General features: G+C 53.2%; 1 protein-coding gene across 1 annotated transcript; it reads left to right on the forward strand.

The window, feature by feature from the left end:
* Window positions 1-22,917: 22,917 nt before the first annotated feature.
* LOC140392898 (synaptobrevin-like) lies at window positions 22,918-112,854 on the forward strand. The gene is made up of 5 exons (XM_072478667.1): window positions 22,918-23,093; window positions 36,333-36,480; window positions 71,796-71,954; window positions 107,421-107,472; window positions 108,125-112,854. Coding segments are annotated over exons 1-5 (378 nt in total). The 5' UTR covers window positions 22,918-23,091; the 3' UTR covers window positions 108,142-112,854.
* Window positions 112,855-144,179: the final 31,325 nt, after the last annotated feature.

The following is a 144,179-nucleotide window of genomic DNA, read 5'->3' on the forward strand; positions in this document are numbered from 1 at the left end:
AGGTCCACACGGGAGCTCCCGGACAAGGCCACACGGGAGTTCCTTGACAGGGCCACACGGGAGTTCCTGGACAGGGCCACACGGGAGTTCCTGGACAGGGCCACACGGGAGTACCTGGATAGGGCCACACGGGAGTTCCTGGACAGGGCCACACGAGTTCCTGGACAGGGCCACAGGGGAATTCCAGGACAGGGCCACAGGGGAATTCCAGGTCAGGGCCACAAGGGTGTTCCCGGACAGGGCCACACGGGTGTTCCCGGACTGGGCCACACGGGTGTTCCCGGACTGGGCCACACGGGTGTTCCCGGACTGGGCCACACGGGTGTTCCCGGACAGGGCCACACGGGTGTTCCTGGACAGGGCCACACGGGTGTTCCTGTGCAGGGCCACGCGGGAGTTCCTGGACAGGGCCACACGGGAGTTCCTGGACAGGGCCACACGGGAGTTCCTGGACAGGGCCACACGGGAGCTCCTGGACAGGGCCACAGGGGAATTCCAGGACAGGGCCACACGGGTGTTCCCGGACATGGCCACACGGGTGTTCCCGGACAGGGCCACACGGGTGTTCCCGGACAGGGCCACTCGGGTGTTCCTGGACAGGGCCACATGGGGGTTCCTGGACAGGGCCACACGGGTGTTTCTGGACAGGGCCACACGGGAGTTACTGGACAGGGCCACACGGGAGTTCGTGGACAGGGCCACACGGGAGTTCGTGGACAGGGCCTCACGGGAGTTACTGGACAGGGCCACACGGGAGTTCGTGGACAGGGCCACACGGGAGTTACTGGACAGGGCCACACGGGAGTTACTGGACAGGGCCACACGGGAGTTCGTGGACAGGGCCACACGGGAGTTCGTGGACAGGGCCACACGGGGGTTCCTGGACAGGGCCACAGCGGAGTTCCTGGACAGGGCCACACGGGGGTTCCTGGACACGGCCACACGGGAATTCCTGGACAGGGCCACACGGGAATTCCTGGACAGGGCCACACGGGCTTCCTGGACAGGGCCACACGAGTTCCTGGACAGGGCCACAGGGGAATTCCGGGATAGGGCCACACTGGTGTTCCTGGACAGGGCCACACGGGAGTTCCTGGACAGGGCCACACGGGAGTTCCTGGACAGGGCCACACAGGAGTTCCTCGACAGGGCCACAGGGGAGCTCCTGGACAGGGCCACACGGGAGTTCCTGGACAGGGCCACACGGGAGTTCCCGGACTGGGCCACATGGGAGTTCCTGGACAGGGCCACACGGGAGTTCCTGGATAGTGCCACACGGGAGTTGCTGGACAGGGCCACACGGGAGCTCCTGGACGGGGCCACACGGGAGTTCCTGGACGGGGCCACACGGGAGTTACTGGGCAGATCCACACTGGAGTTCCTGCACAGGGCCACACGGGAGTTCCTGGACAGGGCCACACGGGGGTTCCTGGACAGTGCCACACGGGAATTCCTGGACAGGGCCACATTGGAGTTCCTGGACAGGTCAACACGGGAGTTCGTGGACAGGGCCACACGGGAGTTCCTGGACAGAGCCACACGGGAGTTCCTGGACAGGGCCACACGGGAGTTCCTGGACAGGGCCACACGGGTGTTCCTGGACAGGGCCACAGGGGAGCTCCTGGACAGGGCCACACGGGAGTTCCTCGACAGGGCCACACGGGTGTTCCTGGACAGGGCCTTACGGGAGTTCCTGGACAGGGCCACACGGGAGTTCCTGGACAGGGCCACACGGGAGTTCCTGGACAGGGCCACACGGGAGTTCCTGGACAGGGCCACACGGGAGTTCCTGGACAGGGCCACACGGGTGTTCCTGGACAGGGCCACAGGGGAGCTCCTGGACAGGGCCACACGGGAGTTCCTCGACAGGGCCACACGGGTGTTCCTGGACAGGGCCTTACGGGAGTTCCTGGACAGGGCCACACGGGAGTTCCTGGACAGGGCCACACGGGAGTTCCTGGACAGGGCCACACGGGAGTTCCTGGACAGGGCCACAGGGGAGCTCCTGGACAGGGCCACACGGGAGTTCCTGGACAGGGCCACATGGGAGTTCCTGGACAGGGCCACACGGGAGTTCCTGGACAGGGCCACATGGGAGTTCCTGGACAGGGCCACATGGGAGTTCCTGGACAGGGCCACATGGGGGTTCCTGGACGGGGCCACACGGGAGTTACTGGGCAGATCCACACTGGAGTTCCTGGACAGGGCCACATGGGGGTTCCTGGACAGGGCTACACGGGAGTTCCTGGACAGGGCCACACGGGGGTTCCTGGGCAGATCCACATGGGAGCTCCTGGACAGGGCCACAGGGGTGTTCCTGGACAGGGCCACAGGGGTGTTCCTGGACAGGGCCACACGGGGGTTCCTGGACAGGGCCACACGAGTTCCTGGATAGGGCCACAGGGGAATTCCGGGACAGGGCCACACGGGTGTTCCCGGACAGGGCCACACGGGTGTTCCCGGACAGGGCCACTCGGGTGTTCCTGGACAGGGCCACATGGGGGTTCCTGGACAGGGCCACACGGGTGTTTCTGGACAGGGCCACACGGGAGTTACTGGACAGGGCCACACGGGAGTTCGTGGACAGGGCCACACGGGAGTTCGTGGACAGGGCCTCACGGGAGTTACTGGACAGGGCCACACGGGAGTTCGTGGACAGGGCCACACGGGAGTTACTGGACAGGGCCACACGGGAGTTACTGGACAGGGCCACACGGGAGTTCGTGGACAGGGCCACACGGGAGTTCGTGGACAGGGCCACACGGGGGTTCCTGGACAGGGCCACAGCGGAGTTCCTGGACAGGGCCACACGGGGGTTCCTGGACACGGCCACACGGGAATTCCTGGACAGGGCCACACGGGAATTCCTGGACAGGGCCACACGGGCTTCCTGGACAGGGCCACACGAGTTCCTGGACAGGGCCACAGGGGAATTCCGGGATAGGGCCACACGGGTGTTCCTGGACAGGGCCACACGGGAGTTCCTGGACAGGGCCACACAGGAGTTCCTCGACAGGGCCACAGGGGAGCTCCTGGACAGGGCCACACGGGAGTTCCTGGACAGGGCCACACGGGAGTTCCCGGACTGGGCCACATGGGAGTTCCTGGACAGGGCCACACGGGAGTTCCTGGATAGTGCCACACGGGAGTTGCTGGACAGGGCCACACGGGAGCTCCTGGACGGGGCCACACGGGAGTTCCTGGACGGGGCCACACGGGAGTTACTGGGCAGATCCACACTGGAGTTCCTGCACAGGGCCACACGGGAGTTCCTGGACTGGGTCACAGGGGAGTTCCTGGACAGGGCCACACGGGAGTTCCTGGACAGGGCCACACGGGGGTTCCTGGACAGTGCCACACGGGAATTCCTGGACAGGGCCACATTGGAGTTCCTGGACAGGTCAACACGGGAGTTCGTGGACAGGGCCACACGGGAGTTCCTGGACAGAGCCACACGGGAGTTCCTGGACAGGGCCACACGGGAGTTCCTGGACAGGGCCACACGGGAGTTCCTGGACAGGGCCACAGGGGAGCTCCTGGACAGGGCCACACGGGAGTTCCTCGACAGGGCCACACGGGTGTTCCTGGACAGGGCCTTACGGGAGTTCCTGGACAGGGCCACACGGGAGTTCCTGGACAGGGCCACACGGGAGTTCCTGGACAGGGCCACACGGGAGTTCCTGGACAGGGCCACACGGGAGTTCCTGGACAGGGCCACACGGGTGTTCCTGGACAGGGCCACAGGGGAGCTCCTGGACAGGGCCACACGGGAGTTCCTCGACAGGGCCACACGGGTGTTCCTGGACAGGGCCTTACGGGAGTTCCTGGACAGGGCCACACGGGAGTTCCTGGACAGGGCCACACGGGAGTTCCTGGACAGGGCCACACGGGAGTTCCTGGACAGGGCCACAGGGGAGCTCGTGGACAGGGCCACACGGGAGTTCCTGGACAGGGCCACATGGGAGTTCCTGGACAGGGCCACACGGGAGTTCCTGGACAGGGCCACATGGGAGTTCCTGGACAGGGCCACATGGGGGTTCCTGGACGGGGCCACACGGGAGTTACTGGGCAGATCCACACTGGAGTTCCTGGACAGGGCCACATGGGAGTTCCTGGACAGGGCCACATGGGGGTTCCTGGACAGGGCTACACGGGAGTTCCTGGACAGGGCCACACGGGGGTTCCTGGGCAGATCCACATGGGAGCTCCTGGACAGGGCCACAGGGGTGTTCCTGGACAGGGCCACAGGGGTGTTCCTGGACAGGGCCACACGGGGGTTCCTGGACAGGGCCACACGAGTTCCTGGATAGGGCCACAGGGGAATTCCGGGACAGGGCCACACGGGTGTTCCTGGACAGGGCCACACGGGTGTTCCTGGACAGGGCCACACGGGTGTTCCCGCACAGGGCCACACGGGAGTTACTGGACAGGGCCACACGGGAGTTACTGGACAGGGCCACACGGGAGTTCCTGGACAGGGCCACACGGGAGTTCCTGAACATGGCCACACTGGAGTTCCTGGAGAGGGCCACACGGGAGTTCCTGGACAGAGCCACACGGGAATTCCTGGACAGGGCCACACGGGAGTTCCTGGACAGAGCCACACGGGAATTCCTGGACAGGGCCACACGGGAGTTCCTGGACAGGGCCACACGGGAGTTCCTTGACAGGGCCACACGGGAGTTCCTTGACAGGGCCACACGGGGGTTCCTGGACAGGGCCACACGAGTTCCTGGACAGGGCCACGGGGGTTCCTGGATGGGGCCACACGGGAGTTCCTGGACAGGGCCTCACGGGAGTTCCTGGACAGGGCCTCACGGGAGTTCCTGGACAGGGCCACACGGGGGTTCTTGGACAGGGCCACACGGGAGTTTCTGGACAGGGCCACACGGGAGTTCCTGGACAGGGCCACATGGGAGCTCCTGGACAGGGCCACACGGGAGATCCTGGACAGGGCCACATGGGAGTTCGTGGACAGGGCCACACGCGGGTTCCTGGAGGGGGCCACATGGGAGTTCCTGGACAGATCCACATGTGAGTTCCTGGACAGGGCCACACGGGAGTTCCTGGACAGGGCCACACGGGAGTTCCTGGACGGGGCCACACGAGTTCCTGGACAGGGCCACACGTGGGTTCCTGGACAGGGCCACATGGGAGTTACTGGACAGGGCCACACGGGAGTTCCTGGACAGGGCTACACGGGAGTTCCTGGACAGGGCCACACTGGAGTTCCTGACAGGGACACACGGGAGTTTCTGGGCAGATCCACACGGGAGCTCCTGGACAGGGCCACACGTGGGTTCCTGGACAGGGCCACACGGGAGTTCCTGGACAGAGCCACACGCAAATTCCTGGACAGGTCCACACGGGAGTTCCTGGAGAGGGCCACACGGGAGTTCCTTGACAGGGCCACACGGGAGTTCCTTGACAGGGCCACACGGGGGTTCCTGGACAGTGCCACACGAGTTCCTTGACAGGGCCACACGGGGGTTCCTGGACAGGGCCACACGAGTTCCTGGACAGGGCTACACGGGAGTTCCTGGACAGGGCCACACGGGAATTCCTGGACAGGGCCACAATGGAATTCCTGGACAGGGCCACAGGGGAGTTACTGGACAGGGCCACACGAGTTCCTGGACAGGGCCACAGGAATTCCTGGACAGGGCCAGAGGGGAGTTGCTGGACAGGGCCACAGGGGAGTTCCTGGACAGGGCCACACGGGAGTTCCTGGACAGGGGCACACGAGTTCCTGGACAGGACCACACGGGAGCTCCTGGAGTGGGCCACACGGGTGTTCCTGGACAGGTCCACACGGGAGTTCCTGGACAGCGCCGCACGGGAGTTCCTGGACAGGGCCACACGGGAGTTCCTGGACAGGGCCACACGGGAGTTCCTGGACAGGGCCACACGGGAGTTCCTGGACAGGGCCACACGGGAGTTCCTGGACAGGGCCACACGGGTGTTTCTGGACAGGGCCACACGGGAGTTACTGGACAGGGCCACACGGGAGTTCCTGGACAGGGCCACACGGGGGTTCCTGGGTAGATCCACACGGGAGCTCCTGGACAGGGCCACACGGGAGTTCCTGGACAGGGCCACACGGGAGCTCCTGGACAGGTCCACACGGGAGCTCCTGGACAGTTCCACACGGGAATTGCTGGACAGGGCCACACGGGAGCTCCTGGACAGGGCCACACGGGGGTTCCTGGGTAGATCCACACGGGAGCTCCTGGACAGGGCCACACGGGAATTGCTGGACAGGGCCACACGGGATTTCCTGGACAGGGCCACACAGGAGTTCCTGGACAGGGCCACACGGGAGTTACTGGACAGGGCCACACGGGAGTTCGTGGACAGGGCCACACGGGAGTTCGTGGACAGGGCCTCACGGGAGTTACTGGACAGGGCCACACGGGAGTTCGTGGACAGGGCCACACGGGAGTTACTGGACAGGGCCACACGGGAGTTACTGGACAGGGCCACACGGGAGTTCGTGGACAGGGCCACACGGGTGTTCCCAGACTGGGCCACACGGGTGTTCCCGGACTGGGCCACACGGGTGTTCCCGGACTGGGCCACACGGGAGTTCCTGGACAGGGCCACACGGGGGTTCCTGGACAGTGCCACACGGGAATTCCTGGACAGGGCCACATTGGAGTTCCTGGACAGGTCAACACGGGAGTTCGTGGACAGGGCCACACGGGAGTTCCTGGACAGAGCCACACGGGAGTTCCTGGACAGGGCCACACGGGAGTTCCTGGACAGGGCCACACGGGAGTTCCTGGACAGGGCCACACGGGTGTTCCTGGACAGGGCCACAGGGGAGCTCCTGGACAGGGCCACACGGGAGTTCCTCGACAGGGCCACACGGGTGTTCCTGGACAGGGCCTTACGGGAGTTCCTGGACAGGGCCACACGGGAGTTCCTGGACAGGGCCACACGGGAGTTCCTGGACAGGGCCACACGGGAGCTCCTGGACAGGGCCACACGGGAGTTCCTCGACAGGGCCACACGGGTGTTCCTGGACAGGGCCTTACGGGAGTTCCTGGACAGGGCCACACGGGAGTTCCTGGACAGGGCCACACGGGAGTTCCTGGACAGGGCCACACGGGAGTTCCTGGACAGGGCCACAGGGGAGCTCCTGGACAGGGCCACACGGGAGTTCCTGGACAGGGCCACATGGGAGTTCCTGGACAGGGCCACACGGGAGTTCCTGGACAGGGCCACATGGGAGTTCCTGGACAGGGCCACATGGGGGTTCCTGGACGGGGCCACACGGGAGTTCCTGGACAGGGCCACATGGGGGTTCCTGGACAGGGCTACACGGGAGTTCCTGGACAGGGCCACACGGGGGTTCCTGGGCAGATCCACATGGGAGCTCCTGGACAGGGCCACAGGGGTGTTCCTGGACAGGGCCACAGGGATGTTCCTGGACAGGGCCACACGGGGGTTCCTGGACAGGGCCACACGAGTTCCTGGATAGGGCCACAGGGGAATTCCGGGACAGGGCCACACGGGTGTTCCTGGACAGGGCCACACGGGTGTTCCTGGACAGGGCCACACGGGTGTTCCCGCACAGGGCCACACGGGAGTTACTGGACAGGGCCACACGGGAGTTACTGGACAGGGCCACACGGGAGTTCCTGGACAGGGCCACACGGGAGTTCCTGAACATGGCCACACTGGAGTTCCTGGAGAGGGCCACACGGGAGTTCCTGGACAGAGCCACACGGGAATTCCTGGACAGGGCCACACGGGAGTTCCTGGACAGAGCCACACGGGAATTCCTGGACAGGGCCACACGGGAGTTCCTGGACAGGGCCACACGGGAGTTCCTTGACAGGGCCACACGGGAGTTCCTTGACAGGGCCACACGGGGGTTCCTGGACAGGGCCACACGAGTTCCTGGACAGGGCCACGGGGGTTCCTGGATGGGGCCACACGGGAGTTCCTGGACAGGGCCTCACGGGAGTTCCTGGACAGGGCCTCACGGGAGTTCCTGGACAGGGCCACACGGGGGTTCTTGGACAGGGCCACACGGGAGTTTCTGGACAGGGCCACACGGGAGTTCCTGGACAGGGCCACATGGGAGCTCCTGGACAGGGCCACACGGGAGATCCTGGACAGGGCCACATGGGAGTTCGTGGACAGGGCCACACGCGAGTTCCTGGAGGGGGCCACATGGGAGTTCCTGGACAGATCCACATGTGAGTTCCTGGACAGGGCCACACGGGAGTTCCTGGACAGGGCCACACGGGAGTTCCTGGACGGGGCCACACGAGTTCCTGGACAGGGCCACACGTGGGTTCCTGGACAGGGCCACATGGGAGTTACTGGACAGGGCCACACGGGAGTTCCTGGACAGGGCTACACGGGAGTTCCTGGACAGGGCCACACTGAAGTTCCTGACAGGGACACACGGGAGTTTCTGGGCAGATCCACACGGGAGCTCCTGGACAGGGCCACACGTGGGTTCCTGGACAGGGCCACACGGGAGTTCCTGGACAGAGCCACACGCAAATTCCTGGACAGGTCCACACGGGAGTTCCTGGAGAGGGCCACACGGGAGTTCCTTGACAGGGCCACACGGGAGTTCCTTGACAGGGCCACACGGGGGTTCCTGGACAGTGCCACACGAGTTCCTTGACAGGGCCACACGGGGGTTCCTGGACAGGGCCACACGAGTTCCTGGACAGGGCTACACGGGAGTTCCTGGACAGGGCCACACGGGAATTCCTGGACAGGGCCACAATGGAATTCCTGGACAGGGCCACAGGGGAGTTACTGGACAGGGCCACACGAGTTCCTGGACAGGGCCACAGGAATTCCTGGACAGGGCCAGAGGGGAGTTCCTGGACAGGGCCACAGGGGAGTTCCTGGACAGGGCCACACGGGAGTTCCTGGACAGGGGCACACGAGTTCCTGGACAGGACCACACGGGAGCTCCTGGAGTGGGCCACACGGGTGTTCCTGGACAGGTCCACACGGGAGTTCCTGGACAGCGCCGCACGGGAGTTCCTGGACAGGGCCACACGGGAGTTCCTGGACAGGGCCACACGGGAGTTCCTGGACAGGGCCACACGGGAGTTCCTGGACAGGGCCACACGGGAGTTCCTGGACAGGGCCACACGGGTGTTTCTGGACAGGGCCACACGGGAGTTACTGGACAGGGCCACACGGGAGTTCCTGGACAGGGCCACACGGGGGTTCCTGGGTAGATCCACACGGGAGCTCCTGGACAGGGCCACACGGGAGTTCCTGGACAGGGCCACACGGGAGCTCCTGGACAGGTCCACACGGGAGCTCCTGGACAGTTCCACACGGGAATTGCTGGACAGGGCCACACGGGAGCTCCTGGACAGGGCCACACGGGGGTTCCTGGGTAGATCCACACGGGAGCTCCTGGACAGGGCCACACGGGAATTGCTGGACAGGGCCACACGGGATTTCCTGGACAGGGCCACACAGGAGTTCCTGGACAGGGCCACACGGGAGCTCCTGGACAGGTCCACACGGGAGCTCCCGGACAAGGCCACACGGGAGTTCCTTGACAGGGCCACACGGGAGTTCCTGGACAGGGCCACACGGGAGTTCCTGGACAGGGCCACACGGGAGTTCCTGGACAGGGCCACACGGGAGTACCTGGATAGGGCCACACGGGAGTTCCTGGACAGGGCCACACGAGTTCCTGGACAGGGCCACAGGGGAATTCCAGGACAGGGCCACAGGGGAATTCCAGGTCAGGGCCACAAGGGTGTTCCCGGACAGGGCCACACGGGTGTTCCCAGACTGGGCCACACGGGTGTTCCCGGACTGGGCCACACGGGTGTTCCCGGACTGGGCCACACGGGTGTTCCCGGACAGGGCCACACGGGTGTTCCTGGACAGGGCCACACGGGTGTTCCTGTGCAGGGCCACGCGGGAGTTCCTGGACAGGGCCACACGGGAGTTCCTGGACAGGGCCACACGGGAGTTCCTGGACAGGGCCACACGGGAGCTCCTGGACAGGGCCACAGGGGAATTCCAGGACAGGGCCACACGGGTGTTCCCGGACATGGCCACACGGGTGTTCCCGGACAGGGCCACACGGGTGTTCCCGGACAGGGCCACTCGGGTGTTCCTGGACAGGGCCACACGGGGGTTCCTGGACAGGGCCACACGGGTGTTTCTGGACAGGGCCACACGGGAGTTACTGGACAGGGCCACACGGGAGTTCGTGGACAGGGCCACACGGGAGTTCGTGGACAGGGCCTCACGGGAGTTACTGGACAGGGCCACACGGGAGTTCGTGGACAGGGCCACACGGGAGTTACTGGACAGGGCCACACGGGAGTTACTGGACAGGGCCACACGGGAGTTCGTGGACAGGGCCACACGGGAGTTCGTGGACAGGGCCACACGGGGGTTCCTGGACAGGGCCACAGCGGAGTTCCTGGACAGGGCCACACGGGGGTTCCTGGACACGGCCACACGGGAATTCCTGGACAGGGCCACACGGGAATTCCTGGACAGGGCCACACGGGCTTCCTGGACAGGGCCACACGAGTTCCTGGACAGGGCCACAGGGGAATTCCGGGATAGGGCCACACGGGTGTTCCTGGACAGGGCCACACGGGAGTTCCTGGACAGGGCCACACGGGAGTTCCTGGACAGGGCCACACAGGAGTTCCTCGACAGGGCCACAGGGGAGCTCCTGGACAGGGCCACACGGGAGTTCCTGGACAGGGCCACACGGGAGTTCCCGGACTGGGCCACATGGGAGTTCCTGGACAGGGCCACACGGGAGTTCCTGGATAGTGCCACACGGGAGTTGCTGGACAGGGCCACACGGGAGCTCCTGGACAGGGCCACACGGCAGTTCCTGGACAGGACCACATGGGGGTTCCTGGACGGGGCCACACGGGAGTTCCTGGACGGGGCTACACGGGAGTTACTGGGCAGATCCACACTGGAGTTCCTGGACAGGGCCACACGGGAGTTCCTGGACAGGGCCACACGGGGGTTCCTGGACAGTGCCACACGGGAATTCCTGGACAGGGCCACATTGGAGTTCCTGGACAGGTCAACACGGGAGTTCGTCGACAGGGCCACACGGGAGTTCCTGGACAGAGCCACACGGGAGTTCCTGGACAGGGCCTTACGGGAGTTCCTGGACAGGGCCACATGGGAGTTCCTGGACAGGGCCACACGGGAGTTCCTGGACAGGGCCACACGGGTGTTCCTGGACAGGGCCACAGGGGAGCTCCTGGACAGGGCCACACGGGAGTTCCTCGACAGGGCCACACGGGTGTTCCTGGACAGGGCCTTACGGGAGTTCCTGGACAGGGCCACACGGGAGTTCCTGGACAGGGCCACACGGGAGTTCCTGGACAGGGCCACAGGGGAGCTCCTGGACAGGGCCACACGGGAGTTCCTGGACAGGGCCACACGGGAGTTCCTGGACAGGGCCACACGGGAGTTCCTGGACAGGGCCACACGGGAGTTCCTGGACAGGGCCACACGGGAGTACCTGGATAGGGCCACACGGGAGTTCCTGGACAGGGCCACACGAGTTCCTGGACAGGGCCACAGGGGAATTCCAGGACAGGGCCACAGGGGAATTCCAGGTCAGGGCCACAAGGGTGTTCCCGGACAGGGCCACACGGGTGTTCCCAGACTGGGCCACACGGGTGTTCCCGGACTGGGCCACACGGGTGTTCCCGGACTGGGCCACACGGGTGTTCCCGGACAGGGCCACACGGGTGTTCCTGGACAGGGCCACATGGGAGTTCCTGGACAGGGCCACACGGGAGTTCCTGGATAGGGCCACACGGGAGTTACTGGACAGGGCCACACGGGAGCTCCTGGACAGGGCCACAGGGGAGTTCCTGGACAGGGCCACACGGGAGTTACTGGACAGGGCCACACGGGAGCTCCTGGACAGGGCCACACGGGGGTTCCTGGACAGGGCCACACGAGTTCCTGGATAGGGCCACAGGGGAATTCCGGGACAGGGCCACACGGGTGTTCCTGGACAGGGCCACACGGGTGTTCCTGGACAGGGCCACACGGGTGTTCCCGCACAGGGCCACACGGGATCTCCTGGACAGGGCCACACGGGTGTTCCCGTACAGGGCCACACGGGATCTCCTGGACAGGGCCACACGGGGGTTCCTGGACAGGGCCACACGGGAGTTCCTGGACAGGGCCACACGGGAGTTCCTGGATAGGGCCACACGGGAGCTTCTGGACAGGGCCACACGGGAGTTCCTGGACGGGGCCACACGGGGGTTTCTGGGCAGATCCACACGGGAGCTCCTGGACAGGGCCACACGGGAGTTCCTGGACAGGGCCACAGGGGGGTTCCTGGACAGTGCCACATGGGAGTTTCAGAGCAGATCCACACGGGAGCCCCTGGACAGGGCCACACAGGTGCTCCAGGACAGGGCCACAGGGGAGTTCCTGGACAGGGCCACACGGGAGCTCCTGGACAGGGCCACACGTGGGTTCCTGGACAGGGCCACATGGGAGTTACTGGACAGGGCCACACGGGAGTTCCTGGACAGGGCTACACGGGAGTTCCTGGACAGGGCCACACTGGAGTTCCTGACAGGGACACACGGGAGTTTCTGGGCAGATCCACACGGGAGCTCCTGGACAGGGCCACACGTGGGTTCCTGGACAGGGCCACACGGGAGTTCCTGGACAGAGCCACACGCAAATTCCTGGACAGGTCCACACGGGAGTTCCTGGAGAGGGCCACACGGGAGTTCCTTGACAGGGCCACACGGGAGTTCCTTGACAGGGCCACACGTGGGTTCCTGGACAGTGCCACACGAGTTCCTTGACAGGGCCACACGGGGGTTCCTGGACAGGGCCACACGAGTTCCTGGACAGGGCTACACGGGAGTTCCTGGACAGGGCCACACGGGAATTCCTGGACAGGGCCACAATGGAATTCCTGGACAGGGCCACAGGGGAGTTACTGGACAGGGCCACACGAGTTCCTGGACAGGGCCACAGGAATTCCTGGACAGGGCCAGAGGGGAGTTCCTGGACAGGGCCACAGGGGAGTTCCTGGACAGGGCCACACGGGAGTTCCTGGACAGGGGCACACGAGTTCCTGGACAGGGCCACACGGGAGTTCCTGGACAGGGCCACACGGGAGTTCCTGGACAGGGCCACACGGGAGTTCCTGGACAGGGCCACACGGGTGTTTCTGGACAGGGCCACACGGGAGTTACTGGACAGGGCCACACGGGAGTTCCTGGACAGGGCCACACGGGAGTTCCTGGACAGGGCCACACGGGAGTTCCTGGACAGGGCCACACGGGAGTTCCTGGACAGGGCCACACGGGTGTTTCTGGACAGGGCCACACGGGAGTTACTGGACAGGGCCACACGGGAGTTCCTGGACAGGGCCACACGGGGGTTCCTGGGTAGATCCACACGGGAGCTCCTGGACAGGGCCACACGGGAGTTCCTGGACAGGGCCACACGGGAGCTCCTGGACAGGTCCACACGGGAGCTCCTGGACAGTTCCACACGGGAATTGCTGGACAGGGCCACACGGGAGCTCCTGGACAGGGCCACACGGGGGTTCCTGGGTAGATCCACACGGGAGCTCCTGGACAGGGCCACACGGGAATTGCTGGACAGGGCCACACGGGATTTCCTGGACAGGGCCACACAGGAGTTCCTGGACAGGGCCACACGGGAGCTCCTGGACAGGTCCACACGGGAGCTCCCGGACAAGGCCACACGGGAGTTCCTTGACAGGGCCACACGGGAGTTCCTGGACAGGGCCACACGGGAGTTCCTGGACAGGGCCACACGGGAGTTCCTGGACAGGGCCACACGGGAGTACCTGGATAGGGCCACACGGGAGTTCCTGGACAGGGCCACACGAGTTCCTGGACAGGGCCACAGGGGAATTCCAGGACAGGGCCACAGGGGAATTCCAGGTCAGGGCCACAAGGGTGTTCCCGGACAGGGCCACACGGGTGTTCCCAGACTGGGCCACACGGGTGTTCCCGGACTGGGCCACACGGGTGTTCCCGGACTGGGCCACACGGGTGTTCCCGGACAGGGCCACACGGGTGTTCCTGGACAGGGCCACACGGGTGTTCCTGTGCAGGGCCACGCGGGAGTTCCTGGACAGGGCCACACGGGAGTTCCTGGACAGGGCCACACGGGAGTTCCTGGACAGGGCCACACGGGAGCTCCTGGACAGGGCCACAGGGGAATTCCAGGACAGGGCCACACGGGTGTTCCCGGACATGGCCACACGGGTGTTCCCGGACAGGGCCACACGGGTGTTCCCGGACAGGGCCACTCGGGTGTTCCTGGACAGGGCCACACGGGGGTTCCTGGACAGGGCCACACGGGTGTTTCTGGACAGGGCCACACGGGAGTTACTGGACAGGGCCACACGGGAGTTCGTGGACAGGGCCACACGGGAGTTCGTGGACAGGGCCTCACGGGAGTTACTGGACAGGGCCACACGGGAGTTCGTGGACAGGGCCACACGGGAGTTACTGGACAGGGCCACACGGGAGTTACTGGACAGGGCCACACGGGAGTTCGTGGACAGGGCCACACGGGAGTTCGTGGACAGGGCCACACGGGGGTTCCTGGACAGGGCCACAGCGGAGTTCCTGGACAGGGCCACACGGGGGTTCCTGGACACGGCCACACGGGAATTCCTGGACAGGGCCACACGGGAATTCCTGGACAGGGCCACACGGGCTTCCTGGACAGGGCCACACGAGTTCCTGGACAGGGCCACAGGGGAATTCCGGGATAGGGCCACACGGGTGTTCCTGGACAGGGCCACACGGGAGTTCCTGGACAGGGCCACACGGGAGTTCCTGGACAGGGCCACACAGGAGTTCCTCGACAGGGCCACAGGGGAGCTCCTGGACAGGGCCACACGGGAGTTCCTGGACAGGGCCACACGGGAGTTCCCGGACTGGGCCACATGGGAGTTCCTGGACAGGGCCACACGGGAGTTCCTGGATAGTGCCACACGGGAGTTGCTGGACAGGGCCACACGGGAGCTCCTGGACAGGGCCACACGGCAGTTCCTGGACAGGACCACATGGGGGTTCCTGGACGGGGCCACACGGGAGTTCCTGGACAGGGCTACACGGGAGTTACTGGGCAGATCCACACGGGAGCTCCTGGACAGGGCCACACGGGAGTTCCTGGACAGGGCCACACGGGGGTTCCTGGACAGTGCCACACGGGAATTCCTGGACAGGGCCACATTGGAGTTCCTGGACAGGTCAACACGGGAGTTCGTGGACAGGGCCACACGGGAGTTCCTGGACAGAGCCACACGGGAGTTCCTGGACAGGGCCTTACGGGAGTTCCTGGACAGGGCCACACGGGAGTTCCTGGACAGGGCCACACGGGAGTTCCTGGACAGGGCCACACGGGAGTTCCTGGACAGGGCCACAGGGGGGTTCCTGGACAGTGCCACATGGGAGTTTCAGAGCAGATCCACACGGGAGCCCCTGGACAGGGCCACACAGGAGCTCCAGGACAGGGCCACAGGGGAGTTCCTGGACAGGGCCACACGGGAGCTCCTGGACAGGGCCACACTGGAGTTCCTGGACAGCGCCACACGGGAGCTCCTGGACAGGGCCACATGGGAGCTCCTGGACCGGGCCACACGGGAGTTCCTGGACAGTTCCACAGGGGAGAGATGGGTGGTAGAATAACAGGTAAAGGAGACAATTAGGAAGATGCAATCGGGGAAGGTAGAAGGGCCAGGTGGGTTCCCAGCACCACCCGGAGCCCCTCGATTAGATTCCAGTCTGTAACTCACTCCCGGGTATCTGCTATTCTATATATAAACCACCCTGAACCCCTCGATTAGATTCCAGTCTGTAATTCACTCCCAGGTATCTGTTATTCTATATATAAACCACCCGGAGCCCCTCGATTAGATTCCAGTCTGTAACTCACTCCCGAGTATCTGTGATTCTATATATAAACCACCCGGAGCCCCTCGATTAGATTCCAGTCTGTAACTCACTCCTGGGTATCTGCTATTCTATATATAAACCACCCTGAACCCCTCGATTAGATTCCAGTCTGTAACTCACTCCCAGGTATCTGTTATTCTATATATAAACCACCCGGAGCCCCTCGATTAGATTCCAGTCTGAAACTCACTCCCGAGTATCTGTGATTCTATATATAAACCACCCTGAACCCCTCGATTAGATTCCAGTCTGTAACTCACTCCCGAGTATCTGTTATTCTATATATAAACCACCCGGAGCCCCTCGATTAGATTCCAGTCTGTAACTCACTCCCGAGTATCTGTGATTCTATATATAAACCACCCTGAACCCCTCGATTAGATTCCAGTCTGTAACTCACTCCCGGGTGTCCGTTATTCTATATATAAACCACCCTGAACCCATTCGATTAGATTCCAGTCTGTAACTCACTCCCGGGTGTCCGTTATTCTATATATAAACCACCCTGAACCCATTCGATTAGATTCCAGTCTGTAACTCACTCCCGGGTATCTGTCATTCTATATATAAACCACCCTGAACCCCTCGATTAGATTCCAGTCTGTAACTCACTCCCGGGTATCTGTTATTCTATATATAAACCACCCGGAACACCTTGATTAGATTCCAGTCTGTAACTCACTCCCGAGTATCTGTGATTCTATATATAAACCACCCTGAACCCCTCGATTAGATTCCAGTATGTAACTCACTCCCGAGTATCTGTTATTCTATATATTAACCACCCTGAACCCCTCGATTAGATTCCAGTCTGTAACTCACTCCCGAGTATCTGTGATTCTATATATAAACCACCCTGAACCCCTCGATTAGATTCCAGTCTGTAACTCACTCCCGGGTATCTGTTATTCTATATATAAACCACCCTGAACCCCTCGATTAGATTCCAGTCTGTAACTCACTCACGAGTATCTGTTATTCTATATATAAACCACCCTGAACCCCTCGATTAGATTCCAGTCTGTAACTCACTCCCGAGTATCTGTTATTCTATATATAAACCACCCTGAACCCCTCGATAGATTCCAGTCTGTAACTCACTCCCGAGTATCTTTTATTCTATATATAAACCACACCAAACCCCTCGATTAGATTCCAGTCTGTAACTCACTCCTGGGTATCTGTTATTCTATATATAAACCACCCTGAACACCTCGATTAGATTCCAATCTGTAACTCACTCCCGGGTATCTGTTATTCTGTATATAAACCTCCCCGAACCCCTCGATTAGATTCCAGTCTGTAACTCACTCCCGGGTATCTGTTATTCTATATATAAACCTCCCCGAACCCCTCGATTAGACTCCAGTCTGTAACTAACTCCCGGGTATCTGTTATTCTATATATAAACCACCCTGAAACCCTCGATTAGATTCCAGTCTGTAACTCATTCCCGAGTATCTGTTATTCTATATATAAACCACCCTGAACCCCTCGATAGATTCCAGTCTGTAACTCACTCCCGAGTATCTGTTATTCTATATATAAACCACACCAAACCCCTCGATTAGATTCCAGTCTGTAACTCACTCCTGGGTATCTGTTATTCTATATATAAACCACCCTGAACACCTCGATGAGATTCCAGTCTGTAACTCACTCCCGGGTATCTGTTATTCTATATATAAACCTCCCCGAACCCCTCGATTAGACTCCAGTCTGTAACTCACTCCCGGGTATCTGTTATTCTATATATAAACCACCCCGAAACCCTCGATTAGATTCCAGTCTGTAACTCACTCCCGGGTATCTGTTATTCTGTATATACACCTCCCCGAACCCCTCGATTAGATTCCAGTCTGTAGCTCACACCTGGGTATCTGTTATTCTGTATATAAACCACCCTGAACATCTCGATTAGATTCCAATCTGTAACTCACTCCCGGGTATCTGTTATTCTGTATATAAACCGCCTCGATTAGATTCCAGTCTGTAACTCACTCCCGGGTATGTATTATTCTATATATAAACCACACCAAACCCCTCAATTAGACTCCAGTCTGTAACTCACTCCCGGGTATCTGCTATTCCATATATAAACCACCCTGAATCCCTCGATTAGATTCCAGTCTGTAACTCACTTCAGGGTATCTGTTATTCTATATATAAACCACCCCGAACCCCTCGATTAGATTCCAGTGTGTAACTCACTCCCGGGTATCTGTTATTCTATATATAAAACACCCCGAACCCCTCGATTAGATTCCAGTCTGTAACTCACTCCTTGGTATCTGTTATTCTGTATATAAACCACCCCGAACCCCTCGATTAGATTCCAGTCTGTAACTCACTCCCGGGTATCTGTTATTCTGTATATAAACCACCCTGAACACCTCGATTAGATTCCAATCTGTAACTCACTCCCGGGTATCTGTTATTCTATATATAAACCACCCTGAACCCCTCGATTAGATTCCAGTCTGTACCTCACTCCCGGGTATCTGTTATTCTGTATATAAACCTCCCCGAACCCCTCGATTAGATTCCAGTCTGTAACTCACTCCCGGGTATGTATTATTCTATATATAAATCACCCCGAACCCCTCGATTAGATTCCAGTCTGTAACTCACTCCCGGGTATCCGTTATTCTATATATAAACCATGCCGAACCCCTTGATTAGATTCCAGTCTGTAACTCACTCCCGAGTATCTGTTATTCTATATATAAACCACACCAAACCCCTCGATTAGACTCCAGTCTGTAACTCACTCCCTGGTATCTGCTATTCCATATATAAACCACCCTGAATCCCTCGATTAGATTCCAGTCTGTAACTCACTTCAGGGTATCTGTTATTCTATATATAAACCACGCCGAACCCCTCGATTAGATTCCAGTGTGTAACTCACTCCCGGCTATCTGTTATTCTATATATAAACCACCCCGAACCCCTCGATTAGATTCCAGTCTGTAACTCACTCCTTGGTATCTGTTATTCTGTATATAAACCACCCCGAACCCCTCGATTAGATTCCAGTCTGTAACTCACTCCCGGGTATCTGTTATTCTGTATATAAACCACCCTGAACACCTCGATTAGATTCCAATCTGTAACTCACTCCCGGGTATCTGTTATTCTGTATATAAACCTCCCCGAACCCCTCGATTAGATTCCAGTCTGTAACTCACTCCCGGGTACCTGTTTTTCTATCTATAAACCCCTCTGAACACCTCGATTAGATTCCAGTCTGTAACTCACTCCCGAGTATCTGTTATTCTATATATAAACCACACCAAACCCCTCGATTAGACTCCAATCTGTAACTCACACCCGGGTATCTGCTATTCCATATATAAACCACCCTTAATCCCTCGATTAGATTCCTGTCTGTAACTCACTCCCGGGTATCTATTATTCTATATATAAACCATCCCGAACCCCTTGATTAGATTCCAGTCTGTAACTCACTCCCAAGTATCTGTTATTCTATATATAAACCACACCAAACTCCTCGATTAGATTCCAGTCTGTAACTCACTCCCGGGTATCTGCTATTCCATATATAAACCACCCTGAATCCCTCGATTAGATTCCAGTCTGTAACTCACTTCAGGGTATCTGTTATTCTATATATAAACCACGCCGAACCCCTCGATTAGATTCCAGTGTGTAACTCACTCCCGGCTATCTGTTATTCTATATATAAACCACCCCGAACCCCTCGATTAGATTCCAGTCTGTAACTCACTCCTTGGTATCTGTTATTCTGTATATAAACCACCCCGAACCCCTCGATTAGATTCCAGTCTGTAACACACTCCCGGGTATCTGTTATTCTGTATATAAACCACCCTGAACACCTCGATTAGATTCCAATCTGTAACTCACTCCCGGGTATCTGTTATTCTGTATATAAACCACCCCGAACCCCTCGATTAGATTCCAGTCTGTAACTCACTCCCGGGTATCTGTTATTCTGTATATAAACCACCCTGAACCCCTCGTTTAGATTCCAGTCTGTAACTCACTCCCGGGTATGTATTATTCTATATATAAACCACCCCGAACCCCTCGATTAGATTCCAGTCTGTAACTCACTCCCGAGTATCTGTTATTCTATGTATAAACCACACCAAACCCCTCGATTAGACTCCAATCTGTAACTCACACCCGGGTATCTGCTATTCCATATATAAACCACCCTTAATCCCTCGATTAGATTCCTGTCTGTAACTCACTCCCGGGTATCTATTATTCTATATATAAACCATCCCGAACCCCTTGATTAGATTCCAGTCTGTAACTCACTTCAGGGTATCTGTTATTCTATATATAAACCACGCCGAACCCCTCGATTAGATTCCAGTGTGTAACTCACTCCCGGCTATCTGTTATTCTATATATAAACCACCCCGAACCCCTCGATTAGATTCCAGTCTGTAACTCACTGCTTGGTATCTGTTATTCTGTATATAAACCACCCCGAACCCCTCGATTAGATTCCAGTCTGTAACTCACTCCCAAGTATCTGTTATTCTATATATAAACCACACCAAACTCCTCGATTCGATTCCAGTCTGTAACTGATATAAACCACCCTGAATCCCTCGATTAGATTCCAGTCTGTAACTCACTCCCGGGTATGTATTATTCTATATATAAACCACCCCGAACCCCTCGATTAGATTCCAGTCTGTAACTCACTCCCGAGTATCTGTTATTCTATGTATAAACCACACCAAACCCCTCGATTAGACTCCAATCTGTAACTCACACCCGGGTATCTGCTATTCCATATATAAACCACCCTTAATCCCTCGATTAGATTCCTGTCTGTAACTCACTCCCGGGTATCTATTATTCTATATATAAACCATCCCGAACCCCTTGATTAGATTCCAGTCTGTAACTCACTTCAGGGTATCTGTTATTCTATATATAAACCACGCCGAACCCCTCGATTAGATTCCAGTGTGTAACTCACTCCCGGCTATCTGTTATTCTATATATAAACCACCCCGAACCCCTCGATTAGATTCCAGTCTGTAACTCACTGCTTGGTATCTGTTATTCTGTATATAAACCACCCCGAACCCCTCGATTAGATTCCAGTCTGTAACTCACTCCCAAGTATCTGTTATTCTATATATAAACCACACCAAACTCCTCGATTCGATTCCAGTCTGTAACTGATATAAACCACCCTGAATCCCTCGATTAGATTCCAGTCTGTAACTCACTCCCGGGTATCTGTTATTCTAGATATAAACCACCCTGAACCCCTCGATTAGATTCCAGTCTGTAACTCACTCCTGGGTATCTGTTATTCTGTATATAAACCACCCCGAACCCCTCGATTAGATTCCAGTCTGTAACTCACTCCCAAGTATCTGTTATTCTATATATAAACCACACCAAACTCCTCGATTCGATTCCTGTCTGTAACTCACTCCCGGGTATCTGTTATTCTGTATATAAACCACCCCAAACCCCTTGATTAGATTCCAGTCTGTAACTCACTCCCGGGTATCTGTTATTCTATATATAAACCACCCCGAACTCCTCGATTAGATCCCAGTCTGTAACACACTCCCGGGTATCTGTTATTCTATATATAAACCACCCCGAACTCCTCGATTAGATCCCAGTCTGTAACTCTCTCCCGGGTTTCTCTCTCTCTTCATCCCTCTCTTTCTCTCTAGCTCCCTATATTTTTCCCTGTCTCTCCCACTTTCTTTCTGACTCTCTCTCGCACTCTCTCCCCCTCTCTCGCTTTCTCCCGGTCTCTCTGTATCTTTCCCTTCATCGCTCCCTTTCTCTCTCTCCCTTTTTCTTTCACTCTTTCTCCCTATCTTTTCCTCCCTCTCTCACAGTATCTCTCTCCCATATCTTTTCCCCTCTCTCTGTCCACCTTGCCCTCCCTCGCTCACTGTCGCGCCTCCATCCATCTATCCCTCTCTTCCTCTTTCACTACCTTACCCTCCCTTTCCCTGTCTGCCTCTCGCTGTCTCTCTCTTATCTCACAATCCCTCTCTCCCTCTCTTTTCCCCTTTCTCACCTCCTCTCTCCATCCATGTCACATTCTTTCTCTCACCCTGGCTCTGTCGGACTCTCCCACCCTCTTCTCTGTCGCTCTTCTCCCAATCTTTCCCTCTTTCTGTCCGTCTCTCTCCTTCCCTCTCTTTCTGTCACTCTGTCTTGTTCCCTCACTTCCCCTATCTTTCTCTCCCTCCCTCACTTTCTTTGCATGTCCTTCTGTCCCTCACTGCCTCCTCCTCTCACTCTCCCTGCCTTCTCCTCACTCTCTCTCTTTGACTTCTCTCCCTCCATTTCTCTCATTCTCTCTCCCTATTTTTCCCCCTCTCTCCGTCCGTATTTCCCTCTGTCTCTCCCTATCTTTTCCTCTCTCTTTCTTCTCTCTCTCTCTGTCGGTGCCTCCCTCACTCTCACTGTCACCTCCTCCCTCACTCTCACTGTCACTCCCTCCCTATTCTTCTATCTATCTCTCCCTCCCTCTCTCACTGTCTCACCCTATCTTTCCCCTCTCTGTCTTCTCTATCTCCATCTCTCACATTCTTGCTCTCACTCTCCTTCCCTGTCTATCTGCCCCATCTCTCACATTCTCTCTCTTCCTACCTTTCCCACCGTCTTTCTATGTCTCTCCCTCCCTCTCGCTGTCTCTCCCCTTATCCTTCCCTCTGTTTCTTTCTCCCTCCCTCTCTTCTCCCTATCTCTCCTTCCCTCCGTCGTTCTCTCTCTCCCTCCCCCCCAATTCTTCTCTCACTCTCTCATGCGACCTAATTCTCCGTGACAGCTGGCATTACGTCCGTACTGTGGTGTTTTTGGGAAACGCACTGTCCCGTCCCACAACCCCTCCCTCTCTTTTTCTCTCTCTCGCGCACGAGCGAGTGAGCCATCGGGTAGCTCTGTACACAGGAGCCTCTCTCTCCCTCACAGAGCAGCCTGAGCAGACTCTCTTCCTCCACAGCCCCCCACCCCCCTGCCCATCCCCTCCTCCTGCCACCTCTCTCTATCTTCCTCTCTCTCTCTCTCTCGTTCCTCCCACCAGCCACTGCACAGTAGCTGTTCGATTGAAGATTCTCAGAACCAGGGGAAAATGTGAGTACGGGATGTGTCGGCAGGATGCAGGGTGATGTTAATGCGTCGTCGAGGGGGATGGAGAGCGGGAGAGGGAGGGAGAGGGACAGCGTGAACGAGAAAGATTGAAATATTGAGGCAATGGCTGAATCATCCCCAATTTAATCACATCCCCCATTCCATTCATTCATTCAGCTTCTCTCTCTCTCTCCCCTCTCCAAATAGACATCTTGCTGACTGCAAAACTGGGATTTATTGTCAAATTGCCAATGTCCCCCTCTCTGTCTGTGTGTGTGTGTGTCTCTCTCTCTGTCCGTGTGTGTGTCTCTCTCTCTGTCTGTGTGTGTGTGTCTCTCTCTCTGTCCGTGTGTGTGTCTCTCTGTCTGTGTGTGTGTCTCTGTCTCTGTGTGTCTCTCTCTCTGTCTGTGTGTGTGTGTCTCTCTCTGTCCGTGTGTGTGTCTCTCTCTCTGTCTGTGTGTGTGTGTGTCTCTCTCTCTGTCTGTGTGTGTGTCTCTCTCTCTGTCCGTGTGTGTGTCTCTCTCTCTGTCTGTGTGTGTGTGTCTCTCTCTCTGTCCGTGTGTGTGTCTCTCTCTCTGTCCGTGTGTGTCTCTCTCTCTGCCTGTGTGTGTGTCTCTCTCTCTGTCTGTGTGCGTGTGTGTCTCTGTCTCTGTGTGTCTCTCTCTCTGTCTGTGTGTGTGTGTCTCTCTCTCTCTCTGTCCGTGTGTGTCTCTCTCTGTCTCTGTGTGTATGCGTCTCTCTCTGTGTCCGTGTGTGTGTCTCTCTCTCTCTGTCCGTGTGTGTCTCTCTCTGTCTCTGTGTCTGTGTGTATGTGTCTCTCTCTGTGTCCGTGTGTGTGTCTCTCTCTCTATGTCTCTTTCTGTGACTGTCTCCATCTTGGTCAGCCACCCCTCCCCCCTGCAGTTTAACACTGCTCAGTTGCGAGGCAGATGAATGTCAATGCTTCAACTCAAGGTTGCAGATGGAGACTGAAATGGAGGAGCAGTCAGCAACGCAGATCTCTCTCTCTCTCTCTCATTCTCTCTCTGCTTCTCACTGTCTCTCTCCGTACCTCAGTGCCTCTCTTGTCTCTCTCCCTCTATCTGTCTCTCCATGCTCCTCTCCCCCACTCTCTCTCGTATTCTCTCTATCGCGCTCTCCATCGCTATATCGAACTGTCTCTATCAACCATTGCGCTTTCTCTCTGCCTGTCACACTGTCTCTATCTCTCTCCCTTTCCATTTCCCCCTTTCCACTTCCCCCTCTCCCCCATTCCACCTCTCTCCCTCTCCATTTCTCTCCTTCTCCATTTCCCTCTCTCACTTCCTCTCCATTTCTCCCTCTCGCTCACCATTTCCCACTCTCTCTCTCTCTTGCCCTCCATCTCCCACTCTCTCTCTCTCTCCTCTTTCTCTTGCCCGCCATCTCCCTCTCTTCCTCACTCCCTCTCCATTTCAATTTCCTCTCTCTCTCTCCCTTGCATTTCCTTGCCTTACCCTCACCCTCTCCATTTCACCTTTTCTCTCCCTTCCCCCTCACCCTCTCCATCTCCCCCTGCCCCTCCTCTCTCTCCTCTCTCCCCATCTGCCTCTTTTCCTCCCTCTCTCCATCTGCATTCCGTTTGCTTTCTTTCTCTCTTCCCTCGCTCATCCCTTCCCCCCCCCTCTCTCTGTCTCTTTCCCTCTCTGTGTCTCCCCCTCTGTATCTTTCTCACCCCTTCCTCCCTCTCTTTCGATCTATCTATCTATCTATGTGTGTGTGTGTCTCTCTCTCTCTGAATATCTCGCTCCTTCCCTCCCTCCCTCTCTCTCTCTCTCTCTGTCTCACAGCTGCAGCAATGCAGTCGGACTCCAGTAAATACACAGCATCATTGGCAGGAGCCAGAGAGAGAGGAGGGAGGGAGGGAGGGTGTAAGGAGAGAGAGAGGGGATGTAACGTGGAATGGAGGGAATGTTTAGACCGAGGGAAATGTTAAAGAAACTCAACATTCTGCCCTGATGATCCTGCTGCAGTTTTATCCAGATTCACAGCAGCAGCGCTCATGTCATCATTGGCTTATATCTCTGTCTCACTCCCCTCTCTGTCAGGCTCTCTCTCCATCCTTATCTTTCTCTCTGTCGGTCTGTCCTTCTCCCTATCCGTCCCTCTCTATCCCTCTCTGTCTCTCTCCCTCTCTATCGCCTCTAACTCTGACTCTCTCTCTCTCTCTCAGTATCTCTCTCTGTCTCGGTGTGTCTCTCTGTCTCCCTCTCTCTGTGTCTCCCTCTCTCTGTGTCTCCCTTTCTCTGTGCCTCCCTCTCTCTGTGTCTCCCTCTCTGTGTGTCTCCCTTTGTCTGTGCCTCCCTCTCTCTGTGTCTCCCTCTCTCTGTGTCTCCCTCTCTGTGTGTCTCCCTCTCTCTGTCTCCCTCTGTCTGTCTCCCTCTCTCTGTGTCTCCCTCTCTGTGGGTCTCCCTCTCTGTGTGTCTCCCTCTCTGTGTCTCCCTCTCTCTGTGTCTCCCTCTCTGTGTCTCCCGCTCTCTGTGTCTCCCTCTCTGTGTCTCCCTCTCTGTGTCTCCCTCTCTGTGTGTCTCCCTCTCTGTGTGTCTCCCTCTCTGTGTGTCTCCCTCTCTCTGTGTCTCCCTCTCGCTCTGTCTCCCTCTCTCTCTCTGTGCCTCCCTCTCTCTGTGTCTCCCTCTCTGTGTGTCTCCCTTTCTCTGTGCCTCCCTCTCTGTGTGTCTCCCTCTCTGTGTGTCTCCCTCTCTGTGTGTCTCCCTCTCTCTGTGTCTCCCTCTCTCTGTCTCCCTCTGTCTGTCTCCCTCTCTCTGTGTCTCCCTCTCTGTGGGTTTCCCTCTCTGTGGGTCTCCCTCTCTGTGGGTCTCCCTCTCTGTGTGCCTCCCTCTCTCTGTGTCTCCCTCTCTCTGTGTCTCCCTCTCTCTGTGTCTCCCTCTCTCTGTGTCTCCCTTTCTGTGTCTCCCTCTCTGTGTGTCTCCCTCTCTGTGTGTCTCCCTCTCTGTGTGTCTCCCTCTCTCTGTGTCTCCCTCTCTCTGTGTCTCCCTCTCGCTCTGTCTCCCTCTCTCTCTGTCTTCCTCTCTCTCTGTGTCTCCCTCTCTCTCTGTGTCTCCCTCTCGCTCTCTGTCTCCCTCTCCCTCTCTGTGTCTCCCTCTCTGTGTCTCTCCCTCTCTGTGTCTCCCTCTCTGTGTCTCCCTCTCTCTGTGTCTCCCTCTCTCTGTGACTCCCTCTCTCTGTGTCTCCCTCTCTCTGTGTCACCCTCTCTCTATGTCTCCCTCTCTGTGTCTCCCTCTCTGTGTCTCCCTCTCTAATTCTGTCTCAGTCTCCCTCTCTCTCTGTCTCCCTATCTCTCTCTGTCTCCCTCTCTCTCTCTCTCGCTCTGTGTCTCCCTCTCCCTCTCTGTGTCGCCCTCTCTGTGTCGCCCTCTCTGTGTCGCCCTCTCTGTGTCGCCCGCTCTGTGTCTCCCGCTCTGTGTCTCCCGCTCTGTGTCTCCCGCTCTCTGTGTCTCCCGCTCTCTGTGTCTCCCGCTCTCTGTGTCTCACTCTCTGTGTCTCCCTCTCTCTCTGTCTCCCTCGCTCTCTGACTCCCTCTCTCTGTCTCCCTCCTGCTCTCTGTCTCCCGCTCTCTGTGCTGTCTGTCTCCCGCTCTCTGTCTCCCGCTCTCTGTCTCCCGCTCTCTGTGTCTCCCGCTCTCTGTGTCTCCCGCTCTCTGTGTCTCCCGCTCTCTGTGTCTCCCGCTCTCTGTGTCTCCCGCTCTCTGTGTCTCCCGCTCTCTGTGTCTCCCGCTCTCTGTGTCTCCCGCTCTCTGTGTCTCCCGCTCTCTGTGTCTCCCTCTCTCTGTGTCTCCCTCTCTCTGTGTCTCCCTCTCTCTGTGTCTCCCTCTCTCTGTGTCTCCCTCTCTCTCTGACTCCCTCTCTCTCTGACTCCCTCTCTCTCTGACTCCCTCTCTCTGTCTCCCTCCCGCTCTCTGTCTCCCGCTCTCTGTCTCCCGCTCTCTGTCTCCCGCTCTCTGTCTCCCGCTCTCTGTCTCCCGCTCTCTGTCACCCGCTGTCTCCCGCTCTCTGTCTCCCGCTCTCTGTCTCCCGCTCTCTGTCTCCCGCTCTCTGTGTCTCCCGCTCTCTGTGTCTCCCGCTCTCTGTCTCCCGCTCTCTGTCTCCCGCTCTCTGTCTCCCGCTCTCTGTGTCTCCCGCTCTCTGTGTCTCCCGCTCTCTGTCTCCCGCTCTCTGTCTCCCGCTCTCTGTCTCCCGCTCTCTGTCTCCCGCTCTCTGTCTCCCTCTCTCTGACTCCCTCTCTCTGACTCCCTCTCTCTGTCTCCCTCCCGCTCTCTTTCTCCCGCTCTCTTTCCCCCGCTCTCTGTCACCCGCTGTCTCCCGCTCTCTGTCTCCCGCTCTCTGTCTCCCGCTCTCTGTCTCCCGCTCTCTGTCTCCCGCTCTCTGTCTCCCGCTCTCTGTCTCCCGCTCTCTGTCTCCCGCTCTCTGTCTCCCGCTCTCTGTCTCCCGCTCTCTGTCACCCGCTGTCTCCCGCTCTCTGTCTCCCGCTCTCTGTCTCCCGCTCTCTGTGTCTCCCGCTCTCTGTGTCTCCCGCTCTCTGTCTCCCGCTCTCTGTCTCCCGCTCTCTGTCTCCCGCTCTCTGTGTCTCCCGCTCTCTGTGTCTCCCGCTCTCTGTCTCCCGCTCTCTGTCTCCCGCTCTCTGTCTCCCGCTCTCTGTCTCCCGCTCTCTGTCACCCGCTGTCTCCCGCTCTCTGTCTCCCGCTCTCTGTCTCCCGCTCTCTGTCTCCCGCTCTCTGTCTCCCGCTCTCTGTCTCCCTCTCTCTGACTCCCTCTCTCTGACTCCCTCTCTCTGTCTCCCTACCGCTCTCTTTCTCCCGCTCTCTTTCCCCCGCTCTCTGTCCGCCGCTCTCTGTCTGCCGCTCTCTGTCTGCCGCTCTCTGTCTGCCGCTCTCTGTCTGCCGCTCTCTGTCTGCCGCTCTCTGTCTGCCGCTCTCTGTCTCCCTCTCTCTGTCTCCCTCTCTCTGTCTCCCTCTCTCTGTCTCCCTCTCTCTGACTCCCTCTCTCTGACTCCCTCTCTCTGACTCCCTCTCTCTGTCTCCCTCTCTCTGTCGCCCCCTCTCTGTCGCCCCCTCTCTGTCTCCCCCTCTCTGTCTCCCCCTCTCTGTCTCCCCCTCTCTGTCTCCCCCTCTCTGTCTCCCCCTCTCTGTCTCCCCCTCTCTGACTCCCCCTCTCTGACTCCCTCTCTCTGTCTGTCTCCCGCTCTCTGTCTCCCGCTCTCTGTCTCCCGCTCTCTGTCTCCCGCTCTCTGTCTCCCGCTCTCTGTCTCCCGCTCTCTGTCTCCCGCTCTCTGTCTCCCGCTCTCTGTCTCCCGCTCTCTGTCTCCCGCTCTCTGTCTCCCGCCCTCTGTCTCCCGCTCTCTGTCTCCCGCTCTCTGTCTCCCGCTCTCTGTGCTCTCTGTCTCCCGCTCTCTGTCTCCCTCTCTCTGTCTCCCTCTCTCTGTCTCCCTCTCTCTGTCTCCCTCTCTCTGTCTCCCTCTCTCTGTCTCCCTCTCTCCGTCTCCCTCTCTCTGTCTCCCTCTCTCTGTCTCCCGCCCTCTGTCTCCCGCTCTCTGTCTCCCGCTCTCTGTGCTCTCTGTCTCCCGCTCTCTGTCTCCCGCTCTCTGTCTCCCGCTCTCTGTCTCCCGCTCTCTGTCTCCCGCTCTCTGTCTCCCTCTCTCTGTCTCCCTCTCTCTGTCTCCCTCTCTCTGTCTCCCTCTCTCTGTCTCCCGCTCTCTGTCTCCCGCTCTCTGTCTCCCTCTCTCTCTGTATTGCTCTCTGACTGCTTCTCTGTCTCTATCTCTCTATCTTTCACCCTGTTTCCCTCTCTTTTTGCCTCTCCATTTCTCTGTATCTATCTCTCTGTCTCTATTGACCTCTCTCTCTCTATTAACCTCTCTCTCTGTTTCATTCTCTTCCGTATCTGTCTCTCTTAGTTTCTTCCTCTCTGTCTTTGTCTGTGTGAGTGTGCTTTACTCTCTGTCTCTCTCAGTCTTTCTCTGCTTCTCTCTCTCGTTATGTCTCTCTCTCACTCTCTCACTGTCTCTCCCACTCTGTCTCTTACAGTCTCTCCCTGTCTGTCTATCTGTGTCCCTCATTCTGTCCCTGTCTCTCTCGCTCTCTCTCTTCGGCCTCTCTCTCTGGCTCTCACAATCTCTCCGGCCTATCTGTCTATCTTTCTGTTCCTCACTATGTCTCTCTCTATCACTCTGTCTTTCTCTCTCTGTGACAAGTCTCTCCCTCTATCATTTTCTCTCTGTCTCACTCTCAGTCTCTGTCTCTGACTCTCTCTCCCTCTGACTCTCTCTCTCCCTCTGACTCTCTCTCCCCCTCTGACTCTCTCTCCCCCTCTAACTCTCTCTCCCCCTCTGACTCTCTCTCCCCCTTTGACTCTCTCCCTCCCTCTGACTCTCTCTCCCTCTGACTCTCTCTCTCCTTCTGACTCTCCCCCTCTGACTCTCTCTCCCCCTCTGACTCTCTCTCCCCCTCTGACTCTCTCTCTCTGTCCCTCTGACTCTCTCTCTCTCCCTCTGCCTCTCTCTCTCCCTCTGCCTCTCTCTCTGTCCCTGACTCTCTCTCTCCCTCTGACTCTCTCAATCCTTCTGACTCTCTCCCTGTGACTCTCTCTTTCCCTGTCTCCCTCTTCCTCTCTCTCCCTGTCCCTGTTTCTCACTGCTTTTGGCTGTCTCTCTCTGTGTCTCTCTCTCTGTCTATGTCTTTCTGTCTCTGTCCACCTCTCTCTTTCTCACTCCATCTCTCTTTTCCTCTCCCTCTCTACCTGTCTCTCTCTCTCTCTCTTTCTGTCTCACTCTGTCTAACCTTTTGTGATTCATACTCTAGGACACCCAGGTCCCTCTGCACTTCAGAGCTCTGAAGTCTCTCGCTTCTTTTTTATTCTTCCTGCCAAAATGAACAATTTCACATTTTCATAGATATCATAGAATTTACAGTGCAGAAGGAGGCCATTCGGCCCATCGAGTCTGCACCGGCTCTTGGAAAGAGCACCCTACCCAAGGTCAACACCTCCACCCTATCCCCACAACCCAGTAACCCCACCCAACACTAAGGGCAATTTTGGACACTAAGGGCAATTTATCATGGCCAATCCACCTAACCTGCACATCTTTGGACTGTGGGAGGAAACCGGAGCACCCGGAGGAAACCCACGCAGACACGGGGAGGATGTGCAGACTCCGCACAGACAGTGACCCAAGCCGGAATCGAACCTGGGACCCTGGAGCTGTGAAGCAATTGTGCTATCCACAATGCTACAGTGCTGTCCCACATTATATTCCATTTTCCAGATCTATGTTCACTCACTAGATACAGGAGCACAATTAGGCCATTCGGCCCATCCAGACTGCTCCACTATTTGATCGTGACGGACATGTTCCTCATCCCCATTCTTCTGTTATCTCCCCATAACCCCTGATCCCCTTATTCATCAAGAACACCAGATTTGTGCTTGAGGTGCTGTTACCTACAGGGCTACAGAGCAAGAGCTGGAAGGTGCAATTCGACAGAATAGTTCTTTCTTAGAACAAAAGAACTCGGAGCAGGAGTGGGCATTTAGCCTCTGGAGCCTGCTCCACCATTCAATACGCTCATGGCTAATCTCATCATGGCTTCATCTCCACCATCCTGCCCATTCTCCACAATCCTTCAACCCATTCCTAATCAAAAATCTGTCTAACCCCTCCTTAAATGTACTCACTGTCCCAGCATGCACCTCACTCTGGGGCAGCGAACTCCACAGATACACAGCCCTTTGGGAGAAGTAGTTCCTCCTCAAATCTGTTTTAAATTTGCTACCTCTTATCCTGAGACTATGACCTCGCGTTCTAGATTGTTCCACAAGAGGAATCGTCTGCCCCAACCGTCACCACCCTCTGGGTGAAAATGTTTTTCCTCACATCTCCCCCCCCCACTCAAACCTCCTGCCCCTCCCTCACCTTGAACTTGTGTCCCCCTGGTGACTGACCTACTACATGGGAACAGGAGTGGGCCATCCAGCCGCTTGATCCTGCCTTGCCATTCAAGGAGGTCATGGCTGATTTGTGGCCTAACTCCATCTACCTGCCTTTGGCCCGTGTCCCTTAATATCTTTGCTTAACAAAAATCTGTCTATCTTAGATTTAAAATTAACAACTATTCCAGCTTCTACTGCTGTTTGTGGGAGAGAGTTCCAAACCTCTACCACCCTTTGGGTGAAGAAGTTCTTCCCAACATCTCTCCTGAATGGTCTGGATGTAATTTCTAGGCTCTACATCCGAGTTTTAAAGTCTTCAACCAGTCGAAATAGTTTATCTTTTTCTTTGTTAATATTGTGAATATTTTGATCAGATCACCCCTTAACCTTCTAAATTCCAGCAGAAACAGGCCCATTTTGAGTAATCTCTCCTCGTAACTCAACTGTAATCCAGGTATCAATTTAGTAAACCTACGTTTGCTCTCCCTCCAAGGCCACAATATCCTTCCGAAGGTGTGGTGTCCAGGACTGCTCACAGTGACTCCAAGTAGGGTCCAACCCAGGGTCAACTAAGGGGAACAGTTGCTCCTTATCCACCCTATCAATGCCCCTCATAACCGTGTACACTTCGATCGGGTCACCCCTCCATCTTCACTGCACCAACGAAAACAGCCCAAGCCCATCCAACCTCCCTTCATAACTTAAATGCTCCATCCCAGACAACATCCTGATGAATCGTCTCTGCACCCCTTCCAGTGCAATCACATCCTTCCTACAATGTGGCGACCAGAACTGCACACAGTACTCCAGCTGTGGCCTCACCAAAGTTCTATACAACTCCAACATGACCTCCCTGCTTTTGTAATCTATGCCCCGATTGGTAAAGGCAAGTGTCCCGTGTGCCTTTTTCGCCACCCTATTAACCTGCCCTCCCGCCTTCAGCGATATTTTATTTTCAGTTATAATCATTGATGAGGCATTTTATCGAATGCCTTCTGGAAATCTGAAGTTTTAAAAAAATCATTTACAAGATGTGAGTGTCACTGGCTGGCTCAGCATTTATTGCCCATCCCTAGTTGCCCTTCAGAAGGTGGCGGTGAGCTGCCATCTTGAACTGCTGCACTCCTTGAGGTGTAGGTACACCCACTGTGCTGTTAGGGAGGGAGTTCCAGGATGTCGCCCCAGCGACGGTGAAGGAGCGGCGATATATTTCCAAGGCAGGGTGCTGAGTGACTTGGAGGGGAACCTCCAGGTGGTGGGGTTCCCAGGTATCTGCTGCTCTTGTCCTTCTAGATGGCAGTGGTCGTGGGTTTGGGAGGTGTTGTCTAAGAAACCTTGGTGAGTTACAGCTGTGCATCTTGTATATGGTGCACACAGTTGCCACTGATCGTCGGTGGTGGAGGGTTTGAATGTTTGTGGAAGGGGGAGAAATCAAGCGGGCTGCTTTGTCCTGGATGGTGTGGAGCTTTTTGAATGTTGTTGGGGCTGCACTCATCCAGGCAACTGGAGACTATTCCATTGCACTCCTGACTTGTGCCTTGTAAATGGTGAACAGGCTTTGGTGATCAGGGGGTGAGTTACTTGCCGTAGGATTCCTAGCCTTTGACCTGCCCTGGTAGCCACAGTATTAATGTGGCTAGTGCAGTTCAGTTTCTGATCAATGGTCACCCCCAGGAAGTTGATTGTGGGGGATTCTGCGATGTATTGAATGTCATGGGGCGGTGGTTAGACCTCTCTTATAGGAGATGGGCATTGCCTGGCACTTGTGTGGCACGAATATAACTTGCCACTTGTCAGCCCAAGTCTGGATATTGTCCAGGTCTTGCTGCATTTGGACATGGACTGCTTCTGTATCTGAGGAGTCACGAATGGTGCTGAACATTGTGCAGTCATCCGCAAACATCTCCATTTTTGACTTTATGATGGAAGGAAAGTAATTGATGAAGCAGCTGAAGATGGCTGGGTCTAGGACACTACCTGAGGAACTCTTGGTGTTGCCCTGGAGTTGAGATGATTGACATCCAACCACCACAACCATTTTCCTTTGTGCCAGGTTTGACTCCACCAGTTTTCCCCCTGATTCCCATTGACTCCAGTTTAGTTAGGGCTCCTTATGCCACACTCGGTCAAATGCTGCCTTGATGTCAAGGACAGTCACTCTCACCTCACCTCTGGCATTCAGAGCTTTTGTCCATTTTGAACCAAAGCTCTCATGAGGTCAGGAGCTGAGTGACCCTGGCGGAACCCAAACTGAGCGTCCGTGAGCAGGTTATTGCTGAGTAAGTGCCGCATGATAGCACTGTTGATGACTCCTTCCGTCACTTTGCTGATGATGGAGAGTAGGCTGATAGGGAGGTAATTGGCTGGGTAGGATTCGTCCTGTTTTTTGTGTACAGGAGACACCTGGGCAATTTTCCACATGGCCGGGTAGGTGCCAGTGTTGTAGCTGTACTGGAACAGCTTGGCTAGGGGTGCGGCAAGTTCTGGAGCACAAGTCTTCAGTACTATTGCCAGGATATTATCAGGACCCATAGCCTTTGAAGTATCCAGTGCCTTCAGCCGTTTCTTGATATCGCGTGGAGTGAATTGTGTTGGCTGAATACTGACGTCTGTGATGCCGGGGACCTCCGGAGGAGACCGAGACGGATCATCCACTCTGCACTTCTGGCTGAGGATTGTAACGAATACCTCAGCCTTGTCTTTTGCACATATGTGATGGACTTCTCCATCATTGAGGATGGGGATGTTTGTGGAGCCTCCTCCTCCAGTGAGTTGGTCCACCGCCATTCATGGCTGGACGTGGCAGGACTGCAGAGCTTAGATCTGATGCGTTGGTTGTGGAATTGCTTCGCTCTGTCTATTACTTTCTGTTTGGCACACAAGTAGTTCTGTGTTGTAGCTTGGCCAGGTCGACACCTCATTTTTCGGCATGCCTGATGTTGCTCCTGGCATGCTGTCCTGCACTCTTCATTGAACCAGGGTTGATTCCCTGGCTTGGTGGTAATGGGAGAGTGGGGGATATGCCGGATCATGAGGTTGCAGATTGTGGTAGCACACAATTCTGCTGCTGATGACCCACAGCGCTTCATGGATGCCCGTTCTTGAGTTGCTCGATCTGTTCGAAGCCCATTTCATTTAGCACGGTGGTAGTGCCACACAACACGATGGAGGGTATCCTCAATGTGAAGATGGGACTTTCTTTCCACAAGGACTGTGCGGTGGTCACTTTTACCGATACTGTTATGGACAGATGCATCTGCAGCCGGCAAATTGGCGAGGATGAGGTCAAGTGTGCTTTTCCTTTTTGTTGGTTCACTCACCGCCTGCTGTCCAGTCTAGCAGCTAGGTGGTACTACCGAGCAACTCTTGGTGATAAGACAGTACATCCACCAGTTCCTTTTATCCACAACACATATGACTCCTTCAAAGGACTCCAGTAATTTGGTTAAACATGATTTTGCCTTTCACAAAACCATGGTGACTCTGCCTGATTACCCTGAAGTTTTCGATGCCCTTTAATAACGGCTCCTAACATTTTCCCAATGACAGATGTTAAGCTGTACTTTCCCGCTTTCCGTCTCCCTCCCTTTTCTTTTTTTCTTAAGGTATTTGAAAGTTTTTATAATAATAACAATGACATAAACATGGTATAATAAACATTTCCACCCCCATCCCAATCTTCACACACCCCAACCATACAACAACAATCCTGCCCCCACCCCCCCCGGAATACTGCATCTGCTGACATTTTAATTTTCCCCGAGAAAGTCGAGGAACGGCTGCCACCTCCGGGTGAAACCGACCATTGACCCTCTTAAGGCGAACTTTATTTTCTCGAGACTGAGAAACCCAGCCATGCCACTAACCCCGGTCTCTACACTCTGGGGCTTCGAGTCCCTCCACACTAATAAGATCTGTCTGCAGGCTACCAGGGAGGCAAAGGCCAAGACATCGGCCTCTTTCGCCCCCCTGGACTCTTGGCTCTTCCGACACTCCAAAGATCGCTACCTCTGGACTCGGCACCTCCCGTGTTTTGAGTACCATGGACATTGCCTGAGCAAAACCCTGCCAAAACCCTCCAAACTTCGGGTATGCCCAAAACATGTGGACATGATTTGCTGGGCTTCCCACGCACCTCGCACACCTGTCCTCTGTCCCTCCCTTTTCGAATAACGGAATAACATTTGCTACCTTCCAATCCTAAAGGGACCTTCCCAGAATCTATGGAATTTTGGGAAAATGACTATCTCCACTAGCCACTTCTCTGAAGACACCAGGGTGAAATGCATCGGGACCCGAGCACTTGTCGAATCGCAGCTCTCAACAATTCCCTCAGCGCCACTTCCCTGGTGATTGTAATATTTCTGAGTTCCTACCTCCCGCCTATTTCCTAGTTTGTCGCTTGTATCGTCTCGTGTCTCAAGGCTGACGCAAGATACCTGTTCAATTCACCTGCCAGCTCCTTATTTTCCATTCCCCAGACACCCACACTATAGGATCATTACTGACTTTGTAAACTGGTTCCTTCTTCAAATATCTGTAGAAACTTTGTCTGCTTTTATATCGCTCGCTAGCTTTCTCTCATACTCTAAATTTTCCTTTCTTATCAATTTTCATGTCATTCTTTGTTGTTCCTTATGTTCTGTCCAATCTTCAACCCGATCTACCTGTCCTTGTATGTTTTGAGAATATCTTTTAAGTTATTTAGTTAACCACAGATGCTTAGACATCCCCTTCAAGATTATGTTTCTCATTCCAATGCTTGGGGGTGGTTACCGGTATCTAATCCGCCATGCTGTACCTGCCCTGGGAGTATAGAGGAAGCTGTTTCTCTCTCTGTCTCTATCTCTCTGTTTGTCTGACTCTCCCTCTGTCCTTCCCTGTCTGTCTCTCCCTCTTGCCCCCTCTCCCTCTCTCTCTCCCCCCTCTCTTGCCCCACTGTCTTTCTCTATCATTCCTTACGATTCTCTCTCTCTTTCTCTCCCACCTTCTGTGTGTGTCTCTCTCTCTTTTTGTTTGTCTCTCTCTCTGTCCTTCTTTGTCTATCTCTCTCTGCCTCTGTTTGTCTGCTCATTCTTACCCCCCTCTCTCTCTATCTCGCTCTCTCCCTCTGTGTGTCTCTTCTCCCCCTCTTGCTCTCTGTTGTTCTCTCCCTCTGCTTCTCTCTTTCTCTCACCCTCTGTCTTGCTCTCTTTCTCTGTCTTTGTTTGTCCCCCCTCTCTTTGTCTTTTTCTCTCTGTCTCACCTTCTCTCTCTCTCTCATGTCTCCCTCTCCCATTCAGGTCTGCGCCAGCATCAGGTGCCCCAGCTCCAGGAGCCCCCGATGGCCAAGGAGGTGCCCCTGGAGGACAGCCTGGGGGCCCCCCTCCGCCCCCACCTAACACAACCAGCAACCGGAGACTGCAGCAAACACAAGCACAGGTGGAAGAGGTGAGCCTCAGCTCCAAAACCTGACAGAGAGACATAGTCGCAGGTTACAGAGATAGGGAGGGATGGAGGGGCTGGAGGAGGTTCAGAGATAGGGAGGGATGGAGGGGCTGGAGGAAGTTACAGAGGGAGGGAGGGATGGAGGGGCTGGAGGAGGTTACAGAGATAGGGAGGGATGGAGGGGCTGGAGGAGGTTCAGAGATAGGGAGGGATGGAGGGGCTGGAGGAGGTTACAGAGATAGGGAGGGATGGAGGGGCTGGAGGAGGTTACAGAGATAGGGAGGGATGGAGGGGCTGGAGGAGGTTCAGAGATAGGGAGGGATGGAGGGGTTGGAGGAGGTTACATAGATAGGGAGGGATGGAGGGGCTGGAGGAGGTTACAGAGATAGGGAGGGATGGAGGGGCTGGAGGACGTTACAGAGATAGGGAGGGATGGAGGGGCTGGAGGAAGTTACAGAGGGAGGGAGGGATGGAGGGGCTGGAGGAGGTTACAGAGATAGGGAGGGATGGAGGGGCTGGAGGAGGTTACAGAGATAGGGAGGGGTGTAGGGGCTGGATTAGGTTACAGAGATAGGGAGGATTGTATGGGGTCTCGAGGAGGTTACAGAGAGAGGGATGGAGGGGCTGGAGGAGGTTACAGAGATAGGGGAGGATGGAGGGGCTGGGGGAGGTTACAGAGATAGGGAGGGGTGTATGTAGGGTGTGGGGGAGGTTACAGAGAGAGGGAGGGGTGTAGGGTGTGGGGGAGGTTACAAAGATAGGGACGGGTGTAGGGTGTGGGGGAGGTTACAGAGATAGGGAGGGGTGTAGGGTGTGCGGGAGGTTACAGAGAGAGGGAGGGGTGTAGGGTGTGGGGGAGGTTACAGAGATAGGGAGGGGTGTAGGGTGTGTGGGAGGTTACAGAGATAGGGATGGTTGTAGGGTGTGTGGGAGGTTACAGAGATAGGGAGGGGTGTAGGGTGTGGGGGACGTTACAGAGATAGGGAGGGGTGTAGCGTGTGGGGGAGGTTACAGAGATAGGGAGGGGTGTAGGGTGTGGGGGAGGTTACAGAGTTAGGGAGGGGTGCAGGGTGTGGGGGAGGTTACAGAGAGAGGGAGGGGTGTAGTGTGTGGGGGAGGTTACAGAGAGAGGGAGGGGCGTAGGGGCTGGAAATGGTTTCAGAAACAGGGAGGGGTGATGGGGCTGTTAGAGGTTACAGAGGTAGGCAGTGTTGTAGAGACTGGAGGAGGTTACAGAGGTAGGCAGTGTTGTAGAGACTGGAGGAGGTTACAGAGGTAGGCAGTGTTGTAGAGACTGGAGGAGGTTTCAGAGGTAGGCAGTGTTGTAGAGACTGGAGGAGATTACAGACATGGGGAGGGTTGTAGAGACTGGAGGAGGTTATAGAGATGGGGAGGGGTGTAGGGGCTGGAGGAGATTACAGAGATAGGGGCGATTGTAGGAGCTGGAGGAGGTTCTAGAGATACGGAGGGGTGTAGGGTGTGGGGGAGGTTACAGAGATAGGGAGGGGTGTAGGGTGTGGGGGAACTTACAGAGATAGGGAGGGGTGTAGGGTGTGGGGGAGGTTACAGAGATAGGGAGTGGTGTAGGGTGTGGGGAGGTTACAGAGATAGGGAGGGATGTAGGGGCTGGGGGAGGTTACAGAGATAGGGAGGGGTGTAGGGGCTGGGGGAGGTTACAGAGATAGGGAGGGGTGTAGGGTGTGGGGGAGGTTACAGAGGTAGGGAGGTGTGTAGGGTGTGGGGGAGGTTACAGAGATAGGGAGGGGTGTAGGGGGCTGGATTAGGTTACAGAGATAGGGAGGGGTGTAGGGGGCTGGATTAGGTTACAGAGATAGGGAGGGGTGTAGGGGGCTGGAGGAAGTTACAGAGATAGGGAGGGGTGTAGGGGGATGGAGGAGGTTACAGAGATAGGGAGGGCTGTTGGGGCTGGAGGAGGTTACAGAGATAGGGAGGGGTGTAGGGGCTGGAGGAGGTTACAGAGATAGGGAGGGGTGCAGGGTGTGGGGGAGGTTACAGTGATAGGGAGGGGTGTAGTGGGCTGGGTTAGGTTACAGAGAGAGGCGGGGTGTAGTCTGGGGACGGTTACAGAGATGGGGAGTGGTGTAGTGTGTGGGGGAGGTTACAGAGGTAGGGAGGAGTGTAGGGTGTGTAGCAGGTTACAGAGAGAGGGAGGGGTGTAGGTTGTGGGGGAGTTTACAGAGATAGGGAGGGGTGTAGGGGCTGGAGGAGGTTACGGAGATAGGGAGAGGTGTAGTGTGTGGGGGAGGTTACAGAGTGAGAGAGGGGTCTGGGAGAGGTTACAGAGATAGGGAGGGGTTTAGGGTGTGGGGGAGGTTACAGAGATAGGGAGGGGTGTAGGGCTGGATTAGGTTACAGAGATAGGGAGGGGTGGAGGGTGTGGGGGAGGTTACAGAGATAGGGAGGGGTGGAGGGGGTTCGATTAGGTCTCAGAAATAGGGAGGGGTGTAAGGGGCTAGATTAGGTCTCAGAGATAGGGAGGGGAATAGGGGCTGGGGGAGGTTACAGAGATAGGGAGGGGTCTAGGGGCTGGGGGAGGTTACAGAGATGGGGAGGGGTGGAGGGGCTGGAAGGGGTTACAGAGATAGGGATGGGTGTAGGGGCTGGAGGAAGTTACAGAGATAGGGAGGGGTGTAGGGGGCTAGATTAGGTTACAGAGATGGAGGGGTGTAGGGGACTAGATTAGGTTACGGATATAGGGAGCGGTGTAGGGGGGTGGATTAAGTTACAGAGATATGGAGGGGTGTAGGGGGCTGGATTAGGATACAGAGATGAGGAGGGGTGTAGGGGCTGGAGGAGGTTACAGAGATAGGGAGGGGTGCAGGGTGTGCGTGAGGTTACAGAGATAGGGAGGGGTGTAGCGGGCTGGGTTAGGTTACAGAGAGAGGAGGGGTGTAGTCTGGGGACGGTTACAGAGATGGGGAGTGGTGTAGTGAGTGGGGGAGGTTACAGAGATAGGGAGTGGTGTAGGGTGTGGGGGAGTTTACAGAGATAGGGAGGGGTGTAGGGTGTGGGGGAGGTTACAGAGATAGGGAGGGGTGTAGTGTGTGGGGGAGGTTACAGAGATAGGGAGTGGTGTAGGGTGTGGGGAGGTTACAGAGATAGGGAGGGGTGTAGGGGCTGGGGGAGGTTACAGAGATAGGGAGGGGTGTAGGGGCTGGGGGAGGTTACAGAGATAGGGAGGGGTGTAGGGTGTGGGGGAGGTTACAGAGATAGGGAGGTGTGTAGGGTGTGGGGGAGGTTACAGAGACAGGGAGGGGTGTAGGGTGTGGGGAGGTTACAGAGAGAGGGAGGGGTGTAGGGGCTGGGGGAGGTTACAGAGATAGGGAGGGGGTAGGGTGTGGGGGAGGTTACAGAGATAGGGAGGGGTGTGGGGTGTGGGGGAGGTTACAGAGATAGGGACGGGTGTAGGGGCTGGAGGAGGTTACAGAAATAGGGAGCGGTGTAGGGGCTGGAGGAGGTTACAGAGATAGGGAGGGGTGTAGGGGGATGGAGGAGGTTACAGAGATAGGGAGGGCTGTAAGGGCTGGAGGAGGTTACAGAGGTAGGGAGGGCTGTAGGGGGATGGAGGAGGTTACAGAGATAGGGAGGGCTGTAAGGGCTGGAGGAGGTTACAGAGATAGGGAGGGGTGTAGGGGGCGGAGGAGGTTACGGAGATAGGGAGAGGTGTAGTGTGTGGGGGAGGTTACAGAGAGAGGGAGTGGTCTGGGAGAGGCTATAGAGATAGGGAGGGGTTTAGGGTGTGGGGGAGGTTACAGAGATAGGGAGGGGTGTAGGGGCTGGATTAGGTTACAGAGATAGGGAGGGGTGAGGGGGAGGTTACAGAGATAGGGAGGGGTGTAGGGGGCTGGATTAGGACTCAGAGATAGGGAGGGGTGGAGGGGGTTCGATTAGGTCTCAGAAATAGGGAGGGGTGTAAGGGGCTAGATTAGGTCTCAGAGATAGGGAGGGGTATAGGGGCTGGGGGAGGTTACAGAGATAGGGAGGGGTGGAGGGGCTAGATTAGGTCTCAGAGATAGGGAGGGGTATAGGGGCTGGGGGAGGTTACAGAGATAGGGACGGGTGTAGGTGGCTCGATTAGGTTACAGAGATAGGGACGGGTGTCGGGCTGGAAGAGGTTACAGAGATAGGGAGGGATGTAAGGGCTGGATTAGTTTACAGAGATTGGGAGGGGTGTAGGGGGCTGGATTAGGTTACAGAGATGGGGAGGGGTGTAGGGGACTAGATTAGGTTACAGAGATAAGGAGGACTGTAGGGGCTGGAGGAGGTTACAGAGATAGGGAGAGGTGTAGGGGCTGGAGGAGGTTACAGAGATAGGGAGGGGTGCAGGGTGTGGGGGAGGTTACAGAGATAGGGAGGGGTCTAGGGGCTGGGGGAGGTTACAGAGATAGGGAGGGGTCTAGGGGCTGGGGGAGGTTACAGAGATAGGGAGCAGTGGAGGGGCTGTATTAGGTCTCAGAGATAGGGAGGGGTGTAGGTGGCTGGATTAGGTTACAGAGATAGGGACGGGTGTAGGGGCTGGAAGAGGTTACAGAGATAGGGAAGGGTGTAGGGGGCTGGAGGCGGTTACAGAGATAGGGAGGGATGTAAGGGCTGGATTAGGTTACAGAGATAGGGAGGGGTGTAGAGGACTAGATTAGGTTACGGATATAGGGAGCGGTGTAGGGGGGTGGATTAAGTTACAGAGATAGGGAGGGGTGCAGGTTGTGGGGGAGGTTACAGAGATAGGGAGGGGTGTAGGGTGTGGGGGAGGTTACAGAGAGAGGAGGGGTATCGGGTGTGGGGTGTAGTCTGGGGGCGGTTACAGAGATAGGGAGTGGTGTAGTGTGGGGGATGTTGCAGAGATAGGGAGGGGTATAGGGTGTGGGGGTGGTTCCAGAGATAGGGAGGGGTATCGGGTGTGGGGTGTAGACTGGGGGCGGTTACAGAGATAGGGAGTGGTGTAGTGTGGGGGAGGTTACAGAGATCGGGAGGGGTGTAGGGTGTGGCGGAGATTATAGAGATAGGGAGAGGTGTAGGGTGTGGGGGAGGTTACAGAGAGAGGGAGGGGTGTAGGGTGAGGGGGAGGTTACAGAGATAGTGAGGGGTGTAGGGTGTGGGGGAGGTTACAGAGAGAGGGAGGGTTGTAGGTTGTGGGGGAGGTTACAGAGAGAGGGGTGTAGGGTGAGGGGGAGGTTACAGAGATAGGGAGTGGTATAGTGTGTGGGGGAGGCTACAGAGATAGGGAGGGGTGTAGGGGCTGGGGGAGGTTACAGAGATAGTGAGGGGTGTAGGGTGTGGGGGAGGTTACAGAGATAGGGAGGGGTGTAGTGTGTGGGGGAGGTTACAGAGATAGGGTGGGGTGTGGGTGAGGTTACAGAGATCGGGAAAGGTGTAGGGTGTGGGGGAGGTTACAGAGTGAGCAGGGGTGTAATCTGGGGGCGGTTACAGAGATAGGGAGGGGTGGAGGGTGTGGGGGAGGTTACAGAGATAGGGAGGGGTGGAGGGGGTTCGATTAGGTCTCAGAAATAGGGAGGGGTGTAAGGGGCTAGATTAGGTCTCAGAGATAGGGAGGGGTCTAGGGGCTGGGGGAGGTTACAGAGATAGGGAGGGGTGTAGGTGGCTGGATTAGGTTACAGAGATAGGGACGGGTGGAGGGGCTGGAAGGGGTTACAGAGATAGGGATGGGTGTAGGGGGCTGGAGGAGGTTACAGAGATAGGGAGGGATGTAAGGGCTGGATTAGGTTACAGAGATAGGGAGGGGTGTAGGGGGCTAGATTAGGTTACAGAGATGGAGGGGTGTAGGGGACTAGATTAAGTGACGGATATAGGGAGCGGTGTAGGGGGTGGATTAAGTTACAGAGATATGGAGGGGTGTAGGGGGCTGGATTAGGTTACAGAGATGAGGAGGGGTGTAGGGGCTGGATTAGGTTACAGAGATGAGGAGGGGTGTAGGGGCTGGATTAGGTTACAGAGATAAGGAGGACTGTAGGGGCTGGAGGAGGTTACAGAGATAGGGAGGGGTGCAGGGTGTGGGGGAGGTTACAGAGATAGGGAGGGGTGTAGGGGCTGGAGGAGGTTACAGAGATAGGGAGTGGTGTAGCGGGCTGGGTTAGGTTACAGAGAGAGGAGGGGTGTAGTCTGGGGACGGTTACAGAGATGGGGAGTGGTGTAGTGAGTGGGGGAGGTTACAGAGATAGGGAGTGGTGTAGGGTGTGGAGGAGTTTACAGAGATAGGGAGGGGTGTAGGGTGTGGGGGAGGTTACAGAGATAGGGAGGGGTGTAGGGTGTGGGGGAGGTTACAGAGATAGGGAGTGGTGTAGGGTGTGGGGAGGTTACAGAGATAGGGAGGGGTGTAGGGGCTGGGGGAGGTTACAGAGATAGGGAGGGGTGTAGGGGCTGGGGGAGGTTACAGAGATAGGTGTGGTGTTGGGTGTTCTAACACACAGAAGAGCCAACACAGTTGCATATGGTACAACACTTGTTTATTTAAACTTGCTATTTACAACTTGGTCTTTGCACTCTGCACGTGGGGGGCTCCCTGCTTGTGGTGTTTCAACAGCTCTTTCATGATTCCTTCTCCCCAGACCTACTGACCTCCAGGTGTCGTGCTCGTGCTTTTTATGTGGTTGGTGTTCTTGTCTGTGATTGGTTGTGGTGTTGTGTACTCTGATTTGCCTGTTAGTGTGTCCATCATGATGTGTGTGTTTGAATATCATGACATCCCCCCTTTTTACAAAGATATGTGCCTACGTGGTAATAAATATGATCGTGACGTGAGTGCATCTAAGAGTGTGTGTGTGTCGTGTGCAGCATGTGTCTATGACGGAACTATGTACATGGGGCGATGTCGAGTGCGTCACATGAATCCAGTTGTACCATAACATAACAGAAATGCGAACGAGAGAAGAAGAAAAAAAATTTTGAACAGTTGTCCAGTCAGACGACATCTGGAACGATAAACAACAACAGGTTATCATGTAAAATCGTCCAACTTATTAAACATATGAACTGTATTATAAGTCCATTCTAATGGGTTTGCGACGAATTCGGGTTGACCGCCTTAAGGGTGGATCAAGAACCACCGGCTGCTGTGCAGGCATGGCCATGGGTGGCGATGGAAAGGGCGTGATGTGCGGCAGCTCCACAAAGTCATCCTCGGAAGCCTGTTGAGGATCTGGCGTGTTGTGTGGCTGTGAACGTGGAAGTCGGCGAAGGGCGCGCCGATTGCGGCGACGCACGGAACCATCCGGCATGCGAACCAGGAACGAGCGGGGAGCCACTTGTCGGAGGACTTCGGCCGGTGCTGACCAGCCACCATACGGTTGATGGACGCGTACTTTGTCTCCGGAGGACAGGGGGGGCAGGTCCGTCGCTCGTGTGTCGTACCGACCTTTCTGGCGATCACGCTGCAGTTGCATGTCCCGAAGAACCGCCTCATGGTCTGTTGTCGGTGCCAGGACGGAAGGTACCGTCGTCCTGAGGGAGCGACCCATTAGTAGCTGCGCTGGCGAGAGGCCCGTGGATAACGGGGCCGATCGATAGGCCAGCAAGGCAAGGTTAAAGTCCGATCCGGCATCAGCCGCCTTGCACAGGAGCCGCTTTGCGATGTGGACACCCTTTTCAGCCTTCCCGTTCGATTGTGGATGCAGAGGGCTGGATGTCACATGAGTGAAACCATATGCTGCGGCAAAGGACGACCATTCACGGCTGGCAAAACAAGGTCCATTGTCTGACATGACAGTCCTTGGAATGCCATGGCGAGCAAACGTTTCCTTGCAGGCCCCAATGACTGCGGACGACGTCAGATCATGGAGAGGCATGACTTCCGGGTAGTTTGAGAAGTAGTCTATAATAACAATGTAATCTCTGCCGAGCGCGTGAAATAGGTCAACACCCACCTTCGCCCAGGGGGACGTCACCATCTCGTGTGGTAGAAGTGTTTCCGGAGGTTGCGCCGGCTGAAACCTCTGACAGGTTGTGCAGTTGAGCACCATGTTGGCTATGTCTTCATTAATACCCGGCCAATATACCGCCGCCCGGGCCCTTCGTCTGCATTTTTCGACACCCAAGTGGCCTTCGTGTAGTTGACGAAGAATCATCTGGCGCACACTGTGTGGAATGACGATCCTATGCGATTTCATAAGGACCCCGTCTATATTGGTGAGATCATCTCGCACATTGTAAAACTGGGGGCACTGCCCTTTTAGCCACCCTTCCGTCATGTGGCGCATCACTCGCTGCAGCAGAGGGTCAGTCGCCGTCTCTGCGCGTATGTGGGCCAGACAAGGATCATCAGCTGGCATATTTGCTGCTGTCAGAGTCACGTGTGCCTCAATTTGACGCACGAACCCCTCCGCATCTGGTGGTGTGCTCACTGCTCGGGAAAGAGTGTCCGCCACTATGAGTTCCTTCCCCGGAGTGTAGATCAGTTCAAAATCGTACCTCCTGAGTTTGAGTAAGATGCGCTGGAGGCGAGGAGTCATGTCGTTCAGGTCTTTGTTAATGATGTTGACCAGGGGGCGGTGGTCAGTTTCGACCGTGAATCGTGGCAGGCCATACACATAGTCGTGGAACTTGTCCAGTCCAGTTAACAAGCCCAGGCATTCTTTTTCGATTTGCGCGTAGCGCTGTTCGGTAGGGGTCATGGCTCGTGAGGCATACGCAACCGGGGCCCATGATGACGTGCTGTCTTTTTGCAGGAGTACCGCTCCAATACCAGATTGGCTGGCGTCTGTTGAGATCTTTGTAGGGCGAGTCGCGTCAAAGAAGGCCAGCACTGGTGCCGTGACCAGTTTGTGCTTGAGCTCCTCCCATTCCTGCTGATGCGACTGGTGCCAGTTGAATTCCGTCGATTTTTTTACGAGATGGCGCATGTTTGTTGTATGAGAAGCCAGGTTGGGAATGAACTTCCCAAGGAAGTTGACCATGCCCAGGAATCTTAAGACAGCCTTCTTGTCAGCCGGTCGTGGCATGGCTGTGATGGCGCTAACCTTGTCTGCATCGGGACGGACCCCGGACCTTGAGATGTGGTCCCCGAGGAATTTCAGCTCCGTCTGGCCGAAAGCACACTTCGCACGGTTGAGACGCAGGCCATTTTGCCGTATGCGGGTGAAGACACGTCGAAGACGATGCATGTGTTCCTGCGGAGTGGTGGACCAAATGATGATATCGTCCACATATACACGTACCCCTTCGATGCCTTCCATCATCTGCTCCATAATGCGGTGGAATACTTCAGATGCCGAAATGATGCCGAATGGCATCCGGTTGTAGCAGAATCTGCCAAAAGGGGTGTTGAATGTGCATAGTCTTCGGCTGGCCGGGTCCAGTTGGATCTGCCAGAATCCTTTGGACGCATCCAATTTAGTGAATATGTTGGCTCGCGCCATCTCGCTGGTGAGGTCTTCTCGTTTTGGGATGGGATAGTGTTCCCGCATGATGTTGTTGTTCAGATCTTTTGGATCTATACATATACGGAGCTCGCCAGAGGGCTTCTTTACACAGACCATGGAGCTGACCCATGGCGTGGGCTCCGTGACCTTGGATAGGACCCCTTGGTCCTGAAGAATCTGCAGTTGTGCCTTGAGGCGGTCTTTGAGAGGCGCAGGAACCCTGCGAGGTGCGTGAACGACAGGGATGGCGTCCGGTCTGAGTCGAATCTTGTACGTGTGTGGCAATGTCCCCATGCCTTCAAAAACCTCCTGGTTGTGAGCGAGGAGGGAATGGAGATTCGCGTGGAACTCAGCATCCGGGAAGTCGGATATCTCATCTGGAGAGAGAGACATGATGCGCTGTACCAGGTGAAGGACCTTACACGCTTGTGCGCCCAGTAACGAGTCCTTTGATGAGCCCACAACTTCGAAGGGGAGTGTGGCCGTGTACCTCTTGTGAGTCACCTGTAGCTGGCAAGATCCTACGGACGGGATAACGTTCCCGTTATAGTCAACCATCTTAAGCCGGGATGGTGTGATGAGTGGTTTGACCTTCATGGCCTGGACTGCAGAGTAAGCAATCAGGTTGGCGGATGCGCCGGTGTCCAGACGGAAGGCGACGCGCGATCGGTTGACCGTCAGGGTGGCACACCACTCATCGTCTGGATTGATGGCATTGACCTTGTTGACATCAATGACGGCAACTCTGAAGTCATCCTGGTCATCTGCATCACTTAACTGGAAGTCTTGATGCGTGGGCTGGACGGTCCTGACTCGTGTGCGAGGTTGTCGAGGATGCGCCGGATCCATGGGTTGAGCCGCACGACAGCGGGCTGCGTAGTGGCCTATCATGGCACATCTGTTGCACTGTTGGTATTTTGCAGGACATTGCCCTTTTAAGTGTAGACCTCCACACTTGCTGCACGTCATGACGTCACGGCGTTCGTTGCGCCACTGCGCATGCGCAGTGCGATCTTGCGGTGGGCGCGCCTGCGCAGTGCGTCCCTCGTTGTGGCCGTTATTCTTGGCGCGCACCTGCGCGGGAGACCGCGAAAAGCGCGGGAAGCGGCCGCTGTCGTCCGGGCCGTGGGGCGGGAAGAAATCGACGGCCTGGATGCGTTCAACGTCGTGGGCGGCCTGGCTTGCCGATTCGACGGCTGGGGACCCCCTCCGTGCCAACTCGGACGCCTGAAATCGGGCAAAACGGCAGGTCGCATTTTCATGGAGGACACAGGCTTCCACAGCAGACGCTAAGGTGAGGCTCTTTATTTTAAGAAGCTGCTGGCGTAGGCCACTGGAGGCAACGCCAAAAACAATCTGGTCCCTGATCATGGACTCTGTGGTGGTGCCGTAACCGCAGGACTGCGCTAGAATCCGGAGGTGCGTCAAAAAGGGTTGAAAAAGCTCCTCCTTACCTTGCAGGCGTTGCTGAAAGATGTATCTTTCGAAAGTTTCGTTTACTTCAGTTTGAAAGTGCTGGTCCATTTTGAGGATGACCGTGTCATATTTGGCCTGGTTTTCGCCTTCCTCGAACACCAGTGAATTAAAGACATCATTTGGGTGGGGGCCTGCGTAGAAGAGGAGCATTGCAATCTTCGAATCATCCGAGACATTCTGTTTTTCGGTGGCACGGATGTACAGGTCAAATCGCTGCCTGTAGAGCTTCCAGTTGGTGCCTAGGTTCCCCGTGACTTGCATCGGCTGCGGTTTGCCGGTGTGGTCCATGTCCAGAATGGCAGGTTGGTAGGCAGGTATCGATCCACTCCTGTACCATGTGGTGTTGGGTGTTCTAACACACAGAAGAGCCAACACAGTTGCATATGGTACAACACTTGTTTATTTAAACTTGCTATTTACAACTTGGTCTTTGCACTCTGCACGTGGGGGGCTCCCTGCTTGTGGTGTTTCAACAGCTCTTTCATGATTCCTTCTCCCCAGACCTACTGACCTCCAGGTGTCGTGCTCGTGCTTTTTATGTGGTTGGTGTTCTTGTCTGTGATTGGTTGTGGTGTTGTGTACTCTGATTTGCCTGTTAGTGTGTCCATCATGATGTGTGTGTTTGAATATCATGACAATAGGGAGGGGTGTAGGGTGTGGGGGAGGTTACAGAGATAGGGAGGTGTGTAGGGTGTGGGGGAGGTTACAGAGACAGGGAGGGGTATAGGGTGTGGGGGAGGTTACAGAGATAGGGAGGGGTGTAGGGTGTGGGGAGGTTACAGAGAGAGGGAGGGGTGTAGGGGCTGGGGGAGGTTACAGAGATAGGGAGGGGGTAGGGTGTGGGGGAGGTTACAGAGATAGGGAGGTGTGTAGGGTGTGGGGGAGGTTACAGAGATAGGGAGGGGTGTAGGCGGCTGGATTAGGTTACAGAGATAGGGAGGTGTGTAGGGGGCTGGATTAGGTTATAGAGATAGGGCGGGGTGTAGGGGGCTGGATTAGGTTACAGAGATAGGGAGGTGTGTAGGGGGCTGGATTAGGTTACAGAGATAGGGAGGTGTGTAGGGGGCTGGATTAGGTTATAGAGATAGGGACGGGTGTAGGGGGATGGAGGAGGTTACAGAGATAGGGTGGGGTTTAGGGTGTGGGGGAGGTTACAGAGATAGGGAGGGGTGTAGGGGCTGGATTAGGTTACAGAGATAGGGAGGGGTGAGGGGGAGGTTACAGACATAGGGAGGGGTGTAGGGGGCTGGATTAGGACTCAGAGATAGGGAGGGGTGTAGGGGCTGGGGGACCTTACAGAGATAGGGACGGGTGTCGGGCTGGAAGAGGTTACAGAGATAGGGAGAGGTGTAGTGTGTGGGGGAGGTTACAGAGAGAGGGAGGGGTCTGGGAGAGGCTACAGAGATAGGGTGGGGTTTAGGGTGTGGGGGAGGTTACAGATAGGGAGGGGTGTAGGGGCTGGATTAGGTTACAGAGATAGGGAGGGGTGAGGGGGAGGTTACAGACATAGGGAGGGGTGTAGGGGGCTGGATTAGGACTCAGAGATAGGGAGGGATGTAAGGGCTGGATTAGGTTACAGAGATAGGCAGGGGTGTAGGGGGCTGGATTAGGTTACAGAGATGGGGAGGGGTGTAGGGGACTAGATTAGGTTACAGAGATAAGGAGGACTGTAGGGGCTGGAGGAGGTTACAGAGATAGGGAGGGGTGTAGGGGCTGGAGGAGGTTACAGAGATAGGGAGGGGTGCAGGGTGTGGGGGAGGTTACAGAGATAGGGAGGGATCTAGGGGCTGGGGGAGGTTACAGAGATCGGGAGCGGTGTAGGGGCTGGAGGAGGTTACAGAGGTAGGGAGGGGTGTAGGGGCTGGAGGAGGTTACAGAGATAGGGAGGGGTGTAGGTGGCTGGATTAGGTTACAGAGATAGGGACGGGTGTAGGGGCTGGAAGAGGTTACAGAGATAGGGAAGGGTGTAGGGGGCTGGAGGCGGTTACAGAGATAGGGAGGGATGTAAGGGCTGGATTAGGTTACAGAGATAGGGAGGGGTGTAGAGGACTAGATTAGGTTACGGATATAGGGAGCGGTGTAGGGGGGTGGATTAAGTTACAGAGATAGGGAGGGGTGCAGGTTGTGGGGGAGGTTACAGAGATAGGGAGGGGTGTAGGGTGTGGGGGAGGTTACAGAGAGAGGAGGGGTATCGGGTGTGGGGTGTAGTCTGGGGGCGGTTACAGAGATAGGGAGTGGTGTAGTGTGGGGGAGGTTACAGAGATAGGGAGTGGTGTAGTGTGGGGGAGGTTACAGAGATCGGGAGGGGTGTAGGGTGTGGCGGAGATTATAGAGATAGGGAGAGGTGTAGGGTGTGGGGGAGGTAACAGAGAGAGGGAGGGGTGTAGGGTGAGGGGGAGGTTACAGAGATAGTGAGGGGTGTAGGGTGTGGGGGAGGTTACAGAGAGAGGGAGGGTTGTAGGTTGTGGGGGAGGTTACAGAGAGAGGGGTGTAGGGTGAGGGGGAGGTTACAGAGATAGGGAGTGGTATAGTGTGTGGGGGAGGTTTCAGAGATAGGGAGGGGTGTAGTGTGTGGGGGAGGTTACAGAGATAGGGTGGGGTGTGGGTGAGGTTACAGAGATCGGGAAAGGTGTAGGGTGTGGGGGAGGTTACAGAGTGAGCAGGGGTGTAATCTGGGGGCGGTTACAGAGATAGGGAGTGGTGTAGTGTGGGGGAGGTTGCAGAGATAGGGAGGGGTCGAGGGGCTGGGGGAGGTTACAGAGATAGGGAGGGGTGCAGGGTGTGGGGGAGGTTACAGAGATAGGGAGCGGTGTAGGGGGGTGGATTAGGTCTCAGAGATAGGGAGGGGTGTAGGGGGATGGATTAGGTTACAGAGATAAGGAGGGCTGTAGGGGCTGGAGGAGGTTACAGAGATAGGGAGGGGTGTAGGGGGATGGATTAGGTTACAGAGATAGGGAGGGCTGTAGGGGCTGGAGGAGGTTACAGAGATAGGGAGGGGTGCAGGTTGTGGGGGAGGTTGCAGAGATAGGGAGGGGTGCAGGTTGTGGGGGAGTTTACAGACATAGGGAGGGGTGTAGGGGCTGGAGGAGGTTCCAGAGAGAGGGAGGGGTGTGGGGTGTGGGGGAGGTTACAGAGATAGGGAGGGGTGTAGGGGCTGGGGGAGGTTACAGTGAGGGAGGGGTGTAGGGTGTGGGGGAGGTTACAGAGAGAGGGAGTGGTGTAGGGGCTGGAGGAGGTTCGAGAGGGAGGGAGGGGTGTAGGGTGTGGGGGAGGTTCCAGAGATAGGGAGGGGTGTAGGGTGTGGGGGAGGTTACAGAGATAGGGAGAGGTGTAGGGTGTGGGGTGTAGTCTGGGGGCGGTTACAGAGATAGGAAGTGGTGTAGTGTGTGGGGGAGGTTACAGAGATAGGGAGGGGTGTAGGGGCTGGAGGAGGTTACAGAGATAGGGAGGGGTGTAGGGTGTGCGTTCGGTTACAGAGAGAGGAGGGGTGTAGTGTGGAGGAGGTTACAGAGATAGGGAGGGGTGTGGGGTGTGGGGGAGGTTACAGAGATAGGGAGAGGTGTCGGGTGTGGGGGAGGCTACAGAGATAGGGAGAGGTGTAGGGTGTGGGGGAGGTTACAGAGAGAGGAGGGGTGTAGTGTGGGGGAGGTTACAGAGATAGGGAGTGGTATAGGGTGTGGGGGAGGTTACAGAGATAGGGAGGGGTGTCGGGTGTGGGGTGTCGTCTGGGGGCGGTTACAGAGATAGGGAGTGGTGTAGTGTGGGGGAGGTTGCAGAGATAGGGAGTGGTGTCGGGTGTGGGGAGGTGACAGAGAGAGGGAGAGGTAGAGTGTGGGGGAGGTTCCAGAGAGAGGGAGGGGTGTAGGATGTGGGGGAGGTTACAGAGATCGGGAGGGGTGTAGGGTGTGGGGGAGGTTATAGAGATAGGGAGAGGTGTAGGGTGTGGGGGAGGTTACAGAGAGAGGGAGGGTTGTAGGGTGTGGGGGAGGTTACAGAGAGGGAGGAGTGTAGTGTGCGGGGGAGGTTACAGAGAGAGGGAGAGGTAGAGTGTGGGGGAGGTTCCAGAGAGAGGGAGGGGTGTAGGGTGTGGGGCAGGTTATAGAGATCGGGAGGTGTGTAGGGTGTGGGGGAGGTTATAGAGATAGGGAGAGGTGTAGGGTGTGGGGGAGGTTGCAGAGAGAGGGAGGGTTGTAGGGTGTGGGGGAGGTTACAGAGAGAGGGAGAGGTATAGTATGGGGGAGGTTACAGAGAGGGAGGGGTGTAGGGTGTGGGGGAGTTTACAGAGATAGGTAGGGGTGTAGGGTGTGGGGGAGGTTACAGAGATCGGGAGTGGTATAGTGTGTGAGGGAGGTTACAGAGATAGGGAGGGGTGTAGGGTGTGGGGGAGGTTACAGAGAGAGGAGAGGAGGGGTGTAGTCTGGGGGCGGTTACAGAGATCGGGAGAGGTGTAGGGTGTGGGGGAGGTTACAGAGTGAACAGGGGTGTAGTCTGGGGGCGGTTACAGAGATAGGGAGAGGTGTAGTGTGGGGGAAGTTGCAGAGATAGGGAGGGGTGTAGGGTGTGGGGGAGGTTACAGAGATCGGGAGGGTTGTAGGGTGTGGGGGAGGTTACAGAGAGAGGGAGAGGTGTGTGTGGGGGAGGTTACAGAGATAGGGAGGGGTGTAGGGGCTGGGGGAGGTTACAGAGATAGGGAGGGGTGTAGGAGCTGGGGGAGGTTACAGAGAGAGGGAGCGGTGTAGGGGCTGGGGGAGGTTACAGTGAGATGGAGGGGTGTAGGGTGTGGGGGAGGTTACAGAGAGAGGGAGGGGTGTAGTGTGTGGGGGAGGTTACAGAGAGGGAGAGGTGTAGGGTGTGGGGGAGGTTACAGAGATAGGGAGTGATGTAGGGTGTGGGGGACGTTACAGAGATAGGGAGGGGTGTAGGGTGTGGGGGAGGCTACAGAGTGAGGGAGGGGTGTAGGGTGTGGGGGAGGTTACAGAGAGAGGAGAGAGGGAGGGGTGTAGTGTGTGGGGGAGGTTACAGGGATAGGGAGCGGTGTAGGGGCTGGGGGAGGTTACAGTGAGGGAGGGGTGTAGGGTGTGGGGGAGGTTACAGAGAGAGGGAGTGGTGTAGGGGCTGGAGGAGGTTCCAGAGAGAGGGACGGGTGTAGGGTGTGGGGGAGGTTACAGAGATAGGGAGGGGTGTATGGTGTGGGGGAGGTTACAGAGATAGGGAGGGGTGTAGGGTGTGGGGGAGGTTACAGAGATAGGGAGGGGTGTAGGGTGTGGGGGAGGTTACAGAGATAGGGAGGGGTGTAGGGTGTGGGGAGGTTACAGAGAGAGGGAGGGGTGTAGGGTGTGGGGGAGGTTACAGAGATAGGGAGTGGTGTGGGGGAGGTTACAGAGGGAGGGAGGGGTGTAGGGTGTGGGGGAGGCTACAGAGAGGGAGAGGTGTAGGGTGTGGGGGAGGTTACAGAGATAGGGAGTGGTGTAGGGTGTGGGGGAGGTTACAGAGAGAGGGAGGGGTGTAGTGTGTGGGGTAGGTTACAGAGATAGGGAGGGTTGTAGGTTGTGGGGGAGGTTACAGAGAGAGGAGGGGTGTAGGGGCTGTTAGAGGTTACAGAGGTAGGCAGTGTTGTAGAGACTGGAGGAGGTTCCAGACATGGGTAGGGTTGTTGAGACTGGAGGAGGTTACAGAGATGGGGAGGGGTGTAGGGGCTGGAGGAGATTACAGAGATAGGGGTGATTGAAGGAGCTGGAGGAGGTTCTAGAGATAGGGAGGGGTGTAGGTTGTGGGGGAGGTTACAGAGATGGGGAGTTGTGTGGCGTGGGGGGAGGTTACAGAGTTAGGGAGGGGTGTAGGGTGTGGGGGAGGTTACAGAGCTAGGGAGGGGTGTAGGGTGTGGGGGAGGTTACAGAGATCAGGAGGGGTGTAGAGTGTGGGGGAGGTTACAGAGATAGGGAGAGGTGTAGGGTGTGGGGGAGGTTACAGAGATAGGAAGGGATATAGGGTGTGGGGGAGGTTACAGAGATAGGGAGTGGTATAGTGTGTGGGGGAGGTTACAGAGATAGGGAGTGGTATAGTGTGTGGGGGAGGTTACAGAGAGAGGGAGGGTTGTAGGGTGTGGGGGAGGTTACAGAGAGAGGGAGGGGTGTAGGGTGTGGGGGAGGTTACAGAGATAGGGAGGGGTGTAGGGTGTGGGGGAGGTTACAGAGATAGGGAGGGGTGTAGGGTGTGGGGGAGGTTACAGAGATAGGGAGGGGTGTAGGGTGTGGGGGAGGTTACAGAGATAGGGTGGGGCGTAGGGGCTGGAGGAGGTTATAGAGATAGGAAGGGGTGTAGGGGCTGGGGGAGTTTACAGAGATAGGGAGGGGTGTAGGGTGTGGGGGAGGTTACAGGGATAGGGAGAGGTGTGTGTGGGGGAGGTTACAGAGATAGGGAGGGGTGTGGGGGAGCGTACAGAGATGGGGAGGGGTGTAGGGGCTGGAGGAGGTTCCAGAGAGAGGGAGGGGTGTGGGGTGTGGGGGAGGTTACAGAGATAGGGAGGGGTGTAGGGGCTGGGGGAGGTTACAGAGATAGGGAGGGGTGTAGGGGCTGGGGGAGGTTACAGAGAGAGGGAGGGGTGTAGGGCGTGGGGGAGGTTACAGAGATAGGGAGGGGTGTAGGGGCTGGGGGAGGTTACAGAGAGAGGGAGGGGTGTAGGGTGTGCGGGAGGTTACAGAGATAGGGAGGGGTGTAGAGGACTAGATTAGGTTACGGATATAGGGAGCGGTGTAGGGGGGTGGATTAAGTTACAGAGATAGGGGGGGTGTAGGGGCTGGAGGAGGTTACAGAGATAGGGAGGGGTGCAGGTTGTGGGGGATGTTACAGAGATAGGGAGGGGTGTAGGGTGTGAGGGAGGTTACAGAGAGAGGAGGGGTATCGGGTGTGGGGTGTAGTCTGGGGGCGGTTACAGAGATAGGGAGTGGTGTAGTGTGGGGGATGTTGCAGAGATCGGGAGGGGTGTAGGGTGTGGCGGAGATTATAGAGATAGGGAGAGGTGTAGGGTGTGGGGGAGGTTACAGAGAGAGGGAGGGGTGTAGGGTGAGGGGGAGGTTACAGAGATAGGGAGGGGTGTAGGGTGTGGGGGAGGTTACAGAGAGAGGGAGGGTTGTAGGTTGTGGGGTAGGTTACAGAGAGAGGAGGGGTGTAGGGTGAGGGGGAGGTTACAGAGATAGGGAGGGGTGTAGGGTGAGGGGGAGGTTACAGAGATAGGGAGTGGTATAGTGTGTGGGGGAGGTTACAGAGATAGGGAGGGGTGTAGTGTGTGGGGGAGGTTACAGAGATAGGGTGGGGTGTGGGTGAGGTTACAGAGATCGGGAAAGGTGTAGGGTGTGGGGGAGGTTACAGAGTGAGCAGGGGTGTAGTCTGGGGGCGGTTACAGAGATAGGGAGGGGTCTAGGGGCTGGGGGAGGTTACAGAGATAGGGAGGGGTGTAGGGGCTGGATTAGGTCTCAGAGATAGGGAGGAGTGTAGGTGGCTGGGTTAGGTTACAGAGATAGGGACGGGTGTAGGGGCTGGAAGAGGTTACAGAGATAGGGAAGGGTGTAGGGGGCTGGAGGAGGTTACAGAGATAGGGAGGGATGTAAGGGCTGGATTAGGTTACAGAGATAGGGAGGGGTGTAGGGGACTAGATTAGGTTACGGATATAGGGAGCGGTGTAGGGGGGTGGATTAAGTTACAGAGATAGGGAGGGGTGTAGGGGCTGGAGGAGGTTACAGAGATAGGGAGGGGTGCAGGTTGTGGGGGAGGTTACAGAGATAGTGAGGGGTGTAGGGGCTGGAGGAGGTTCCAGAGAGAGGGAGGGGTGTGGGGTGTGGGGGAGGTTACAGAGATAGGGAGGGGTGTAGGGGCTGGGGGAGGTTACAGGGATAGGGAGCGGTGTAGGGGCTGGGGGAGGTTACAGTGAGGGAGGGGTGTAGGGTGCGGGGGAGGTTACAGAGAGAGGGAGTGGTGTAGGGGCTGGAGGAGGTTCGAGAGAGAGGGAGGGGTGTAGGGTGTGGGGGAGGTTACAGAGATAGGGAGAGGTGTAGGGTGTGGGGTGTAGTCTGGGGGCGGTTACAGAGATAGGAAGTGGTGTAGTGTGTGGGGGAGGTTACAGAGATAGGGAGGGGTGTAGGGGCTGGAGGAGGTTACAGAGATAGGGAGGGGTGTAGGGTGTGGGTTAGGTTACAGAGAGAGGAGGGGTGTAGTGTGGGGGAGGTTACAGAGATAGGGAGAGGTGTAGGGTGTGGGGGAGGCTACAGAGATAGGGAGAGGTGTATGGTGTGGGGGAGGTTACAGAGAGAGGAGGGGTGTAGTGTGGGGGAGGTTACAGAGATAGGGAGTGGTATAGGGTGTGGGGGAGGTTACAGAGAGAGGGAGGGTTGTAGCGTGCGGGGGAGGTTACAGAGAGAGGGAGTGGTGTAGGGGCTGGAGGAGGTTCGAGAGAGAGGGAGGGGTGTAGGGTGTGGGGGAGGTTACAGAGATAGGGAGGGGTGTCGGGTGTGAGGTGTAGTCTGGGGGCGGTTACAGAGATAGGGAGTGGTGTAGTGTGGGGGAGGTTGCAGAGATAGGGAGTGGTGTAGGGTGTGGGGGAGGTTACAGAGAGAGGGAGAGGTAGAGTGTGGGGGAGGTTCCAGAGAGAGGGAGGGGTGTAGGGTGTGGGGGAGGTTACAGAGATCGGGAGGGGTGTAGGGTGTGGGGGAGGTTATAGAGATAGGGAGAGGTGTAGGGTGTGGGGGAGGTTACAGAGAGAGGGAGGGTTGTAGCGCGTGGGGGAGGTTACAGAGAGGGAGGAGTGTAGTGTGCGGGGGAGGTTACAGAGAGAGGGAGAGGTAGAGTGTGGGGGATGTTCCAGAGAGAGGGAGGGGTGTAGGGTGTGGGGGAGGTTACAGAGATCGGGAGGGGTGTAGGGTGTGGGGGAGGTTATAGAGATAGGGAGAGGTGTAGGGTGTGGGGAGGTTGCAGAGGGAGGGAGGGTTGTAGGGTGTGGGGGAGGTTACAGAGAGAGGGAGGGGTTTAGGGTGAGGGGGAGGTTACAGAGATAGGGAGGGGTGTAGGGTGTGGGGGAGGTTACAGAGAGAGGAGAGGAAGGGTGTAGTCTGGGGGCGGTTACAGAGATCGGGAGAGGTGTAGGGTGTGGGGGAGGTTACAGAGTGAACAGGGGTGTAGTCTGGGGGTGGTTACAGAGATAGGGAGTGGTGTTGTGTGGGGGAGGTTGCAGAGATCGGGAGGGTTGTAGGGTGTGGGGGAGGTTACAGAGAGAGGGAGAGGTGTGTGTGGGGGAGGTTACAGAGATAGGGAGGGGTGTAGGGGCTGGGGGAGGTTACAGAGATAGGGAGGTGTGTAGGAGCTGGGGGAGGTTACAGAGATCGGGAGCGGTGTAGGGGCTGGGGGAGGTTACAGTGAGATGGAGGGGTGTAGGGTTTGGGGGAGGTTTCAGAGAGAGGGAGGGGTGTAGTGTGTGGGGGAGGTTACAGAGAGGGAGAGGTGTAAGGTGTGGGGGAGGTTACAGAGATAGGGAGTGATGTAGGGTGTGGGGAACGTTACAGAGATAGGGAGGGGTTTAGGGTGTGGGGGAGGCTACAGAGTGAGGGAGGGGTGTAGGGTGTGGGGGAGGTTACAGAGAGAGGGAGGGGTGTAGTGTGTGGGGGAGGTTACAGGGATAGGGAGCGGTGTAGGGGCTGGGGGAGGTTACAGTGAGGGAGGGGTGTAGGGTGTGGGGGAGGTTCCAGAGAGAGGGACAGGTGTAGGGTGTGGGGGAGGTTACAGAGATAGGGAGGGGTGTATGTTGTGGGGGAGGTTACAGAGATAGGGAGGGGTGTAGGGTGTGGGGGAGGTTACAGAGATAGGGAGGGGTATAGGGTGTGGGGGAGGTTACAGAGAGAGGAGGGGTGTAGGGGCTGTTAGAGGTTACAGAGGTAGGCAGTGTTGTAGAGACTGGAGGAGGTTACAGACATGGGGAGGGTTGTTGAGACTGGAGGAGGTTACAGAGATGGGGAGGGGTGTCGGGGCTGGAGGAGATTACAGAGATAGGGGTGATTGAAGGAGCTGGAGGAGGTTCTAGAGTTAGGGAGGGGTGTAGGTTGTGGGGGAGGTTACAGAGATGGGGAGTTGTGTGGCGTGGGGGGAGGTTACAGAGTTAGGGAGGGGTGTAGGGTGTGGGGGAGGTTACAGAGCTAGGGAGGGGTGTAGGGTGTGGGGGAGGTTACAGAGATCAGGAGGGGTGTAGAGTGTGGGGGAGGTTACAGAGAGGGAGAGGTGTAGGGTGTGGGGGAGGTTACAGAGATAGGAAGGGGTATAGGGTGTGGGGGAGGTTACAGAGATAGGGAGTGGTATAGTGTGTGGGGGAGGTTACAGAGATAGGGAGTGGTATAGTGTGTGGGGGAGGTTACAGAGAGAGGGAGGGTTGTAGGGTGTGGGGGAGGTTACAGAGAGAGGGAGGGTTGCAGCGTGTGGGGGAGGTTACAGAGAGAGGGAGGGGTGTAGGGTGTGGGGGAGGTTACAGAGATAGGGAGGGGCGTAGGGGCTGGAGGAGGTTATAGAGATAGGAAGGGGTGTAGGGGCTGGGGGAGGTTACAGAGATAGGGAGGGGTGTAGGGTGTGGGGGAGGTTACAGGGATAGGGAGAGGTGTGTGTGGGGGAGGTTACAGAGATAGGGAGGGGTGTGGGGGATGGTACAGAGATGGGGAGGGGTGTAGGGGCTGGAGGAGGTTCCAGAGAGAGGGAGGGGTGTGGGGTGTGGGGGAGGTTACAGAGATAGGGAGGGGTGTCGGGGCTGGGGGAGGTTACAGAGATAGGGAGGGGTGTCGGGGCTGGGGGAGGTTACAGAGATAGGGAGGGGTGTAGGTGCTGGGGGAGGTTACAGATAGAGGGAGGGGTGTAGTGTGTGGGGGAGGTTACAGAGATAGGGAGGGGTGTATTGTGTGGGGGAGGTTACAGAGATTGGGACGGGTGTAGGGTGAGGGGGAGGTTACAGAGATAGGGAGAGGTGTAGACTGTGGGGGACGTTACAGAGAGGGAGGGGTGTAGGGTGTGGGGGGGCGGGGGGGGGGGTTACAGAGAGAGGGAGTGGTATAGTGTGGGGGAGGTTACAGAGATGGAGGGAAGTAGTGTGTGGGGGAGGTTACAGAGAGGGAGGGGTGTAGTGTGCGGGGAGATTACAGAGAGAGGGAGAGGTAGTGTGTGGGGGAGGTTACAGAGAGGGAGGGGTGTAGGGTGTGTGGGAGGTTACAGAGATAGGGAGGGGTGTAGGGTGTGGGGGAGGTTACAGAGAGGGAGGGAAGTAGTGGGTGGGCGAGGTTACAGAGAGGGAGGGGTGTAGAGTGTGGGGGAGGTTACAGAGATAGGGAGGGGTGTAGGGTGAGGGGGAGGTTACAGAGATAGGGAGAGGTGTCGTGTGTGGGGGAGGTTACAGAGAGGGAGGGGTGTAGGGTGTGGGGGAGGTTACAGAGAGAGTGAGAGGTATAGTGTGGGGGAGGTTACAGAGAGGGAGGAAAGTAGTGTGTGGGCGAGGTTACAGAGAGGGAGGGGTGTAGTGTGCGGGGGAGGTTACAGAGAGCGGGAGAGGTATAGTGTGGGGTGGTTACAGAGGGGGAGGTGTGTAGGGTGTGGGGGAGGTTACAGAGATAGTGAGGGGTGTGGGGGAGGTTACAGAGATAGGGAGGGGTGTAGTTTGTGGGGGAGGTTACAGAGATAGGGAGGGGTGTAGGGTGAGGGGGAGGTTACAGAGATAGGAAGAGGTGTAGTGTGTGGGGGAGGTTACGGAGAGGGAGGTGTGTATGGTGAGGGGGAGGTTACAGAGATAGGAAGAGGTGTAGTGTGTGGGGGAGGTTACGGAGAGGGAGGTGTGTAGGGTGTGGGGGAGGTTACAGAGAGAGGGAGAGGTATAGTGTGGGGGAGGTTACAGAGAGGGAGGGAAGTAGTGTGCGGGGGATGTTACAGAGAGAGGGAGAGGTATAGTGTGGGGGAGGTTACAGAGAGGGAGGGGTGTAGGGTTTGGGGGAGGTTACAGAGATAGGGAGGGGTGTAGGGTGTGGGGGAGGTTACAGAGATAGGGAGGGGTGTAGTGTGGGCGAGGTTTCCAGAGATAGGGACCGGTGTAGTGTGTGGGGGAGGTTACAGGGATAGGGAGGGGTGTAGGGGCGGGAGGAGGTTACAGAGATAGGGAGGGGTGTAGTGTGTGGGGGAGGTTACAGAGATAGGGAGGGGTGTAGGGTGTGGGGGAGGTTACAGAGAGAGGGAGAGGTATAGTGTGGGGGAGGTTACAGAGAGGGAGGGAAGTAGTATGTGGGGGAGGTTACAGAGAGGGAGGGGTGAAGTGTGCGGGGGAGGTTACAGAGTGAGGGAGAGGTATAGTGTGGGGGAGGTTACAGAGAGGGAGGGAAGTAGTGTGTGGGGGAGGTTACAGAGAGAGGGAGGGGTGTAGGGGCTGGAGGAGATGACAGAGATATGTAAGGTTGTGGGGGATGGAGCAAGTTACAGAGATAGGGAGGATTGTAAGGGCTGGACAAGGTTATCGAGATAGGGAGGGGTGTTGTGGCTGGAGAAGATTATAGAGATGGGGAGGGATTAGAGGATGGAGGGCGTTACAGGGACAGCGAGTGGTGTAGAACGCTGGAGGAGGTTACAGATGTAGGGAGCTGTGTAAGGGTAGAATGTGATTAATAAGATTGGGAGGGTTGTAGTGGGCTGGAGAGGGTTGTAGGGGGCTGGAGGGTGTTCCAGGGATAGGGAGTGTGTAGGGAGAGGAGTTTTCAGAGTTAGGGAGGGCGGTGTGTGCATGAAGAGGTAACAGAGGTAGGGAAGGGTTGAATTACAGGGTTAGGGAGTGGTTTGGAGCTGGGGGGATTTATAAGGATGGGGAGGGGTGTGCGGCCTGGAGGAGGTTAGAGATACACAGAGATCGGGAGGGGTATAGGGGCTGGGTGAGGTAACAGGGATAGGGAGAGTCTCAGAGGCTGAGGAGGTTACAGAGATGGGGAGGGTTGTCGGGGCTTGAGGAGGTTAAAGAGATAGGGAACATTGAACAATCTCGCCAACATTGAGGGCATTTAAAAGTTTATTGGATAAACATATGGATGATAATGGCATAGTGTAGGTTGGATGGCTTTTGTTTCGGTGCAACATCGTGGGCCGAAGGGCCTGTACTGCGCTGTATTGTTCTATGTTCTATGTTCTATGTTCTATGAAGGGTGTAGAGGATGGGGAGGTTACAGGGATAGGGAGTGATGTACGAGCTGGAGGAGATTACAGTGATTGGGAGGTTTATAGAGTGCAGGAGGAGATTAGAGAGGGTTATCAGGATCTGGAGGAGATTACAGAGATGGGGAAAGGTGTAGGTGCTGGGGAGGTTACCAGGATAGGGAGGGTTGTAGAGGGCTGAAGGAGGTTACAAAGATAGGGAGGTTTGTATGGGCTGGAGGGGATGTCGGAGTTAAAGGTGTAGGTGCTGGAGGAGGTTACAGAGATATGGAGGGTGTTTGGGGCTGGAGGAGGTTAGAGAGAAAGGGAGGGTTGAAGATGCTGGAGGAGGTTACAGGGATAGGGAGGGGTATAGGTGTGGAGAAGATTACAGATAGGGAGGGCAAAAGGGCTGGGCAGGTTATAGACATGGGACTGTTGTCGGGGCTGGAGGTGGTTACAGAGATAGGGAGGGGTGTAGAGGGCTGGAGGAGGTGACAGAGATAGGGAGGGTTGTAGGGGCTGAACAAGATTATAGAGATAGAGAGGGGTGTAGGGGCTGGAGGGGGTGACGGGTATAGTGAGAGTTGTAGGGCAATGGAGGAGGTCACAGAGATGGAGAGTGGTGGAGGAGATCACAAAAAGAGTTTGGGGATGAAGGAAGTTACAGAGCTAACGAGTGTTGTAGGGAGGTCACAGTTATAGGGAGTTAGGATTTTAAGGTTGGAGGTTACAGATATGGGGAAGGCTGTAGGGACAGGAGGAGGTTCCAAAGATAGGGAGTGTTGGAGGAAGTTATTTTTAAAAAAGGAAGGGGGTGTAAGGAGCTGGAGGAGGTGACAGAGATAGGGAGAGTTGTAGCGGATGGTGGTGATTACAGAGATGTGGAGTGTTCTGGGGGCTGGAGGAGGTTAGAAAGATAAGGGTGTAGGGGTAGGAGGAGATTAATGAGATAAGGATGTTTTGTGATGGAGGAGGTTTCAGAGTTAGGGAGTGGTGTGGGGGGTTGGAGGAGGTTAAAGAGATAGGGAGCGGTGTCGGGGCTGGAGGACATTTAGAGTTGGGGAGGGGTGTAGGAGCTGTAGGTGGTTTCAGAGATGGTGAGGGTGTTTGGTGCTGGTAGGAGGTTACAGAGTAGGGAGGGTTGCTGTGGCTGAAGGAGGTTCCAGAGGTATTGAGTGTGTAGGAGCTGGAGAAGATTTCAGAGTTACGGAGGGTGGTGTGTGCATGAGAAGGTTACAGAGATAAGGAAGGGTAGAGGGATGGGGGATGTTACTGAGGGAGGGAGGGTTGTAGGGGGTTGAAGTTGGTTACAGAGTTTTGGAGGGGCGTAGGGGCTGGAAATGGTTTCAGAAACAGGGAGAGGTGTAGGGGCTGTTAGAGGTTACAGAGGGAGGCAGTGTTGTAGAGACTGGAGAAGGTTACAGACATGGGGAGGGTTGTAGAGACTGGAGGAGGTTACAGAGATGGGGAGGGGTGTAGGAGCTGGAGGAGGTTACAGAGATGGAACGGGGTGTAAAGACTGGAGATGGTTACAGAGATGGAGTGGGTGTAAAGGCTGGTGGTTACAGAGATAGCGAGGGCTGCAGGGGCTGGGGGAGGTTACAGAGATAGGGAGGGGTGTAGGGGCTGGAGGAGGTTACAGAGAGAGTGAGGGGTGTAGGGGCTGGGGGAGGTTACAGAGATAGGGAGGGGTGTAGGGGCTGGGAGAGGTTACAGAGATAGGGAGGGATGCAGGGGTTGGGGGGAGGTTACAGATATAGCGAGGGATGCAGCGGCTGGAGGAGGTTACAGTGATAGGGAGGGGTGTAGGGACTGGAGGAGGTTACAGAGATAGGGAGGGGTATAGGGGCTGGTGTCGGTTACAGAGATAGGGAGGGGTGTAGGGACTGGAGGAGGTTACAGAGATAGGGAGGGGTATAGGGGCTGGTGGAGGTTACAGAGGTAGGGAGGGGTATAGGGGCTGGTGGAGGTTACAGAGATAGGGAGGGGTGTAGGGGCTTGAGGAGGTTACAGAGATAAGGAAGGTTATAGGGGCTGGAGGAAGTTACAGAGATAGGGAGGGTGTAGGGGCTGGAGGAGGTTACAGATAGGGAGGGGTGTAGGGACTGGAGGAGGTTACAGAGATAGGGAGGGGTATAGGGGCTGGAGGAGGTTACAGAGATAGGGAGGGGTGTAGGGGCTTAAGGAGGTTACAGAGATAAGGAGGGTTATAGGGGCTGGGGGAGGTTTCCGAGATAGGGAGGGTTGGGGGAGGTTACAGAGCTAGAGAGGGTTGGAGGAGGTTACAGAGATAGGGAGGGTTGGAGGAGGTTACAGAGATAGGGAGGGTTGGAGGAGGTTACAGAGATAGGGAGGGTTAAAGGGGGTTACAGGTATAGGGAGGATTAGAGGAGGTTATAGAGATAGGTAGGGTTGGAGGAGGTGACAGAGATAGGGAGGGTTGGAGGAGGTTACAGAGTTAGGGAGGGTTGGAGGAGGTAACAGAGATAGGGAGGGTTAAAGGGGGTTACAGGTATAGGGAGGATTAGAGGAGGTTATAGACATAGAGAGGGTTGGAGGAGGTTTCAGAGATAGGGAGGGTTGGAGGAGGTTACAGAGGTAGGGAGGGTTGGAGGAGGTTACAGAGATAGGGAGGGTTGGAGGAGGTTACAGAGATAGGGAGGGTTAAAGGGGGTTACAGGTATAGGGAGGATTAGAGGAGGTTATAGACATAGAGAGGGTTGGAGGAGGTTTCAGAGATAGGGAGGGTTGGAGGAGATTACAGAGGTAGGGAGGGTTGGAGGAGTGAGGCACTCTCAATAATGACGCTTAGAGATTAAACTGAAAAGAAGGCTTTATTAGACTAATAACTATACTACAGCTAGAGACGAGAGCTGACTGTTACACAGACCATGAGGCAGACCTTTATGTATGGCTCCCAGATGGGCGGAGCCAGAGGCGGAGTCCCCAGTGTTCCAAGCCTGGTCTTAAAGGGGACATCACCTTACATGATGATAAGGCAGTAACCGCTCATCACATTCACCCCCTGTTTAAAAAGGAGTCCGGCGGGGGTGAAGTGCCATCATAGGTCCATCCGTCTCGGCGGCCGGATTGTCCTCCTCGATCTCCTCAGTTCGGGTGGTGGTGCGGCGGGCACGGACGTCCCGGTTGTGGGCACGGACGTCCCGGTTGAGGGCACATCCGGGAGCACAGCGGTCGGAGCTTCGGTCCAGGTCGGGGCAGAGGAACTAGGCAGGGCCGGGGGTAGCGGAGCCGGCGGGGTGTGTAAAGGGGGGGCGCACGGTAGGAGCTCACCAACGGGTGGTAGGGCCGGAAGGGGGTGTGTTGTAGGGGGCGACGGGTCCTGCAGGGAGCGGCGCGGGAAGGGGCGTCTGTGGTGGAGGATCCAGCGGGTGCCAGATCCCGGAGGGAAACCGTATCTTGCCTGCCGTCGGAGTACTCCACGTAGGCGTAACTGGGGTTGGCGTGGAGCAGTCGGACCTTTTCAACTAGGGGGTCCGTTTTATGGCTCCTCGCGTGCCTCCGGAGAAGAACAGGTACCGGAGCCATCAGCCAAGGTGGAAGCGAGACCCCGGAGGTAGACTTCCTGGGGAAGAAAAACAATCGGTCGTGAGGGGTCTCATTCGTGGCCGTGCAGAGGAGTGACCTAATGGAGTGTAGGGCATCGGGTAGGACCTCCTGCCAGCGGGTGGTTGGGAGATTTCTCGACCGCAGGGCCAGAAGGACAGCCTTCCACACGGTCGCGTTCTCCCTCTCCACCTGCCCGTTTCCCCGTGGGTTATAGCTGGTCGTTCTGCTCGAGGCGATGCCTTTGCTGAGCAGATACTGACGCAGTTCATCGCTCATGAACGATGTACCCCAGTCGCTGTGGATATAAGCAAGGAAACCGAACAGGGTGAAGATGCTGTGCAGTGCCTTAATCACCGTGGCTGAGGTCATGTCGGGGCAGGGAATGGCGAATGGGAAACGGGAGAACTCATCGATCACGGTGAGGAAATAGGCATAACGGTTGGTGGATGGGAGGGGCCCCTTGAAGTCCATGCTCAGTCGCTCAAAGGGGCCCGAGGCCTTCACGAGCCGAACCTTGTCTGGCCGATAGAAGTGCGGTTAGCACACCGCATAGACTTGGCAGGCCCTGACCATGGCCTTGACCTCCTTGGTTGAGTAAGGTAGGTTGCGGGACTTGATGAAATGGACGAGCTGGGTAACCCCCGGGTGGCAGAGGTCATTGTGGATGGCTTGCAGGTGGTTCTCCTGCGCGTTGGCGCATGTGCCGAGGGACAGGGCATCTGGGGGATCGTTGAGCTCCCCTGGACGATACTTGATATCGTACGAGTAGGTGGAGAGTTCGATCCTCCACCTCAAGATTTTATCGTTTTTTATTTTGCACCTTTGCGTGTTATCGAACATATAGGCGACCGACCGTTGGTCGGTGACGAGGGTAAACCTCCTACCGGCGAGGTAGTGTCTCCAGCACCGCACAGCCTCCACAATGGCTTGTGTCTCCTTTTCGACTGCAGAGTGTCGAACCTCGGAGGCGGAGAGGGTTCGGGAGAAGAACGCTACTGGTCTGCCTCCTTGATTGAGGGTAGCAGCCAGGGCGATGTCTGATGCATCGCTCTCTACCTGGAAAGGGATGGTTTCGTCCACCGCGTGCATGGCGGCCTTGATGATGTCAGCCTTGATGCGGTTGAAGGCCAATTGAGCCTCAGCCGAGAGGGGAAAAGTGGTGGTCTTTAGGAGTGAGCGGGCTTTGTCCGCATACTTGGGGACCCACTGGGCGTAATAGGAGAAAAGCCCCAAGCACCGTTTGAGGGCCTTGAGGCTGCGGGGGAGAGGGAGTTCCTTAAGGGGGCGCATGCGGTCGGGGTCGGGACCTAGGACCCCATCTTCCACGACATAGCCGAGGATGGCCAGCCGGGTGGTGTGGAAAACGCATTTGCTCTCGTTATAGGTCAGGTTAAGGGCTCGGGCGGTCTGGAGGAACTTTTTGAGGTTAGCGTCATGGTCCTGCTGATCATGGCCGCAGATGGTGACATTGTCCAAGTACGGGTATGTAGTCCGCAAACCGTACTGGTCCACCATTTGGTCCATCGCCCTTTGAAAGACGGAGACCCCATTTGTGATGCCGAAGGGGACCCTGAGGAAGTGGAAGAGCCGGCCGGTTGCTTCGAAGGCAGTATAGGGGCGGTCTTTTGGTCGGATGGGGAGCTGGTGGTAGGCAGATTTGAGGTCGACCGTGGAAAAGACTCGGTATTGGGCGATCCGATTTACCATTTCCGCGATGCGAGGAAGGGGGTACGCATCAAGCTGCGTGAATCGGTTTATGGTCTGGCTATAATCCATGACCATCCGTTTCTTCTCCCCGGACCGGACTACCACCACTTGCGCTCTCCAAGGGCTGTTGCTAGCCTCGATGACCCCCTCTCCCAGTAAACGCTTGACCTCTGACTTGATACAAGCCATATCTTGGGCACTGTAGCGCCGGCTCCTGGTGGCGACGGGCTTACAGTCGGGAGTGAGGTTAGCGAATAGCGAGGGGGGTGCGACTTTCAGTGTCGCAAGGCAGGACACCGTGAGGGGGGGCAAGGGTCCGCCGAACTTCAGTGTCAGGCTTCGGTGGCTGCACTGGAAATCCAGTCCGAGCAGCAGGGGGGCACAGAGGTGAGGGAGGATATAAAATTTGAAACGGGTGTATTTGGCACCCTGGATCGAGAGATCCGCCATACAGTACCCCGTGATTTGTACCGAGTGGGACCCAGATGCGAGGGCTATGGTTTGGGATGCGGGATGGGTGCGTAGGGGGCAGCGTCTTACCGTTTCAGGGTGGATAAAGCTCTCCGTGCTCCCGGAGTCGAAGAGGCATGCAGTGTCGTGCCCGTTGACCTGGACCTGCATCATGGAGTTCTGCAGGTGTTTTGGCCGAGTTTGATCGAGGGTGATCGCACCCAGTCGCGGGTAGTCGGAGTCGTCAGCCGAGTCGGACTCGTAAAATGGCCGCTGCCGTCGGTCGCACGTGTCGGGTCGAGAAGATGGCCGTCGACCAGATGGCCGCTCCCATGATTCGCACGAGGCTGATGACGCGTCAGAATAGGGCGCGTCGGGTCGGTGCGGAGCAGCATTGCGAGGCCTGCGGGCCTGAGAGCCTGATTTTCGGGCCGGCTGTTCTTTGTTTTTCTGGCCCCTGGGTCTGGCCAGGCAGACCCTCGCAAAGTGCCCTTTCTTCCCGCAGTCGCTGCAGATCGCGGAGCGGGTTGGGCAGCGTGGGCGTGGGTGCTGGCCCTGCCCGCAGAAGTAGCATGGTGTGCCCCCAGGGTGAGCGGGTCGCCGCGTGGCGCAGGCCTGTAATACGGGTGAGTCTGAGGAAGTCCGGGGGGGCTGGCAGAGTCCGCGGGGTACGTACCCAAGTTATGTCGGGCCACCTCCAGCGAGGAGGCGAGCGTTAGCGTCTCCTGGAGGTCTTTTGCCCCGTTTTCGAGCAGCCGCTGCCGGATGTAGGTCGAGCAGATTCTGGACACGAAAGCGTCTCTGATGTGCAGGTTCATATGGACTTCCCCTGTCACATCCTGGTGGTCACAGTCCCTGGCCAGCGCGGTGAGTTTCTCAACAAACTCGTCGAGCGATTCCCCCGAGCGCTGCCGGCAGGTAGAGAGCAGATGCCGGGCGTGCACCTCATTGACGGGTTTGACGAACCGCTTGCGGAGCAACTCAATCGCTTCCTCATAAGTCGTCGCCTTTTCGAGCGTGGCGGAGATTCTGTGACTCACCCGGGCGTGGAGTAGACGCAGCTTGCGTGGCCCCAGGATGGGAGTCTCTGCGGAGTCCAGGTAGGCCTCGAAGCACCGCAGCCAGTATTTTAAAATTTCCTTTGCCTCCGGCGTTCGTGCTTCCAGATTGAGCTTCTCTGGTTTTAGGCCTGCGTCCATCCTGAATCTAGTTTAGTCTAATAAATTGAGGTACCCTCAATAATGACGCTTAGAGATTAAACTGTAAAGAAGGCTTTATTAGACTAATAACTATGCTACAGCTATGGACGAGAGCTGACTGCTACACAGACCATGAGGCAGGCCTTTATGTATGGCTCCCAGATGGGCGGAGCCAGAGGCGGAGTCCCCAGGGTTCCAAGCCCAGTGTTAAAGGGGACATCACCTTACATGATGATAAGGCAGTAACCGTTCATCACAAGGAGGTTACAGAGATAGGGTTGGAGGAGGTTACAGAGATAGGGAGTGTTGGAGGAGGTTACAGAGATAGGGAGAAGCTGGAGTGGGGGGGAGCGTTGGGGGGAGGGTAGATTTGAACACAATGTTGCATTTAACATGGAGCTATTGTGGGTCAGTGAGCTCGGAGTGGGTTTGGTGTAAGCGGATGTGTGGCGAGCTAGTACACGGGGGAGACAACCTTTTTAGATGAATTGAAGTTTACAGAGTGGGATATATGGGAACCAGTCAGGAGAGCATTGGTATATTCAAGTCTGGAGTTAAGCATATGGCAACACATTGGAAAATAGTTAGATGGACCTCAAAAGACCACACTCGGAGCATCGTGCACAGTTCCAATGTCCATGTCCCTCCGTTAGACCACACTCGGAGAACCACACAACGTTCTGGTGTCCATGTCCTTTGGTCAGACCAAAGTCAGAACACCGCGCACAGTTCTGGTCTCTGTATCCCTCGGTTAGACCACACTTGGAGCACTGTGCAGAGTTCTGGTCTCTGTATCCCTCGGTTAGACCACACTGGGAGCACCGTGCACAGTTCCGGTATCTGTATCCCTCGGTTAGACCACACTGGGAGCACCGTGCACAGTTCCGGTATCTGTATCCCTCAGTTAGACCACAGTCGGAGCACCGTGCACAGTTCCGGTATCTGTATCCCTCAGTTAGACCACAGTCGGAGCACCGTGCACAGTTCTGGTCTCTGTATCCCTCGGTTAGACCACACTCGGAGCACCGTGCACAGTTCCGGTATCTGTATCCCCCGATTAGACCACACTCCGAGCACCGTGCACAGTTCCGGTCTCCGTATCCCTCGGTTAGACCACACTCGGAGCACCGTGCACAGTTCTGGTCTCTGTATCCCCCGATTAGACCACACTCCGAGCACCGTGCACAGTTCCGGTCTCCGTATCCCTCGGTTAGACCACACTCGGAGCACCGTGCACAGTTCTGGTCTCTGTATCCCCCGATTAGACCACACTCCGAGCACCGTGCACAGTTCCGGTCTCCGTATCCCTCGGTTAGACCACACTGGGAGCACCGTGCACAGTTCTGGTCGCCGTATCCCTCGGTTAGACCATACTGGGAGCACTGTGCACAGTTCTGGTCTCTGTATCCCCCGATTAGACCACACTCGGAGCACCGTGCACAGTTCCGGTATCTGTATCTCTCGGTTAGACCACACTCGGAGCACCGCGCAAAGTTCCGGTATCTGTATCCCTCGGTTAGACCACACTCGGAGCACCACGCACAGTTTCGGTATCTGTATCCCTCGGTTAGACCATACTCGGAGCACCGCGCAAAGTTCCGGTATCTGTATCCCTCGGTTAGACCACACTGGGAGCACCGCGCACAGTTCCGGTATCTGTATCCCTCGGTTAGACCATACTCTGAGCACCACGCACAGTTCCGGTATCCGTATCCCTCGGTTAGACCACACTCGGAGCACCGTGCACAGTTCTGGTCGCCGTATCCCTCGGTTAGGCCACACTGGGAGCACTGTGCACAGTTCTGGTCTCCGTATCCCTCGGTTAGGCCACACTGGGAGCACCGTGCACAGTTCTGCTCTCCGTATCCCCCGATTAGACCACACTGGGAGCACTGTGCACAGTTCTGGTCGCCGTATCCCTCGGTTAGGCCACACTGGGAGCACTGTGCACAGTTCTGGTCTCCGTATCCCTCGGTTAGGCCACACTGGGAGCACCGTGCACAGTTCTGCTCTCCGTATCCCCCGATTAGACCACACTCGGAGCACCGTGCACAGTTCCGGTATCTGTATCCCCCGATTAGACCACACTCGGAGCACCGTGCACAGTTCTGGTCTCTGTATCCCCCGATTAGACCACACTCGGAGCACCGTGCACAGTTCTGGTCCCTGTATCCCCCGATTAGACCACACTCCGAGCACCGTGCACAGTTCCGGTCTCCGTATCCCTCGGTTAGACCACACTGGGAGCACTGTGCACAGTTCTGGTCTCTGTATCCCTCGGTTAGACCACACTCGGAGCACCGTGCACAGTTCCGGTCTCCGTATCCCCCGATTAGACCACACTCCGAGCACCGTGCACAGTTCCGGTATCTGTATCCCTCGGTTAGACCACACTCGGAGCACCACGCACAGTTCCGGTATCTGTATCCCTCGGTTAGACCACACTGGGAGCACCGTGCACAGTTCCGGTATCTGTATACCTCGGTTAGACCACACTGGGAGCACCGTGCACAGTTCCGGTATCTGTATCCCTCGGTTAGACCACACTCGGAGCACCGTGCACAGCTCTGGTCGCCGTATCCCTCGGTTAGGCCACACTGGGAGCACCGTGCACAGTTCTGGTCTCCGTATCCCCCGATTAGACCAAACTCGGAGCACCGTGCACAGTTCTGGTCTCTGTATCCCCCGGTTAGACCACACTCGGAGCACCGTGCACAGTTCTGGTCTCTGTATCCCCCGGTTAGACCACACTCGGAGCACCGTGCACAGTTCTGGTCTCCGTATCCCTCGGTTAGACCATACTCGGAGCACCGTGCACAGTTCTTGTCTCCATATCCCTCGGTTAGACCACACTCGGAGCACCGTGCACAGTTCTGGTCTCCGTATCCCTCGGTTAGACCACACTCGGAGCACTGTGCACAGTTCTGGTCTCTGTAACCCTCGGTTAGACCACACTTGGAGCACTGTGCACAGTTCTGGTCTCCGTATCCCTCAGTTAGACCACACTTGGAGCACTGTGCACAGTTCTGGTCTCCGTATCCCTCAGTTAGACCACACTTGGAGCACCGTGCACAGTTTTGGTCTCCGTATCCCTCGGTTAGACCACACTTGGAGCACTGTGCACAGTTCTGGTCTCCGTATCCCTCAGTTAGACCACACTTGGAGCACCGTGCACAGTTCTGGTCTCTGTAACCCTCGGTTAGACCACACTTGGAGCACTGTGCACAGTTCTGGTCTCCGTATCCCTCAGTTAGACCAAACTCAGAGCACCGTGCACCGTTCTGGTCTCCGTATCCCTCGGTTAGACCACACTTGGAGCACCGTGCACAGTTCTGGTCTCTGTATCCCCCGATTAGACCACACTTGGAGCACCGTGCACAGTTCCGGTCTCCGTATCCCCCGATTAGACCACACTCGGAGCACCGTGCACAGTTCTGGTCTCTGTATCCCCCGATTAGACCACACTCGGAGCACCGTGCACAGTTCCGGTCTCCGTACCCCTCGGTTAAACCACACTCGGAGCACCGTGCACAGTTCTGGTCTCCGTATCCCTCGGTTAGACCACACTCGGAGCACCGTGCACAGTTCCGGTCTCCGTATCCCTCGGTTAAACCACACTCGGAGCACCGTGCACAGTTCTGGCCTCTGTATCCCTCGGTTAAACCACACTCGGAGCACCGTGCACAGTTCCGGTCTCCGTATCCCTCGGTTAAACCACACTCGGAGCACCGTGCACAGTTCTGGCCTCTGTATCCCTCGGTTAAACCACACTCGGAGCACCGTGCACAGTTCCGGTCTCTGTATCCCTCGGTTAAACCACACTCGGAGCACCGTGCACAGTTCTGGCCTCTGTATCCCTCGGTTAAACCACACTCGGAGCACTGTGCACAGTTCCGGTCTCCGTATCCCTCGGTTAAACCACACTCGGAGCACCGTGCACGGTTCTGGTCCCCATATCCCTCGGTTAGCCCACACTCTTGAGCACTGCGCACAGTTCTGGTCTCCGTATCCCTCGGTTAGACCACACTCGGAGCACCGTGCACAGGTCTGGTCTCCGTATCCCTCGGTTAGCCCACACTCTTGAGCACTGCGCACAGTTGTGGGGCTGCATACTCCGCCGTCGGGATTCTCCGTTTTGCCAGGTTTCCCGATGGCGTGGGGCTGCCCTGCAATGGGAAATCCCATTGACCAGCCGATGAAACAGAGAATCCCGACTGCATGCGGCGGGACAGATAAATCTACCCAAGGTCTCCGTATGCCTCGGTTAGACCACAGTCAGAGCACTATCGGAGCACTGTTTCTCTTCTCACCTGTTCCTCGTTCTCCCTCTCTCTTCCAGGTTGTTGATATTATGCGGGTAAATGTGGACAAGGTGTTGGAACGAGATCAGAAACTCTCTGAGTTAGATGATCGTGCTGATGCTTTGCAGGCTGGAGCATCACAATTCGAAAGCAGTGCGGCCAAGCTGAAACGGAAATACTGGTGGAAAAACTGTAAGGTCCGTGTTCCTCCCTCCGTCTCGCACCCTCTTGCTCCCTTCCACTATCCCGCAATCACATCTCCCGACTTCCTTTCTTTTCTCACTCACTCTCTCCCTCCATCTGTCTCACACTCACTCCTTCCCTCTCTCTGTCTCACTCATTCCCTTCCTCTCTCTCTCCATCCCACCTTCTGTCTCACACTCACTCCCTCCCTCTCTGTCTCACACCCCCTCCCTCTGTCTCACATTCACTCATGCCCTTCTGTCTCACTCACTCCATTTCTCCCTCTGTCTCACACTCCTTCTGTCCATCTCATTTTCTCCCTTCCTCTATCTCACACACCCTTCCTCTGTCTTACACTCACTCCCACCCTATCTCTGCCTCACACTCACTCCTTCCCTCTCTCTGCCTCACACTCACTCCCACCCTCTCTGTCTCACACTCACTCATGCTCTCTATCTCATACTCACTCCCTTCCTCTGTCTCAAACTCCCTCCCTCTATCTCAAACTCACTCCCTTCCTCTCTGTCTCACACGCCCTCCCTCTCTTCCTGTCTCACACTCCCTCCCTCCCTCTCTCTATCTCACACTCCCTTCCTCTGTCTCACACTCCCTCCCTCTCTATCTCACACTCCCTTCCTCTGTCTCACACTCCCTCCCTCCCTCTATCTCATACTCCCTTCCTCTGTCTCACTCCCTCCCTTCCTCCCTCGATCTCATACTCACTCCCTTCCTCTCTATCTCACTCCCTCCCTCTCTCTATCTCATACTCACTCCCTTCCTCTGTCTCACACGCCCTCCCTCCCTTTCTCTAAGTCTCACACTCCCTCCCTCTCTCTATCTCATACTCCCTTCCTCTCCGTCTCACACTCCCTCTCTCCATCTCTCTATCTCATACTCACTTCCTTCCTCTCTGTCTCACACTCCCTCCCTCCCTCTCTCTATCTCATACTCCCGTCCTCTCCATCTCTCACTCCCTCTCTCCATCTCTCTCTCATACTCATTTCCTTCCTCTCTGACTCGCACTCCCTCCCTCCCTCTCTCTATCTCATACTCCCTTCCTCTCTGTCTCACATTGCCCCCTGTTATGTGTGAGGCTTTTTCAGAACCCCAAAATGTATCATGGAGTTCAACCAACCTCTCCCTTTAATGGATTTGTTGCTTTTCCTAGCACACGGCTTGTTCCCTAGGGGTGGGATTACAATTATGGACACGTGGGTTTTTAAACACAAAACACTGTTTATTCCATGAACTCAACTTAACATCTTAAATAAACATTGGATCTCTTAACTCCCCTTACTTCAAAGATAACTCAGAAAATATTGCAACAGTAAATAATTCCTCAAAATGTTCCTTCAAACGTCCAAGAGACTTAACACCTTTAAACAAAATCACATCAGGTTAAAGGCTTCACTATTATGAGTTTAAATCACCCAAATGATCCAGAGATAGTCTTTCATGGCAGAGATCCAGCTCACTGCATTCTTCTCAAACTACATCATTCCTCATCTCTTACCATTAAAGATTGACTAGCTCCTGTATCTCTTACAATTGTGACCTCTTTACCTGCTCCTCCTGATACACGAGTAAACTTTACCCACACAAGTAAATTCTTTAAATACATCTGGCACCTTCTTAACAGTTACTTCTTGAACAGGCTGTACAATCGTTTGCACCTCCTTCGCTTCCCTTGGGCTTTCCTTTACCACTCTAACAAACCCCACTGTCTTATCCTGTTTTACCACATCAGCCTTCCCATTTTTCTTCAACCACCAACACTGTGACTTTACATGGCCTAGTTTATTACAGTGAAAACATCTGAAGCTTTTCATCTCTTTTCCACCCTCCTGGATTTCTTTTTTAATCTGAGGTACACTCTCCTTATTATCTCCCATCAGATCACCTTTACCTTTCCCACTTGAGTATTTCTCATGTCCCCAGTTTCTATCCCTCACCGGCTGAAACTGATGTCGGAAACCAAGCTTTGATTTATGAACTAATTCATAATCATCTGCCATTTCCGCTGCTAATCTCGCAGTTTTAACCCTCTGCTCTTCCACATGAGTTCTCACTACATCAGGAATTGAATTTTTAAACTCCTCCAAAAGTATAATTTCTCTGAGAGCTTCATACGTTTGGTCTATTTTCAAAGCCCTTATCCACCTATCAAAATTACTCTGTTTGAGCCTTTCAAACTCCATGTATGTTTGACCAAATTCTTTCCTTAAATTTCTAAATCTTTGTCTGTTAGCTTCAGGCACTAGCTCATATGCACTTAAGATGGATTTCTTCACCTCCTCATACGTTCCAGACACCTCCTCCGGTACTGATACAAACACTTCACTAGCTCTACCTACCAGCTTTGTTTGAATCAATAATACCCACATGTCCTGTGGCCATTGCATTTGTTTAGCTACCTTCTCTAATGAAATGAAAAAGGCTTCCACTTCCTTATCGTCAAACCTTGGCAATGCTTGGACATATTTAAATAGATTCCCACCAAGCCTTAGACTATGACGCTCTTGCTCACTATCCTCATCACTATCATCCAACTGTACATTTCCCTTTACGTCTGCCAATTTTAGCTGATTGTCATGTTCCATGGCCATTTTCTGAAGTTCAAACTCCCTCTCTTTATCTTTTTCCCTGATCTGTATCTCCCTTTCTTTTTCTTTTTGTTCTGCTAGGGCTATTCTTTCTTTTCTCCTTTCTTCTCTCTCCTTTTATTTTTCCTCTCTCTCTCTTTCGTATGCCAGCCGCTTTAATTCTTTCTCATGTTCCATTTGTTTAATTTGCAACTGAATTTTTGCCATTTCCAATGAGTCAAACTCTATCTCAGGCAACTTTAAATGCTTAACCACCGCCATAATTACCTCATCTTTTCACATTTTGTCAGGTAATGTTAACTATGTTTTTGCCAGACCCAACAGTCTGCGTTTAGTCTCTGTCTGTAAAGTACTGCGTGTGACAGTCTCCACCCCCAAAAACCTCTGAGCCTCTGAAAGAGCCATTGTCCACAACACACTCCCCACTTAAACTAAAATACCACACCGGAAAAGCAACAATCCTTCACTGTCTTTAAATTCACAACAGCCAATCCAATAGATAGACATTTATCCCCCTCGAGCCCCCAAGGCGAGGCATTTTCAGAACCCCAAAATGTATCATGGAGTTCAACCAACCTCTCCCTTTAATGTGATTGTTGCTATTCCTAGCACACGGCTTGTTCCCTAGGTGTAGTATTTCAATTATGTACACGTGGGTTTTTAAACACAAAACACTGTTTATTCCATGAACTCAACTTAACATCTTAAATAAACATTGGATCTCTTAACACCCCTTACTTCAAAGATAACTCAGAAAATATTGCAACAGTAAATAATTCCTTAAAATGTTCCTTCAAACTTCCAAGAGACTTAACACCTTTAAACAAAATCACATCAGGTTAAAGACTTCACTATTATAAGTTTAAATCACCCAAATGAGCCAGACATAGTCGTTCATGGCAGAGATCCAGCTCACTGCAAACACAGACACACATCAGCTCTTTTCCTCCAAACAGCCAAACTGATCTGCAAAACTAAACTGCAAAATGGTTGACCTAACCTCAGTTCCACCCACTCTCTGACATCACTGTTTTCTTAAAGGTACTTTGCTTAAACATCCATGTCTTAAAAGTACTCTCACATGATACTCCCTCCCTCTCTCTATCTGAAACTCACACCCTTCCTCTCTGTCTCACAATCCCTCCTTCCCTTCCTCTGTCTTACACTCCCTCCCTCCCTCTCTCTATCTCATACTCACTCCCTTCCTATGTCTCACACTCCACTCCCTCCCTCCCTCTCTCTATCTCATACTCCCTCCCCTCCTCTCTGTCTCCCTCCCTCTGTCTCACTCCCTCCCTCCCTCTGTCTCATACTCCCTTCCTCCCTCTCTCTATCTCATACTCCCTCCCCTCCTCTCTGTCTCACTCCCTCCCTCCCTCTGTCTCACTCCCTCCCTCCCTCTGTCTCATACTCCCTTCCTCCCTCTCTCTATCTCATACTTACTCCCTTCCTATCTCATACTCACTCCCTTCCTCTCCCTCCCTCCCTCTATCTCATACTCACTCCCTTCCTCTGTCTCACACTCCCTCCCTCCCTTCCTCTCTGTCTTACACTCCCTCCCTCCCTCTCTCTATCTCATACTTACTCCCTTCCTATCTCATACTCACTCCCTTCCTCTCTATCTCCCTCCCTCTCTCTATCTCATACTCACTCCCTTCCTATGTCTCACACTCCACTCCCTCCCTCCCTCTCTCTATCTCATACTCCCTCCCCTCCTCTCTGCCTCACTCCCTCCCTCCCTCTGCCTCACTCCCTCCCTTCCTCTGTCTCATACTCCCTTCCTCCCTCTATCTCATACTTACTCCCTTCCTATCTCATACTCACTCCCTTCCTCTCTATCTCACTCGCTCCCTCCCTCTCTCTATCTCATACTCACTCCCTTCCTCTGTCTCACACTCCCTCCCTCCCTTCCTCTCAGTCTCACACTCCCTCCCTCCCTCCCTCTCTCTATCTCATACTCACTCCCTTTCTCTCTATCTCCCTCCCTCTCTCTATCTTATACTCACTCACTTCCTCTGTCTCACACTCCCTCCCTCTTTTCCTCTCTGTCTCACACTCCCTCCCTCCTTCTCTCTATCTCATACTCCCTTCCTCTCTGTCTCACACTCCCTCCCTCCCTCTATCTCATACTCACTCCCATCCTCTCTCTCCTCCCTCCCTCTCTCTATCTCATACTCACTCCCTTCCTCTCTGTCTCACACTCCCTCCCTCCTTTCCTTTCTGTCTCATACTCCCTCCCTCCCTCTCTCTATCTCATACTCCCTCCTTTCCACTCTGTCTCACTCCCTCCCTCTCTATCTCATACTCCCTCCTTTCCTCTCTGTCTCACTCCCTCCCTCTCTCTATCTCATACTCACTCCCTTCCTCTCTGTCTCACACTCCCTCCCTCTCTCTATCTCATACTCACTCCCTTCCTCTCTGTCTCACACTCCCTCCCTCTCTATCTCATACTCCCTCCTTTCCTCTCGGTCTCACTCCCTCCCTCTCTCTATCTCATACTCACTCCCTTCCTCTCTGTCTCACACTCCCTCCCTCTCTATCTCATACTCACTCCCTTCCTCTCTCTCCCTCCCTCCCTCTCTCTATCTCATACTCACTCCCTTCCTCTCTGTCTCACACTCCACTCCCTCCCTCCCTCTCTCTATCTCATACTCACTCCCTTCCTCTCTGTCTCACTCCCTCCCTCTCTATCTCATACTCACTCCCTTCCTCTCTCTCCCTCCCTCCCTCTCTCTATCTCATACTCACTCCCTTCCTCTCTGTCTCACACTCCACTCCCTCTCTATCTCATACTCACTCCCTTCCTCTCTCTCCCTCCCTCCCTCTATCTCATACTCACTCCCTTCCTCTCTGTCTCACTCCCTCCCTCTCTATCTCATACTCACTCCCTTCCTCTCTGTCTCACACTCCCTCCCTCTCTCTATCTCATACTCACTCCCTTCCTCTCTGTCTCACACTCCCTCCCTCTCTATCTCATACTCACTCCCTTCCTCTCTGTCTCACACTCCCTCCCTCTGTCTATCTCATACTCACTCCCTTCCTCTCTGTCTCACACTCCCTCCCTCTCTATCTCATACTCCCTCCTTTCCTCTCTGTCTCACTCCCTCCCTCTCTATCTCATACTCACTCCCTTCCTCTCTGTCTCACACTCCCTCCCTCTCTCTATCTCATACTCACTCCCTTCCTCTCTGTCTCACACTCCCTCCCTCTCTATCTCATACTCCCTCCTTTCCTCTCTGTCTCACTCCCTCCCTCTCTATCTCATACTCACTCCCTTCCTCTCTGTCTCACACTCCCTCCCTCTCTCTATCCCATACTCACTCCCTTCCTCTCTGTCTCACACTCCCCCCTCTCTATCTCATACTCACTCCCTTCCTCTCTGTCTCACACTCCCTCCCTCTCTCTATCTCATACTCACTCCCTTCCTCTCTGTCTCACACTCCCACCCTCTCTATCTCATACTCCCTCCTTTCCTCTCTGTCTCCCTCCCTCCCTTTCTATCTCATACTCACTCCCTTCCTCTCTGTCTCACACTCCATCCCTACCTCTCTCTATCTCATACTCACTCCCTTCCTCTCTGTCTCACACTCCCTCCCTCTCTATCTCATACTCACTCCCTTCCTCTCTGTCTCACACTCCCTCCCTCTCTATCTCATACTCCCTCCTTTCCTCTCGGTCTCACTCCCTCCCTCTCTCTATCTCATACTCACTCCCTTCCTCTCTGTCTCACACTCCCTCCCTCTCTATCTCATACTCACTCCCTTCCTCTCTCTCCCTCCCTCCCTCTCTCTATCTCATACTCACTCCCTTCCTCTCTGTCTCACACTCCACTCCCTCCCTCCCTCTCTCTATCTCATACTCACTCCCTTCCTCTCTGTCTCACTCCCTCCCTCTCTATCTCATACTCACTCCCTTCCTCTCTCTCCCTCCCTCTCTCTATCTCATACTCACTCCCTTCCTCTCTGTCTCACACTCCACTCCCTCTCTATCTCATACTCACTCCCTTCCTCTCTCACCCTCCCTCCCTCTATCTCATACTCACTCCCTTCCTCTCTGTCTCACTCCCTCCCTCTCTATCTCATACTCACTCCCTTCCTCTCTGTCTCACACTCCCTCCCTCTCTCTATCTCATACTCACTCCCTTCCTCTCTGTCTCACACTCCCTCCCTCTCTATCTCATACTCACTCCCTTCCTCTCTGTCTCACACTCCCTCCCTCTGTCTATCTCATACTCACTCCCTTCCTCTCTGTCTCACACTCCCTCCCTCTCTATCTCATACTCCCTCCTTTCCTCTCTGTCTCACTCCCTCCCTCTCTATCTCATACTCACTCCCTTCCTCTCTGTCTCACACTCCCTCCCTCTCTCTATCTCATACTCACTCCCTTCCTCTCTGTCTCACACTCCCTCCCTCTCTATCTCATACTCCCTCCTTTCCTCTCTGTCTCACTCCCTCCCTCTCTATCTCATACTCACTCCCTTCCTCTCTGTCTCACACTCCCTCCCTCTCTCTATCCCATACTCACTCCCTTCCTCTCTGTCTCACACTCCCCCCTCTCTATCTCATACTCACTCCCTTCCTCTCTGTCTCACACTCCCTCCCTCTCTCTATCTCATACTCACTCCCTTCCTCTCTGTCTCACACTCCCACCCTCTCTATCTCATACTCCCTCCTTTCCTCTCTGTCTCCCTCCCTCCCTTTCTATCTCATACTCACTCCCTTCCTCTCTGTCTCACACTCCATCCCTACCTCTCTCTATCTCATACTCACTCCCTTCCTCTCTGTCTCACACTCACTCCCTCCCTCTCTATCTCCCTCCCTCCCTCTCTATCTCATACTCACTCCCTTCCTCTCTGTCTCATACTCCCTCTCTCCCTTCCTCTCTGTCTCATACTCCCTCTCTCCCTTCCTCTCTGTCTCACACTCCCTCCATCCCTTCCTCTGTCTCCCTCCCTCCCTCTCTGTCTCACATTCACTCATGCTCTCTCTATCTCATACTCACTCCCTTCCTCTGTCTCACACTCCCTCCCTCCCTTCCTCTCTGTCTCACACTCCCTCCCTCCCTCTCTCTATCTCATACTCCGTCCCTTCCTCTCTATCTCACACTCCCTCCCTCCCTCTCTCTATCTCATACTCCCTCCCCTCCTCTCTGTCTCACTCCCTCCCTCCCTCTGTCTCACTCCCTCCCTCCCTCTGTCTCATACTCCCTTCCTCCCTCTCTCTATCTCATACTTACTCTCATCCTATCTCATACTCACTCCCTCCCTCTCTATCTCATACTCCCTCCCCTCCTCTCTGTCTCACTCCCTCCCTCCCTCTGTCTCACTCCCTCCCTCCCTCTGTCTCATACTCCCTTCCTCCCTCTCTCTATCTCATACTTACTCCCTTCCTATCTCATACTCACTCCCTTCCTCTCTCTCCCTCCCTCCCTCTATCTCATACTCACTCCCTTCCTCTCTGTCTCACACTCCCTCCCTACCTCTATCTCATGCTCCCTTCCTCTCCGTCTCACACTCCCTCCCTCCCTCTATATCATACTCACTCCCTTCCTCTCTATCTCACACTCCCTTCCTCTCTGTCTCACTCCCTCCCTCCCTCTATCTCATACTCACTCCCTTCCTCTCTCTCACACTCCCTCCCTCCCTCTATCTCATACTCACTCCCTTCCTCTCTCTCACACTCCCTCCCTCCCTCTATCTCATACTCACTCCCTTCCTCTGTCTCACTCCCTCCCTCCCTCTCTGTATCTCATACTCACTCCCTTCCTCTCTGTCTCACACTCCATCCCTCCCTGTATCTCTTACTCACTCCCTTCCTCTCTGTCTCACACTCCCTCCCTCCCTGTATCTCTTACTCACTCCCTTCCTCTGTCTCACTCCCTCCCTCCCTCTCTGTATCTCATACTCATTCCCTTCCTCTGTCTCACACTCCCTCTCTCTATCTCATGCTCACTCCCTCCGTCTCTCTATCTCATGCTCACTCCTTCCCTCCCTCTATCTCATGCTCACTCCCTTCCACTGTCTCACACTCACCCATGCTCTCTCTATCTCACACTCACTCCCTCCCTCTGTCTCACTCACTACCTCCCTCTGTCTCACTCACTCCCTCCCTCTCTGTCTCACACTCACTCCCTCCCTCTGTCTCACTCACTCATGCTCTATCTCATACTCACTCCCTCCCTCTCTGTCTCACTCACTCACACTCTATTTCACACTCACTCCCTCCCTCTCTGTCTCACTCCCTCCCTGTCTCACTCACTCCCTCCCTCTCTGTCTCACTCACTCCCTCCCTCTCTGTCTCACTCACTCATGGGCTCTCTACCTCACACTCACTCCCTCCCTCCTTGTCTCACTCACTCCCTCCCTCTCTGTCTCACTCACTCCCTCCCTGTCTCACTCACTCCCTCCCTGTCTCACTCACTCCCTCCCTCTCTGTCTCACTCCCTCCCTCCTTGTCTCACTCACTCCCTCCCTCCCTGTCTCACTCACTCCCTCCCTGTCTCACTCACTCCCTCCCTCTCTGTCTCACTCCCTCCCTCCTTGTCTCACTCACTCCCTCCCTCTCTGTCTCACTCACTCCCTCCCTCTCTGTCTCACTCACTCCCTCCCTGTCTCTCACAACCTCCCTCTCTGTCGCACTCACTTATGCTATCTCACACTCCCTCCCTCTCTGTCTCACTCCCTCTCCCTCTGTCTCAATCCCTCCCTTTCTCACTCACTCCCTCCCTCTGTCTCACTCACTCATGCTCTCTATCTCACTCACTCCCTCCCTCTGTCTCACTCACTCCCTCCCTCTTATCTCACTCACTCCCTCCCTGTCTCACTCACTCATGCTCTCACATTCACTCCCTTCCTGTGTCTCACATAATCCTTCCCTCCCTGTCTCACAATCACTCCCCCCCTGTCTCACTCACTCCCTCCGTCTCACACTCCCTCCCTCCCTCTGACACTCACTCACGCTCTCTCTATCCCACACCCACTCCCTCCCCCTCTGTCAACACGCATTCCCTCCTTTCCGCCTCACTACCTCTCCCTCTCTGTCTCACTCACTTATGCTCTCTCCCTCTCACCCTCACTCCCTTCCTCTCTGTCTCCCACTTACTCCCTCCCCCTCTCTGTCATCACTCACTGCCTACCTCTCTGGCTACCTCTCACACTAACTCCCTCCCATTCTCTGTCTCACACTCACTCCCTCTCTCAGTCTCACACTCACTCCCTCCCTGTCTCACACTCACTCCCTCTCAGTCTCACACTCTCATTTCCTCTCTGTGTCACACTCATTCCCTCCATCCCACTATCTCAACTCACTCTTGTCTTACACTCACTTCCTCCCTCAATATCGAACAATCACCTTTCCTCACACTCACCCATCTCTCTCACTCCCTCCCTCTGTATCTCACTTTAGCCCGCTCGCTGTCTTTACACTCAGTCTCTCCCGAGCTCTCTCTTTCCCTCTTTCAGTCTCTCCCTCCCTCTCTTTCTCTGACACGCACCCGCTCATTGAGATCTTACCCTTAATGATGTTAATGTGAAATTTGAACAAATGTTAACAGCATGGAACCAATTCAATGTATCCCGTTCACTTCCACTGTAAACATTCCCAATGGACTCAAGCTCCTTTCCACTCACTCCCACTGTACACAACCCCAAATGGACCCAAACCCCTTCCCGATCACTCCCACTGTACACAATCCCAATGGACCCAAACCCCTTCCCGATCACTCCCACTGTGCACAATCCCAATGGATCCAAACCTTCCCAATCACTCCCACACTACACAATCCCAATGGACCCAAACCGCTTCCCGATCACTCCCACTGTGCACAATCCCAATGGACCCAACCCCCTTCCCATTCACTCCCACTGTACACAATCCCAATGGACCCAAACCCCTTCCCATTCACTCCCACTGTACTCAATCCCACTGGACCCAAACCCCTTCCCATTCACTCCCACTGTACACAATCCCAATGGACCCAAACCCCTTCCCGATCACTCCCACTGTGCACAATCCCAATGGACCCAAACCCCTTCCCATTCACTCCCACTGTACACAATCCCATTGGACCCAAACCCCTTCCCATTCACTCCCACTGTACACAATCCCAATGGACCCAAACCCCTTCCCGATCACTCCCACTGTGCACAATACCAATGGATCCAAACCCCTTCCCAATCACTCCCACACTACACAATCCCAATGGACCCAAACCCCTTCCCATTCACTCCCACACTACACAATCCCAATGGACCCAAACCCCTTCCCATTCACTCCCACTGTACACAATCCCAATGGACCCAAACCCCTTCCCGTTCACTCCCACTGTACACAATCCCAATGGACCCAAACCCCTTCCCATTCACTCCCACTGTACACAATCCCAATGGACCCAAACCCCTTCCCATTCACTCCCACTGTACACAATCCAAATGGACCCAAACCCCTTCCCATTCACTCCCACTGTACACAATCCCAATGGACCCAAACCCCTTCCCATTCACTCCCACTGTACACAATCCCACTCGACCCAAACCCCTTCCCATTCACTCCCACTGTACACAATCCCAATGGACCCAAACCCCTTCCCATTTACTCCTGTTGAACATTAACAAACTAAGGGGGATGGCACGGTGGTGCAGTGGTTAGCACTGCTGCCTCATGGCGCTGCAGACCCGGGTTCGATCATGGCCCCGGGTCACTGTCCGTGTGTAGCTTGCACAATCTGCCCGTGTGTGAGTGGGCCTCACCCCCACAACTCAAAGGTGTGCAGGGTAGGTATTTGGCCACACTAAATTTCCTCTTAATTTGAAAAAAAAATGAATTGGATACTCTAAAAACAATTTTAAAACATTAATAAACTGTTTATTTATAAAAAGAGTAAAGGATGAACATATAATGGAAATAATGGAACAGCGATCTACTCGTCTGTTCCCAAAACCCCATTCCACCCTCCACCCAGACACACACATGACAAACATACGGTAGGGGGTAGGGAAAGGATTAAATATAACCAGGGTTAAAAGGGTACGAGAGATTTGAGGATCTTTGCTGCTAAGATTGAGGTCCTTGTAGGTGATGATCTCTTCAGAATGCAAGGTGTTACAAACCATCAGTGAGTTTGGATCTTTTTGGGACTATCATCCATTAGAACTCCCAGACTGTAAGTCTTCCTCTGGAGAATCACCTTTACACAGGAGATTCAGGTCTGTGCAGTTCTTTCATGTGACCACTAGCTGGACTCTGTCTCCCTGAGATATTACTGGAGTTTTCTACCTGAGAGTTTACAGCAGATTTTACATCGACGCTGCCATTCAACTGCTTGCCTGGTCTCTGTGCGGAGACTCTGGCTGTATCGTGAAGAGAGTTCTCAGACTGGGCTTTTCCCAGCCAATCAGACAGAGGTTTAAACTGTTACGAACCTGGTGGGAGAATCTGATTGCACCCTATCAAACCAGTCTGGCTACTGCCTGCTGCCTTTTAAGTAGGAGTGACTTCCACAGGTCTGGCAGAGAGAAAGCTGAGAGTGCCTTAATAAGCTGCTTCAGGCTTGGATCTTTCACAGAACTGACAAAATGGGGCTTGCTTGTCCTGTTCCAGAAGTTTCTGAAAAGCTTAAAACCAACCAGCAGAACAGGCATTAAAGGAGAAACACGAAACAGACCAGGATTTTAACAAGTTCCTTACATACCCCCACCTCCCCCCCCACACCTAAATGAATGAAACGTCAGGACACGGACTCTTTATTATGAGGTGTGCAAGACACACAACACCCACACATATCTGTCCAAACTAGCTCCATTACAGATGTCACTTGCCCGTTTCGGCATGATTAACTTTTAAACACATGACAAAATACTTGCACATTATTGCTTTCCAGAAATATATATAAGTTTTTACAATGGACAACTGCTATATCAACTCAGAAAAATCTTGTACTCTGGATTTTAAGTGTAGTTAGCAGTTTAGAAATGTCCGGGGTGGCCAGCATTGATTCATCCTCCAACATGGCCGTCGACCTCTCAGACCCCTTGGCGTTCTGTGGACCACAACAGTTCTGTATGTTTCTGCAACATGTCCAACATGCATCGCCTCTCAGTCTCTAACTGAGCCAGTCTCTATAGTTTTAGTCGAGTCGGAGGTGGCTTTGATGGTTCGAGGTTCTGGAGGTCCACACTAGGCATAGTTAAGAGAGTGGACCCCTGGTGCTTCCATACACCTTTTTCTACACTCCTTTAGTGTCTTCACTCTACCTGCCACCTTCTGTCCTTCCTCATGGTCTGATGAACTTTTCCGCGGATTTTGAGGGTTTCCTGCTACCAGACTGCAAGTAGGATTGTCAATGCTGAAAGAAGTGTTGGGTTCACTTTTAACCAATGGACTCTTCTCAACCCCATGAGGTTTACACCCTCTCATGGCCTTCACAGGGCCACCTCCTGCAACAGGGCCCGCTGAGGGGTCGATCCTCAGACAGTTTGGGTTTTCCTTGCCTCTGGGGTTGCAAAACCACCACCGGATTCGCCATCCACCTCCCCTTAACTCTTGAAAAGTATTGATGCCCAATTACTTCACCTTCCTGGCTATCTACCTCTGCTACCTCAAAGAGGTGCAGCAAACCTTCAAAAGGATGTGGGTCAACCAACGACTCACTTGGTGTCACTGCCCAGTCCTTACTATGCTTGTCCTGACTAACTGACGCAGTGCTGTCAGGTACTTTCCTTCAGGGCAAACCTGCTTTGGGAACTTCTGCCACCTGAAGGGAATGGCGATGGGTTCCTCTCACGAAGCGGTAACAGACGACATTTTGGCAAGTCCACTTCACGTATCTCCTCCAGGTTACTCGCTCCTTTACTAGCTTTGGAAGAATTGTTTGGCAATGGTCGAAGTTCAACTAGTGACGAATCTACTCGGGAACAACTGTCTTATCATCGCATCGTAGTCAGACCCGAGATCAAAGTCAAGACTGTCGTCTGACTCTTCCTCCCTACTATCACTCTTACAACAACTATTCACCAACACTTCGTAACCGGGACCTAGGTCAAAGTTAAAACTTTCGCCCGACTTCTCCTTACAACTGTTTCCCAGCACCTCATAATCAGAACCAAAGTCAAACTCAAGGCTCTGGTCTAATTCCTCAGCCATACGGTCACCGTCGGTCTGAAAATGCTCGGAACCTGGGTCACTTGAAACATGCTCTTTCTCGGAGTCGTCTTCTGCCCAATGAGTCTTCCTAGCTCCCGCCTGCCCTTCAGTCAGCATTTCAGGTGCTAACTGCAATACTTCCTTCGGACTCTCTGTAACCATGGGTGAAGCTTCATTCCCGCTAAATCGCTTCTCATAACTAAGTCTATTCCTTCCACTGGGAATTGTTTAACCATTCCAACAACTATCGGGCCGGATACTAACTCACACTCTAACTGTACCTTATACAACTGAACCGGGATACAACATTCCACCTATCCCATTCGCTACTATCTCCACTTTCACTGACCTCTGTAGAGGAAAGATCAAATCCTTCTCCACCACAAGAGTTTGAATAGCCCCTGTGTCTCTTAAAATTGCTATGGGTTTGGCTACTTCTGTCGAGGAAAATGGGGTTACTTTCCCTTCGACACAAAATCGGCATCTCTCATCTGCCTCATTCTCTACACCTATTCCCACAGCAGCTTTCACCTTGGGTCTCCTAAGTCCAGTTAAAGCTACCAACTGCACCATAGCATTCCCCACTTTCGCTGCCATCTCAGAATCCTCCTTCCGAACCCCCAGAAGTGCCATGGGCTTTCCCTGCAACTTCTACCATGCCGACTAAATGTGTCCCGCCTTGTTGCATTGGTGTAAAACCTAGGCTTCCAAGTCTGACATCCACCCCCAGAACCTTCCTTTCTGGTCTGAGGTGGCGATCTCGGGGCCTTCATCGCTATCCACTCCTACCTTGGCTACCTGCCATCCTCACACTTCCCATCCTTTGCAAAATGATGGGGGGAAATGGAACAAAGGTTTAAATTTATCGATTAGCTCTTAATCATCAGCCATAATTGCTGGTTGCCGAGCAGTTTGTACCTTCTGGTCTTCAACAAGGGTTCTTATTATCGAAGGTAAGAAATTCTTAAACTCCTCTTAAGAGAATAACCTCTCTCAGAGCCTCATAGGTAGTCGCAACTCCCAATGCTCGCACCCATCTATTAAAATTGTTCTGCTTAACCCTTTCAACCTCTTCACAAGTCTGTCCTGGCAGTCTCTTCAAATTCCGGAATTTTTGCTAAATATGCTTTGGGAACCAATATCCTTCCAGAATGGCCTTTTTTACTGTGTCAGAATCTCTAGAATCCTGCTCTGACAAGGCGGCATAAACTTCCTGTTCCCTCCCTGTCAACATACTCTGCAGGGGTAATGTCCACTTCTCTTTGGGCCACTCCATTTGGGTTGCTAGTTTCTCGAAAGCCCCAAAGAACGTTAATATTTCTTTCTCTTCAAATTCCAGGAGAGCCTGTATAAATTTCAACATAGCACCACTGAATTCTGTTCTAGGACTAAGCTCCCCTCTACGTTCTGGCAGCTTTCCACTCTGTGCCAGTACCGCAAGCTGGAATTCTCTCTCCCTTTCTCTTTCTTCTCTCTCTCTTTCCCGTTCACTTTCTCTTCTCTCATGTTCTTTATCCTCTCTTCTCTCGTCTTCTTCCTCTCTCTTTCCTATTCTCTCTTCTCATTTTCTTAATCCTCTCTCCCATCCTCTCTCTTTCCCGTTCTCTCTCCTCTCATTTTCTTTATCCTCCCTTTTCCATTCTCTCTCTCTTTCTTGTCTCCCGTTCTCTCTTCATTTCCATTTCTTTCTGTTTCATCTCAATTTTCTTTAACTCCCTTTCATCCTCTAACTGCAACCGAGTTTCCCGACCAGAAGTTTCTGAAGCTACACTCGCTCATCAGCTTCCTTGGACTCTGGCACCTTTAAATGTTTAGCAATCGATCGCATACACTGCCTCCGCTTTCCTAGCTTTAGCTGGTACCACCATTTCTTTTTCCAATTGAGGGGCAATTTAGCGTGGCCAATTCGCCTACCCTGCACATCTTTGGGTTGTGGGAGTGCGACCCACGCAGACACGGGGAGAATGTGCAAACTCCACACGGACAGTGACCCGGGGCCGGGATCGAATCCGGGTTCTCGATGCCGAGAGGCAGCAGTGCTAACCACTACGTCACAGTGCCGTTGGTACCACCATTTGTAATTCACCTGCCAACTTGACAAGTTTGTCTTTGTGAAACCCCAATCAGTGAACCAGGCTTGAGTCTTCCAGCTGGAGAAATTGGTTAGCAGCAAAATAGGAGAGTGCCATCCACAGGTCTGACTGGCAGCCTCTTAAATGGGCGAGCAGCCAGAAAGCTGAGAGTGCCTTAAAACTGCTTCAGGCTTGAATCTTTCACAGAACTGACAGAAAATGGCCATTGCTTCTCCTGTTCCAGAAGTTTCCGAAAAGCTCCACCAATCCCAAACGAGAATTGATCCAAGGCCCGGATTTCAAACGAGTTGAATGGCTGCCTGCAAAGTCACATCCACATGACATCACGGGCTCTGCCACACCGCATATTGAATCAGAGGGGATTTGCCGGATCAGTCCAAATAGCAGTGTGTCAGCGATGGGGTATCAGTTCATACCCAAAGATCCGTGATTTTAAAACAAGCTAGCAATGCAGGCATGAAATGAGAAACAAGAAACAGACCAGGATTTCAACAAGTCCTTACACCCCCACTGTACACAATCCCAATGGACCCAAACCCCTTCCCATTCACTCCCACTGTACTCAATCCCAATGGACCCAAACTCCTTCCCGTTCACTCTCACTGTACACAATCCCAATCTAGCCAACCCCTTCCCATTCAATCCCACTGTACACAATCCCATAGGACCCAAACCCCTTCCCGTTCACTCCCACTGTACACAATCCCAATCTAGCCAACCCCTTCCCATTCAATCCCACTGTACACAATCCCAATGGACCCAAACCCCTTCCCGTTCACTCCCACGGTACACAATCCCAATGGACCCAAACCTCTTACCCTCCACTCCCACTGTACACAATCCCAATGGACCCAACCCCCTTCCCCTTCACTCCCACTGTACACAGTCCCAATGGACCCAAACCCCTTCCCGTTCACCCCCACTGTACACAATCCCAATGGACCCAAACCCCTTCCCATTCACTCCCACTGTACACAATCCCAATGGACCCAACCCCTTCCCGTTCACTCCCACTGTACTCAATCCCAATGGACCCAAACTCCTTCCCGTTCACTCCCACTGTACACAGTCCCAATCTAGCCAACCCCCTTCCGATCCAATCCCACTGTACACAGTCCCAATTTAGCCAACCCCCTTCCCATCACTCCCACTGTACACAATGCCAATGGATCCAAACCTCTTCCCAATTATGCCCACTGTACACAATCCCAATGGACCCAAACCCCTTCCCCTTCACTCCCACTGTACACAGTCCCAATGGACCCAAACCCCTTCCCATTCACCCCCACTGTACACAATCCCAATGGACCCAAACCCCTTCCCATTCACTCCCACTGTACTCAATCCCAATGGACCCAACCCCTTCCCGTTCACTCCCACTGTAAACAATCCCAATGGACCTAAACCCCTTCCCGTTCGCTCCCACTGTACACAATCCCAATGGACCCAAACCTCTTCCTGTTCACACCCACTGTACACAATCCCAATGGACCCAAACCCCTTCCCATTCACTCCCACTGTACACAATCCAAATGGTCCCAAACCCCTTCCCATTCACTCCCACTGTACACAATCCAAATGGACCCAAACCCCTTCCTGTTCACTCCCACTGTACACAATCCAAATGGACCCAAACCCCTTCCCATTCACTCCCACTGTACACAATCCAAATGGACCCAAACCCCTTCCCGTTCACCCCCACTATACACAATCCCAATGGACCCAAACCCCTTCCCATTCACTCCCACTGTACTCAATCCCAATGGACCCAAACTCCTTCCCGTTCACTCCCACTGTACACAGTCCCAATCTAGCCAACCCCTTCCCATCACTCCCACTGTACACAATGCCAATGGATCCAAACCTCTTCCCAATTATGCCTACTGTACACAATCCCAATGGACCCAAACCCCTTCCCCTTCACTCCCACTGTACACAGTCCCAATGGACCCAAACCCCTTCCCGTTCACCCCCACTGTACACAATCCCAATGGACCCAAACCCCTTCCCGTTCACTCCCACTGTACACAATCCCAATGGACCCAAACCCCTTCCCGTTCACTCCCACTGTACACAATCCCAATCTAGCCAACCCCTTCCCATTCAGTCCCACTGTACACAATCCCAATGGACCCAAACCCCTTCCCGTTCACCCCCACTGTACACAATCCAAATGGACCCAAACCCCTTCCCGTTCACTCCCACTGTACACAATCCCAATCTAGCCAACCCCTCCCCATTCAATCCCACTGTACACAATCCCAAAGGACCCAAACCCCTTCCCGTTCACTCCCACTGTACACAATCCCAATCTAGCCAACCCCTTCCCATTCAGTCCCACTGTACACAATCCCAATGGACCCAAACCCCTTCCCGTTCACCCCCACTGTACACAATCCCAATGGACCCAAACCCCTTCCCATTCACTCCCACTGTACTCAATCCCAATGGACCCAACCACTTCCAGTTCACTCCCACTGTAAACAATCCCAATGGACCCAAACCCCTTCCCATTCACTCCCACTGTACACAATCCAAATGGACCCAAACCCCTTCCCATTCACTACCACTGTACACAATCCAAAAGGACCCAAACCCCTTCGGTTCACTCCCACTGTACACAATCCAAATGGACCCAAGCCCTTTTCCGTTCACTCCCACTGTACACAATCCTAATGGACCCAAACACCTTCCCGTTCACCCCCACTGTACACAATCCCAATCTAGCCAACCCCCTTCCCATTAAATCCCACTGTACACAATCCCAAAGGGCCCAAACCCCTTCCCGTTCACTCTCACTGTACACAATCCCAATCTAGCCAACCCCTTCCCATTCAATCCCACTGTACACAATCCCAAAGGACCCAAACCCCTTCCCGTTCACTCCCACTGTACACAATCCCAATCTAGCCAACCCCTCCCCATTCAATCCCACTGTACACAATCCCAAAGGACCCAATCCCCTTCCCGTTCACTCCCACTGTACACAATCCCAATCTAGCCAACCCTTTCCCATTCAGTCCCACTGTACACAATCCCAATGGACCCAAACCCCTTCCCGTTCACTCCCACGGTACACAATCCCAATGGACCCAAACCTCTTACCCTCCACTCCCACTGTACACAATCCCAATGGACCCAACCCCCTTCCCCTTCACTCCCACTGTACACAGTCCCAATGGACCCAAACCCCTTCCCGTTCACCCCCACTGTACACAATCCCAATGGACCCAAACCCCTTCCCATTCACTCCCACTGTACACAATCCCAATGGACCCAACCCCTTCCCGTTCACTCCCACTGTACTCAATCCCAATGGACCCAAACACCTTCCCGTTCACTCCCACTGTACACAGTCCCAATCTAGCCAACCCCCTTCCCATCCAATCCCACTGTACACAGTCCCAATTTAGCCAACCCCCTTCCCATCACTCCCACTGTACACAATGCCAATGGATCCAAACCTCTTCCCAATTATGCCCACTGTACACAATCCCAATGGACCCAAACCCCTTCCCCTTCACTCCCACTGTACACAGTCCCAATGGACCCAAACCCCTTCCCGTTCACCCCCACTGTACACAATCCCAATGGACCCAAACCCCTTCCCATTCACTCCCACTGTAAACAATCCCAATGGACCTAAACCCCTTCCCGTTCGCTCCCACTGTACACAATCCCAATGGACCCAAACCCCTTCCCATTCACTCCCACTGTACACAATCCAAATGGTCCCAAACCCCTTCCCATTCACTCCCAATGTACACAATCCAAATGGACCCAAACCCCTTCCTGTTCACTCCCACTGTACACAATCCAAATGGACCCAAACCCCTTCCCATTCACTCCCACTGTACACAATCCAAATGGACCCAAACCCCTTCCCGTTCACCCCCACTGTACACAATCCCAATCTAGCCAACACCCTTCCCATTCAATCCCACTGTACACAATCCCAAAGGACCCAAACCCCTTCCCGTTCACTCTCACTGTACACAATCCCAATCTAGCCAACCCCTTCCCATTCAATCCCACTGTACACAATCCCAAAGGACCCAAACCCCTTCCCGTTCACTCCCACTGTACACAATCCCAATCTAGCCAACCCCTTCCCATTCAATCCCACTGTACACAATCCCAAAGGACCCAAACCCCTTCCCGTTCACTCCCACTGTACACAATCCCAATCTAGCCAACCCCTTCCCATTCAATCCCACTGTACACAATCCCAATGGACCCAAACCCCTTCCCGTTCACTCCCACGGTACACAATCCCAATGGACCCAAACCTCTTACCCTCCACTCTCACTGTACACAATCCCAATGGACCCAACCCCCTTCCCCTTCACTCCCACTGTACACAGTCCCAATGCACCCAAACCCCTTCCCGATCACTCCCACTGTGCACAATACCAATGGATCCAAACCCCTTCCCAATCACTCCCACACTACACAATCCCAATGGACCCAAACCCCTTCCCATTCACTCCCACACTACACAATCCCAATGGACCCAAACCCCTTCCCATTCACTCCCACTGTACACAATCCCACTGGACCCAAACCCCTTCCCATTCACTCCCACTGTACACAATCCCAATGGACCCAAACCCCTTCCCATTCACTCCCACTGTACACAATCCCAATGGACCCAAACCCCTTCCCATTCACTCCCACTGTACACAATCCCAATGGACCCAAACCCCTTCCCATTCACTCCCACTGTACACAATCCCAATGGACCCAAACCCCTTCCCATTCACTCCCACTGTACACGATCCCAATGGACCCAAACCCCTTCCCGATCACTCCCACTGTACACAATCCCAATGGACCCAAACCCCTTCCCATTTACTCCTGTTGAACATTAACAAACTAAGGGGGATGGCACGGTGGTGCAGTGGTTAGCACTGCTGCCTCATGGCGCTGCAGACCCGGGTTCGATCATGGCCCCGGGTCACTGTCTGTGTGTAGCTTGCACAATCTGCCCGTGTGTGAGTGGGCCTCACCCCCACAACTCAAGGTGTGCCGGGTAGGTGGATTGGCCACACTAAATTTCCTCTTAATTTGAAAAAAAAATGAATTGGATACTCTAAAAAAAATTTAAAACATTAATAAACTGTTTATTTATAAAAAGAGTAAAGGATGAACATATAATGGAAATAATGGAACAGCGATCTACTCGTCTGTTCCCAAAACCCCATTCCACCCTCCACCCAGACACACACATGACAAACATACGGTAGGGGGTAGGGAAAGGATTAAATATAACCAGGGTTAAAAGGGTACGAGAGATTTGAGGATCTTTGCTGCTAAGATTGAGGTCCTTGTAGGTGATGATCTCTTCAGAATGCAAGGTGTTACAAACCATCAGTGAGTTTGGATCTTTTAGGGACTATCATCCATTAGAACTCCCAGACTGTAAGTCTTCCTCTGGGGAATCACCTTTACACAGGAGATTCAGGTCTGTGCAGTTCTTTCATGTGACCACTAGCTGGACTCTGTCTCCCTGAGATATTACTGGAGTTTTCTACCTGAGAGTTTACAGCAGATTTTACATCGACGCTGCCACTCAACTGCTTGCCTGGTCTCTGTGCGGAGACTCTGGCTGTATCGTGAAGAGAGTTCTCAGACTGGGCTTTTCCCAGCCAATCAGACAGAGGTTTAAACTGTTACGAACCTGGTGGGAGAATCTGATTGCACCCTATCAAACCAGTCTGGCTACTGCCTGCTGCCTTTTAAGTAGGAGTGACGTCCACAGGTCTGGCAGAGAGAAAGCTGAGAGTGCCTTAAAGCTGCTTCAGGCTTGGATCTTTCACAGAACTGACAAAATGGGGCTTGCTTGTCCTGTTCCAGAAGTTTCTGAAAAGCTTAAAACCAACCAGCAGAACAGGCATTAAAGGAGAAACACGAAACAGACCAGGATTTTAACAAGTTCCTTACATACCCCCACCTCCCCCCCCACACCTAAATGAATGAAACGTCAGGACACGGACTCTTTATTATGAGGTGCGCAAGACACACAACACCCACACATATCTGTCCAAACTAGCTCCATTACAGATGTCACTTGCCCGTTTCGGCATGATTAACTTTTAAACACATGACAAAATACTTGCACATTATTGCTTTCCAGAAATATATATAAGTTTTTACAATGGACAACTGCTATATCAACTCAGAAAAATCTTGTACTCTGGATTTTAAGTGTAGTTAGCAGTTTAGAAATGTCCGGGGTGGCCAGCATTGATTCATCCTCCAACATGGCCGTCGACCTCTCAGACCCCTTGGCGTTCTGTGGACCACAACAGTTCTGTATGTTTCTGCAACATGTCCAACATGCATCGCCTCTCAGTCTCTAACTGAGCCAGTCTCTATAGTTTTAGTCGAGTCGGAGGTGGCTTTGATGGTTCGAGGTTCTGGAGGTCCACACTAGGCATAGTTAAGAGAGTGGACCCCTGGTGCTTCCATACACCTTTTTCTACACTCCTTTAGTGTCTTCACTCTACCTGCCACTTTCTGTCCTTCCTCATAGTCTGATGAACTTTTCCGCGGATTTTGAGGGTTTCCTGCTACCAGACTGCAAGTAGGATTGTCAATGCTGAAAGAAGTGTTGGGTTCACTTTTAACCAATGGACTCTTCTCAACCCCATGAGGTTTACACCCTCTCATGGCCTTCACAGGGCCACCTCCTGCAACAGGGCCCGCTGAGGGGTCGATCCTCAGACAGTTTGGGTTTTCCTTGCCTCTGGGGTTGCAAAACCACCACCGGATTCGCCATCCACCTCCCCTTAACTCTTGAAAAGTATTGATGCCCAATTACTTCACCTTCCTGGCTATCTACCTCTGCTACCTCAAAGAGGTGCAGCAAACCTTCAAAAGGATGTGGGTCAACCAACGACTCACTTGGTGTCACTGCCCAGTCCTTACTATGCTTGTCCTGACTAACTGACGCAGTGCTGTCAGGTACTTTCCTTCAGGGCAAACCTGCTTTGGGAACTTCTGCCACCTGAAGGGAATGGCGATGGGTTTCTCTCACGAAGCGGTAACAGACGACATTTTGGCAAGTCCACTTCACGTATCTCCTCCAGGTTACTCGCTCCTTTACTAGCTTTGGAAGAATTGTTTGGCAATGGTCGAAGTTCAACTAGTGACGAATCTACTCGGGAACAACTGTCTTATCATCGCATCGTAGTCAGACCCGAGATCAAAGTCAAGACTGTCGTCTGACTCTTCCTCCCTACTATCACTCTTACAACAACTATTCACCAACACTTCGTAACCGGGACCTAGGTCAAAGTTAAAACTTTCGCCCGACTTCTCCTTACAACTGTTTCCCAGCACCTCATAATCAGAACCAAAGTCAAACTCAAGGCTCTGGTCTAATTCCTCAGCCATACGGTCACCGTCGGTCTGAAAATGCTCGGAACCTGGGTCACTTGAAACATGCTCTTTCTCGGAGTCGTCTTCTGCCCAATGAGTCTTCCTAGCTCCCGCCTGCCCTTCAGTCAGCATTTCAGGTGCTAACTGCAATACTTCCTTCGGACTCTCTGTAACCATGGGTGAAGCTTCATTCCCGCTAAATCGCTTCTCATAACTAAGTCTATTCCTTCCACTGGGAATTGTTTAACCATTCCAACAACTATCGGGCCGGATACTAACTCACACTCTAACTGTACCTTATACAACTGAACCGGGATACAACATTCCACCTATCCCATTCGCTACTATCTCCACTTTCACTGACCTCTGTAGAGGAAAGATCAAATCCTTCTCCACCACAAGAGTTTGAATAGCCCCTGTGTCTCTTAAAATTGCTATGGGTTTGGCTACTTCTGTCGAGGAAAATGGGGTTACTTTCCCTTCGACACAAAATCGGCATCTCTCATCTGCCTCATTCTCTACACCTATTCCCACAGCAGCTTTCACCTTGGGTCTCCTAAGTCCAGTTAAAGCTACCAACTGCACCATAGCATTCCCCACTTTCGCTGCCATCTCAGAATCCTCCTTCCGAACCCCCAGAAGTGCCATGGGCTTTCCCTGCAACTTCTACCATGCCGACTAAATGTGTCCCGCCTTGTTGCATTGGTGTAAAACCTAGGCTTCCAAGTCTGACATCCACCCCCAGAACCTTCCTTTCTGGTCTGAGGTGGAGATCTCGGGGCCTTCATCGCTATCCACTCCTACCTTGGCTACCTGCCATCCTCACACTTCCCATCCTTTGCAAAATGATGGGGGGAAATGGAACAAAGGTTTAAATTTATCGATTAGCTCTTAATCATCAGCCATAATTGCTGGTTGCCGAGCAGTTTGTACCTTCTGGTCTTCAACAAGGGTTCTTATTATCGAAGGTAAGAAATTCTTAAACTCCTCTTAAGAGAATAACCTCTCTCAGAGCCTCATAGGTAGTCGCAACTCCCAATGCTCGCACCCATCTATTAAAATTGTTCTGCTTAACCCTTTCAACCTCTTCACAAGTCTGTCCTGGCAGTCTCTTCAAATTCCGGAATTTTTGCTAAATATGCTTTGGGAACCAATATCCTTCCAGAATGGCCTTTTTTACTGTGTCAGAATCTCTAGAATTCTGCTCTGACAAGGCGGCATAAACTTCCTGTTCCCTCCCTGTCAACATACTCTGCAGGGGTAATGTCCACTTCTCTTTGGGCCACTCCATTTGGGTTGCTAGTTTCTCGAAAGCCCCAAAGAACGTTAATATTTCTTTCTCTTCAAATTCCAGGAGAGCCTGTATAAATTTAAACATAGCACCACTGAATTCTGTTCTAGGACTAAGCTCCCCTCTACGTTCTGGCAGCTTTCCACTCTGTGCCAGTACCGCAAGCTGGAATTCTCTCTCCCTTTCTCTTTCTTCTCTCTCTTTCCCGTTCACTTTCTCTTCTCTCATGTTCTTTATCCTCTCTTCTCTCGTCTTCTTCCTCTCTCTTTCCTATTCTCTCTTCTCATTTTCTTAATCCTCTCTCCCATCCTCTCTCTTTCCCGTTCTCTCTCCTCTCATTTTCTTTATCCTCCCTTTTCCATTCTCTCTCTCTTTCTTGTCTCCCGTTCTCTCTTCATTTCCATTTCTTTCTGTTTCATCTCAATTTTCTTTAACTCCCTTTCATCCTCTAACTGCAACCGAGTTTCCCGACCAGAAGTTTCTGAAGCTACACTCACTCATCAGCTTCCTTGGACTCTGGCACCTTTAAATGTTTAGCAATCGATCGCATACACTGCCTCCGCTTTCCTAGCTTTAGCTGGTACCACCATTTCTTTTTCCAATTAAGGGGCAATTTAGCGTGGCCAATTCGCCTACCCTGCACATCTTTGGGTTGTGGGAGTGCGACCCACGCAGACACGGGGAGAATGTGCAAACTCCACACGGACAGTGACCCGGGGCCGGGATCGAATCCGGGTTCTCGATGCCGAGAGGCAGCAGTGCTAACCACTACGTCACAGTGCCGTTGGTACCACCATTTGTAATTCACCTGCCAACTTGACAAGTTTGTCTTTGTGAAACCCCAATCAGTGAACCAGGCTTGAGTCTTCCAGCTGGAGAAATTGGTTAGCAGCAAAATAGGAGAGTGCCATCCACAGGTCTGACTGGCAGCCTCTTAAATGGGCGAGCAGCCAGAAAGCTGAGAGTGCCTTAAAACTGCTTCAGGCTTGAATCTTTCACAGAACTGACAGAAAATGGCCATTGCTTCTCCTGTTCCAGAAGTTTCCGAAAAGCTCCACCAATCCCAAACGAGAATTGATCCAAGGCCCGGATTTCAAACGAGTTGAATGGCTGCCTGCAAAGTCACATCCACATGACATCACGGGCTCTGCCACACCGCATATTGAATCAGAGGGGATTTGCCGGATCAGTCCAAATAGCAGTGTGTCAGCGATGGGGTATCAGTTCATACCCAAAGATCCGTGATTTTAAAACAAGCTAGCAATGCAGGCATGAAATGAGAAACAAGAAACAGACCAGGATTTCAACAAGTCCTTACACCCCCACTGTACACAATCCCAATGGACCCAAACCCCTTCCCATTCACTCCCACTGTACTCAATCCCAATGGACCCAAACTCCTTCCCGTTCACTCTCACTGTACACAATCCCAATCTAGCCAACCCCTTCCCATTCAATCCCACTGTACACAATCCCATAGGACCCAAACCCCTTCCCGTTCACTCCCACTGTACACAATCCCAATCTAGCCAACCCCTTCCCATTCAATCCCACTGTACACAATCCCAATGGACCCAAACCCCTTCCCGTTCACTCCCACGGTACACAATCCCAATGGACCCAAACCTCTTACCCTCCACTCCCACTGTACACAATCCCAATGGACCCAACCCCCTTCCCCTTCACTCCCACTGTACACAGTCCCAATGGACCCAAACCCCTTCCCGTTCACCCCCACTGTACACAATCCCAATGGACCCAAACCCCTTCCCATTCACTCCCACTGTACACAATCCCAATGGACCCAACCCCTTCCCGTTCACTCCCACTGTACTCAATCCCAATGGACCCAAACTCCTTCCCGTTCACTCCCACTGTACACAGTCCCAATCTAGCCAACCCCCTTCCGATCCAATCCCACTGTACACAGTCCCAATTTAGCCAACCCCCTTCCCATCACTCCCACTGTACACAATGCCAATGGATCCAAACCTCTTCCCAATTATGCCCACTGTACACAATCCCAATGGACCCAAACCCCTTCCCCTTCACTCCCACTGTACACAGTCCCAATGGACCCAAACCCCTTCCCATTCACCCCCACTGTACACAATCCCAATGGACCCAAACCCCTTCCCATTCACTCCCACTGTACTCAATCCCAATGGACCCAACCCCTTCCCGTTCACTCCCACTGTAAACAATCCCAATGGACCTAAACCCCTTCCCGTTCGCTCCCACTGTACACAATCCCAATGGACCCAAACCTCTTCCTGTTCACACCCACTGTACACAATCCCAATGGACCCAAACCCCTTCCCATTCACTCCCACTGTACACAATCCAAATGGTCCCAAACCCCTTCCCATTCACTCCCACTGTACACAATCCAAATGGACCCAAACCCCTTCCTGTTCACTCCCACTGTACACAATCCAAATGGACCCAAACCCCTTCCCATTCACTCCCACTGTACACAATCCAAATGGACCCAAACCCCTTCCCGTTCACCCCCACTATACACAATCCCAATGGACCCAAACCCCTTCCCATTCACTCCCACTGTACTCAATCCCAATGGACCCAAACTCCTTCCCGTTCACTCCCACTGTACACAGTCCCAATCTAGCCAACCCCTTCCCATCACTCCCACTGTACACAATGCCAATGGATCCAAACCTCTTCCCAATTATGCCTACTGTACACAATCCCAATGGACCCAAACCCCTTCCCCTTCACTCCCACTGTACACAGTCCCAATGGACCCAAACCCCTTCCCGTTCACCCCCACTGTACACAATCCCAATGGACCCAAACCCCTTCCCGTTCACTCCCACTGTACACAATCCCAATGGACCCAAACCCCTTCCCGTTCACTCCCACTGTACACAATCCCAATCTAGCCAACCCCTTCCCATTCAGTCCCACTGTACACAATCCCAATGGACCCAAACCCCTTCCCGTTCACCCCCACTGTACACAATCCAAATGGACCCAAACCCCTTCCCGTTCACTCCCACTGTACACAATCCCAATCTAGCCAACCCCTCCCCATTCAATCCCACTGTACACAATCCCAAAGGACCCAAACCCCTTCCCGTTCACTCCCACTGTACACAATCCCAATCTAGCCAACCCCTTCCCATTCAGTCCCACTGTACACAATCCCAATGGACCCAAACCCCTTCCCGTTCACCCCCACTGTACACAATCCCAATGGACCCAAACCCCTTCCCATTCACTCCCACTGTACTCAATCCCAATGGACCCAACCACTTCCAGTTCACTCCCACTGTAAACAATCCCAATGGACCCAAACCCCTTCCCATTCACTCCCACTGTACACAATCCAAATGGACCCAAACCCCTTCCCATTCACTACCACTGTACACAATCCAAAAGGACCCAAACCCCTTCGGTTCACTCCCACTGTACACAATCCAAATGGACCCAAGCCCTTTTCCGTTCACTCCCACTGTACACAATCCTAATGGACCCAAACACCTTCCCGTTCACCCCCACTGTACACAATCCCAATCTAGCCAACCCCCTTCCCATTAAATCCCACTGTACACAATCCCAAAGGGCCCAAACCCCTTCCCGTTCACTCTCACTGTACACAATCCCAATCTAGCCAACCCCTTCCCATTCAATCCCACTGTACACAATCCCAAAGGACCCAAACCCCTTCCCGTTCACTCCCACTGTACACAATCCCAATCTAGCCAACCCCTCCCCATTCAATCCCACTGTACACAATCCCAAAGGACCCAAACCCCTTCCCGTTCACTCCCACTGTACACAATCCCAATCTAGCCAACCCTTTCCCATTCAGTCCCACTGTACACAATCCCAATGGACCCAAACCCCTTCCCGTTCACTCCCACGGTACACAATCCCAATGGACCCAAACCTCTTACCCTCCACTCCCACTGTACACAATCCCAATGGACCCAACCCCCTTCCCCTTCACTCCCACTGTACACAGTCCCAATGGACCCAAACCCCTTCCCGTTCACCCCCACTGTACACAATCCCAATGGACCCAAACCCCTTCCCATTCACTCCCACTGTACACAATCCCAATGGACCCAAACCCCTTCCCATTCACTCCCACTGTACACAATCCAAATGGTCCCAAACCCCTTCCCATTCACTCCCACTGTACACAATCCAAATGGTCCCAAACCCCTTCCCATTCACTCCCACTGTACTCAATCCCAATGGATCCAAACCTCTTCCCAATTATGCCCACTGTACACAATCCCAATGGACTCAAACCCCTTCCCCTTCACTCCCACTGTACACAGTCCCAATGGACCCAAACCCCTTCCCGTTCACCCCCACTGTACACAATCCCAATGGACCCAAACCCCTTCCCATTCACTCCCACTGTACTCAATCCCAATGGACCCAACCCCTTCCCGTTCACTCCCACTGTAAACAATCCCAATTGACCTAAACCCCTTCCCGTTCGCTCCCACTGTACACAATCCCAATGGACCCAAACCCCTTCCCATTCACTCCCACTGTACACAATCCAAATGGTCCCAAACCCCTTCCCATTCACTCCCACTGTACACAATCCAAATGGACCCAAACCCCTTCCTGTTCACTCCCACTGTACACAATCCAAATGGACCCAAACCCCTTCCCATTCACTCCCACTGTACACAATCCAAATGGACCCAAACCCCTTCCCGTTCACCCCCACTGTACACAATCCCAATCTAGCCAACACCCTTCCCATTCAATCCCACTGTACACAATCCCAAAGGACCCAAACCCCTTCCCGTTCACTCTCACTGTACACAATCCCAATCTAGCCAACCCCTTCCCATTCAATCCCACTGTACACAATCCCAAAGGACCCAAACCCCTTCCCGTTCACTCCCACTGTACACAATCCCAATCTAGCCAACCCCTTCCCATTCAATCCCACTGTACACAATCCCAAAGGACCCAAACCCCTTCCCGTTCACTCCCACTGTACACAATCCCAATCTAGCCAACCCCTTCCCATTCAATCCCACTGTACACAATCCCAATGGACCCAAACCCCTTCCCGTTCACTCCCACGGTACACAATCCCAATGGACCCAAACCTCTTACCCTCCACTCTCACTGTACACAATCCCAATGGACCCAACCCCCTTCCCCTTCACTCCCACTGTACACAATCCCAATGGACCCAACCCCTTCCCGTTCACCCCCACTGTACACAATCCCAATGGACCCAAACCTCTTCCCATTCACTCCCACTGTACTCAATCCCAATGGACCCAACCCCCTTCCCCTTCACTCCCACTGTACACAGTCCCAATGGACCCAAACCCCTTCCCGTTCACCCCCACTGTACACAATCCCAATGGACCCAAACCCCTTCCCATTCACTCCCACTGTACACAATCCCAATGGACCCAACCCCTTCCCGTTCACTCCCACTGTACTCAATCCCAATGGACCCAAACTCCTTCCCGTTCACTCCCACTGTACACAGTCCCAATCTAGCCAACCCCCTTCCGATCCAATCCCACTGTACACAGTCCCAATTTAGCCAACCCCCTTCCCATCACTCCCACTGTACACAATGCCAATGGATCCAAACCTCTTCCCAATTATGCCCACTGTACACAATCCCAATGGACCCAAACCCCTTCCCCTTCACTCCCACTGTACACAGTCCCAATGGACCCAAACCCCTTCCCGTTCACCCCCACTGTACACAATCCCAATGGACCCAAACCCCTTCCCATTCACTCCCACTGTACTCAATCCCAATGGACCCAACCACTTCCCGTTCACTCCCACTGTAAACAATCCCAATGGACCCAAACCCCTTCCCATTCACTCCCACTGTACACAATCCAAATGGACCCAAACCCCTTCCCATTCACTCCCACTGTACACAATCCAAATGGACCCAAACCCCTTCCTGTTCACTCCCACTGTACACAATCCAAATGGACCCAAACCCCTTTCCGTTCACTCCCACTGTACACAATCCAAATGGACCCAAACCCCTTCCCGTTCACCCCCACTGTACACAATCCCAATCTAGCCAACCCCTTCCCCTTCAGTCCCACTGTACACAATCCCAATGGACCCAAACCCCTTCCCGTTCACTCCCACGGTACATAATCCCAATGGACCCAAACCTCTTACCCTCCACTCTCACTGTACACAATCCCAATGGACCCAACCCCCTTCCCCTTCACTCCCACTGTACACAGTCCCAATGGACCCAAACCCCTTCCCGTTCACCCCCACTGTACACAATCCCAATGGACCCAAACCCCTTCCCATTCACTCCCACTGTACACAATCCCAATGGACCCAACCCCTTCCCGTTCACTCCCACTGGACTCAATCCCAATGGACCCAAACACCTTCCCGTTCACTCCCACTGTACACAGTCCCAATCTAGCCAACCCCCTTCCCATCACTCCCACTGTACACAATGCCAATGGATCCAAACCTCTTCCCAATTATGCCCACTGTACACAATCCCAATGGACCCAAACCCCTTCCCCTTCACTCCCACTGTACACAGTCCCAATGGACCCAAACCCCTTCCCGTTCACCCCCACTGTACACAATCCCAATGGACCCAAACCCCTTCCCATTCACTCCCACTGTAAACAATCCCAATGGACCTAAACCCCTTCCCGTTCGCTCCCACTGTACACAATCCCAATGGACCCAAACCCCTTCCCATTCACTCCCACTGTACACAATCCAAATGGTCCCAAACCCCTTCCCATTCACTCCCAATGTACACAATCCAAATGGACCCAAACCCCTTCCTGTTCACTCCCACTGTACACAATCCAAATGGACCCAAACCCCTTCCCATTCACTCCCACTGTACACAATCCAAATGGACCCAAACCCCTTCCCGTTCACCCCCACTGTACACAATCCCAATCTAGCCAACACCCTTCCCATTCAATCCCACTGTACACAATCCCAAAGGACCCAAACCCCTTCCCGTTCACTCTCACTGTACACAATCCCAATCTAGCCAACCCCTTCCCATTCAATCCCACTGTACACAATCCCAAAGGACCCAAACCCCTTCCCGTTCACTCCCACTGTACACAATCCCAATCTAGCCAACCCCTTCCCATTCAATCCCACTGTACACAATCCCAAAGGACCCAAACCCCTTCCCGTTCACTCCCACTGTACACAATCCCAATCTAGCCAACCCCTTCCCATTCAATCCCACTGTACACAATCCCAATGGACCCAAACCCCTTCCCGTTCACTCCCACGGTACACAATCCCAATGGACCCAAACCTCTTACCCTCCACTCTCACTGTACACAATCCCAATGGACCCAACCCCCTTCCCCTTCACTCCCACTGTACACAGTCCCAATGGACCCAAACCCCTTCCCGTTCACCCCCACTGTACACAATCCCAATGGACCCAAACCCCTTCCCATTCACTCCCACTGTACTCAATCCCAATGGATCCAAACCTCTTCCCAATTATGCCCACTGTACACAATCCCAATGGACTCAAACCCCTTCCCCTTCACTCCCACTGTACACAGTCCCAATGGACCCAAACCCCTTCCCGTTCACCCCCACTGTACACAATCCCAATGGACCCAAACCCCTTCCCATTCACTCCCACTGTACTCAATCCCAATGGACCCAACCCCTTCCCGTTCACTCCCACTGTAAACAATCCCAATGGACCTAAACCCCTTCCCGTTCGCTCCCACTGTACACAATCCCAATGGACCCAAACCCCTTCCCATTCACTCCCACTGTACACAATCCAAATGGTCCCAAACCCCTTCCCATTCACTCCCACTGTACACAATCCAAATGGACCCAAACCCCTTCCTGTTCACTCCCACTGTACACAATCCAAATGGACCCAAACCCCTTCCCATTCACTCCCACTGTACACAATCCAAATGGACCCAAACCCCTTCCCGTTCACCCCCACTGTACACAATCCCAATCTAGCCAACACCCTTCCCATTCAATCCCACTGTACACAATCCCAAAGGACCCAAACCCCTTCCCGTTCACTCTCACTGTACACAATCCCAATCTAGCCAACCCCTTCCCATTCAATCCCACTGTACACAATCCCAAAGGACCCAAACCCCTTCCCGTTCACTCCCACTGTACACAATCCCAATCTAGCCAACCCCTTCCCATTCAATCCCACTGTACACAATCCCAAAGGACCCAAACCCCTTCCCGTTCACTCCCACTGTACACAATCCCAATCTAGCCAACCCCTTCCCATTCAATCCCACTGTACACAATCCCAATGGACCCAAACCCCTTCCCGTTCACTCCCACGGTACACAATCCCAATGGACCCAAACCTCTTACCCTCCACTCTCACTGTACACAATCCCAATGGACCCAACCCCCTTCCCCTTCACTCCCACTGTACACAATCCCAATGGACCCAACCCCTTCCCGTTCACCCCCACTGTACACAATCCCAATGGACCCAAACCTCTTCCCATTCACTCCCACTGTACTCAATCCCAATGGACCCAACCCCCTTCCCCTTCACTCCCACTGTACACAGTCCCAATGGACCCAAACCCCTTCCCGTTCACCCCCACTGTACACAATCCCAATGGACCCAAACCCCTTCCCATTCACTCCCACTGTACACAATCCCAATGGACCCAACCCCTTCCCGTTCACTCCCACTGTACTCAATCCCAATGGACCCAAACTCCTTCCCGTTCACTCCCACTGTACACAGTCCCAATCTAGCCAACCCCCTTCCGATCCAATCCCACTGTACACAGTCCCAATTTAGCCAACCCCCTTCCCATCACTCCCACTGTACACAATGCCAATGGATCCAAACCTCTTCCCAATTATGCCCACTGTACACAATCCCAATGGACCCAAACCCCTTCCCCTTCACTCCCACTGTACACAGTCCCAATGGACCCAAACCCCTTCCCGTTCACCCCCACTGTACACAATCCCAATGGACCCAAACCCCTTCCCATTCACTCCCACTGTACTCAATCCCAATGGACCCAACCACTTCCCGTTCACTCCCACTGTAAACAATCCCAATGGACCCAAACCCCTTCCCATTCACTCCCACTGTACACAATCCAAATGGACCCAAACCCCTTCCCATTCACTCCCACTGTACACAATCCAAATGGACCCAAACCCCTTCCTGTTCACTCCCACTGTACACAATCCAAATGGACCCAAACCCCTTTCCGTTCACTCCCACTGTACACAATCCAAATGGACCCAAACCCCTTCCCGTTCACCCCCACTGTACACAATCCCAATCTAGCCAACCCCTTCCCCTTCAGTCCCACTGTACACAATCCCAATGGACCCAAACCCCTTCCCGTTCACTCCCACGGTACATAATCCCAATGGACCCAAACCTCTTACCCTCCACTCTCACTGTACACAATCCCAATGGACCCAACCCCCTTCCCCTTCACTCCCACTGTACACAGTCCCAATGGACCCAAACCCCTTCCCGTTCACCCCCACTGTACACAATCCCAATGTTCCCAAACCCCTTCCCATTCACTCCCACTGTACTCAATCCCAATGGACCCAAACTCCTTCCCGTTCACTCCCACTGTACACAGTCCCAATCTCGCCAACCCCCTTCCCATCCAATCCCATTGTACACAGTCCCAATTTAGCCAACCCCCTTCCCATCACTCCCACTGTACACAATGCCAATGGATCCAAACCTCTTCCCAATTATGCCCACTGTACACAATCCCAATGGACCCAAACCCCTTCCCCTTCACTCCCACTGTACACAGTCCCAATGGACCCAAACCCCTTCCTGTTCACCCCCACTGTACACAATCCCAATGGACCCAAACCCCTTCCCATTCACTCCCACTGTACTCAATCCCAATGGACCCAACCCCTTCCCGTTCACTCCCACTGTAAACAATCCCAATGGACCTAAACCCCTTCCCGTTCGCTCCCACTGTACACAATCCCAATGGACACAAACCCCTTCCCGTTCACACCCACTGTACACAATCCCAATGGACTCAAACCTCTTCCCGTTCACTCCCACTGTACACAATCCCAATGGACCCAAACTCCTTCCCGTTCACTCCCACTGTACACAGTCCCAATCTAGCCAACCCCTTCCCATTCAATCCCACTGTACACAGTCCCAATTTAGCCAACCCCCTTCCCATCACTCCCACTGTACACAATCCCAATGGATCCAAACCTCTTCCCAATTATGCCCACTGTACACAATCCCAATGGACCCAAACCCCTTCCCCTCCACTCCCACTGTACACAATCCCAATTTAGCCAACCCCCTTCCCATCACTCCCACTGTACACAATCCCAATGGATCCAAACCTCTTCCCAATTACTCCCACTATACACAACCCCAATGGACCCAAACCGCTTTCCGTTCACTCCCACTGTACACAATCATAGAATCCCTGCAGTACATAAGGAGGCCATTCGGCCCATTGAGTCTGCACCGACCTTCTAAAAGAGTACCCTACCCAGGTCCACTCCCCTGCCCAATCCCCTGCAACCCCATAACTCCATAACTCCACCCTGGACACAGGGCAATTTAGCAAGGCCAATCCATCTTTGGAAGGAAACAGGAGCACCCGGAGGAAATCCACGCAGATATGGGGAGAAAGTGCAAGCTCCACACAGACGGTCACCCAAGTTGGGAATTGAACCCAGGTCCCTAGCGCTGTGAAGCAGTAGTGCTAACCACTGTGACACCGTGCCGCCCTAAACACTGCTCCAATATAACGTAGCCTTGGCCTTGTACAGTAATCCACAGTAATGGAGCCAAGCCTCTTCCCGGTCACTCCCACTCTACCCAATCCCAATGGACCCAAACCCCTTCCCGTTCACTCCCACTGGTGTGGGGAACTCGGTAGTTTGTTTTGATGGTTGGATCCCTGGATTGCGTCACCCTGCCCGTTTTTTTTTCCAGATGATGATCATACTCGGTGGAATCTGCGCGATTATTGTCATCGTAATCGTCAGTACGTATCAACGGGACTGGGGTGTGGAGGTGGGAGATGACCAAGGGTGGGCAGTATCCCGGGGGGGGGGGGGGGGGGGGAGGGGGGGGGGTGTCCCAGGGCAGGACAGAAAGTGGGGTGGTGGTGGACGGGCGCCGGCACGGGGAGTTATCAGCCCATTTGTCTGTACAAGGCCCGTGAAGGTGTCCATGCCTCGAAGGGAGTGAGCGAGGTTCAGAGGATTGACATCTGACACAAGGGGGTGGTCCCATTAGGAGGGATGGCTTTGAAGGATGAAGAGGCCGCTCGGGTCTCGAACCCCGCCTGGTTCGACACGCGAGGGACTGTTTTGGCACAGTCTGGGGGTGTGAGTAGGGCGGCCATTTCGGCACTGAGGCAAGGAGGGAATTTTCCACTCGAGCCGGAGGACGGCGAGCGGGAGGGTTTCTTCCTCCAGAGTAGCCCGGAGGCCACTCGAGTCATGTCGATCTCAAGGCTGAGGCCTACGGAGCGCGAGCGAGACAGGCTGGAATTGAATGGCCAGATCGGTCACTTTCATATTGAAGGGCAAGGCGGGGGGAGGGGAGGGGGGGGCTGTCTCTGGAGGGGCTGAATGGCCTCAGCCTGATCTCTCTCACTCTTTCTCTTATCTTTCTCTCTCTTTCCTGCACAGTCTATTTCTTCACTTGAGGAGGTTAACAAGAAACGATGAGGGACGTTATCTTCACCCCTCCCCGATTCCACCCCGTCCCCGTCTCTCACCGAAGAATCTACAGATGAAAATCTCTCTTCCTGTCCCCAAGCACTTTGTGTTTTCGTGTTAAGGGGACGCATGTCCCTTTGTTTTATACATACGTATATATATATGTATATATATATCGATATGATTGTCGCTGTGTAGATTGGGTTTACGTTTTAGAATTTGATTTTTAAGCATTTCGAATGTGCTTTCTTCTCTCTCTCCTTCCCTCTCTCTCCTTTTCCCCCCTCTCTCTCTCTTTTTTGCTCCATATTTCTCTCCCCCCCCCTTCCTCTTTCTCTCTCGACCTCCCTCTGTCCCTTCTCCCTCTCTCTTTCTACCCCCCTGCTCTCTTTCTCCCTCCCTCTCTCTGTTCCTTTCTCTCTCCTTGTCTCTCTTTCTCTCCCTCCCTCTCCCCCTGGCCTCCATTGCCCTAAAAGGGCCAACAGCCAAATCTATGAGGGGAATTTGTACCTTTTACCCACCGCCCCACCCCAACCCCCTCGACCCCACTGCAACTTCCCACTCACTCACAAATCTGCCACCCTCTGCCCTCCCTCATTCCTTCCCCTTCCCTCTCTCCATCCTTCATTCCTCACTTCTTCCTTCCCTTTCCCTCCTCTTTTCCTCCCTCCCTTCTCTCCCATCCTTCCTCCCTCCTTCCCTCCATCCTGCACTCCCTCGTCCTCTTACTTCCCTCACTCCTTCTCTCCCTCCTTCATCTCCTTCCCTTACTCCCTCCTTCCCTCACCACCTCCCTCCTTCTTCACTCCCTCCTTGCCTCACTCCCCCGTTCCCTCACTCCCTCCTTCCTTCATCCCCTCCGTCTACCCACATGGGGCAGTGCCCCCTCCTGACTGTACCCCCTCCCCCGAACCTCGGAAGGATCTGTTCCCACTCACTGTGGGCGAGGTGGGCGAGGGGGTCCAAGTTACTACTCACTCATCAGGGGCGGGATGAAGCGGGAGAGTCGCCCAACCTCCATTGATTGGCCGGAATCAGTAACCAAATTGCTCTCCAGTCATTCCTGGGAGGGGGAGAGGCAAAGAGGGAGAGATAGGTTCTCCCAATTGGGGAGAAAAGGAGGCAGAGAGGGCGATAGACATAGTGAGAGTGAGACAGAGAGAATGAAAGAGACAGAGTGAGAATGAGAAAGACAGAGAGAATCAGAGGCAGAGAATCAGAGAGAATGAAAGAGACAAAGAATCAGAGAGAGAATGAAAGAGACAGAAAATTAAAGAGAATGAGACAGAGAGAATGAGAGACAGAGAGAATGAAAGAGAGTGAGACAGAGAGAATGAGACAGAGAATGAAAAAGAGAGAGAATGAAAGAGACAGAGAGAATGAAAGAGAGAGAGAATGAAAGAGACAGAGAGAATGAAAGAGAGAGAGAGAGAATCAAAGAGACAGAATGAAAGAGAGAGAGAGAATGAAAGAGACAGAGAGAATGAAAGAGACAGAGAGAGAGAATGAAAGAGAGAGAGACAATGAAAGAGAGAGAGACAATGAAAGAGAGAGAGACAGAATGAGACAGAACGAAAGAAAGAGAGAATGAAAGAGACAGAGAGAATGAAAGAGAGAGAGAGAGAATGAAAGAGACAGGGAGAATGAAAGAGAGAGAGAATCAAAGAGACAGAATGAAAGAGAGAGAGAGAATGAAAGAGACAGAGAGAATGAAAGAGACAGAGAGAGAGAATGAAAGAGAGAGAATCAGAGGCAGAGAATCAGAGAGAATGAAAGAGACAAAGAATCAGAGAGAGAATGAAAGAGACAGAAAATTAAAGAGAATGAGACAGAGAGAATGAAAGAGAGTGAGACAGAGAGAATGAGACAGAGAATGAAAAAGAGAGAGAATGAAAGAGACAGAGAGAATGAAAGAGAGAGAGAGAATGAAAGAGACAGAGAGAATGAAAGAGAGAGAGAGAGAATCAAAGAGACAGAATGAAAGAGAGAGAGAGAATCAAAGAGACAGAGAGAATGAAAGAGACAGAGAGAATGAAAGAGAGAGAGACAATGAAAGAGACAGAGGGAATGAAAGAGAGAGAGAGAGAATGAAAGAGAGAGAGAATGAAAGAGACAGAGAATGAAAGAGAGAGAGAATGAAAGAGAGAGAGAGAGAATAAAAGAGACAGAGAATGAAAGAGAGAGAGAGAATGAAAGAGACAGAGAATGAAAGAGAGAGAGAGAATGAAAGAGAGAGAGAGAGAGGGAATGAAAGAGACAGAGAGAGAATGAAAGAGACAGAGAATGAAAGAGACAGAGAATGAAAGAGAGAGAGAATAAAAGAGACAGAGAGAATGAAAGAGAGAGAGAATGAAAGAGACAGAGAGAGAATGATTATGCGACTCTTGGGCAGGCACATGGACAGCAGTAAATTGAAGGGGTGTAGGTTAGGGTGATCTTAGATTAGGATAAGTGGTCGGCACTGTGCTATACTGTTCTATGTTCGATGAAAGAGAGAGATTCAGAGAGACCGAGAATGTGTGGGGGAGACGAGAGAGAGATATCTCTGGTCCCAAGTCCTGGCCTCCTCCCACACTGTGGGTAGCTTGGAAACGCAATGCTGGGTCGAGTGGAAGATGATTGGGGATTTGATGGTCGCCCCCTTCCCCTCAAACATTAAGAGCAGAGATAATTTCCCTCCAGCCCTGCCTGCCGCACACCCCCACACTGTCTGGGGAGGGGGGATCTCCCTCCAAACCCCATCTCAACTCTCCCCAAACCCCTCTTCTCACAACTCTCCCCAAACCCCTCTCCTCAAACCCCACCTCACAACTCTCCCCAAACCCCTCCTTACAACTCTCCCCAAATCCCTCTCCTCACAACGCTCCTCAAACCCCACCTCACAACTCTCCCCAAACCCCTCTCCTCACAACTCTCCCCAAACCCCTCTCCTCACAACTCTCCCCAAACCCCCTCCTCACAACTCTCCCCAAACCCCTCTCCTCACAACTCTCCCCAAACCCCTCTCCTCACAACTCTCCCCCAAACCCCACCTCACAACTCTCCCCAAACCCCCTCCTCACAACTCTCCCCAAACCCCCTCCTCACAACTCTCCCCAAACCCCTCTCCTCACAACTCTCCCCAAACCCCTCTCCTCACAACTCTCCCCCAAACCCCACCTCACAACTCTCCCCAAACCCCTCTCCTCACAACTCTCCCAAAACCCCCCTCCTTGCAACTCTCCCCAAACCCCTCTCCTCACAACTCTCTCCAAACCCCCCCCCTCCTTACAAATCTCCCCAAACCCTATCCACCCTCCTCGAGTGTGCTTGATTTACACTTTCTAGATCGTTCTCTTGTTGTGTAACCTTGTTGTGACCTTTAACCACCCCCCTCCCCCCAACACCCCTGCCCTGTGACCGGTGTCTAGGAGACTTTTTCTGTTCAAAAAGACAAGAAATCTAAAAGATTTTAAAAAGCTTCGTGAAAAAAAATGATAATATATAAACTCAAAACCAAGCATGTCTATTTAATGTACGCTCGGCCTCACAAGGGTCAAGATTAAAGTAAAAACAAGCAGGCTCCGACCTGACTTGTATCCGAACTACGAGTAGGCCTCAGGCCTCTGTCAGTACTTTCCTGAAAGGCGACACTCGGGGGTGGGCAGGGTAGGGGTAGGGTGGGGGTGGGGGGTGTTTAGAGGCTTTTTCTCTTCATCCCCCAGGCCCTGCCACCCCACCCTAACTGCCGTGGAAGCGATCATGTTTGCAACATGGGTTCTGAACCTCTTGCCCCCCACCCCCCCCCCCCAGCAAATCCCACAACTCACACAGATCCCCCAAGCCCAATGTGCTCTTTTGTCACGCCAAAGCCTAGCTTAATAGACCACAAATCCAAGCAGAGTCGTAGAAAGGAAGAAAGTTTTATGACCATTGCCACCCTGTAGGTTCCCTGCAGGTTATGACACCTAGGTAGTACAGGGACTTTACAACCAGGGGCAAAATGTGGCTTTCTGAGCGGCATCCCCCCCCCCCTTCCCCCACACCCCCCACCACTGCCAAGGGGAACTGACTTGGGGAAAAGATGTTTAAACCTCCCCGGAGTCAGCGTTTAGACCCGTTTCAGCGCGTTGTGGAGCCGAATAGGGTGCAAGAGAGAGACAATTAAAAAGGGGGGGCCTGCCAACGGGGGAAGTGATCAGCAAGTTATGAAGATTTGATGGACTGGGGTTGTTTTCATCTAGGGGGGGGGGGGTGGAGGGGGTGGAGGCAGAGACTCTCATAACATTTAAGAAGTATTTCGATCTGCAGTTGGGATCCCAGGGCATACAAGGCTATGGACCAAGTGCTGGAAAATGAGTTTAGAATAATTAGGGGTTTGTTTTTGCGCGGCGCAGGGCTGCAGGGCCTTTTCTGTGCTGTAGACTCTGACTCTGGGGTCCCCCACCCCGGCGGCAATTTATCCTGGATTCCATGACGTTGTCAGGCCTAGATTGAGGCCTGAGCGGATCACGAGGGCACAACAAAATTGAACAGGAATCCACCAAAAACAGTTTTTTTTTCCAGCAGCTGTGACAGGATGAGAACAAAGCTTCCAAAATTCCTCATTCTGTACAAGTCCTCCTCATTGGAAAATGTCAGGACAAGATACGGGGGAGTGTGCAGAAGGGCCTGCGGCCTACTCGAGTGATCTAGCTAATAAATGTATGTTTTTGCGCCAACTGTATCCTCATTATTTTTCAAACACTGGCAACAAAATATATTTGAAAAGGATTTAGGAAAGTAAAGCTCCCTCTACACTGTCCCCATCAAACACTCCCAGGACAGGTACAGCACGGGGTTAGATACAGAGTAAAGCTCCCTCTACACTGTCCCCATCAAACACTCCCAGGACAGTTACAGCACGGGGTTAGATACAGAGTAAAGCTCCCTCTGCACTGTCCCCATCAAACACTCCCAGGACAGGTACAGCACGGGGTTAGATACAGAGTAAAGCTCCCTCCACACTGTCCCCATCAAACACTCCCAGGACAGGTACAGCACGGGGTTAGATACAGAGTAAAGCTCCCTCTACACTGTCCCCATCAAACTCTCCCAGGACAGGTACAGCACGGGGTTAGATACAGAGTAAAGCTCCCTCTACACTGTCCCCATCAAACACTCCCAGAACAGGTACAGCGTGGGGTTAGATACAGAGTAAAGCTCCCTCTACACTGTCCCCATCAAACTCTCCCAGGACAGATACAGCACGGGGTTAGATACAGAGTAAAGCTCCCTCTACACTGTCCCCATCAAACACTCCCAGGACAGGTACAACACGGGGTTAGATACAGAGTAAAGCTCCCTCTACACTGTCCCCATCAAACACTCCCAGGACAGGTACAACACGGGGTTAGATACAGAGTAAAGCTCCCTCTGCACTGTCCCCATCAAACACTCCCAGGACAGGTACAGCACGGGGTTAGATACAGAGTATAGCTCCCTCTACACTGTCCCCATCAAACACTCCCAGGACAGGGACAGCACGGGGTTGGATACAGAGTAAAGCTCCCTCTACACTGTCCCCATCAAACACTCCCAGGACAGGTACAGCACGGGGTTAGATACAGAGTAAAGCTCTCTCTACACCGTCTCCATCAAACACTCCCAGGACAGGTACAGCACAGGGTTAGATACAGAGTAAATCTCCCTCCACACTGTCCGCATCAAACACTCCCAGGACAGGTACAGCACAGGGTTAGATACAGAGTAAAGCTCCCTCTACACTGTCCCCATCAAACACTCCCAGGACAGATACAGCGGGGTTTTAGATGTAAAGCTCCCTCTACACTGTCCCCATCAAACACTCCCAGGACAGGTACAGCACAGGGTTAGATACAGAGTAAATCTCCCTCCACACTGTCCCCACCAAACACTCTCAGGATAGGTACAGCACAGGGTTAGATACAGAGTAAATCTCCCTCCACACTGTCCCCATCAAACACTCCCAGGACAGATACAGCACGGGGTTCGATACAGAGTAAAGCTCCCTCTACACTGTCCCCATCAAACGCTCCCAGGACAGGTGCAGCACGGCGTTAGATACAGAGTAAAGCTCCCTTCACACTGTCCCCATCAAACACTCCCAGGACAGGTACAGCACTGGGATAGATACAGAGTAAAGCTCCCTCTACACTGTCCCCATCAAACACTCCCAGGACAGGTACAGCATGGGGTTAGATACAGAGTAAATCACCCACTACACTGTCCCCATCAAACACTCCCAGGACAGGTACAGCACGGGGTTAGATACAGAGTAAAGCTCCCGCTACACTGTCCCCATCAAACACACCCAGGACAGATACAGCGGGGTTTTAGATGTAAAGCTCCCTCTACACTGTCCCCATCAAACACTCCCAGGACAGGTACAGCGCGGGGTTAGATACAGAGTAAAGCTCCCTCTACACTGTCTCCATCAAACACTCCCAGGACAGGTACACCACAGGGTTAGATACAGAGTAAATCTCCCTCCACACTGTCCCCACCAAACACTCCCAGGATAGGTACAGCACAGGGCTAGATACAGAGTAAATCTCCCTCTACACTGTCCCCATCAAACACTCCCAGGACAGATACAGCACAGGGTTCGATACAGAGTAAAGCTCCCTCCACACTGCCCCCATCAAACGCTCCCAGGACAGGTGCAGCACGGCGTTAGATACAGAGTAAAGCTCCCTTCACACTGTCCCCATCAAACACTCCCAGGACAGGTACAGCACTGGGTTAGATACATAGTAAAGCTCCCTCTACACTGTCCCCATCAAACACTCCCAGGACAGGTACAGCATGGGGTTAGATACAGAGTAAATCTCCCTCTACACTGTCCCCATCAAACACTCCCAGGACAGGTACAGCACTGGGTTAGATACATAGTAAAGCTCCCTCTGCACTGTCCCCATCAAACACTCCCAGGACAGGTACAGCACGGGGTTAGATACAGAGTAAAGCTCCCGCTACACTGTCCCCATCAAACACTCCCAGGACAGATACAGCGGGGTTTTAGATGTAAAGCACCCTCTACACTGTCCCCATCAAACACTCCCAGGACAGATACAGCGGGGTTTTAGATGTAAAGCTCCCTCTACACTGTCCCCATCAAACACTCCCAGGACAGGTACATTGCTGGGGAAATTGCTGAGGCCTTGACAGAAATCTTTGGGTCCTCACTGTCTTCAGGGGATGTCCCGGAGGACTGGAGAATAGCCAATGTTGTTCCTCTGTTTAAGAAGGGTAGCAAGGACAATCCAGGGAACTACAGGCCGGTGAGCCTTACTTCAGTGGTAGGGAAATTACTGGAGAGAATTCTTCGAGACAGGATCTACTCCCATTTGGAAGCAAGTGGACGTATTAGTGAGAGGCAGCATGGTTTTGTGAAGGGGAGGTCGTGTCGAACTAACTTGATAGAGTTTTTCGAGGAGGTCACTAAGATGATGGATGCAGGTAGGGCAGTGGATGTTGTCTATATGGACTTCAGTAAGGCCTTTGACAAGGTCCCTCATGGTAGACTAGTACAAAAGGTGAAGTCAAACGGGATCAGGGGGGAGCTGGCAAGTTGGATACAGAACTAGCTAGGTCATAGAAGGCAGAGAGTAGCAATGGAAGGATGCTTTTCTAATTGGAGGGCTGTGACCAGTGGTGTTCCACAGGGATCAGTGCTGGGACCTTTGCTCTTTGTAGTATGTATAAATGATTTGGAGGAAAATGTAACTGGTCTGATTAGTAAGTTTGCAGATGACACAAAGGTTGGTGGAATTGCGGATAGCGATGAGGACTGTCAGAGGATACAGCAGGATTTAGTTTGTTTGGAGACTTGGGCGGAGAGATGGCAGATGGAGTTTAATCCGGACTAATGTGAGGGAATGCATTTTGGAAGGTCTAATGCAGGTAGGGAATATACAGTGAATGGTAGAACCCTCAAGAGTATTGAAAGTCAAAGAGATCTAGGAGTACAGGTCCACAGGTCATTGAAAGGGGCAACACAGGTGGAGAAGGTAGTCAAGAAGGCATACGGCATGCTTGCCTTCATTGGCCGGGGCATTGAGTATAAGAATTGGCAAGTCATGTTGCAGCTGTATAGAACCTTAGTTAGGCCACACTTGGAGTATAGTGTTCAATTCTGGTCGCCACACTACCAGAAGGATGTGGAGGCTTTAGAGAGGGTGCAGAAGAGATTTACCAGAATGTTGCCTGGTATGGAAGGCATTAGCTTTGAGGAGCGGTTGAATAAACTCGGTTTGTTCTCACTGGAACGAAGGAGGTTGAGGGGAGACCTGATAGAGGTCTACAAAATTATGAGGGGCATAGACCGAGTGGATAGTCAGAGGCTTTTCCCCAGGGTAGAGGGGTCAATTACTAGGGGGCATAGGTTTAAGGTGCGAGGGGCAAGGTTTAGAGTAGATGTACGAGGCAAGGTTTTTACGCAGAGGGTAGTGGGTGCCTGGAACTCGCTACCGGAGGAGGTGGTGGAAGCAGGGACGATAGTGACATTTAAGGGGCATCTTGACAAATACATGAATAGGATGGGACCAGAGGGATACGGACCCAGGAAGTGTAGAAGATTGTAGTTTAGTCGGGCAGCATGGTCGGCACGGGCTTGGAGGGCCGGAGGGCCTGTTCCTGTGCTGTACATTTCTTTGTTTGTACAGCGCTGGGTTAGATATTCTTTATTCGTGTCACAAGTAGCCTACATTAACACTGCAATGAAGTTACTCTGAAAATCCCCTAGTCCCCACACTGACGGAGCAGCGCACCATCGAAAGGTCTGTATGGAGGGTGTGCCGCACTGTCCAAGGGTCAGTACTGAGGGAGTTCTGTACTGTCAGAGGGTCAGTACCGCATTGCCAAAGGGTCAGTACTGAGGGATCACCACGCTGTTGGAGGGTCAGCACTGAGTCAGAGCCGCACTGTCGTAGGGTCAGTACTGAGGGATTGCCGCACTGTTGGAGGGTCAGGATTGAGGGCATTCCGCACTGTCGAACGGTCAGTACTGAGGGAGCGTTGCACTGTCAAAGGGTCAGTACTGATGGAGTGCCGCACTGTCGAAGGATCAGGACGGAGGGCATGCTGCACTGTCGAAGGGTCAGTACTGAGGGAGTGCCGCACTGTCGAAGGGTCAGTACTGAGGGAGTGCCGCACTGTCAGAGGGTCAGTACTTAAAAAAAATAAATTTAGAGTACCCAATTCACGTACCCTGCACATCATTGGGGTGTGGGGGTGAAACCCACGCAAACACAGGGAGAATGTTCAAACTCCACACGGACAGTGACCCAAGGCCAGGATAGAACCTGGGGCCTTGGCGCTCTGAGTCAACAGTGTTAACCACTGTGCCACCGTGCTGCCCTGAAGGGTCAGTACTGAGGGATGGCCACATTGTCAAGAGGGTCAGTGCTGGCGGACTGCCGCACTGTCGAAGGGTCAGTACTGAGGGATGGCCGCACTGTCAAGAGGGTCAGTGCTGGCAGACTGCTGCACCGTCTAAGAGTCAATACTGAGGGAGTGCTGCACAGTCTGAGAGTCAGTATTGAGGGAGAGCCGCACTGTTGAAGGGTCAGTACGGAGGGCATGCTGCACTGTCGAAGGATCAGTCCTGAGGGAGCACCGCACTGTCGGGTCAGTACTGAGGTTGCGTTGCACTGTCGAAGAGTCAGTTCTGAGGGCTGGTCACACTGTCAAGAGGGTCAGTGCTGGCAGACTGCCGCACTGTCTGGGAGTCAGTACTGAGGGAGTGCTGCGCCGTTGAAGGGTCAGTACTGAGGGAGCACCACACTGTCGAAGGGTCAGTAGAAGGAGAGATGCACCATCAGAGGGTCAGTACTGAGGGAGCGCTGTGCTATCAGAGGGTCTGTGCTGAGGGAGCAGTCAAGAGGGGACACACTGAAGGAGTGCCGCACTGTTTAAGGGTCAGTACTGAGGGAATTCCGCACTGTTGAATAGTCAGGACGGCAGGCATGCTACACGGTCGAAGGGTCAGTACTGAGGGAGTGCTGCACTGTCTGAGATTCAGTACTGAGGGAGTGCTGCACTGTCTGAGATTCAGTACTGAGGGAGCGCCGCACTGTCAGAGGGTCAGTACTGAGCGAGTGCCGCACTGTCAGTGCGTCAGTACTGAGGGAGTGCCGCACTGTCAGAGGGTCAGTACTGAGGGAGTGCTGCACTGTCAGAGGGTCAGTACTGAGGGAGTGCTGCACTGTCGGAGGGTCAGTACTGAGGGAGTGCTGCGCTGTCAGAGGGTCAGTACTGAGGGAGTGCTGCACTGTCAGAGGGTCAGTACTGAGGGAGCGCCTCACTGTCAGAGGGTCAATCTTGAGGGAGCACCGCACTGTCTGAGATTCAGTACTGAGGGAGTGCCACATCGTTGAAGGGTCAGTACTGAGGGAGTGCCGCACTGTCAGAGGGTCAGTACTGAGGGAGTGCTGCACTGTCAGAGGGTCAGTACTGAGGGAGTGCTGCACTGTCAGAGGGTCAGTACTGAGGGAGTGCTGCACTGTCGGAGGGTCAGTACTGAGGGAGTGCTGCGCTGTCAGAGGGTCAGTACTGAGGGAGTGCTGCACTGTCAGAGGGTCAGTACTGAGGGAGTGCTGCGCTGTCAGAGGGTCAGTACTGAGGGAGTGCTGCACTGTCAGAGGGTCAGTACTGAGGGAGGGCCGCACTGCCAGAGGGTCAGTACTGAGGGAGTGCCACACAGCCTACGGGTCAGTACTGAGGGTGTGCTGCACTGTCGAAGGGTCAGTACTGACGGAGTGCTGCACTGTCGAAGGGTCATTACTGAGGGAGTGCTGCACTGTCGAAGGGTCAGTACTGACGGAGTGCTGCACTGTCGAAGGGTCAGTACTGACGGAGTGCCGCACTGTCAGAGGGTCATTACTGAGGGTGTGCTGCACTGTCGAAGGGTCATTACTGAGGGAGTTCGCACTGTCGAAGGGTCAGTACTGACGGAGTGCTGCACTGTCGAAGAGTCATTACTGAGGGAGTTCGCACTGTCGAAGGGTCAGTACTGACGGAGTGCTGCACTGTCGAAGGGTCAGTACTGACGGAGTGCTGCACTGTCAGAGGTTCATTACTGAGGGTGTGCTGCACTGTCGAAGGGTCATTACTGAGGGAGTTCGCACTGTCGAAGGGTCAGTACTGAGGGAGTTCGCACTGTCGAAGGGTCAGTACTGACGGAGTGCTGCACTGTCGAAGGGTCATTACTGAGGGAGTTCGCACTGTCGAAGGGTCAGTACTGACGGAGTGCTGCACTGTCGAAGGGTCATTACTGAGGGAGCGCCGCACTGTCGAAAGGTCAGTACTGAGGGATGGTCACACTGTCAAGAGGGTCAGTGCTGGCAGACTGCCGCACTGTCTCAGAGTCAATCCTCAGGGAGTGCAGCACAGTCTGAGAGTCAGTACTGAGGTACTGAGGGAGTGCCGCACCATTGAAGGGTCAGTACTGAGGGAGCGCCGCACTGTCATAAGGTCTGTGCTGAAGGAGCAGTCAAGAGGGGACACACTGAGGGAGTGCCACACAGCCTACGGGTCAGTACTGAGGGAGTTCCGCACTGTCGAAGGGTCATTACTGAGGGAGTGCTGCACTCTCGAATGGTCAGTACGGAGGGCATGCCGCACTGTTGAAGGGTCAGTACTGAGGGAGTGCTGCACTGTCAGAGGGTCAGTACTGAGGGAGTGCTGCACTGCCAGAGGGTCAGTACTGAGGGAGTGCCGCACTGTCAGAGGGTCAGTACTGGGGCAGCGCTGCACTGTCGGTGGGTCAGTACTGAGTGAGTGCCGCACTGTTGAAGGGTCAGTACTGAGGGAGCGCTGCACTGTCAGAGGGTCAGTACTGAGGGAGCGCCGCACTGTCAGAGGGTCAGTACTGAGGGAGCGCTGCACTGTCAGAGGGTCAGGACTGAGGGGTGCCGCACTGTCAGAGGGTCAGTACTGAGGGAGCGTCGCACTGTCGAAGGGTCAGTACTGAGGGAGTGCTGCACTGTCAGAGAGTCAGTACTGAGGGAGCGCTGCACTGTCAGAGGGTCAGTACTGAGGGAGAGCCGCACTGTCGAAGGGTCAGTACTGAGGGATGGTCACATTGTCAAGAGGGTCAGTGCTGGCAGACTGCCGCACTGTCTCAGAGTCAATCCTCAGGGAGTGCTGCACTGTCTGAGAGTCAATACTGAGGTACTGAGGGAGTGCCGCACCATTGAAGGGTCAGTATTGAGGGAGTGCTGCATCGTCGAAGGGTCAGTACTGAGGGAGTGCCGCACCGTTGAAGGGTCAGTATTGAGGGAGTGCTGCACTGTCGGAGGGTCAGTACTGAGGGAGTGCTGCGCTGTCAGAGGGTCAGTACTGAGGGAGTACTGCACTGTCAGAGGGTCAGTACTGAGGGAGTGCTGCACTGTCAGAGGGTCAGTACTGAGGGAGCGCCTCACTGTCAGAGGGTCAATCCTGAGGGAGCGCCGCACTGTCTGAGATTCAGTACTGAGGGAGTGCCACATCGTTGAAGGGTCAGTACTGAGGGAGTGCCGCACTGTCAGAGGGTCAGTACTGAGGGAGTGCCACATCGTTGAAGGGTCAGTACTGAGGGAGTGCCGCACTGTCAGAGGGTCAGTACTGAGGGAGTGCTGCACTGTCAGAGGGTCAGTACTGAGGGAGTGCTGCACTGTCAGAGGGTCAGTACTGAGGGAGTGCTGCACTGTCGGAGGGTCAGTACTGAGGGAGTGCTGCGCTGTCAGAGGGTCAGTACTGAGGGAGTGCTGCACTGTCGGAGGGTCAGTACTGAGGGAGTGCTGCGCTGTCAGAGGGTCAGTACTGGGGGAGTGCTGCACTGTCAGAGGGTCAGTGCTGAGGGAGGGCCGCACTGCCAGAGGGTCAGTACTGAGGGAGTGCCACACAGCCTACGGGTCAGTACTGAGGGTGTGCTGCACTGTCGAAGGGTCAGTACTGACGGAGTGCTGCACTGTTGAAGGGTCATTACTGAGGGAGTGCTGCACTGTCGAAGGGTCAGTACTGACGGAGTGCTGCACTGTCGAAGGGTCAGTACTGACGGAGTGCTGCACTGTCAGAGGGTCATTACTGAGGGAGTTCGCACTGTCGAAGGGTCAGTACTGACGGAGTGCTGCACTGTCGAAGGGTCATTACTGAGGGAGTTCGCACTGTCGAAGGGTCAGTACTGACGGAGTGCTGCGCTGTCAGAGGGTCAGTACTGACGGAGTGCTGCACTGTCGAAGGGTCATTACTGAGGGAGTGTCGCACTGTCGAAGGGTCAGTACTGACGGAGTGCTGCACTGTCGAAGGGTCAGTACTGACGGAGTGCTGCACTGTCAGAGGGTCATTCCTGAGGGTGTGCTGCACTGTCGAAGGGTCATTACTGAGGGAGTTCGCACTGTCGAAGGGTCAGTACTGACGGAGTGCTGCACTGTCGAAGGGTCATTACTGAGGGAGTTCGCACTGTCAGAGGGTCAGTACTGAGGGAGTGCTGCACTGTCAGAGGGTCAGTACTGACGGAGTGCTGCACTGTCGAAGGGTCATTACTGAGGGAGTTCGCACTGTCGAATGGTCAGTACTGACGGAGTGCTGCACTGTCGAAGGGTCATTACTGAGGGAGTTCGCACTGTCAGAGGGTCAGTATTGAGGGAGTGCTGCACTGTCAGAGGGTCAGTACTGAGGGTGTGCTGCACTGTCGAAGGGTCATTACTGACGGAGTGCTGCACTGTCGAAGGGTCATTACTGAGGGAGCTTGCACTGTCGAAGGGTCAGTACTGACGGAGTGCTGCACTGTCGAAGGGTCATTACTGAGGGAGCGCCGCACTGTCGAAAGGTCAGTACTGAGGGATGGTCACACTGTCGAGAGGGTCAGTGCTGGCAGACTGCCGCACTGTCTCAGAGTCAATCCTCAGGGAGTGCTGCACAGTCTGAGAGTCAGTACTGAGGTACTGAGGGAGTGCCGCACCATTGAAGGGTCAGTACTGAGGGAGCGCCGCACTGTCATAAGGTCTGTGCTGAAGGAGCAGTCAAGAGGGGACACACTGAGGGAGTGCCACACAGCCTACGGGTCAGTACTGAGGGAGTTCCGCACTGTCGAAGGGTCATTACTGAGGGAGTGCTGCTCTCTCGAATGGTCAGTACGGAGGGCATGCCGCACTGTTGAAGGGTCAGTACTGAGGGAGTGCTGCACTGTCAGAGGGTCAGTACTGAGGGAGTGCTGCACTGCCAGAGGGTCAGTACTGAGGGAGTGCCGCACTGTCAGAGGGTCAGTACTGGGGCAGCGCTGCACTGTCGGTGGGTCAGTACTGAGTGAGTGCCGCACTGTTGAAGGGTCAGTACTGAGGGAGCGCTGCACTGTCAGAGGGTCAGTACTGAGGGAGCGCCGCACTGTCAGAGGGTCAGTACTGGGGCAGCGCTGCACTGTCGGTGGGTCAGTACTGAGTGAGTGCCGCACTGTTGAAGGGTCAGTACTGAGGGAGCGCTGCACTGTCAGAGGGTCAGTACTGAGGGAGCGCCGCACTGTCAGAGGGTCAGTACTGAGGGAGCGCTGCACTGTCAGAGGGTCAGTACTGAGGGGTGCCGCACTGTCAGAGGGTCAGTACAGAGGGAGCGCCGCACTGTCGAAGGGTCAGTACTGAGGGAGTGCTGCACTGTCAGAGAGTCAGTACTGAGGGAGCGCTGCACTGTCAGAGGGTCAGTACTGAGGGAGAGCCGCACTGTCGAAGGGTCAGTACTGAGGGATGGTCACATTGTCAAGAGGGTCAGTGCTGGCAGACTGCCGCACTGTCTCAGAGTCAATCCTCAGGGAGTGCTGCACTGTCTGAGAGTCAATACTGAGGTACTGAGGGAGTGCCGCACCATTGAAGGGTCAGTATTGAGGGAGTGCTGCATCGTCGAAGGGTCAGTACTGAGGGAGTGCCGCACCGTTGAAGGGTCAGTATTGTAGAGGGTGCCATCTCCGCTACTCCACTACTGGGCCGATATCTGGGGTTTGAATATCTGTGTGTGTCTCTCTCCAGCTGGCACTGAAACTTCAGAGGCCAGGGGATGTCGCACTGGGACACTTCCACTGAAGAGAGCACTGATTCAAGCCTGCCGTTTATTCCTAACCGACAGCCTGAGACTTATATCACACAGATCTCCAGACCCCTACCAATACCCAGGTGATTCTCTCTCTTGCCGGTGGTGCGACACTCACCCGGTTCCTACTCCACTAGAGTAGCTTTCCCAAGAGAGAGAATAGGACACTGCTGTTTATTCCCTAACCAGCAGTCTGTCCTGAGTGAATCGCTCAAGATGACCCTCGATTCCTGAACCCGGAATTAAGGTGAGGAGTATTTTAACAATGACTTGGTCAGAGATCGCTGGTGAAAGATTGAAGAATTTAAACGACTCCAATTATCATCAAATCAAGGTTTATTGCAAAACCCAGGTCAAAATCATCAACAGAAGAAACACAATAAAATCTTATGCTCTAATACAAACTAAGTCTATTCAAAAGTAATATAGCGGACACAACGAAAATTCTTATGATTACACAGTTTTTAGCAATATCACAAGGCACAAAACAAGTTCCCTTCCCCAAAGCCTCAACCACTTTTAAAGTCAAGGGAGTTTCGCAAGCTGCTGCAGGATACTTACGGTCACAGGCTGCAGAGGTCAAGTCAGGGGTGCAGAGGTCGAGCCAAGAACGAAGAGACCCCCAATCGAAAACACAGCCCCTTTTATATTGTTTTACCTGGCTTTGTCCTGTGATCGGCCAGCCCTTTTTGCATTGAAAAAGGTAAGGTTTAAAGTTCCCGCTGGTCCCGCCCCCTTTGAGCCGGTCAGACCTGTCGAGATGGGAGTACCTCCCCTAGGTCCGCCTCCAGTCTGTTTTTTTGAGATAACGAGGTTGAGCTCCCTTGAAGATTTTCAAAGACTTCCATCTGCTCCGGAGATAGCTGCTATGTTGATGGGGTGTTGATTGGATTCTGCTCTGGTGGAGGCCAGGTCATTTACATTTGCATGGGGCTATGACCATCCCATTGTCCTGCTTGCAGGCAGGCCCCCTGTGTATTCCCGTGCCCCTTGGTCTGTGTTTTGATCTTATCTCGTTGTCTGGCTCCTTCTTCCTTGTAGCTCCTAGGGGGTTTTTTGTAAATACTTATGTACTTATGTCCCTACTCAGCTCAGCGGGCCAAGCCTGCTGGGAAAACTGGTTCCGTTTTCTTGGCTGAAAAGTCAGTTTACAGTCTCTGAGTTTTTATTCTTGGGCAGTTCCAAAAAGGTCGAATTGCCCGAAAACCTTACAGATGCCCCTTCGATACGTCCCTACCTGCTTGGACCGTATCGACACAGGTGAAGGGCAATCATTTCCTCTTGTGTGGACCGTAGGCCCCCCCCAACAACATGCGAAATTACAATTCCCAAGACAGTTCCCTTAATCTAGGATACCCCTGATTTCAATGAGAGGGAAAGACAAGACCATACTTAATTCAAGCAGACAGTAACATATACACATTTCACCGGAACCCCAAACGTAAGGGTCCCTGTACATATATCACAATCAAGTACACATTTCACCGGGACCCCAAACGTAAGGGTCCCTGTACATATATCACAATCAAGTACACATTTCACGCGAATCCATACAACTATTTACAATTGCATCTGTTTATTTCACCAAGGATCCTCCTTTCTTGGCTGCACTTCGCTTCTTCCCGTTGAGGGCTCTTCATTTATCCTCCATCGTCAATACCTGCAGCTGAGAGGTTTAGTCCAACTGAGGCGACAGCATAATGTACCCCCTGTACAACATTTCCTTTGTGGGGGCAAACACTAAACCATTCTCAGGCCCCCCCCATGGTGGTGATCGGACAGTTGTGAGGGTCGATCGGTGGGGCTGTGGGCAGGGGTCGCTTTACCTGAACCAGCAGTTCGGTAGCTTCTACAGTCATCCCTTCCCTGGGCGTTACACATCCCTCCCCAGTGCGGTCAATTCATCCCGTTCCCTGGGTTCTGCCACCACCTTACAAAAGTGATTAATGCCCCTTGTGGACATGCCTTGGTAGATCCCCATGAACACAAATAAATGCCCTGGTCAGAAGCCCACCACTTATCCCAGCAAACGGTGATCCTACCCGGTGACCCCGTGATGGTCCGGTAGGTGTTGTCCAGTCCGTTCCCAGTCCGAGGACCGATCCCTCATGTCCAGCCTCAGCTTCCTGGGCCACCACCGTCTCCCCAAAGGAAGGTCCCCCTCACAGGTTGAACACACCCGCCTGCCCTCAGTCACCCTAACCCGGTCAGTCGAAGGACTCTTCTGTCTCGCCTCTGCGGAGTTCTCCCGGTCCCACCATCGCCAAGATCATCAGCAAGCTCCACATCGTCGGGTGCCCCATCTGTAAAACAGACAAAACACATCCTTGCCTCTACAGCCCTACCTACCTTAAAGTGCATGGGTTCTATCCAGCGGCAGCAGCAGCTCCCGCTTTGAAGTTGTGGCAGCCTGTCTGTGATTCTGTGTTTACAGCCCGGCTCCCCAGGGTCCTAGTGCCTGGTGCTTCATCATTTTACCATTGCACCAGGCGCTTCTGTGTTCCCACGATCCTAAATACTTCACACACAACTACACACTAATTAGAACTAGCAGGGGAAAAGGAAAAGGAATATGATATATACAATGCCACCCGTCTCCGGGTGGCCAAATTAAAACTGGGCCCCGCTAAACTGGGGCAGTTCACCTGTTTGGTCCAACGGCTCGGGCCAGACCGTCCCCTCCCGGGGGTTCGGGCTGCCCCTTGCCTCTCCTTCCCCAACAGGGTTCGGGGATCCCTCAGCGTTCCCTTCTACTCGGGCCCCCTTACTGCGGGACCGGGTTCTAGGGAGGTGTGATGGGGACCATCTTACCGGGGGCTTGGAGGCCCGATTGCTCCTTCGTCCCCTGACTGGTTCCCAAGCCCAAGGTGATACCTCCACTTCCTCCGCCTCCTTAGCCTCTATACTAAGGCAGGCCACCTGACCCACAGGTAAGGGCTTGGGAATCGTTACTGTCCCTGGGCTGGGTGCTTGCAGCACTGTCGGTTTCTTTGGGACTGCCCCTTCGGGACAGCACCTTGTCACCGGTTGTGTGACCGTGGAGTCAGGGACCTCCCCCACCGTCGTTAATTCTACGGGGGGTTTCTCCACTACCACCCCCAGTCTTCCCCCCACCTTGCTCTTTCTTGCCCTTATGGGGTGGAATAATTTAAATTGACTGATGTGGCGTTCGCATGGGTCCCACCTTAAGGGATTTAAACTGCAAATAGCCGCTGAGGCAGCCTCCAGAATGGGACTCTGCACCTGGACCGGACCAGGGTCTGGGGCTAGAACTACCCCTGCGCTCCCTTTTTCCTGAGGCTGCTCCCTGGGTAGTCATACGGGTTCTTGTGGTGTGGGTGCGGGCAGGCCCTGGCCCGTTGCCATTGCCACCTGTCCCGACCCAGCTGCTAGGCTCTGCAAAAAGGCTAAAAGTTTCTTTACCTCGAAGGTTTCCGGGGCAGCTGCTCCTGCCGCCGGGGTCTGACTCTCTACTGCGGGAGCCCTCTCCTCCTTGCTAGGGTTTTTACATTCCCTCTTGAAATGCCCGGCCTTCCCACACCCGTAGCATAAGTATTCCTCATGCTTCCACTCTCTCTTAGGGCCTGCTGGCGCGATTCCATGCACCTGACCCTTATGGGGCTTTTCCTCTCTCCTCTCCCCGTTGCGATATGCAAGGGTGAGTTTTCTAAGGACCTCTGCCTCATTAAGGTCCGGACTCTGCGGGTCGAACCAGTGTTCGGCCTTTGCCCTAACGTGAGGGAGACAGTTAGCTACGAGGGTCTTCAGCCAGTGGGCTGTTCTCTCATCTAAATTCCGTCTATCCGCGGGAACCCCGCATGCCTCCATATAGACAGTCCACAGTCTGTCTGCGAACATGGTGGGAGATTCCCCTGGTTGCTGCTTGGTTTCCCCCACCCTCATGAAAGGGCTCCCCAGATTCAAGCCCATCGCCTCCAGAACAGCAGTCTGTGCTGCCGACCATGTGTCAGGTCTTCCCCCATTCCCAGAGGTCACTGTCCTGCATAGCTGTGCATCTAGGGTCATCAGGAGCATCCTTATTTGCTCCCCTTCGTCGCAGTCATTGATGCTGGCTGCCTGTTCCACCTCCATAAAATGAAGCGACGGATCCCCCTTTGGAGTTAGCCTGGGAACGTGGGCCACCATCCCCCTGAGCGCGGATGCCTCATGAGGAACGATAATGTCGCCCTCAACCGGTCCCCTATTTGCCATCCCCGCCGGGGGACCATACCTTCTTTGTCTAACAGGGCACATCTGCCCTACCTGGGGTTCCTGCTCCTCCTCCCCACTGTCCAGCTCTCCTGCCCCGTTGGGTAGCCCCCCTGTCCCCGGGCTAGCTACCCATATAGGAGACGCCGCTATCTGGGGATACACCACTGACCCCCCTTGGACCTGCCCCTGACCGGGCGGTCCAAACCCTACCTGCTGACCCGGCCCCATCACCGGCATCCCAGGCAGCGGTCTGTCCCCATCCCATGGGGACCCACATACGAAACCAGGCGGACACGCCGCCAGCTGGGGGTACCCTGCCGACCCCCCTTGGACTTGCCCCTGAACGTGCAGTCCGTTCCCCGCCTGCCGACCCGGGCACGATCCCGGTGCCTCAGGAGGCGGTCTATTCCCCTTGGCCTGTGGGGAATCATCCGCTGCGAGGAGCACCTTGCCCCTTGGGAACCCCCCTGGACCTACCAGGTGTACCTGTCCCCGGACCTTGGACAAGGCCTCCTCCAACTCCGTTATTCGTGCCTGGCACGGCCCATGGGCACAGTCCCCTACTTCCTCGCGAGCCACTCGGTACGCTGCCTGGATGTCCCGGAACTTCCCCTCCAGCTTCCTACACTGCTCTGTACTCCGAGCATAGAGTTCCTGGAGCCTCCGTTCCTTTTCTTTACCCTCCACTATCTGGCAGTGGAGATAGTCCTTCTCACACCGGTTAGACTCGCTTTCCTGTTTCATTTCTGCCAATTCCTCCCGCAGTCGTTCCGCTGCGCTAGCGCTGTCCCCTGCGCTGGCCCTCACTTCTCTCAACTCCTGCTCTAACTCTACGACCCTTTGCTCTGTTTTGACTACCTGCTCGGACAGGCAAACCAGCCAAACTGCCTTCTCCAAGTGCTTTTTGTGCGCCTTACTTTCTGTCCATGCAGCAGCTGCCATTACCGGTTGCTCCGCATTGATTAATTCTGAAACCCAAGGTTTGGTGAGGTTGACCTTTTGCCACAAATACGAGGATATTCTTTCCTCCATTTTGCTTCGTTCCCTCACCCCCTCTGCCAAGTCACATACTCCAAACCACCGGGGTCCCTTCGTGGTCGCCATTGTAGAGGGTGCCATCTCCGCTACTCCACTACTGGGCCGATATCTGGGGTTTGAATATCTGTGTGTGTCTCTCTCCAGCTGGCACTGAAACTTCAGAGGCCAGGGGATGTCGCACTGGGACACTTCCACTGAAGAGAGCACTGATTCAAGCCTGCCGTTTATTCCTAACCGACAGCCTGAGACTTATATCACACAGATCTCCAGACCCCTACCAATACCCAGGTGATTCTCTCTCTTGCCGGTGGTGCGACACTCACCCGGTTCCTACTCCACTAGAGTAGCTTTCCCAAGAGAGAGAATAGGACACTGCTGTTTATTCCCTAACCAGCAGTCTGTCCTGAGTGAATCGCTCAAGATGACCCTCGATTCCTGAACCCGGAATTAAGGTGAGGAGTATTTTAACAATGACTTGGTCAGAGATCGCTGGTGAAAGATTGAAGAATTTAAACGACTCCAATTATCATCAAATCAAGGTTTATTGCAAAACCCAGGTCAAAATCATCAACAGAAGAAACACAATAAAATCTTATGCTCTAATACAAACTAAGTCTATTCAAAAGTAATATAGCGGACACAACGAAAATTCTTATGATTACACAGTTTTTAGCAATATCACAAGGCACAAAACAAGTTCCCTTCCCCAAAGCCTCAACCACTATTAAAGTCAAGGGAGTTTCGCAAGCTGCTGCAGGATACTTACGGTCACAGGCTGCAGAGGTCAAGTCAGGGGTGCAGAGGTCGAGCCAAGAACGAAGAGACCCCCAATCGAAAACACAGCCCCTTTTATATTGTTTTACCTGGCTTTGTCCTGTGATCGGCCAGCCCTTTTTGCATTGAAAAAGGTAAGGTTTAAAGTTCCCGCTGGTCCCGCCCCCTTTGAGCCGGTCAGACCTGTCGAGATGGGAGTACCTCCCCTAGGTCCGCCTCCAGTCTGTTTTTTTGAGATAACGAGGTTGAGCTCCCTTGAAGATTTTCAAAGACTTCCATCTGCTCCGGAGATAGCTGCTATGTTGATGGGGTGTTGATTGGATTCTGCTCTGGTGGAGGCCAGGTCATTTACATTTGCATGGGGCTATGACCATCCCATTGTCCTGCTTGCAGGCAGGCCCCCTGTGTATTCCCGTGCCCCTTGGTCTGTGTTTTGATCTTATCTCGTTGTCTGGCTCCTTCTTCCTTGTAGCTCCTAGGGGGGTTTTTGTAAATACTTATGTACTTATGTCCCTACTCAGCTCAGCGGGCCAAGCCTGCTGGGAAAACTGGTTCCGTTTTCTTGGCTGAAAAGTCAGTTTACAGTCTCTGAGTTTTTATTCTTGGGCAGTTCCAAAAAGGTCGAATTGCCCGAAAACCTTACAGTATTGAGGGAGTGCCGCATCGTTGAAGGGTCAGTATTGAGGGAGCAGCACTGTCGAAGGGTCAGTATTGAGGGAGTGCTGCATCGTTGAAGGGTCAGTACTGAGGGAGTGCCGCACTGTCGAAGGGTCAGTACTGAGGGAGTGCCACACCGTTGAAGGGTCAGTATTGAGGGAGTGCCGCATCGTTGAAGGGTCAGTATTGAGGGAGCAGCACTGTCGAAGGGTCAGTATTGTGTTATGGGAGAGTGATGTTCAGAACCCAAAATGTATCATGGAGTTCAACCAACCTCCCCCTTTAATGTATTTGTTGCTTTTCCGAGCACACGGCTTGTTCTCCAGGAATGGGATTACAATTATGGACACGTGGGTATTTAAACACAAAACAATGTTTATTCCATGAACTCAACTTAACCTCTCAAATAAACATTCGATCTCTTAACACCCCCTTACTTCAAAGATAACCCTGAAAATTTTACAACTCTAAATAATCCTTCAGTTAATCCTTTCAACATCCAAGAGAGACTTAACACCTTCAAACAGAAACACATCAGGTTAAAGGCTTTACTATTATGAGTTTAAATCACCCAAATGATCCAGAGATAGTCTTTCATGGCAGAGATCACAGCAGATCCAGCTCACTGCAAAACACAGACACACACCCAAGCTCTTTTTGAAACTGAAACTAAAAAACTGCAAAATGGCTGATCTAAAACCCAGCTCCACCCACACTCTGACATCACTGCATTTTCTTAAAGGTACATTGCGTAAACATCCATTTCTTAAAGGCACTCTCACATGACACCTCCACCACCACCCCCCCCCCCCCCCCACCCAAGAAAAAAAAACCCATCAACTTCAAGATGGTTTCATTTTTCACTTTTACACTATCCACTAAGAAATGGACACAGTAAATATACATTTTAATTTAAAGAAAACAACACTCGCAAACAGGTATAATAATATAGTCCATTTTTCTTTGTTCTTCTTCCTCGAACCGAAATTCTTCTCGATTGACAGTCTCTTTCAACAAAGTCTCTGCACGATCCATCCATTCCTCTACTCCTTGGCATTTCTCTTCAGAATCAGATTCTTTAGTTCAATCTGACCACAGAGTCCCTTGCAATTCTCCAATACAGGAGCATTGGTGATCACAGCTTTCAGGCAGTCAAATGCCTGTTGAAAGTCCGCTGTCCATTGAAATTTTTAACGTTTCTTTAGCAAGTCCATCAGTGGAGTAATCACGCCACAAAATCTTTGCACAAATGTTCGAAAAAATCCACTCATGCTAAGAAATCTCATTATTTCCCTTCATCTTGAGGATATCGGAACCTCAGCAAGGAAAGTGATTCGGGCTTCTCCAAATTCACTTTCGGCTAGGTTCATCACCAAATCCGCCTCCTGCAGTCGATCGAAGAACTCCATACGTTGTTTTAAATGTTCTTTCCATGTCTGGAAGTTGGAAATAAAAGCAGATTGTCCCACTTTCTTTCTTGTAACTGCATTCACCTTTCGATAGTCCACACACAACCGTTGGGTACCGTCTGGTTTAGGTACCATCACTATGGGTGGGTGAGCTCCATTGGCTGCAACCCACTTCAATTATGCCATTTTTAAGCATACTCTCAATCTCTCTGTTAACCTGTGCCAATTTTAAAGGATTAAGTCTATATGGATGTTGTTTGATAGGAACAGCATTTCCCACATCTACATCATGTATAGCCATTAAAGTACTTCCCAATTTATCTCTACAAACTTGCCCATGTGATATCAATAACTCTTTCAGGTCAGTTCAGTTTTCCTCTGGAAGGTAACTTAACAATTCATCCCAATTTTTAAGAACATCCTCATTTTCCAATTTAATTTGAGGTATGTCAAAGTCACAGTCATCTGGATCTGGTTCGTCACTTTGAGTTAGAATAAATAAAACCTCCTTTTTCTCTACTTCCCTTTCAAAGTACCTTTTAAGCATATTCACATGACACACTCAGTGAGTCTTCCTTCTATCTGGTGTTTTTACCACATAATTCACCTCACTTAATCTCCTATCAATCTGATACGGTCCACAAAACCTAGCTTTTAAAGGCTTCCCTACCACTGGTAACAACACTAAAACTTTATCCCCACTGGCAAAACTACGAACTTTGGATTTCTTGTCCGCTACACGTTTCATCACATTTTGTGCAACTTTCAAATGTTGTCTTGCCAATTCACCTGCTCTATTCAATTGTTCCCGAAAATTTGACACGTAATCCAATAGTGTAACTTTCGATTTCTCACCCACCAATTTTTCCTTAATCAATTTAAGTGGTCCTCTTACCTCATGACCAAAAATTAGTTCAAAAGGACTAAATTTGGTAGACTCACCAGGTGCATCCCTAATTGCAAACAGTACGAATGGAATTCCTTTATCCCAACCCTCTGGATAATCTTGACAATACGCCCTCAACATTGTCTTTAATGTCTGATGCCACCTTTCTACACTCCCTGCGATTCTGGATGGTACGCAGTTGATTTAAGTTGTTTTATTCCTAAGCTATCCATAAATTCTTTGAATAACTTTGAAGTAAAATTTGACCCTTGATCCGATCCATATCGAGTAAAGAATTTAAGTAACTCCTCCACAATCCTTTTAGCTGTAATATTATGTACTGGAATGGCCTCTGGAAACGTAGTAGACACATCCATTATAGTCCAAAGATATTAATTCCCACTTTTTGTTTTAGGACACGGTCCTACACAATCGATTAGGACCTTTGTCAAAGGTTCCTCAAATGCTGGAATGGGTATTAAGGGCGCTGGTTTTATCACTGCTTGAGGTTTCTCTATCACTTGACATGATTGACAAAATTTAACTACATCTTTATGTAGGCCAGGCCAATAAAAATATTTCTGGATTTTTTCTTGAGTTTTCCTTATTCCCAAATGACCTCCCACTGGTATCTCATGTGCAACTCATAACACCTCCTTTCTATACCCTACCAACAATACTACTTGATGAACTTCTGCCTACTTTTCATCCGCCTGCACATGTACAGGTCTCCATTTTCTCATCAAGACATCACTTTTACGGTAATAACACTCTGGTATACTCTCAGATTCCTCTTCCGTATATGCTTTCTGATATATCAGTTTTATTTCTACATCTTTCTGTTGTAACTCCTCCAATTTTCCAGAACTAAAGATATACCCTCATCCTCCACCTGTTCCTGTTCTTTTTCAACCATCTGATCAAAAATCGTTTCTGATAATTGCGCTTCAACTTCATCTTCACTCTTTGATTTCTCCTCTTGTCTTAACCTGTGACTTTGCGACCTTGTTACTACACAATCCGGAAAAATCCCAGGATATTCGTCCTTCAACACTTCAGTTGTCTGATTTTCAACCACAGTAGTCATCTCTCCCACCTGCGATCCAGCTATATCATTACCCAAGATAAACTGTATTCCTGGACAAGATAGTTTATCTATTACTCCTGCTACCACTTCACCACTCTTCACTGGACTTTCCAACTTTACCTTAGATAATGGAACGCTACTCCTCTCACCCTGAATTCCACATATCACCACCTTTTCTGGCAACATTATTCCCAAACTACATAATTCCTCATCTCTTACCATGAAAGATCGACTAGCGCATGTATCTCTTAAAATTATGACTTCTTTACCTGCTCCTCCTGATACACACGAGTAAACTTTACCCACACAATTAACTTCTTTAAAGACATCTGGCACCTTCTTCACAATTACTTCTTGAACAGGCTGTACAATCATTTGCACCTCCTTCACTTCCCTTGGGCTTTCCTTTACCACTCTAACAAATCCCACTGTCTCATCCTGTTTTCTCACATCAGCCTACCCAGTGCTTTTCTTCAATCACCAACACTGTGACTTTACATGGCCTAGTTTATTACAGTGAAAACATTTGAAACTTTTCATTTCTTTTCCACCCTCCTGGATTTCTTTTTTAATCTGAGGTACACGCTCCTTATTATCTCCCATCAGATCACCTTTACCTTTATCACTTGAGTATTTCTCATGTCCCCAGTTTCTATCCCTCACCGGCGGAAACTGATGTTGGAATCCAATCTTTGATTTATGAACTAATTCATAATCATCTGCCATTTCTGCTGCTAATCTCGTAGTTTTAACCCTCTGTTCTTCCACATGTGTTCTCACTACATCAGGAATTGAATTTTTAAACTCCTCCAAAAGTATAATTTCTCGGAGAGCTTCATACGTTTGGTCTATTTTCAAAGCCCTTATCCACCTATCAAAATTACTCTGAGCCTTTCAAGCTCCATGTATGTTTGACCAAATTCTGTCCTTAAATTTCTAAACCTTTGTCTGTAAGCTTCAGGCACTAGCTCATATGCACTTAAGATGGATTTCTTCACCTCCTCATACGTTCCAGATACCTCCTCCGGTAGTGATGCAAACACTTCACTAGCTCTACCTACCAGCTTTGTTTGAATCAGTAACACCCACATGTCCTGTGGCCATTGCATTTGTTTAGCTACCTTCTCAACTGAAATGAAAAAGGCTTCCACTTCCTTATCGTCAAACCTTGGCAATGCGCGGACATATTTAAATAGATTCCCACCAAGCCTTAGACTATGACGCTCTTGCTCACTATCCTCATCACTATCATCCAACTGTACGTTTCCCTTTACGTCTGCCAATTTTAACTGATTGTCCTGTTTCATGGCCATTTTCTGAAGTTCAAACTCCCTCTCTTTATCTTTTTCCCTGATCTGTATCTCCCTTTCTTTTTCTTTTTGTTCTGCTAGGGCTATTCTTTCTTTTCTCCTTTCTTCTACTTTTCTTTTTCCTCTCTCTTTCTCTTTCTTTTTCCGCTCTCTCTCCTTCGCATTCAAGCCGCTTTAATTCTTACTCATGTTCCATTTGTTCAATTTGCAACTGAATTTTTTTTTTTCTTAAAAAAAATAAATTTAGAGTACCCAATTCATTTTTTCCAATTAAGGGGCAATTTAGCATGGTCAATCCACCTACCCTGCACATCTTTTTTGGGGTTGTGGAGCGGAACCCATGCAAACACGGGGAGAATGTGCAAACTCCACATGGACAGTGACCCAGAGCTGGGATCGAACCTGGGACCTCGGCGCCGTGAGGCTGCAGGGCTAACCCACTGCACCACCGTGCTGCCTGTGCAACTGAATTTTTGCCATTTCCAATGAGTCAAATGGTATCTCAGGCAACTTTAAATGCTTAACCACTGCCAGAATGACTTCATCTTTTCGCATTTTGTCAGGTTATGTTAACTGCAATGTTTTTGCCAGACCCAACAGTCTGCTTTTCGTCTCTGTCCGTAAAGTACTGCGTTTGACAGTCTCCACCCCCAAAAACATCTAAGCCTCTGAAAGAGCCATTGTCCACAACACACTCCCAACTTAAACTAAAATACCACACCGGAAAAGCAACAATCCTTCACTGTCTTTAAATTCACAAAAGCCAATCCAATAGATAGACATTTAATCCCGGACAAGTCCCCAGTTGTTATGGAGGGGTGTTCAGAACCCCAAAATGCATCATGGAGTTCAACCAACCTCTCCCTTTAATGTATTTGTTGCTTTTCCGAGCACACGGCTTGTTTTCCATGTGTGATATTACAATTATGGACACGTGGGTTTTTAAACACAAAACAATGTTTATTCCATAAACTCAACTTAACCTCTCAAATAAACCTTGGATCTCTTAACACCCCGTACTTCAAAGATAACCCTGAAAATTTTACAACTCTAAATAATCCTTCAGTTATTCCTTTCAACATCCAAGAGAGACTTAACACCTTTAAACAGAAATATATCAGGTTAAAGGCTTTACTATTATGAGTTTAAATCACCCAAATGATCCAGAGATAGTCTTTCATGGCAGAGATCACAGCAGATCCAGCTCACTGCAAAACACAGATACACCCAAGCTCTTTTTCAAACAGAAACTAAAAAACTGCAAAATGGCTGATCTAAAACCCAGCTGCACCCACACTCTGACATCACTGCTTTTTCTTATAGGTACATTGTGTAAACATCCATTTCTTAAAGGCACTCTCACATGACAACTGAGCGAATGCTGCACTGTCGGAGGGTCAGTCCTGAGGGAGCACCGCACTGTCGAAGGGTCAGTAGAAAGAGAGACGCACCATCAGAGGGTCAGTAGGGAGGAAGCACGGCATATTCGAAGGGTCAGTACTGAGGGAGCGCTGCACTGTCAGAGGTTCAGTACTGAGGGAACACCGCACTGTCAGAGGGTCACTACTGAGGAAGCACCGCAATGTCAGAGGGTCAGTACTGAGGGAGCGCCGCACTATCAGAGGGTCAATCCTGAGGGAGCGCCACACTGTCGGAGGGTCAGAACTGAGGGAGCACCGCACTGTCGAAGGGTCGGTAGAAAGAGAGACGCACCATCAGAGGGTCAGGTCGGAGGAAGCGCTGCATTGTAGAAGGGTAAGTACTGAGGGAGCGCTGCAGTCAGAGGGTCTGTACGGAGGGAGTGCTGCACTGTCAGAGGGTCAGTACTGAGGGAGTGTCGCACTGTCAGAGGGTCAGTACTGAGGGAGCGCCGCACTGTCAGAGGGTCAGTACTGAGGGAGTGTCGCACTGTCAGAGGGTCAGTACTCAGGGAGCGCCGCACTGTCAGAGGGTCAGTACTGAGGGAGTGCCGCACTGTCAGAGGGTCAGTACTGAGGGAGTGCAGCACTGTCAGAGGGTCAGTACTGAGGGAGTGCAGCACTGTCAGAGGGTCAGTACTGAGGGAGCGCTGCACTGTTAGCGGGTCAGTACTGAGGGAGCGCTGCACTGTCAGCGGGTCAGTACTGAGGGAGCGCCGCACTGTCAGAAGGTTTATGCTGAGGGAACGCCGCACTGTCAGAGGGTCTGCGCTGTGGGAGCAGTCAAGGGGGGGACATACTGAAGGAATGCCACACAGCCTAAGGGTCAGTACTGAGGGAGTGCCGCACTGTTGAAGGGTAATTGCTGAGGGAGCGCCGCAATATCAGTGGGTCAGTACTGAGGGAGCGCCGCACTGTCGGTGGGTCAGTACTGAGGGAGCGCCGCACTGTCGGTGGGTCTGTGCTGAGGGAGCAGTCAAGAGGGGACATACTGAAGGAGTGCCACACAGCCTAAGGGTCAGGACTCAGGGAGTGCCGCACTGTCGAAGGGTCATTACTGAGGGAGCGCCGCACTGTCGAAGGGTCAGTACTGAGGGAGCGCCACACTGTCAAGAGGGTCAGTGCTGGCAGACTGCCGCACGGTCTGAGAGTCAATACTGAGGGAGTGCTGCACGGTCTGAGAGTCAGTACTGAGGGATTGCCGCACTGTTGAAGGATCAGTACTGAGGGAGCACCGCACTGTCAGAGGGTCAGTACTGAGGGAGTGCTGCACGGTCTGAGAGTCAGTACTGAGGGATTGCCGCACAGTCGAAGGGTCAGTACTGAGGGAGTGCTGCACTGTCAGAGGGTCAGGATTGAGGGCAGGCCGCACTGTCGAAGGGTCAGTGCTGAAGGAGCGTTGCACTGTTGAAGGGTCAGTACGGAGGGCATGCTGCACTGTCGAAGGGTCAGTACTGAAGGATCGTCACACTGCTGAAGTGTCAGGACTGAGGGCGAGCCGCACTGTCAAAGGGTCAGTAGAGGGAGAGATGCACCATCAGAGGATCAGTACTGAGGGAGCGCTGCATTGTCGAAGAGTCAGTACTGAGGGAGCGCCACACTGTCAAGAGGGTCAGTGCTGGCAGACTGCCGCACTGTCAGAGAGTCAATACTGAGGGAGTGCTGCACTGTTGTCGGGTCAGTATTGAGTGAGTGCCGCACTGTCAAAGGGTCAGTACTGAGAGATCATAAGAACATAAGAACTAGGAGCAGGAGTAGGCCATCTGGCCCCTCGAGCCTGCTCCACCATTCAATGAGATCATGGCTGATCTTTTGTGGACTCAGCTCCACTTTCCAGCCCGAACACCATAACCCTTAATCCCTTTATTCTTCAAAAAACTATCTATCTTTATCTTAAAAACATTTAATGAAGGAGCCTCTACTGCTTCACTGGGCAAGGAATTCCATAGATTCACCACCCTTTGGGTGAAGAAGTTCCTCCTAAACTCAGTCCTAAATCTACTTCCCCTTATTTTGAGGCTATGCCCCCTAGTTCTGCTTTCACCCACCAGTGGAAACAACCTGCCCGCTTCTATCCTATCTATTTATTCCCTTCATAATCTTATATGTTTCTATAAAATCCCCCCTCATCCTTCTAAATTCCAACGAGTACAGTCCCAGTCTACTCAACCTCTCCTCGTAATCCAACCTCTTCAGCTCTTGGATTAACCTAGTGAATCTCCTCTGCACACCCTCCAGTGCCAGTACGTCCTTTCTCAAGTAAGGAGACCAAAACTGAACACAATACTCCAGATGCGGCCTCACTAACACCTTATACAGTTGCAGCATAACCTCCCTAGTCTTAAACTCCATCCCTCTAGCAATGAAGGACAAAATTTCATTTGCCTTCTTAATCACCTGTTGCACCTGTAAAACAACTGTTTGCGACTCATGCACTAGCACACCCAGGTCTCTCTGCACAACAGCATGTTTTAATATTTTATCATTTAAATAATAATCCCTTTTGCTGTTATTCCTACCAAAATGGATAACCTCACATTTGTCAACATTGTATTCCATCTGCCAGATCCTAGCCCATTCACTTAGCCTATCCAAATCCCTCTGCAGACTTCCAGTATCCTCTGCACTTTTTGCTTTACCACTTATCTTAGTGTCGTCTGCAAACTTGGAAACATTGCCCTTGGTCCCCAACTCCAAATCATCTATGTAAATTGTGAACAGTTGTGGGCCCAACACTGATCCCTGGGGGACACCACTAGCTACTGATTGCCAACCAGAGAAACACCCATTAATCCCCACTCTTTGCTTTCTATTAATTAACCAATCCTCTATCCAGGCTACTACTTACCCTTAATGCCATGCATCTTTATCTTATGCAGCAACCTTTTGTGTGGCACCTTGTCAAAGGCTTTCTGGAAATCCAGATATACCACATCCATTGGCTCCCCGTTATCTACCGCACTGTTAATGTCCTCAAAATATTCCACTAAATTAGTTAGGCATGACCTGCCCTTTATGAACCCATGCTGCGTCTGCCCAATGGGACAATTTCCATCCAGATGCCTCGCTATTTCTTCCTTGATGATAGATTCCAGCATCTTCCCTACTACCGAAGTTAAGCTCACTGGCCTATAATTACCCGCTTTCAGCCTACCTCCTTTTTTAAACAGTGGTGTCACGTTTGCTAATTTCCAATCCGCCGGGACCACCCCAGAGTCTAGTGAATTTTGATAGATTATCACTAGTGCATTTGCAATTTCCCTAGCCATCTCTTTTAGCACTCTGGGATGCATTCCATCAGGTCCAGGAGACTTGTCTACCTTTAGCCCCATTAGCTTGCCCATCACTACCTCCTTGGTGATAACAATCCTCTCAAGGTCCTCACCTGTCATAGCCTCATTTCCATTAGTCACTGGCATGTTATTTGTGTCTTCCACTGTGAAGACCGACCCAAAAAACCTGTTCAGTTCCTCAGCCATTTCCTCATCTCCCATTATTAAATCTCCCTTCTCATCCTCTAAAGGACCAATATTTACCTTAGCCACTCTTTTTTGTTTTATATATTTGTAGAAACTTTTACTATCTATTTTTATGTTCTGAGCAAGTTTACTCTCATAATCTATCTTACTCTTCTTTATAGCTTTTTTAGTAGCTTTCTGTTGCCCCATAAAGATTTCCCAGTCCTCTAGTCTCCCACTAATCTTTGCTACTTTGTATGCTTTTTCCTTCAATTTGATACTCTCCCTTATTTCCTTTGATATCCACGGTCGCTTTTCCCTCTTTCTGACGTCCTTCCTTTTTGTTGGTATAAACCTTTGCTGAGCACTGTGAAAAATCGCTCGGAAGGTTCTCCACTGTTCCTCAACTGTTTCACCATAAAGTCTTTGTTCCCAGTCTACCTTAGCTAGTTCTTCCCTCATCCCATTGTAATCTCCTTTGTTTAAGCACAAAACACTAGTGCTTGATTTTACCTTCTCACCCTCCATCTGTATTTTAAATTCCACCATATTGTGATCGCTCCTTCCGAGAGGACCCCTAACTGTGAGATCTTGAATCAATCCTGTCTTATTACACAGGACCAGATCTAGGACCGCTTGTTCCCTCGTAGGTTCCATTACATACTGTTCGAGGAAACTATCGCGGATACATTCTATAAACTCCTCCTCAAGGCTGCCTTGACCGACCTGGTTAAACCAATCGACATGTAGATTAAAATCCCCCATGATAACTGCTGTACCATTTCTACATGCATCAGTTATTTCTTTGTTTATTGCCTGCCCCACCATAATGTTACTATTTGGTGGCCTATAGATTACTCCTATCAGTGACTTTTTCGCCTTACTATTCCTGATTTCCACCCAAATGGATTCAACCTTATCCTCCATAGCACCAATGTCATCCCTTACTGTTGCCCGGATGTCATCCTTAAATAACAGAGCTACACCACCTCCCTTACCATCCACTCTGTCCTTCCGAATAGTTTGATACCCTCGGATATTTAACTCCCAGTCGTGACCATCCTTTAACCATGTTTCAGTAATGGCCACTAAATCACAGTCATTCACGATGATTTGCGCCATCAACTCATTTACCTTATTCCGAATACTACGAGCATTCAAGTAAAGTACACTTATGTTGGCTTTTTTTACCTCTGTTCTGAATCTTAACACCTCGATCAGTAACCTCTCCTAAGTTATATTTCCTCTTAACCTTTCTCCTAATTTTCCTTGTCATTGAACCCATATCTTCATGTAACAACCTGCCGCGTCGCTTACCATTAATGTTTTCACTTCCCGTTTTATTTCTTTTAGTATTCCTGGTCCTATTCACTGAGCTCCCCTCAGTCACTGTACCTTGTACTGTTGCCCTTTCTGATTTTTGACTATGGCTTCTCTGCCTTACACTTTCCCCCTTACTGCCTTTTGTTTCTGTCCCTGTTTTACTACCTTCCAACTTCCTGCATCGGTTCCCATCCCCCTGCCACATTAGTTTAAACTCTCCCCAACAGCTCTAGCAAACACCCCCCCCTAGGACATCGGTTCCAGTCCTGCCCAGGTGCAGACCGTCCGGTTTGTACTGGTCCCACCTCCCCCAGAAACGGTTCCAATGCCCCATGAATTTGGATCCCTCCCTCTTGCACCATCTCTCGAGCCACGCATTCATCCCATCTATCCTGACATTCCTACTCTGACTAGCTCGTGGCACTGGCAGCAATCCTGAGATTACTACCTTTGAGGCCCTACTTTTTAGTTTAACTCCTAACTCCCTGAATTCAGCTTGTAGGACCTCGTCGCGTTTTTTACCTATATCGTTGGTGCCTATGTGCACCACGACAGCTGGCTGTTCACCCTCCCCCCCAGAATGTCCTGCAGCCGCTCCGAGACATCCTTGACCCTTGCACCAGGGAGGCAACATACCATCCTGGAGTCTCGATTGCATCCGCAGAACCGCCTGTCTATTCCCCTTACAATTGAGTCCCCTATCACTATAGCCCTGCCATTCTTCTTCCTGCCCAGCTGCGCAGCAGAGCCAGCCACGGTGCCATGAACCTGGCTGCTGCTGCCTTCCCCTGGTGAGCCATCTCCCTCAACAGTATCCAAAGCGGTATATCTGTTTTGCAGGGAGATGACCGCAGAGGACACCTGCACTGCCTTCCTACTCTTGCTCTGTCTTTTGGTCACCCATTTTCTATCTCCCTCAGTACCTTTCACCTGTGGTGTGACCAACTCGCTAAACGTGCTATCCATGATGTCCTCAGCATCGCGGATGCTCCAAAGTGAGTCCATCCGCAGCTCCAGAGCCGTCAAGTGGTCTAACAGGAGCTGCAGCTGGACACACTTCTTGCATGTGAAGGGGCCAGGGACAGTGGACGTGTCCCAGAGCTCCCACATCGCACACGAGGAGCATGACACGGGTCTGAGATCTCCGGCCATGTCTTAACCCTTCGGTGAGCTTCAACAATTACAATTTCCCCCCCCCCAAAAAAAATAAAAAAATAAACAACAAAGGAAAAAAAAATACCAATGAAAAGAAAAAGAAAACAGAAACACTACTTACCAGTCACTTACCAGGGATCAAAAGCACCTCCTCCCCCCCACCCCCCCCCCAAGCTTCGAATTCCAACCTAGATTCAAATTCCCAAACTCACTCTTGGTTCTGTCTCACTCTGGCTGTGTCTTCTCTGGCTCTCTGGGAGAACTCACTGGGAGTGAGTTTACAAGTTGCTCTTTTTAAATTGTCCTGAATTGACTCCCCTCCCCCACCTGCTTTTAGATCAACGTAGATTTAAGTGACTGTCACGTAACTGCCAACCAGTTATGAGAGTGGGTGGGGCAGCCCTTGTTAACCTACACTGCACATTTCTAGCTTAATTTAAATTAATTTAAACTCCTGAAATTAAAAAGGAGCTGCCTTACTGATTTGATTCAATTCCCACCTCGATTCAAATTCCCAAACTCAATCTTGGTTCTGTCTCACTCTGGCTGTGTCTTCTCTGGCTCACTGGGAGAACTGCACAGTCGAAGGGTCAGTACTGAGGGAGTGCCGCACTGTCGAAGGGTCAGGACTGAGGGATCGACGCACTGTCGGAGGGTCAGGATTGAGGAGCGTTGCACTGTTGAAGGGTCAGTACGGAGGGCATGCTGCACTGTCGAAGGGTCAGTACTGAAGGATCGCCGCACTGATGAAGTGTCAGGACTGAGGGCGAGCCGCACTGTCAAAGGGTCAGTAGAGGGAGAGATGCACCATCAGAGGATCAGTACTGAGGAAGCGCTGCATTGTCGAAGGGTCAGTACTGAGGGAGCGTGGGCTGTCAGAAGGTCTGTGCTGAGGGAGCAGTCAAGAGGGGACACACTGAGGGAGTGCCGCACAAACAAAACAAAGAACAAAGAAAATTACAGCACAGGAACAGGCCCTTCGGCCCTCCCAGCCTGTGCCGATCCAGATCCTTTATCTAAACCTGTCGCCTATTTCCAAGGGTCTACTTCCTTCTGTTCCCCGCCCGTTCATATATCTGTCTAGATGCATCTTAAATGACGCTATCGTGCCCGCCTCTACCACCTCCGCTGGCAAAGCGTTCCAGGCACCCACCACCCTCTGCGTAAAAAACTTTCCACGCACATCTCCCTTAAACTTTCCCCCTCTCACCTTGAAATCGTGACCCCTTGTAATTGACACCTCCACTCTTGGAAAGAGCTTGTTGCTATCCACCCTGTCCATACCTTTCATAATTTTGTAGACCTCAATCAGGTCCCCCCTCAGCCTCCGTCTTTTCAACGAAAACAATCCTAATCTACTCAACCTTTCTTCATAGCTAGCACCCTCCATACCAGGCAACATCCTGGTGAACCTCCTCTGCACCCTCTCTAAAGCATCCACATTCTTCTGGTAATGTGGCGACTAGAATTGCACGCAGTATTCCAAATGTGGCCTAACCAAAGTCCTATACAACTGTAACGTGACCTGCCGACTCTTGTACTCAATACCCCGTCCGATGAAGGCAAGCATGCTGTATACCTTCTTGACCACACTATCGACCTGCGTTGTCACCTTCAGGGTACAATGGACCTGAACTCCCAGATCTCTCTGTACATCAATTTTCCCCAGGACTCTTCCATTGACTGTACAGTCCGCTCTTGAATTAGATCTTCCAAAATGCATCACCTCGCATTTGCCTGGATTGAACTCCATCTGCCATTTCTCTGCCCAACTCTCCAATCTATCTATATTTTGCTGTATTCTCCGACAGTTTAAGGGTCAGTACTGAGGGAGTTCCGCAGTGTTGAATAGTCAGTACTGACGGAGTGCCGCACTGTCGAAGCATCAGGACGGCAGGCATGCCACACGGTCGAAGGGTCAGTACTGAGGGAGCGCCACACTGCCAAGAGGGTCAGTGCTGGCGGACTGCCGCATTGTCTGAGAGTCTGTACTGAAGTAGTGCCGCACTGTTGAAGGATCTATACTGAGAGGTTGCTGCACTGTCAAAGGGTCAGTACTGAAGGATCGCCACACTGTTGAAGGGTCAGTAGAGGGAGAGACACACCATCAGAGGGACAGTACTGAGGAAGCGCTGCATTGTCAAAGGGTCAGTACTGAGGGAGCGCCGCACTGTCAGAGGGTCAGTACTGAGGGAGTGCCGCACTGTCAGAGGGTCAGTACTGAGGTAGCGCCGCACGATC

The sequence above is a fragment of the Scyliorhinus torazame genome, chromosome 16 (genome assembly GCF_047496885.1).
Source record: "Scyliorhinus torazame isolate Kashiwa2021f chromosome 16, sScyTor2.1, whole genome shotgun sequence".
Classification (NCBI taxonomy): domain Eukaryota; kingdom Metazoa; phylum Chordata; class Chondrichthyes; order Carcharhiniformes; family Scyliorhinidae; genus Scyliorhinus; species Scyliorhinus torazame.

What these genes read in the sequence shown, in the direction of transcription:
- LOC140392898 (XM_072478667.1), top strand. An exon ending in CACAAGCACAGGTGGAAGAG is followed by an intron (nt 36,481 to 71,795) that starts GTGAGCCTCAGC and finishes TCTCTCTTCCAG; the next exon opens with GTTGTTGATATTATGCGGGT. An exon ending in ACTGGTGGAAAAACTGTAAG is followed by an intron (nt 71,955 to 107,420) that starts GTCCGTGTTCCT and finishes TTTTTTTTCCAG; the next exon opens with ATGATGATCATACTCGGTGG.